Genomic DNA, 144,179 nt, shown 5'->3' on the forward strand with positions numbered 1-144,179 from the left:
TCAAAAGTAGGACAATTCTTGTTATGTTTTCATACCTTTATTAGATACAAAATACAGTATAATTGTAATTAATTTAAGTATTATGGTCTTCATTTACAATTAGTATGACACTATATGTGCCCAAAAAGGAAAAATTAATATATGTTATGATTTAGAAATAAAATTTGATCAATTTTACTTGTAGTGATACAGTTTCTTTTCTTGGTGCATATCTGTCCTGCTTTTGAAAAGATACACTCACAGGGCACTGACATAGCTGGGATACATAATATTTTCAGAAAATTAGTACAGCTTTGGGTACAGCAATTTTCTGGTTTCCCACCTGTTTAAGGAAGTGCTGTTTCTAGGCAAATATGTCTCAGATAAATATTTGTATAGTTTGACAATTGCTGCACATGACTTCCTTGGAGCTGAGAACACATTCTAGACAGCTGTTAATATTTTATCCACAACTGCAAAGGAGTATAATCTGTTTGTATCTTCAAGGAAGAAGCTAATTCCCAGAAAGCACAAATTCGTTCAATCTCTTAGAAAATATTATCTTATTTATGACAGAAATGGACATACAAAGGAAAGTAGATTGATTTAATTATGTTAACAGAAAAATGTTTAGAACCTACTGAACTAAAGAAAGAAAGGAAACTCTATCCAAATTGTACAAAATAATGTCATAACCTACTATGACATCTGGAAATGAATTATGGACTGAAGAAAAAATGAATAAAGAATACAAGCACTGGAGGCGTGACTCCCAAGAAGTGTAGCTGGGTACACAGATAACAGGAGAATCAGTGCTGACATCATAGAAGAGCAGGGAACAAAAACTTAAATGAACAGCTTAAGGAATAAAGGAACAACTGAACGGGCTACGCCACAAGAATGGAAAATGACAGAATACCCAAATTATTACCCAATGGACGTAAGGTCTTTAGGAAGATGGAGAAAAAGGTGGAAAGGTCAATAATTTCAACCAAGAAGATGTAACAGGCAAATGCCTATTACACACAAACGGCAGAAAACACTTCATATTAAAAATATTACGGTTTTTTTAAGTAACTGTAATGTAAAAAATTTTGAAACCTTGGCTTGATCTAAGAGCTGTCTTGAAAGCATTAATCTGATCAGGTTAAATAAATAAATAAAAACTGTGCATGCAATGTGAAATCAATGGGTTTGGCTGGCGATCAGGGTCTGGCACCGAGCCGCAGTGAGTGGTCCCTTTGGAATCAGAGTGAGAGGATACTGAAAAATCCTGAGTGGCATGCACATGCTGCCCCTTAGCTAGGTTATTTATTTATTTACTTTTGCCAATTTGAGATCATTTCCCAACTTGACCACAAGAGTCCTATATCAAATTGTTGCTTCTCAACTTCCTCTACACCACTACGGTATGTTGTAAACAGTTTATCATTTACACACAGTATAAGGTGCAAAGTGTTTTCTGCTTTAATGCAATATTCTGTTCTATTCTTTTCTTGGATGAGAAAAACTGCACACATTAGTAAGGTACGCAAATCTGTACTTGAACACATGTTCCCTTCAGCATGTTATGTGGGGCACTGTTGCAGCAGCCTGCCACAGAATATTCGTTCTGCTCACCAATGTCTCCAGAGAGACATTTCGGATCAGAGGGACTAATGCTCCTTTTTTCCAAGTCACCCCTCACTAACCCCTTAGAAGGAACTGGCTCTCTGAAGCAGTTCAGGAGCAGATCACCCACCTCTACTGTATATGTGGAAGAGACCTGGAGACACCAGAAGGTTTCAGATTGATTAGATAATAGTTAGACACAGATTTCAGAACCAGATTTTAAATTTTAAGACATTTCCAGAGGCAGATGTGCACTTAGACCACAATTTATTGGTTATGAACTGTAGATTAAAACTGAATAAATTGCAAAGAGGTAGGAAATTAAGATGACGTTTCCTGTATAAGTTCAAAGAAAATTAATGTCAAGTAACTTGTTCCACATAATTATGATTTATCATGTAAAATGATCCACAGAACATGAAATTAACAACATTGTGGCCATCTTCCTAATAGCATGTTGGCCCACCTTTGAAACCCAACACAGCATGAATTCTGCTTGGCATGAATTTGACGAGTCCTTGGTAGGTTCCCAGAGGGAAATGGCACAAGATGTGTATGCAAATGTCACACAATTTCATAACGTATGCACTTTGCCGTGGTTTGCCAACTATCAGTGTAGGTGTAGAAGGTGGTGTGTAGGCCAAGCACTAGTGACCCATAGTGTTCCAGATTTGTTCAGTCAGGTTCAGATATGGCAAATTTTTTTGGTGAGTTCACTATCACGTTCATCAGACCACTGTAGCATGATTCTGGCCTTGCGACATGGACAGTTATCCTGCTGGAAGTTGCTACCACCATCAAGGAAGACATCAAGTAGGAAGGGATGCATCAGGTCCACAATAACTAGGGACTAGAAAAATTTGCATTTTGCAATAAATGCGAAATAGATGTGAATTCTGCCTCAAAATGCAAAAACATGAAATTATTTAATAGACACTATTTCACAACGAACTGTACCCATATGAGCTATTTTATCACAGACAGTTTGAAATACACTCCTGGAAATGGAAAAAAGAACACATTGACACCGGTGTGTCAGACCCACCATACATGCTCCGGACACTGCGAGAGGGCTGTACAAGCAATGATCACACGCACGGCACAGCGGGCACACCAGGAACCGCGGTGTTGGCCGTCGAATGGCGCTAGCTGCGCAGCATTTGCGCACCGCCGCCGTCAGTGTCAGCCAGTTTGCCGTGGCATACGGAGCTCCATCGCAGTCTTTAACACTGGTAGCATGTCGCGATAGCGTGGACGTGAACCGTATGTGCAGTTGACGGACTTTGAGCGAGGGCGTATAGTGGGCATGCGGGAGGCCGGGTGGACGTACCGCCGAATTGCTCAACACGTGGGGCGTGAGGTCTCCACAGTACATCGATGTTGTCGCCAGTGGTCGGCGGAAGGTGCACGTGCCCGTTGACCTGGGACCGGACCGCAGCGACGCACGGATGCACGCCAAGACCGTAGGATCCTACGCAGTGCCGTAGGGGACCGCACCGCCACTTCCCAGCAAATTAGGGACACTGTTGCTCCTGGGGTATCGGCGAGGACCATTCGCAACCGTCTCCATGAAGCTGGGCTACGGTCCCGCACACCATTAGGCCGTCTTCCGCTCACGCCCCAACATCGTGCAGCCCGCCTCCAGTGGTGTCGCGACAGGCGTGAATGGAGGGACGAATGGAGACGTGTCGTCTTCAGCGATGAGAGTCGCTTCTGCCTTGGTGCCAATGATGGTCGTATGCGTGTTTGGCGCCGTGCAGGTGAGCGCCACAATCAGGACTGCATACGACCGAGGCACACAGGGCCAACACCCGGCATCATGGTGTGGGGAGCGATCTCCTACACTGGCCGTACACCACTGGTGATCGTCGAGGGGACACTGAATAGTGCACGGTACATCCACACCGTCATCGAACCCATCGTTCTACCATTCCTAGACTGGCAAGGGAACTTGCTGTTCCAACAGGACAATGCACATCCGCATGTATCCCGTGCCACCCAACGTGCTCTAGAAGGTGTAAGTCAACTACCCTGGCCAGCAAGATCTCCGGATCTGTCCCCCATTGAGCATGTTTGGGACTGGATGAAGCGTCGTCTCACGCGGTCTGCACGTCCAGCACGAACGCTGGTCCAACTGAGGCGCCAGGTAGAAATGGCATGGCAAGCCGTTCCACAGGACTACATCCAGCATCTCTACGATCGTCTCCATGGGAGAATAGCAGCCTGCATTGCTGCGAAAGGTGGATATACACTGTACTAGTGCCGACATTGTGCATGCTCTGTTGCCTGTGTCTATGTGCCTGTGGTTCTGTCAGTGTGATCATGTGATGTATCTGACCCCAGGAATGTGTCAATAAAGTTTCCCCTTCCTGGGACAATGAATTCACGGTGTTCTTATTTCAATTTCCTGGAGTGTAGTATGTATGAAGACAATAACTGTTCTCGAAAGAACAGAATACTGTTTATGACGGTGCAGCTTTATAATGACTAACTGAAAACCTCAGCTGCCGACAGGTGGTGTTAATATACCTCGATGTGGACAGCTGAAAACGTGTGCTCTGACCTGGACTCGAACCTGGGATCTCCTGCTTACATGGCAGATGCTCTATCCATCTGAGCCACCGAGGACACAGATGAATAGTGCAACTGCAAGGACTTATCCCTTGCACGCTGTAATGAGTGGATGGGCAAATGTTTATAAGGTACATTACATATGTAGAATTGTGGGCAGTTGGGAATGTGAGTCTCACGGGAAGCGTGCAAGGGATAAGTCCCTGCAGTCGCGCTATTCATCTGTGTCCTCCATGGCTCAGATGGATAGAGCGTCTGCCATGTAAGCAGGAGATCCCGGGTTCGAGTCCCGTAACCAATTTTCAGTTACTGGTATTGTACATAATCTAGCGAAGCCCGGTTTGGGAAGATAATGCACGTAAGAACCTGTTTGCAAAATAGAAAGTGTATGAACGCAACGATATATCAGTGTGCACAATGATCTGGCGCAATGCCAATTGTGGATGGTTGAAAGGTCTATTGAAGATATACGCCACGTAATGCAATGCAGTAGTACTCAGCTTTGGCAACTAGCATTTTACAACAAAGAAACACATACATTTGTTTGTTAACAAATGCTCAAAAGATGGTATAATGCGGAAACTTTTAACGTGCCAAATTAGGTGGTGCATGTTTTGAACTGCGGTCATATTGGATATCGCTAGAAGTCGGACCTGAACTAATCACAACAAGCAATTGTGCGTAGCCATCTCCGAACGCCTTATGTCGTGCATTGCTCGTGGTTTTTCTTTTCTTATTTTGAAAAAAGTGAAGCGACTGATTCTGGTCTATCACAGACTTCGATTACCACCCTTACAATGTGTTAGTCCTGCTGTAGGCTGCTACCCTGCTAAAGGGAGGTGGGGCTTGTTTCCCTGCACGTCTCCTCTCCTGCCTGGCAGTTAAAATGTAATCAGGTCCAGAAGCCCAGCTCCAACGTCAAATGTAACGTAACTTCTCATACCACCTCCATTCACGAAATCTAACGCAGCAATCCCATCAATTCAGGTTTAATGAAGTACAGCCGATCATATCATCTTTTACGTTTTTGGAGGTGATAACTTCACTGCAGAAAGTGTTGGGTCAGTACCAGATGTACACCAATTAATCTGTTGACAAAACTTCTTTTTTACACACATATATACAACAGCTGACTGTCACAACTTCCCAGGAACCGGAACATACCAGTTAGTACTCCAACCACACTCCGCCCCAAGGCCTTCAGACATGGTGTATATATAAATCTTTTAACAATTGCATTATTTGATATTATTATATTATTTCATGTTTAATGTTACAATTGCAATAAGTTAATCGAGCAAAAACTGACATTACAGAGCTTTCGTAGAAATTACAATGAGTACAATGATAATTCATATTTGTGAAATTAACAATCTTTTACAAGCAAAATTCTGAAATATACATACAGTTAACAATTAAGTTATTATTATTCAGTCCAGAACATTCTCGAATATCTTTACATAATTTAATTAATTATGTGATTTTATGAAACAATTTTGAGCTGGTAATATTTCTATAACATCAAAATTACAATTCAAACATTCAAAATGACTTTTTACAACATTTGAAGGCTAAAATGCGGAATAATTACATACATCACAAAATCTTTAAATCATGTTCCAAAAACTTAATGAACCATTCTTCTAACATTATTTATGATACAAATTGTCTTTCTGAATCGGGTTATGTTTCCAGTTTAAACGAATATTCTCTAGTTTTCGTAATATAGTAAAACCCCGTTTTTACACTTTTCAACGGACTTGAAAAAAAATGGCGTAAAATGTGAAATGATTTTTTAAAGTTTCACTGGTTGTGCATGGGGCTCCCTTTCCATTTTCGTAGTTTTGTATGATATATGTAGATAATAAGCAAACAAATACTCATCAGGGAAGGTTTATTTTTATTAAAGGTTATCAGAATTTAGTGCTATATTTAGCAGATGACATGACATTCACCAACACTTTAGCACAACAAATTGCATTAAAAATAATGCAAACCATGTGGCTGCCATGTTGATTTACATGTTTGCAAAGCTAAAGTGATGCAGTTGGCAGTTTTAGTAATTACATTTGATGCCTATGAAATGTGCATGTCAAGTGTATACCGCATTAAAGAGCTCTCTAAACTGCATCATTTTTAGTGTAACTTTCCTGCGAAAGTGATGTCAGCAGATGTATACAGAATCGGCCATTTACCTTGCTGTTTTTGATTTTGTATATATAGGTGCATGAAATATCGTAAAGTGCATTAAATATGGCACTACACTGCAGATCAATCTGTAACTGCAGCCTTTATTTCACACTCACTGACTTAGTCAGCTCCCAGCCAAACGGACACTTTCAAATCAATGTAGCCATTGGGGTTGTGATAGAGATCAGTCTCTATCCACAGCCAAAATCACAGTGAAGGAAACCGTACTACACTTAAGCATTTTAAGCACACATCTACAAAACATTAATATGCCATTTATACTTATTATACTGACCTTTAATTTGGCAGGTCTATAAATGCAGCGTTAACAAATGAGTACAGTAGTTACTACTTTTTGGCAAAAAAATCCAAAATTGTGGGTTGTTTTAATTTTGTCTGATGAATTTTTTCAATGTGGTTTTTGAGTTCATAAACACAATGGAAAACTTTGTCATTAACATCTGCAGATGAAATATATTTTTTAATTTTTTCCACTGCAAGTGAGGGAACTTTATCACTATCACTGTCACTGACACTTTCTGCATTTTCTTGTGTGTGAAAGTCGATAACTTCGTCAACAGAAACACTTTCCACAGTGACAACATCATCATCAGTGTGTAAGAAATCGTGAACCAGATGCTGAAGCGGCAACTTTTCCCATGATGAAGTAAGCAGTTTTTCACCGTTGTCACCAACACTCAAATCTGGTGCATCAGATCCATTTCAGTCATTGGCTTCAATGAATCCCGCTTTTCAGAAGCACATGGAGATGGTGGCCACCACAGCTTCTGTCCATGCCTTCGCAATATAATGCAAAGCATCTAAAATTGACACTTTAAAGGAGGCTGAGTCTTTCCATCCACCTGTTTGATGCTGTGAAGTCCTCGATCCTAAGTACGTTGGCACCTTTCAGTGCAATTTCATGCAACATCACACCATTTATTGGAATATTCCATGCACATGCTGCCTGAAATCAGTTCTTTGTAATTTCTTCCGGTTCTGCGTATTTCGAATAGCTGGCATATTTCATTTGTTTGGAATTTGGCCCATTGTTACTTACACTTTCCAAAATAGTCTCTCTGTTTTTCACAATAGTGTTCAATGTAGATACTGGTATTCCTAAACTCTGCGCTAATGCAACACATGTTCGACAGTGAACATAAACTCTTTCCAAAATTTTGACTTTTTCTTTCATAGAAAGGGTTTTCCTGTCTGTTTTGGCAGTACCAGTATTTTCTGTCCTAAACTGCGACAGAAAACAACAATGTGAAAGAAACAACAAACCACAGACTTTGATCACTTCACACAAGGCTATAACAAGCTACGTGATACACACAAACAAAGTAACAAACACAAACTCTTCGCACGGCAGTTGTCGAGAGTAGCTGTGTCAACCGAAATTGACTCACTTCAGTTGTAGGAACAGGCTTGTTGTATTGCCAAACTTAGATAGCGAACAACACTGTACAACGTGGCGAAGAGTTCTCGGGCTTCCAGCCGGGTGGCGGTGTCTTCAAACTGCGACGTTTCAACGAGTGACATACTCGTCATCTTCTGGCGAAGTATACGAACCATAATGGAAACTACCATATATTAGCAAGTTACAAATACTCGAAAATGGATATCCTCTGTATGTGATCATTATCACAGGGTGAAGTAAACGCAGAAACGGTGTGGGTACAATAAAGTAAGGGTATTACTTATTGTTGCACACAGTACTGACAGATAAAGTTGGTATCGACTCAAAACAAATGAATGTTCCTCAGAAGTTACGTGTTCTTCCGTCTTCTATCAAAACAGTTACTCCAATCAGCCACCACGCCGAGTTGTGGTTGGCAGCGGCAGGATACAAATCACGTTTTTTTTCCAGCTTAAGATTTGCTGAGTGGAGCACCCTGGTGTCAAGAAAGTTCAACATATAACACTACTAGAAGGCAAATGCTGTGCTTGCATCATTTTATGTCAAACACGTCAGTTTTTTTCCTCCATGAACATTGTTTCACAAAACATAAATCATGGGAAAATTATGGATATGTTAACATAAAAATGGGTGCGAATTAACATTGTGAACAAGGAAATTTGAAGCGAGTGATAAAAAATGTCATTAACAGCGGGAAAACGTTAATTCCACGAACGTAAAAGCGGGGTTATACTGTATGTGGACATTGCACTGAATTTCTCTATAGCATGTTCCAGAAACATTAATTACAACTTTAATTACAGACTTTTAGTTGGTGATTTCCATAAGAATATGTTGTCCTGACTTGCAAAGGTACATAAATGTTAAGCTTTCCCAAAATTAATGGTTTACTCAGGAAATCTGCATTATGGTAAACAATGAATTTTAGTAATTGAATTATAATTACAAAACTGAATGAAAAAGGTTACTAACCTTTATACACTGATTCCAGAACTTGTTCTTTCTCTTCCAAATATCCCAAAATTCATGCCTTATCGTAACTGTACACTACTTTACCTGATTAAGAACATACATTAATTGGTCTGTGGCACAGTTTAACATTTTCGTCAAAACTATTTCACTGTCGCACTAAGTGGCCTAATTCACTAAGTGTCCTCATACACTACACACATCTGTTTTAGCATGTATTGCATACTTCGAAACCTGCTGTATTGGATACTCCACATGACCCAATACAGCCTGTTTCGTTACACAGTCAAAATTCTAGTTCTTTTACACTTTACACCATAGCGAATAATGCTCGCATGCTGCACTATAGTGACTGGAAAATGAAATCTATAACTTTTTAGTTGTCAGTTCAATTTGTAGCATTGTCAAGCATGGGTCGCAGCCCACGAAAGGTCAAAATTAATAGTCCACAGATGTTGTAATATCGAACTGGGCAGGAAAAGACAAGTAATGTCCAGAAACTCCTTAATTTGGCAATGCATTCAGTTCACAGGTGGGAAAATGCTGCTGCTCTTCAACAGAACAGTCATTCATGAAAGCCTGAATACTGCCAACCCAGAAAACAAAGACCATTTAAGAACAAAAAGGTGCTGAACTTTTTGCAGAAGCAAACAAGCCAGTCAAAAAGTTCCCAATCAGCAATTTTTTTCAACAGTAAACTTCAAAGAACTGAGGCTTTGTGCGTCTTCACTAATGTAGCGTGATAGCCTTTTACATTAGTACAGCTAATCATTCAAAAAATACATATGAATTTTGCCACAAATAGATGCGAATTTTGCCATAAATAGATGCCACATTTTCCAGTCCCTAACAATAACATTCACATCTGTCATGGTGCCTTTGATTACTACCTCTGGTCCCATGCAAGTCCGGTGAATGCCACCAATAGCATAATAGCACATCCGTGATGCAGTGCATGTTTCATGTAACCCTCTGGCTGGATGTCAGTATACCCAAACACAGCCATCGACCTGGAAATGCGATTCGTCAAACCAAGTGACATGCTTCCTTTGATCCAAGCTTGATAATATTTTGCGCACTGAAATTGTAACTGACGATGTTATTGGATCAACATGGGAATGTGTAGGTGTCATTTTGGATGTGCTCCATAACACTTGTGCCTGTACCAGCATTTTATTGTGTCACTGCATTTGCCACAGATCACTACCTACCATGCTTTACAAAGCTGCCAACTCTCCAACCTCTAAGTTCTGTGATGAAGCATGAACATCCAACATGTTCTCACCTACTTAGTGTTTTCACCATCCTTGAACCACTTTCCATACATGCACACAACCTCCCTACTGAAAGCTGAGCAAAGATTGGCAGTCACATGTGCATAGTGAAAATTTTTTCTTTAGAATACCACTGCTCAATAATAATTAAACATCTTGTTTATTAATACATGCTATGGTGTCCAGATCATGGATTTTATTTTGTAGCTTTTAAAATTTTGGAGGATTATCTTTAAATTGCTGGGTCATATCAGTAAACATAACTTTCATCAGGCTGTCACACAGGCTTTACATGTTTCCCTGTTCTATACTGGTATGTTCATGACAGTTAAAGCTGGTTGTATCACCGTCCGTGGTATTCCTTGGGTTACAGTTGTCTGGTGGGAGATTAGAATTTCCTGGTATATATAAGGAGCTGATTCCACTCTGCTGTCATTTCCCTAGTCTACTGAGGTGTAAACCATGTGTAACATGGAATCTTTTCCCAATTTTGCTTATGTCCACAAATATTGCATTTTTAAACTGCCTACATGTATTTCATCTTTCTGTAATCACACGTTCTACTTCTTTGTATCCACAGGACCATTCTGACACGTATACAAAGGACCATTCTCACAAGTTAGGTCAATGTGGCACTGAATAAACAATGACACATCTTCTCAGCTCATACAGTCTTATTTTAAGTCAGATCATTTTTTCCTCATTCTTCGCAACATTGTTTGATCCTTCCAGGAAAATGGATAACTTTTAACTACTTAATTAGGAAATCTAACAGACTTACTGATGTAGCTGCACCGAATTTCACACCTGGCATTACTACGCAAGTTGTCAGGCACAGACTTGGGTTTTTCCTGGGACTGAGTGACACAGTTTGTAACAGAAGGCTTAGCTGGTTGGCCTTAATGAGAGGGAGACTTTGACCTGGCTAAGATGTTACATTCTCTGGTGTAAAAGGTAAAAGGATGGGAGGTAACTTAAGTAAATCTCCAAAACTGTTGAAAAATGTGAGATTTATTCAGAAATAAAGCAACTAAATCCTAAGTGCTCCAGATGAGATGCTCCCACTGTGGCCAAGCCCGATACAGAGACGGTGACAGGCAAATACCGTTCCAGCTGTTCTAACAAATGCAACCCACACAACTAAACTCAAGAGTCCCACAGCTACTGTAGCTCCTGTCCTCTCACACATCCACCCACAGAGTGCCCTGTTCCTGAGTTTTGTTACATTTTCTCCTTTGACCCTGCCTACACCTGGTGTGATGTAGTGTTAAGGTCACTCCCCACCTTACTGGCTGTATTTCTGCACAATTGTTCAGCAGTTCCTTCATAGGCTGAGTGGAAGAGTAGAGATGCTTCTCTCAATACCGCCACACACTGCAGCCTAAGCTCTTCATTGGCTTTAGATGATGCAGTGCTATCTCCACCAGAAGGTGTGCTCTCTCTCTCTCTCTCTCTCTCTCTCTCTCTCTAACCTATTATTTTTAATTGCGGTCTGTATCAATGGCTCCATCGTCAGAATACGCGGGGCCCCCTCTTGTGTGTTGATACCTTTAGCTCTTTGCTCATTATCACGCACCCATCTACCTGGCACAAGACTGGCTGGCTTCTGGCACTGTAGCCTTTACGCCTTCACTGCTGCCCGCATTATTAATATTTTCCCCAGTTTGTTCCTAAAATCTCACTGGCAGACTTGGCTTGGCTCATGGCTGTAACACCTTCCCTGCTAAGGAAATTGGCATTACTCTTTAAAGTAGCATCAATTCTGATTCTTTTGCCTACATCTGACACAGTTACATTACAGATTTTTCGTTTGTTTTGCTTTCTTTACATATGTTGATTGAACTGCACTTTATCCAGTGTCTTAGTACACTGGCATTAATACTTTTACATCAACTCATGAAAACACTGATACTGAAACAATGACATTTGACATTAACACATTGATCCTAATATATTGACATTAAAACATTGACATTTTGTTTCATGAGCTACATTTATTTATTTTACAAGTACATTCATTTCATTTGTTTCATTGGCTCTTACTGTTCCTTACATTTTTTCTTTGAAACACGTACATTTTACTCATGTATTTTACAGTTTCTTTTCATATTAATGTCCTTTGCACACTTTTCGTAAATATCTACTTCTTCAGTCTCTCTACTGAGCAATCTCTGGACCAAACTGGTTTAAGCACACTGATTCACAATAGCTTTTTGTATACATATCTTCCCACAACAATCAGAAATATTTCCACATAATCTTAAAACATTCTTTACAACATTTACACTGTCTACAACCACATATTACTATAAATAGTATGATTAATGTCTCACTTAACATTTGTAGTGATTGAGTTACTACATGTTCGAACACTAAATCTAAGTTTAACTCTGAAATGGTTTTCTTTTCCTCATTTACAATACAACAATCAAATTCTAAATTTATTTATAGTATTACATCTTTATTGGTTATGCTACTGTCAATCACTATCTGTTTCTCCAAATATTCTTGTTCTGTACCCTTACATTTACTATTAAATCTTATTTTACCTACAACCTTCATTAGTAGATTCTTAGGAGTTTCTTTCTCACATAAAACTGTTAATCCTGCTTTTGGTTCTATGTATAACCATTCAATACTGGTTAAATTCGTCCAAATGCTTTGGTTCAGTGCAACTACTCTACACATGCAGTGTTCTGGAATTTCTCTCACCGGTTGCAACAGTTTTGCTTTGCATTCTTCATGATCAACAGTTGATAATAATGCAAAGAACTTTCTGCACAGCTGCCACTTCTTACTTAATTCTTTGCAGTTCAACTACTCCATTAAAAGTTTTGCATATTGCTTTTTGGACTCATCTATCAGCAAGAATTCTTTTTCTGGCTGTATGTAAACATACGACGATTGTTCAAAATATTTTGGGACTTTGTCCACAAAATTTTTCTACGTTTGTCTTTTACTTATTGTGCATGGTCTCCTCTGAAATACTCTCCTCCACAAATGATATGCCATTTCCACTCCCAGAAGCAGTCTTGGTACACCTCTTGCTGGAGAAGCACCACCTGCGAATTTTCATTTCTCGTCTGTCGTCATATATCTTCATTTTTCCAATGGGGTTTCCAAGTATGGAAATGAAAAAGAGTCTGCACGGGCCAGGTCTGGAGAGTACGGAGGATGAGGCAACACAGTGATTTCTTTTTTTGTGCAACAGTTATGCACCAACAGGAATGGGTGTGCAGGTCTGATATCTTGGTGCAAAAGCCATGAATTGTCTCGCCACATTTCACGTCATTTCCTTTTCACATTATCTCGCAGGTGTTGCAACATGTCCCGATAGTACCATCGATTAACAGTTTGTCCCTGTGGCACAAATTCATGATGAAATAATCCTTTAAACTCAAAGAAAACTGTCAGCATGGCTCTGACATTTGGCCTGACCAGACAAGCTTGTTTTAGGCTTGGAGAACCTTTCCCATTCCATTATGAAGACGTAACCTTGGTCTCAACATCATAATGGTAGATTCAATCTCATCATCAGTTATGATTCTCTTAAAAAACATCTCATTCTCATTCACGCGATCCAAAAGCTCTTCACAGATTATGAGGCAAAGGTCTTTCTGGTCTTGACTCATGAGCCCTGGGACAAACTTGGCAGCAACAAAATGCATTCTGAGATGCTGTGTCAGGATTTCATGAAGTGATCCAACTGAAATGTTACATTTTTCTGCTGATCCAACTGAAATGTTACATTTTCCTGCAATCTCTCGATCAGTCAGTCTTCACATGGCATACACAATTTTGTTGACATTCCTGACGTGAACATTGTTGATAGACATGGAAAGTCATCCTGAATGAGGATCATCTTTAACTTAAGTCCGGCCATTTTTCACCATGTGAACCATTCATAACACCGCGTACAGCTTAAGCACTCATTATCGAAGGCTTCCTGCATCATTTGGTGTGTATCTGTAAAGGTTTTCTTGGGTTGCACGCAAAATTTAATGGAGATGCTTTGCTCCTCTAACTCTGCCATCTCAAAATTTGCAAACTGTGTGATACAACATTCTACTCAATACAGTACTGAACAATAACTAACGGACATACAACAATGAAACTTCCAGCATTTACACATTAAACACAGGTGTGTGCAATGATGCCAACCGCATTTCGTTCCAACACACCACTGGTGCAAAATTACAAATGTTCCAGAATTTTTTAACAAACCTCATACTCTCCTTTCATATCTCATACTCTCCTTTCCTATCAGCAATCTCTCTCTGTAGTGTAATTACTCTGTACAAATAAAAATAAATTCTCTAATCTTTCCATACCTATCTTTAAGACATATTTATTTGATTCTAAAATATAAACAGTCTGGATGTAAAATGTCTCCATACTCAGTACACCCTTCCAATTATGCACTCCTTTCCTCAGCATTTAAATGCTCTACTCTTTGTTGCTTCTGTAATTTCATCATTTCCCTTTCACTCTCTCCTGGCACCTTGCCTTCCACTCTCAATGACATTATTTTTTCTTCTTGGGGACCTATTTCCCTGTCAGATTCTTGACTCACCTCGGACTCATAACCTCTCAGTTCCTCTTCTACTATCAGGGGTATAGCTCACCCTTATTGTCTTACAACTTTCTCCGCATAGTCTAACTTAATCTTATGCTGTGTTAGCAAGTCTCTATGTATCAATCCATTATATGGAATGTCTAGTCCTGAGCCATACATGAAACTACTGCCTGAGTTTTCTGACAGCACCTTCCACACTTCAACGTATCTACACTAAACCCCTACTGTACTTAACTGCTTAACTCGTTACACCTTTCAACCTAAACCTTTCTACTTCATTTACTCTAACTCTATGCTTAACTTGAATACTCATTCTCTTTAACAAACACACGTGTGTTCCTGTGTCTATCAATAGCTTTAAGTACTTTCTTAACTCTATACACTATAATAACAGAAAATCATTCTTTGTGGCACAGCCTATGAGGGTAACTGTGGGCTTGCTTACTGCTACAATGCCCAACTGTGCAGTTTTGTCATTTTTTAGTTTCCCTGTGCTTTTGCCGGTTTTGTTGGCATCGGAGCTCTGCTGCACTTCCTCTGCTTTGGTGTCACCCTGCTTGTCACATCTGTAACAAAGTTAGTGAATTCTACCTGTCATCACCCTTACTCTCCCCCATCTTATTCTTCCTACATTTTCTTGCAACATGCTCTCTCAAATCGCATGTAACACATTTTAAATCCTTAATTTCTTTTGGCCCCTTTACCGTTTCTATTTCACAGTTAAACTTTACCCTCGGGACCAGTCCCCACTCTTTCATTGATAATATCATATTTTCCTCTTGCAGTGCTAACTCCACTGCAGCTGTCAAACCAATTTCATCTCCTTGGCTTCACACTATTGTATGAATTCTAGCATTACTTAGGCCCTGAATAAAACAAGCTCATCTCAACGAGTCTACCGACACTACAGCACCTGTCATGTTCTCCCGACTTGTAACTCGAATTACGGCTTCCCAGAAATCTCTTTGCATCTCGTCAATTCTGCTTGCCCACAACAAGATCAATCACCTTTTCCTTGCTTTGCTTAGAATATTTTGCACGCATAGTAATCTATTTCAGCTTTAACAAATTTCAATAATGCTTCGTGTTCCTATGGCTTAACTAATTAAAATGCTGTGTCTACAGTCTCAATAAACTCTCTAAGGTCTTGTTTGTTACCCTTGAACACCCTGCTCCCAAGCTTTGTTACATTTTCCTTTCGACCCCCCCCCACTCACAAACTTATTGGATGTATTTTTGTACTATTGTCCAACAGTTCTTCACAGGCTGACAGGCTGAGTGCAGGAGTAGACTGCTCCTCTGTATATGGTCACACATTGTGACTTAAGCCCTTCATTGGCTTTAGATGATGCAGTGCTGCCCCCACAAGAAGGTTATCTCTGTTTCTCCCATTTGTCCCACACTCTCTCTTTAACCAGATGTGCTGTCTTCCTATTATTTTTAATTGTGGTCCATGTCAACGGCTCCATCATCAGAATACACAAGGCCCCCTTTTGTGTGTTGATATCTAATAGCTCTGTGGCTCGTCATCACACACAGCTGCCTATCTACCTGGCACTTAAACAGCCGGCTTCCAGTGCTGTGTTTGTTCTTGGCATTTTATTGTCAGTCTTGGCGTGTCTCATAGGTGTAATGAAATTAAATTATGACTGCTTTTACTTTGAAATTCAGTGACTGTGCTTCGCCCTTGACTGTCCGCATAAAGTTCAATTTTACTTGTACTGACTGTTTGGAAATAACAAATTTTCGGCCAAGCCATGGTAACAGAGAAGACTTGTAAATTTTATTAGTGGATTATTTATTATCCTAAGCAATACCTGCCATTACATAATCATATACTACAGTTTCTTGAATTGCACACTACACCAAGCACTACTTCCAGTGTGATTGTTATGAGGAAAGACTTTTTATATTACAGTGACAATAGCCATGCTGTCACAATTGTTGCTGCAGTTAACATAGCATACCCAGTGTAATACACTTCCTTTATTGTCAGTGCCTTTCCTAAATCCCAAACCTAAAAAGAAAAAACAAAATTTAGATGATTTAATCATATGTGAAGGGAAAAGTTGATTACACAGGGTGAGTCAGGAGGAAAGGTATAAGCTTTGAGGGGGTGATAGTATTAAAAAACTTCATATGGACGTATGCCCTATTTCGAACGTTTTCTGAGATAGGACACATTTACTATCGCTTTTGTACATTTTTCTTGAATAACTCGAAAACCGCACCCTCCAGCGAAAACGTGTCACAGTAAAAAATTAAACTGTATTAAATTTCCTACAAAAAAGGCGCTATTCATTTTTATTACTAATGGTTTGTGCGAAGAGATTCAGAAGGTTGTAGGTTGCAGTACGTACTGGGAGATGAAGCAGCTTGCACAGGATAAAGTAACATGGAGAGCCGCATCAAAACAATTTCAGGACTGAAGACCACAATAACAACAACAACAACGATTTGTGTGAAGAGAGCACAATAATGTTGAAAAACTCGCTCAACGCACATGCCCTGTAGCTTACATAGTTTTTGTGGGCCAATTTGAGGTAGCAAGTTGAGACAAACAGTTTGACAGGGGACATTTGTGGTCTATCAAGTCGGGAAACTACCTCAAATTGGCCTACAAAAACTACATAAGCTACAGAGCATGCGCGTGGAGGAAGTTTTTCAACATTCTCACGCTCTCTTTGCACAAACCATTAGCTCTAGAGAAAAAAATGAATAGGACCTTTTTTGTAGGAAATTTAATATAGTTTAATTTTGTACTGTATCACATTGTCTCTGGAGGATGCAGTTTTCGTGTTATTCAAGAAAAATGTACAAAAGTGATATTAAATGTGTTCTATATGGAAAACCATTCAGAATATGGTATACATCCATATGAAGTATTTTGTTCAGAATCACTAATACTATCACCCCTCAAAGCATGTACCTTTCCTCCTGACTCACCTTGTATCTTGTGTGACAGAACATGGGTTGTAGTTCCACAACACATGGGAATTTTTTTTTTACTCCACTACATGTATCCCACAAGTTAACAATTGTCTTATTCATGGTTTTTAACCGCGTAAAGTACAAAAACTTGCACTACAAACAGTGTGCTAAGCTCCTGGAAAATTAATGAAGAGAATCTTACTGGGTGTTCTAGCAGGAACAATTTGCAAGGTCAACACATGCACATACTGTATAAAATTTCATTTTGAGTAAAACAATCAGATGAAACAGAATCAATAAATTGTACACACTGAACAATGTTCCCTATATCTGGTATAAGGACTTGTTTTCACAATAACCACCATGTGACCTCACCATACAGTTCTCTCGATTTAATTTTATATTTGTGTACTCATATGATTTCAGAGAGAGGATGTGTCATCTAGTTTTCTTTCTGTTATTATTTGATTCTTATTCCTCAGATGCTTATTTTCTCTCAAACAACTATTATACTGCTTTAGTTGTACCTTTTGTTGCATAACTGGCTCATTTCTCCAAAATAAAATGTGTTGTTCATGAATAGATGCAGATTTATGTATGCTACCAATAATGTCAAAACCAATAGTAAAGTTTCATCACTTTATGATATAAATACATATAGTTACTTACCAAGTGACGGACACCATTAGATATATGATACGCCAGAGGAAATGCCATCATTGCTTTCATGGCTGTGATTACTGCTGGATTCAAATGCAGTTCTTGCACCCAAGTGATGAAATCAGTGAACTGGTAAGGTGATACAAGAGTACCTAAAAATATTTATAACCATTTCATTTATTTCCAACAACAAATAATCAATGTATTTAAACAGAAAAGAACAGTGGGCAGATATATTTCAAACCAAGGAAACAAATGAAAAGTACAATACTTTTCAAAGTATTTATTTACAATATTACTTCAGTATAGCAGTTCCAAAAACTAATAGAAAATGCAAAATTTTCCAAAATAAGCAGAGGTTCAAAAAGGAAATATGAGAACAAAGTGACACATTAAGGTAACAAACAATCTAAAAGCACTGAAAACCTTCTAAGTACAACATAAGTAGCACAGACAGTTGAAAAGACAAGCAAAAGCCCAATAACAAATGAGATATCAAAATCTATAGGTCTATGAATGAAAATGTAAATATTCGTCTGTTTAAAATCTTATATCTCTGCAAGTTCTTCATCAATTGCTTTGACGTTTTGACACATCAATGTATTCGCTCAAAAACAAAGATGATGTGACTTACCAAATGAAAGTGCTGGCAGGTCGACAGACACACAAACAAACACAAACATACACACAACACGTGGGAAAAATATATCTAAAAACAAAGATGATGTGACTTACCGAACGAAAGCGCTGGCAGGTCGATAGACACACAAACAAACACAAACATACACACAAAATTCAAGCTTTCGCAACAAACTGTTGCCTCATCAGGAAAGAGGGAAGGAGAGGGAAAGACGAAAGGATGTGGGTTTTAAGGGAGAGGGTAAGGAGTCATTCCAATCCCGGGAGCGGAAAGACTTACCTTAGGGGGAAAAAAGGACAGGTATACACTCGCACACACACACATATCCATCCACACATATACAGACACAAGCAGACATATTTAAAGACAAAGAGTTTGGGCAGAGATGTCAGTCGAGGCGGAAGTGCAGAGGCAAAGATGTTGTTGAATGACAGGTGAGGTATGAGTGGCGGCAACTTGAAATTAGCGGAGATTGAGGCCTGGTGGGTAACGGGAAGAGAGGATATATTGAAGAGCGAGTTCCCATCTCCGGAGTTCAGATAGGTTGGTGTTGGTGGGAAGTATCCAGATAACCCGGACGGTGTAACACTGTGCCAAGATGTGCTGGCCGTGCACCCAGGAATGTTTAGCCACAGGGTGATCCTCATTACCAACAAACACTGTCTGTCTGTGTCCATTCATGCGAATGGACAGTTTGTTGCTGGTCATTCCCACATAGAATGCATCACAGTGTAGGCAGGTCAGTTGGTAAATCACGTGGGTGCTTTCACACGTGGCTCTGCCTTTGATCGTGTACACCTTCCGGGTTACAGGACTGGAGTAGGTGGTGGTGGGAGGGTGCATGGGACAGGTTTTACACCGGGGGCGGTTACATGGATAGGAGCCAGAGGGTAGGGAAGGTGGTTTGGGGATTTCATAGGGATGAACTAACAGGTTACGAAGGTTAGGTGGACGGCGGAAAGACACTCTTGGTGGAGTGGGGAGGATTTCATGAAGGATGGATCTCATTTCAGGGCAGGATTTGAGGAAGTCGTATCCCTGCTGGAGAGCCACATTCAGAGTCTGGTCCAGTCGCGGAAAGTATCCTGTCACAAGTGGGGCACTTTTGTGGTTCTTCTGTGGGAGGTTCTGGGTTTGAGGGGATGAGGAAGTGGCTCTGGTTATTTGCATCTGTACCAGGTCGGGAGGGTAGTTACGGGATGCGAAAGCTGTTGTCAGGTTGTTGGTGTAATGGTTCAGGGATTCCGGACTGGAGCAGATTCGTTTGCCACGAAGACCTAGGCTGTAGGGAAGGGACCGTTTGATGTGGAATGGGTGGCAGCTGTCATAATGGAGGTACTGTTTCTTGTTGGTGGGTTTGATGTGGACGGACGTGTGAAGCTGGCCATTGGACAGATGGAGGTCAACGTCAAGGAAAGTGGCGTGGGATTTGGAGTAGGACCAGGTGAATCTGATGGAACCAAAGGAGTTGAGGTTGGAGAGGAAATTCTGGAGTTCTTCTTCACTGTGAGTCCAGATCATGAAGATGTCATCAATAAATCTGTACCAAACTTTGGGTTGGCAGGCCTGGGTAACCAAGAAGGCTTCCTCTAGGCGACCCACCAAACGAAAGCGCTGGCAGGTTGATAGACACACAAACAAACACAAACATACACACAAAATTCAAGCTTTCGGAACCAACGGTTGCTTCATCAGGAAAGAGGGAAGGAGAGGGAAAGACGAAAGGATGTGGGTTTTAAGGGAGAGGGTAAGGAGTCATTCCAATCCCGGGAGCGGAAAGACTTACCTTAGGGGGAGAAAAGGACGGGTATACACTCGAACACACACACACACACACACACACACACACACACACACATATCCATCCACACATATACAGACACATGCACATATATATATGACATATATATATGATGATGTGACTTACCGAACGAAAGTGCTGGCAGGTCGATAGACACACAAACAAACACAAACATACACACGAAATTCAAGCTTTCGCAACAAACGGTTGCTTCATCACGAAAGAGGGAAGAAGAGGGAAAGACGAAAGGATGTGGGTTTTAAGGGAGAGGGTAAGGAGTCATTCCAATCCTGGGAGTGGAAAGACTTACCTTCGGGGGAAAAAAGGACAGGTATACACTCGCATGTGTGTGTGTGCGAGTGTATACCTGTCCTTTTTTCCCCCTAAGGTAAGTCTTTCCGCTCCCAGGATTGGAATGACTCCTTACCCTCTCCCTTAAAACCCACATCCTTTCATCTTTCCCTCTCCTTCCCTCTTTCCTGACGAAGCAACCAGGGGTTGCAAAAGCTTGAATTTCGTGTGTATGTTTGTGTGTCTGTCGACCTGCCAGCACTTTCGTTCGGTAAGTCACATCATCTTTTGTTTTTAGATATATTTTTCCCACGTGGAATGTTTCCCTCTATATATATATATATATATATATATATATATATATATATATATATATATATATATATATATATAGGGAATATATATATATATTCAACAGATGAACGTAATTGCAACACACACAACACTAAACAAAACATTGCTCGTGTCGGACAACATGCTTCTGGACAGATGCTGTCAATTTGATAGACTCAGATTTATTTTCATTTTGATTTAATTATATCATGAGACACTAAACTGGAACTGAGCTGTCATTTCTCAATATTCAAACCAATCATAAGAATCCTGACTGGCTGTGTGAACACACTTTTATTGGCACCAAGAACATAGATGTCTACGAACTTAACACTATTGTTCAGTATAACATTCAACGTGAGGCAGTTTCATAAAAGTCTGTCGACAGTTTTTTGGAAGCAATTAACCATCCAATAGAATTTTTGAATTCACTTGACCTGTCAGGGATGCTACTGCATGTACTGTTACTCAAAACTGTCACATTGCAAAATATCAACCAGCCAAAGTTTTGCAATGGCACATTGCTGCAGTAAAAAAATTAATGAGGAACATCATAGAAGTAATACTCTTAACAAGACTATTCAAAGGTGAAGATGTCCTCATTTCTCACATTCCCATGATTCCAATGGATATGCCGCTTCAATTTAGCAGACTGCAATTCCACAATTGAATGGCATTTGCAGTCACTATCAACAAAACTCATGACCAATCTTTCGAATTGTGTGGTTTAGATCCAGACACAGATTACTTCTCGCTCAAACAATCGCATATTCTAGAGTCAGCAAAGAAGATAATCTCTTTTCTGCATAGACAACAAAACAGCAAAAAATACTGTGAAAGTAAACATATCAGGAATGTATGCTTTCTCTTTCTTTTCTTTTCCATTTTATTTCACCAGTCCACAGCAATGCATGGCTGGGTACAATTAGTTACATATAAAATAAAAACAGCCAGGAATATAAGTAACACAAAGGGACAACATAAAATACACACAAACAACAGACAAAATAAAAAATATGAAAGTGAATATCAAAATCATTGCAGATCAAACAGACATTGCCAACACTATGAATATTAACTACATAGATTACAACATAAGTCTAGAGATAGCATCTTCAACTACTAATGGAAAGATCCCATGTTCAGTTCCAACCATTAGTTACTTTTTCAATTTAAAAAATCATCAGCAGTGACAGCCAGAGACTTCTCTCTGCCAATGAACTCATCAAAGAAGACAGATTTATACAGCTCCAGAGTACCCTTGTGCTCTTGGGGTGGAGAACTGCCCTTCAAACAGAAGAAATAGAAATTATCAACGGCTTGAGGATGCAGAATACAATGGAAATTGCTGCACTGGACACACATAATGTGCATCCACAGGAAATGTTGCATGTAACTGAAAAAATGTCATGATTATCTCTCCCAGATTCAGGTCTCTAGGAGTGTACTGCCAAGGGTGGACTGGTCTTGAAAACAAGATTGAAAAAAACAATGAAAAGGTAATATTCTGCACATTGGAGCATGGAATGTAAGAAGTCTAAATGTGGCAGGGAAGCTAGAAAACCTGAAATTTGTGATAATATATACCACAGTAGGTATTTCAGTTGAAAGGGAGTCCCTAAAAAGGGCAATCACAGAAGGTGAGTTGACGGACATGGGTCCTAGGAAAGCAACTGCAAAAATCCTGTGGTTACAGCAGAAATACTTCACTGATTTAGAAAACAAGAGAATACAAAAATGTTCTGCAAATGGAAGGAATGCAGTCATACAAGTCTCTTAGCTATGATGTCAGTAGCAAGTGCAGGGAAGCTAAAGCAAAACAGCTGAAAAAACATGAAGAAACCAAAAAGTAAATGGTCTTCAAAAGAAAAGTTTTGGCACACAGAAAAGTCGAACTAATGTTGTTAGTTACAAGCAAAGCTGACTACATTAAACTACAAAAGACAATCCACAGTTTAACACTGATGAGAGAGCGTATACATGAAAAAGAGTACAACAAGGGTGTTTATAAGGTGGAGAAATTGTCTGCTGATGTGACAGAAGAAGAAATGAGTGTTGATTTGGATGACATAGAGGATCAAGTGGTAGTTAGAGCTTTGGAAGGCTTTCGATCAAACAATGTAGCAGTGACAGACTAACACTCCTTTGAAATTTCAAGCTTCATTGGGGTGTCGGGGAGTAGCAATAAAATGATTCTCCAGTTCAATATGAAGAATCTATGAGAGTGCAGACACACCACTGAACTCTCAGAATACTATCGATACTATCCCACAGATAAATATGAGGCCCAGTACTCAATCAACTTAACGACTTATGCTTTTCTCACCAGAATAATAAATAGGTAAGAGGAAAAGAAAGTTGAGGCTCTGTTAGATGATGAGCAGTTTGGCTTTGGGAAAGCTAAAGGCACCAGAGAGGCAGTTTTGACATATACAGTACTTACAAGAACCAAGAGGGAACAAAAGACTGGAACATTAAAGAAATAAGTGTTTAGATTAAAATTATGTAAATCTTTCTCTTCGACTGTTCAACCTGTAACACAAAGACACAATGACGGAAATAAAAGAAAGATTCAGGGGTGTAAATTTCTTGACAAAAGGATATCATTGATAAGATTTGATGATCACTTTGCTATCCTTAAGTCAGAGTGAGAAAAAATTACAGGACATGCTGAATGTAATCAACACACTAATGAGCACAAAATAGGGACTGACAGAAAACCAAAGAAAGGCGAAAGCAATGATAATGACTGGAAATGAGATCAGTGATAAACTGAGCACCAAAACTGGGGACCAGATAGTATACAAAGCTGGAAAATCCTGGTAATTCTGGGGCAAAATGAAGCATTACGATGAAGCAACAAGGACAAAACAGCAGACTGGAACATGCAAAGAGGGCATTCCTCACTAAAAAAACTCTACTATTACATTAGATTAGATTAGATTTACTTTCATTCCAATTGATCCCTAGTGAGGAGGTCCTCCAGTTTGTAGAAAATGTCAGAAAAACAACAATACATGACAAATATTTACAACTAAAACAAATAAGCTAATATACGATTCCACAGGTCCCAAGTGGAATGATCGCCATTTTTTAGTGAACACTATATGAAAGAGTCATTTTACAAATACTAACACACTGAATCTAAAATAAAAAAGTTTTTTTATTTATTTATAAGGTAATAAACGTGCAATAAAACTACTATAATACTTACTTACACACACACACACACACACACACATACATATTTACAATGAACACATTACTGCACAGAAATTGTACAGAAGTTATAATAACACACCCACAAATCAGTTAGTTCTACTGAGAAATTCATCAATGATGTAGAAGGAGTTGGCCACCAATAAATCCTTTAGGCTTCTCTTAAACTGAATTTCATTGGTTGTTAAGCTTTTTATGGCTGCTGGCAAGTTATTGAAAATGTGTGTTCCTGAATAATGCACACCTTTTTGTACAAGACTAAGTGAGTTTGAATCCTTGTGAAGATTACTCTTATTTCTAGTACTGATTCCATGAATTGAGCTGTTGGTTTGAAAAAGTGATATATTTATAATGACAAATTTCATTAGGGAATAAATATATTGGGAAACAGTGGTTAGTATCCCTAGTTCCCTAAACAGGTTTCTGCAGGATGTTCTTGAGTTCACACCACATAAACTCTTACTGCACATTTTTGTGCCCGGAAAACTTTAGCTTGGCTTGATGAATTACCCCAAAAAATAATCCCATATGACATTATGGAATGAAAGTAAGCATAGTATGCCAGCTTTTTTATTTTTATAGCCCCTATGTCTGACACAATTCGCATTACAAATAGAGATTTGTTAAGACGCTTCAGCAGTTCTGTGGTGTGCTCCTCCCAGTTGAATTTACTATCAAGCTGTAATCCCAAGAATTTAACACTGTCCACTTCTATCTGCTTGTCATCGTACAATAGGCCTATACTCGTGGGACAACCCTTACAAGTTCTGAACTGCATGTAGTGTGTTATTTCACAGTTTAGTGACAAAGAATTGGCTAAGAACCAGTTATTAATGTCCACAAATATTTTATTAGCTGATCTTTCTAAGACTACACTTGATTTGCTATTTATTGCAATGTTTGTATTATCAGCAAACAAAACGAACTTGGCATCTGGTAATGTTACTGATGAAAGGTCATTGATATACACAAGAAAAGGTAAGGTCTCCAAGATGGAACCTTGTGGGACCCCACATGTAATTAGTTCCCAGTTGGATGATGCCTGATAGCTTGATACATGTCTCTTTCCTAATAACACCCTTTGTTTCCTGCCAGAGATATAAGATTTGAACCATTTTGCAGCATTTCCTGTTACACTATAATATTCTAATTTACTTAAAAGGATATTGTTATTTACACAGTCAAATGCCTTTGACAGATCACAAAATATACCAGTTGCCTGCAATTTTTTGTCTAATGAATTAAGCACATTTTCACTGTAAGTGTAGATAGCCTTCTCAATATCAGAACCCTTTAGAAATCCAAACTGTGGCTTTGACAGTATGTTATTTGAGATAAGATGGTTATAAAGCTGATTGTACATTACTTTTTCTAAAATTTTTGAGAATGCTGGCAACAGTGAAATTGGACGGAAATTTGATGCTATTTCTTTATCTCCCTTCTTAAACAGTGGCTTAACTTCAGCATATTTCAACCATTCAGGAAATATTCCACTGATAAATGACTGGTTACACTGACAGCTTAATATGTTACTTAGCTCAGAATCACATTCTTTAATTAACTTTGTTGATATTTCATCATACCCACTAGATGTTTTTGATTTTAAAGATTTTATGATGGACGTTATTTCTGCTGGGGTAGTGAGGGTCAAATTCATATTATGGAAGTTACTTGAAATGTCTGGTCTGAGGTATTCCATAGCAGCATCTACTGAACCTGACAACCCCATCTTTTCAGTAACAGTTATAAAATATTTGTTAAAAAGTTCTGCAACACTATCTGTCACCAATGTATCATTTACTCTTAATGCTATTTGTTCCTCTTCATGTCTGGTTCTACCAGTCTCCTCCTTCACTATATCCCATACTATCTTTATTTTGCTATCTGATATGACTATTCCTTGTAATATATTTGCTTTGATGTCCATATTACAGTCTTTAATATTCTGCAATATTTCTTGTAATGTGCTATAGCATCAACATCAGAATTGTTTCAGATTGACATATACAATTTTCTTTTTGTTTTACAAGATACCCCTATTCCTTGAGGGATCCATGGCTTCTTTGTGGACTTCGCTCTAACCTTGGTAAGTTTTGGGGGAAAACAGGGTTCAAATAAGGTAATCACTTTATTAGCAAAAGTGTTATTTTTTCATTTATGCCATGAGCACTGTAAACATCAGTCCAGTGAATGTCTCTGAGGAGTGTCCTAAAATAATCAATTTTTGAGCTCAGATTTAACAGATTTTATATCCTGTTCAGTATTAATATTTAACAGAAGGAACTGCATGTCATGGTCTGAGAGGCCATTGACTATTGGTTTTGTAATATAATTTTGTTCATTGGACTTTTCTATAAAGATATTATCAATGGATGTTTGTGAGAAATTGGCTACCCTAGCGGGGAACTTTACATTACACAACATGAGCCTTAGTTTAAGCAAGTAATTTATGAGATAAAGAAGAAATTTCTGCTAAAGTATATTTGAAGTAAAAAAGTATATGGAAATGAATCACAGGCTGTGGGTATAGTGACGTGACTATGGAAACTGAGAACAGTCAATCGCTGTAACCAGATGATTTACAGCATGTTACATACTGTAGGTTGACAAAGACCTTACAGGTGAGATAGAAAAGAAAGTGTCACATTGTCAAATTCTTCACCTCTTCCTCAAGAAGTTGCAGAAAGATTTAAGACCTCACAACTCTGTTCCACTCAAGTTTTACAGTCTCCCAAAAATCCACAAGCAATAACCAACAGTAAGTAATATCAGTGCACAGACGTATGACTTACCTAAACATCTAACTTTACTGTTAAGACCTTCCGTGAGAAACTTTCACATCATATTTGCAATTCTGCTGATTTTATTAATAGAATTAAGTACCTAAAACTCAACAAATCAAACTTATTAATAAGTTTTGATACTGTTTAATTCTTCACAAGGATCGCTTAATGTGTTTGTTGTCACTCGTCAGCACTTAAGTTCAAATTCGATATAAAAATCTGTTCCATCATGCCCATCCCTGAACTTACTTTTTATTCAATATTCAACATTTTGAACACATTGACAGTGTTGCCGTGGGTAGTCCCCTATCCCCCTGGTGGAAAACCTTTCCTATGGAAGACAGAGGAGAGGACACTTGAGTCAGTGGAACTAAAACCCAAAGTTTTCTGGTAATGTGTAAATGATACTTTTTTAGTGTGGGCCCCTGGTGAGGCAGAGCTGTCATGATTTTTACAGCATCTAAATTATGTCCATGAGAATATACAGTTTATGATGGAAATGGAGGCAGATGGCTGTCTTCCATTTCTAGATGTTTTAGTCAGCTGGAAATTGAATGGCTCACTGGGGCTTTCTGTTTACCACAAGCCCACACATACAGACCTATATTAGTAGGCATCTAGCTGTCACCACCTTTCACAAACTGTGGGTGTCCTTCATACACTGGAATACTGGGCCCATGTCATATCTGATAAGAGACACCATTGCAGAGGAGCTAGAACACCAACAGCCTGCATTTAAAGAAAATGGATATTATCTCTCACATTTTCTTGGCATGTTTGATTACTGGTATGCTTCCAAAGTGTTCTGCTGTGTAGTTTCCATTACATGTATAATATTTCAAAGATCAACCCAGCTGTCATCTTCAGGTGTGAGAGTTTTCCTTTCATGTGTACTAGCTGCCTGAACTCTAAGCAGTCCAGGCAACAAGTACACATAACAGCAATTGAAGACAACATACTTCTGTGCCAATTGACACAGATTGTACCAAAGAGATATTTCAAATTTATGAGAGTTGCAATTCAGAGTCTTATTCTGTGTTTTGCTGACTGAGAATATTGACTTCAAGATAGTCAGTGGTCGTCATGGGCCTCAAGATCTTCATATTCACAAACTCTGTAACTTCTTGTACTATTTTTCTTGTTAGAACTTTATTTTGTGCTGTATCTCATTATGTTATCATAGGAACAATAACCTGTCTTTAGTTCATTCTAGATGGCACAGCAACTTCATATCACAATTCAAATCTTTAACCTCTTGCAGTCTCTTACTACCTGAGAAAAGCTGTTACATAGGTTAGATGAACTGGAACAATGGCAAGAGAATGTCAGATGGACACCACCCATTAGACCCAGCAAAGGAATCTTGGTCCAAGTACATAGCGCAGCTGGAGTAACAGTTCACAACCCACAGGACAACATGTGATGTTACCAAAAGTGCACCCTTATCACCCAATGTTGGTGCTCATATCTACTAGCTGGTGCAGCAATTATATCTGGATAAGGACCAATGTGTGTTAGGTTATATGGAAGTGAAAGACACATTAACTAAATGTTTCAAAGGTACAATTCTAGTGGTGGTGGCATCCATAAGTTTTATAAGGTGTATAAGAAATGTGGACAATCTTTTAACATATGAGCAGTCATTACGCAAGATCTCACTCAGTACCGTAAATTCAAATGTGAAAACAGGACTGTAATCTATCTTATGCCAATATGGCTATCAGGGACACACTTATCATTCATACAACAGATGCAGCACTGTGAAATGATCTTATTCACTTAAATAATCCTATGTTGGGAGAAAATTTATTGGTGCTTCAAGTTTCTGAACTAATAAGGTGAGCTGCAATATTGGAGGAACTGAGGATTTTAAGATAGATTTTTATAATTGTGACAAATCTTTCTGTCACAGGAGTAAACATGTCAGTAAAACCTGCCAAGATACTGGGGGCGATACATGCCACCAAAAAAAAACACAAGTCAATATTCATAGGCAGTCAGTCATCTACAGTACACAGAAGACGACTTTCAAAATAATGTTTACAGTATTCTTTCTCAAGGTGATAAAGCTGTTTTAACAGATCTTGGGATCAACAGACAAAACATACATTTCAACTTGATACAGGTTCCTCAAAAACTATAATTAACAGTGCTATGTACACCTTTATTTGGTTCTCCACAGTCGTCCAAATTTCAAGCCATGCTAATGAGTTATAGTGATCAGTCAGTCCAAATCAAAGATCATTGCATTGGGACTGCCAGGCATAAAAACAAACATGTACAGCCACCAAAGCTGATGAAACACTTGCGAACAACTGCCAACATAACGGGACTGGATCTTTTTTAGCAGCTTAGATTCACAATTCAGGATTTGGCCAAACACATCCAGAACACAAGACAGAGATTTAGGAACCAGGTTTTAAATTGTAAGACATTTCCTGGGGCAGATGTGGATTCTGACCACAATCTATTGGTTATGAACTGCAGATTGAAACTGAAGAAACTGCAAAAAGGTGGGAATTTAAGGAGATGGGACCTGGATAAACTGAAAGAACCAGAGGTTGCAGAGAGTTTCAGGGAGAGCATAAGGGAACAATTGACAGGAATGGGGGAAAGAAATACAGTAGAAGAAGAATGGGTAGCTCTGAGGGATGAAGTGGTGAAGGCAGCAGACGATCAAGTAGGTAAAAAGACGAGGGCTAATAGAAATCCTTGGGTAACAGAAGAAATATTGAATTTAATTGATGAAAGGAGAAAATATAAAGATGCAGTAAATGAAGCAGGCAAAAAGGAATACAAACGTCTCAAAAATGAAATCGACAGGAAGTGCAAAATGGCTAAGCAGGGATGGCTAGAGGACAAATGTAAGGATGTAGAGGCTTGTCTCACTAGGGGTAAGATAGATACTGCCTATAGGAAAATTAAAGAGACCTTTGGAGAGAAGAGAACCACTTGTATGAATATCAAGAGCTCAGATGGAAACCCAGTTCTAAGCAAAGAAGGGAAGGCAGAAAGGTGAAAGGAGTATATAGAGGGTTTATACAAGGGAGATGTACTTGAGGACAATATTATGGAAATGGAAGAGGATGTAGATGAAGACGAAATGGGAGATAAGATACTGCGTGAAGAGTTTGACAGAGCACTGAAAGACCTGAGTTGAAACAAGGCCCCGGGAGTAGACAACATTCCACTAGAACTACTGATGGCCTCGGGAGAGCCAGTCATGACAAAACTCTACCATCTGGTGAGCACGATGTATGAGACAGGTGAAATACCCTCAGACTTCAAGAAGAATATAATAATTCCAATCCCAAAGAAAGCAGGTGTTGACAGATGTGAAAATTACCGAACTATCAGTTTAATAAGTCACAGCTGCAAAATACTAACGCGAATTCTTTACAGACGAATGGAAAAACTGGTAGAAGCCGACCTCGGGGAAGATCAGTTTGGATTCCGTAGAAATGTTGGAACACGTGAGGCAATACTGACCTTACGACTTATCTTGGAAGAAAGATTAAGAAAAGGCAAACCTACGTTTCTAGCATTTGTAGACTTAGAGAAAGCTTTTGACAATGTTGACTGGAATACTCTCTTTCAAATTCTGAAGGTGGCAGGGGTAAAATACAGGGAGCGAAAGGCTATTTACAATTTGTACAGAAAGCAGATGGCAGTTATAAGAGTCGAGGGGCATGAAAGGGAAGCAGTGGTTGGGAAAGGAGTGAGACAGGGTTGTAGCCTCTCCCCGATGTTATTCAATCTGTATATTGAGCAAGCAGTAAAGGAAACAAAAGAAAAATTCGGAGTAGGTATTAAAATCCATGGAGAAGAAGTAAAAACTTTGAGGTTCGCCGATGACATTGTAATTCTGTCAGAGACAGCAAAGGACTTGGAAGAGCAGTTGAACGGAATGGACAGTGTCTTGAAAGGAGGATATAAGATGAACATCAACAAAAGCAAAACGAGGATAATGGAATGTAGTCAAATTAAGTCGGGTGATGCTGAGGGAATTAGATTAGGAAATGAGACACTTAAAGTAGTAAAGGAGTTTTGCTATTTAGGGAGTAAAATAACCGATGATGGTCGAAGTAGAGAGGATATAAAATGTAGACTGGCAATGGCAAGGAAAGCGTTTCTCAAGAAGAGAAATTTGTTAACATCGAGTATAGATTTAGGTGTCAGGAAGTCGTTTCTGAAAGTATTTGTATGGAGTGTAGCCATGTATGGAAGTGAGACATGGACGATAACTAGTTTTGACAAGAAGAGAATAGAAGCTTTCGAAATGTGGTGCTACAGAAGAATGCTGAAGATAAGGTGGGTAGATCACGTAACTAATGAGGAGGTATTGAATAGGATTGGGGAGAAGAGAAGTTTGTGGCACAACTTGACTAGAAGAAGGGATCGGTTGGTAGGACATGTTTTGAGGCATCAAGGGATCACAAATTTAGCATTGGAGGGCAGCGTGGAGGGTAAAAATCGTAGAGGGAGACCAAGAGATCAATACACTAAGCAGATTCAGAAGGATGTGGGTTGCAGTAGGTACTGGGAGATGAAGAAGCTTGCACAGGATAGAGTAGCATGGAGAGCTGCATCAAACCAGTCTCAGGACTGAAGACCACAACAACAATCCAGAACACAGATGAAAATGTGGAATGTGCGCTACCCACTTCTTATTTTTTTTAGATGTATGCAAAGGAGCCCTGGTGCCGGCTCTCCCCAGATGCTGCTGGACCTTTTATGGAGGCTAAATGGCTAATTCTTGTGGACAGCCATACAAGCTATCCTTATGACATCACTATGAACAGTAAGGGGGCACTCCAAATGCGCCACGCTCTAAAACAAATTTTCACTGTTGAGGATCTCCTTACGGCTATTGTTACAGATTACAGTGCCCAGTTCAAGAGTTATGAATTTGAATCTTTCTGCATGGCCCATAGGATACAGCACCTATACAGTGCACCATTTCATACAGAATCGAAATCGAAAGGGATTGTTGAAAGCTTCGTTCAGACATCCTGAGTGGAGATGCTACACCATAGGAAGATGAGGATCCTTCTGTCCCTCATGGCACCTTGTCAGTGGTTAAACATCATACATCATCACTACTGAATCTAGTGGCAAAAATAAATATAAAAAACAGCACTTGGAAATCGGTGCCACAGTCTCCCATTCTGAAGTATGGTATCGCAAGAAAGAGTAGTATCCTCGGACAGAGGTCTGTCAGCTGGGAAACACAATATATGTCGTACTGACATCAGATGGTTATATCCAATGCAAATATGTAGATCAGCTCTTACCATGAATGGATACATTTCTTCCTTTTTGGAATCATTGCTCTGTTTCAGTTCCAGATGACATCAATGGTTCTGCCACAGAAGGGGCAGGGGGAGCCACAGAAGAGCAGCAGCCTACCAGTGCTGACACCCTAGCAACACAGAACCAATGTGGACACAAGTCCAGGCTCAGTTGCAGCCAAAGGAGAAGATGCTTCACTTCTGTCTCTTGAGGGGGATCGATGCTGTGTCCTACACCATCAACCCTGCCAGATAGTCTGACCTTTCATCACAATGGCATGCAGACTTGACTTAGATCAAAGTGAAGCCAGCAGCTGGTGGTCTTCCACAGATGCTGCCATCAGCAGCCAAACTATTTTGCTGCACTGTCTTGTGCATCAGACATGCAAAGGGGTGACATCACTCTGCCTGAAAAACCAACGGTTGGGACACGTGTTATCGCTCGGTATCCACAGCCAATCATGTGGATTCCAAAACCAATCCATGCCCCACACCCCAGTGAGTCAGTGGAGTTCATATCCCATCAGAGAGTGATAGCAGCAGTCTGAAGAGAGCAGCTGCCAGTCTGGAACCAGCAACCTACAAGCAGACTGGCCATGAGGATAGCAGCCTACCCCTTTTCAAGTCAGTAGGGGTATTTAAATATATAAGGCTGCACATCTCATATGTGTCACTGCCTCCCCCCCTCTGAGGTAGCACCACTGTTAAGGCAGTCAGTCATCAGTTTTCAAGGTGGACAGATACGGATGTGTATCGTGTTTTAAGGCCCCATCGCTTATCACGAGTTCATGTAAGGAGTGAATGAGAAATGTAGTGCAAGAGGATTGGGAGTGCGTCTCAAATAATGTATCAGGTCACAGTAGGTAACTGCTATGTTACAGACTTCCTTCTCTCCAGGCCTTTTTCAAATACACCTCCTCCTCTTGCGATTCTTGAACAGCATATTTGCTATTACTAGTTGAAATTTATTGCAGAATTGATCAGTCTTTCTCCTGTTCCAATCCCTCCTAGCTGATATTCTCTCATAATTCTGCTTTCTATTTCTTCCTGTATAATAGTATTCCAATCATCCATGATTATTAGATTTTCATCTCCCTTTACACAATGACATACCCAGACAATGCCTTTGTATACTTCATCTCTTAATGTTCTGCTTATGACATTAGCATGTATACCTGGACTATTTTTGTGGGAATTCGTTTGCTTTTGATTGGTTTGAGAATAATCCTGTCACTGAGCTGTTTGTTTGCAGGAACTCATTCTCTGTGTTACCTCACGGTTTATAATGAATCCTACACCTGTTATACCATTTTCTAATGCTACTGATATTACTCAATATTTTTCTGACTGTTTTCTGGTGGTACTGGGATTACCCTACATTTACCTTTCCATTTCACTTCAATAACTGTTACTGTATTTAAATTTCCACTTTCAGAATTTCTAGATTCCCTACCACATTTAGACTACAGACATTCCACACCCCAACTTGTAGAAAGTTACCCCCTCATTAGTTTTTTTCAATCTCTTCTCAAGGCAACATCATTCTGTCAGTTCTCTTCCACAATATTTTACCATTGGAGAGATCATATAGACCAGGGCCGGCCAGAAATTCTGCACGCGTGCGGTGCTCCTGTACATGTGCAACTTCCGGGTCACAGCGTGCACGCCACAGCCATCAGCGTTCATGTAGTGCATGTTTCTACGCATAGATGTCGCTTTATCCACTTGCTGGGATACTCTGTACCGGCGCATTCTAGTGCTCTTTCCACAGCTTGCAAGCCAACCATAGGAAGGTATTTCACGTATTAAACATTACTGTCACAGTCTGCTCATTGAGACGTCTACTTTTATGGTAACAGTTCAACCCAGTAAGACAAGCAATACAGTTGACAATCGTGGGTTTTTATTAAGGCAGCTTGACTGACGGCATGTAAATACGTGTAATGTTTTTGATCTAGTATTTAAGAAAGAGAGCACTTAGCGACTTCCAACTAACCTTACTCATGATTTCAAATAACATTAAACTAATGCAAGGTTTCCTATAACTAATTCTCGGTGCCCTCAGTTACACCCACATAATTTCTGTCTCACTGACCTCTGAACAGAATGATAACCGCAGACCTCTCGATGATCACCTGTTATTTCAATACCATTATTGCTATATCTTTCATCAGTTCCATCTAAAATCTCCATAGTAACCGACAATTAAATGAATGTTATGTTTTATCGACTTCAGCTGAGTGTAGCCCTTCTCACACTAATAAAAACTCCTAAATGTAAGTATACATTGGAACAATCGGTTTAATGACCAATTTTCCTGATAATAATGTAACATGGAGCAGAATGAGGCAATAATGCACAATTAGTAAACAATAATTTTTAATTATGAAAGGAATAAATCCAAAGACGTTTATCACTTGTCATGAGAAATGATATAGTTAAAATCAGGCGCAAAAGCATGGTTCATTGACAAACGCAAGCAGCTGTGAAGATTTTCATCACTTATGCTTGATCGAAACCTTGATTTATTCATTTTCATCACCGAGAAAAATCTTTCACAAACAAGCTCTTGCGTGTACCACATAAACAGGGAAGTGGAGCCACCGCCGTTCATTTAGGACACATGTCTAATAACAGATGTCGCTGTCACTCGCTGTTGCACACATGCGCACATGTGCAGCACTTCCGCACGTCTGCACACTGTGTAGCGTTTGGCCGACCCTGATATAGACACTTTTTCAATTGCAGGCCACATTTCCTGTGGACAGACATTCTGTGTCCCATTGCCTTCTGCATCCTCACGCTGCTGGTGTTTTCTTATTCTTCTGCCTTTAGTGGCAGTTTCTTATTCCAAGGGTGAGAGGGTACCTGAACATCTGTCCTCTTTGACAAGGCTATAGGAAGGATGAGGGTAACTTCTTATACCTGAAGTATTCAGCTGCCTCTGCTGATGATCTTTTTTATTCAAAGTCCAGGTAGTGGCTGGAATTAGACCCATGACCCAAAACTTTTTGATAGATTTTCTCCTAGATCCAGGTACCCCCTTCAATACAAGGGACATTTAAGAAAGATTTGAAAATACTGATATACAAAAGTTTCCTTTCTATGCTTTCACAACACTATTAGTTTAATAGAAACTAAGTGACAGTTATTATGGAATGAAATGAAATGATGTGTAGCTGTGAACTAAGCTATCCTACATTTTTTGTAGCAGTAAAGATTTGCATCTATTCTAAAATCTTCATCAAATGACAATTAAGAACAGTTAATTTGCTTTTATTAATCATGTGAATATAACATTTTATAAATTATTTTAGCTCTTTCTCATAAAGTTATCTTTCATAAATCAATTTCATTTTCTTTCACAAGTAAATTTCATTACACCAAATATTTAAGCTTAATACATGTAGTACATTTACTTTATCCAACATAATTGTCACTAAATAATTCTCATTGTTATCAGATAATTCATTTCCGAAATACCTTAGATGTTACCTTTCTTTGAATAAAGCATGACTGTCACAACAGACAAGTGTGTGAACTGCTGCAGAATCATCAGACATGTCAGTGTATTTTCGGGTGGGATGATGTAACACAATCTGCATGAAGAATGATGCTGGTCACATCTGGAGATAAACTGACTTTTGCTAATGCTACACTATACCAGAAAGAGAACACCTTATACCAAGGGAGGTGGCACAGTTGCTAGCACAATGGACTTGCATTTGGGAGGGTGATGGTTCAAACCCGCATCTAGCCATCCAGATTTAGGTTTGCCAAGGTTTCCCTAAATTGCTCCAGGCATATGCCAGGATGGTTCCTTTGAAAGGGCACAGCCGATTTCCTTCCTCATCCTTGACACAATCCGAGCCTGTGCTCCGTCTCTAATGACCTCAATGTCGACAGGACATTAAACCTAATCTCCCATCCTTCTTCCTATATTAAATCCAATCTTCCTTTCTTCCTGCCTTTTTACAACAAGCTATCTTGAAACTCTGAGCTGATTTGGCAGTGGCGCAAGAACATTTAGCAGTTTTGCAGTAGTAATGTTAGGCCTAGACTGTAAGGTTTATTACAGTCAAATCAGTGAAAATATCCAGGAGACATTGCTGGTCTGATTGCTTCAGTCAACCTGCCTCCAGTAGTTTCAGTGCTTTGGAGACAGAGAATAAAAGCATTCAGACATCCCAAGAAGCTCTGAAGCAGTCTGAAAGTACAGATAAAAAGTTGCAGGTGAGGTGCTGGAAGAAAAGTTTTAAGAAGATCAAAAAGGTTTTCTTATTAGGTAGCAGACATACAAGGGGAATGTCAGAACCAGTTCACGACTCTTTAGGAAGTGATTACTAGGTAACTAGTACTTTTAGAGGGGAATATCAGAACTGATTCACAACTCTTTGGAAAGTGATTACCAGTTTTAAGGCAAGTGCAGGGCTCAATAATGTCAACTGTGATCTATGCTCTTTGGGGAAGGATAAAGTAATAATAGAAGGGGGGTTCAGGTAACAGTTTGGACCATAACCTCAATTAGACAATTGAGCATTATATCAGCCATGTTGCAGACAATGCTCCTCATAGTGGCGAGAAAACTGTGTCACACTTTGAGCGATGTGATGAGCCCTGCATGAAGCATTCTGTGGAGCTTGTTAATGCAAAACCTGGCAAAAACCAATCACTCAGAGAGAGATAAGATCACACATGAGCATAATTGATGCATCATCCTCAAATCGGTCACATTGTACATGGCATGGTTAGCAACAAATCCTTCTAGTAAGAGGCTACTTGCACGGCTGAGTGCCAGAAGCATCCAGTCCGACCAACGCAATATCCACACTATCCCAGTAATTTCCATAGCAATCGCTAGACCTTTTCAGGGTAAACTCATAAAAAAGACAGAGCTGCAGAATAAATATAGTTACAAACGATGGAAATATCTAGGCTGGAATAATGACATTATTATGAAAATTATTGATTGCTACTCACCATATAGACTAGCAGGCAGTTGCATCTCTGATCATGAACAGTCACTCTCCAAATATACATAGGGTCTCACTGAGGGCTTCAGAGACCGAAATTATGCTCCTAACCTTGTATAGAAACAGATCTCCCAGGCCTTGTTACTCCTGTCACCTACCACCTTCCACATGCATCCAGCCACGAAGGAGAACTCCCCTCCCAACTCAGATCCACTATGGCCTGAAGCAATTGAGTCACATTCTCTGCACATTGACTACCGCTCATTGTGTCCTGAAATAAGGAATATACTACCCACAACCTTCCTACCACTCCCATAGTGGTATTCCACTGTCCAATGAACCTGTGCAATATCCTTGTCTATACCTTTTACACACCTGCCCCCAACTTCCTGCCTCATGACTCATATCCCAGCAATAAACCTTGATACAAGACTGGTCCCACACATCCTCCTGCCATCATCTACTCTAATCCAGTCACAGTCATCTCCTATCCCATCAAAGGCAGAGCTACTGTGAAAGCAGTCGTGTGATCTACAAACTAAGTTGCAACCAATTTTCCACTTTCTACATGGGCATGACAACCAACAAGCTGTCTGTCCACATGAATGGCCAGCGACAAACTATGGCCAAGAGACAGCTGGACCACCCAATTGCTGAACATACAGCCTAACACAACATGCTTCACTTCAATGACTGCTTCACAGCCTGCACCATCTGGGTCCTTCCCACCAACACCGGCTTTTCTGAATTGCACAGGTGAGAACTCTCCCTGCAATATATCCTATGTTCCCGTAACCTCAATAGCCTCAACCTCCACTAGTCCTTGTCCTTCATGTACCTATCCTCTTCCCTGGTCTCACTCCAGCACTATTCCACCAACGCACTCAATAATCTTTTTCCCCCTCCTCTACTTCTCTCCTTTTCTGCCCCCCCCCCCCACACACACACACAGACAGCAAAAAAACCTCGTGTTTGCACCTAGCAGCCCTACCCTGTCTCCACTGTGTCCCCGCACACTCTCACAAGCAGCACAACACGTGCCCCGCCCCTACCCTGCTATCCCTCTCCCTCCCTGCCCCGGCCTCATCCTTCCCCCTACTGCTCACAGATTGCTTTTTCCATCAGGCACATGTTTTGTACTCAGTTGAGCCTCAGAGGCCCATCAAAACAAAATTAAGTCATTTATGGGGGGAAGGTATCAGTCAAGAAGACGTGTAAAAATCAAATTTTTGGGCCAAATAGTTTTTGTGAAATCGAATGATAAGTGTGTCAAAGCAGTGGGAACACCATGTGTCTGCACAGGCGAGCAGTGCAGTGATGACAAAATCGCGCACAGCGAGGAATGCGGGGAGCACGTGTCTGCAGCAGCGAAAGGGTTAATGAAGAGACAAAGCACTAGAAATTTCAAAAAAAAAAAAAAATGCATTCAAACGAATATAATTAGAGAAGTAAGGCACTTCGATATTGTTTTTAAATAATGAAAATATTAAGCAGCGCACAAGGTTTGAACTCATAACCTTTCGCGTAGAAGCCCAACACCTTAACCGTTACGCTAACGCAGCTCCTCTGACTACAGACCTCCATGAGAACTGTAACACATCACGCAAAATACTGACAAACACTGTTGGTATGACTATGAATTACTCACGCTTCGTCGAAGTACAATAGGAAATAAACAATTACCGCTGTTCTTTATTGCGAAAAAGCGGTTCGTGAGATTGATACAAACACCTTTCCTTGCTATCGCCTGAATTAGGAGTCTTATTGCTTGTTTGGTTTAATTAATTAATAGAATATGAAGCAATTGGTATAAAGAATGCTTTTTCAAAACTTTCTATAAAAGAAAGTCTGCTATCAAGACATTGCTTTTGTTCTATTACTTTATTTATGACTGAACGTTTCTAAAACTGAAGACACTCGTCCATGCTATGCATTGCAGCCAAGATCTGGCAACGTCGTTCTCTGTTCATTGGCTGATTGTTTTTTGTGACGTCAGATGCGCAGAACGAACCTAAACTCGGCCGCCAACATAAATGACGCGCACTTTAGTACAACAAAATACTGCAGCTTGGACAAAGCCAAGTATACTACAGAAAATGCATTTAGTGTCTCCCATCAAACATCATAAATTTGTTAAATAAAAATGTTAAAGTTCTCATATCCATTCAGGAAAATGAAAATGTGATTGTAACATCAGCAGACTTTTTGTGAATATTACATCATGTAGATATCACAGAAATTGAACAGATTATCTTGAAGGATAAAACCTAATACCACACTACAATACACCAAATAAGAAGAAAGGGGAAGTGCAAAAAGTGGAGTTTAGTCCCAGACCTTCACGTTAATGAAAATTATGATGAACAGCTTACTTTATCCTGTGTTACAGGAGTGGATCAGGAAACACAAGCCTGTAGTACTAACAGCTTACAGATCACTGGCAGAAAGTATCTTAAACTTCACAAAAGAGCTAGAAACAGTTTAATGTGGTTACGCAGACTTAATTGGAAGATCATTGTTTTTGGAGACTTTAATGTTGATTTTCTGGTCATGCAGTACTGACTGAGGGCAACTGGAGTTGTTGGATGTCCAGCTTAGGATTATTTCCCACGTGAAATTTCCATACAAGAAGTGTAACAGTCATTGACAATTCATTCTTAAGCCCAACAACTTACAGTGATTTAGGTGTAAAACAGATTGTTCAAATGGCTCTGAGCACTATGGGACTTAACATCTGAGGTCGTCAGTCGCCTAGAACTTAGAACTATTTAAACCTAACTAACCTAAGGACATCACACACAACCATGCCCGAGGCAGGATTCGAACCTGCGACCATAGCGGTCACACGGTTCCGGACTGAAGCTCCTAGAACCGCTCGGCCACACCGGCTGGCTAAAACAAATTGTCAATGGTTTATCTGACCATGATTGTCAAATTTTAACAATGAAATTTACTGACCCTTTAGGTACAAGCCATAGCAGAAAAGTATTGTATCACAGAATCAGGAAAAATGAACTGATCACAACCTTTAGAGAGAAACTACAGTAAGAATGGTGGGGAGAAATTTATAAAGCAGGCGTGTATCACAATGTTTAGAGAGAAATTACGGGAAGAACAATGGGGAGAATTTTATAAATCAGGCAATGTTAATGGAAAATACAATTTTGTTAATATATTCCTGCAGCACTGTGAGTCTTGTTTTCCACTTGAATAAGGTCAAAGTTGAACATAAGCAAATATTATGAAATTGAAGTATCTTACACCAGGAACAGAGAGCACTACATAATTTACAGCAGTAGTTGAGACTCTTCCACTCTAAGATTAAATAAGCAAAGTCATTTACTAAGCTCAAAAAATAAAACACTCCAAGAATAAAGCAAAAACTATTTGGAACATTATTAAACAACAAACAAACAAAACTTGTCACCCAAATGAAAAATCATTGGCCATTAATTTCATTACTTCCTCACAGTAGCCAATAATACTGCACCAAATACAGATGTGTTAGATTTACTTGTGAAGGTACTGCATGCACCACCAGTAGAAGTTGGTTTCAAAAATACAACTGCTAAGGAGGTTACATAATACATCAGGCCACTAAAAGGTAATAATTCAGCTGATTATGATAGTGTTTCTGGCAGAATATTAAAAATCTCAAGTTGACTTGATAGGATTACCCATAAGCTATCTTTACAATCAGACAATGAGTCACAGTATATTTCCTGAAAGACTTAAGTATGCTACAATAACATCCATCCATGGAACTGGAGACAAGCAAACCACCTCTAATTACAGACCTATATCATTCCTTCCAGTCTTTGCAAAAGTATTTGAGAAAGAGGCCTATGATAGAATACTGACCCACTTAACTGAGTAGAACTTGTTAACTACCTGTCAGTTTGGCTGTCATACAGGATTCTCCACACGAAAAGCATTACAAGATCTTAAAAATGAAGTGTTAACAGAGCTAAACAAGAGAAAATATCCTGTTGGTGTATCCTGTGACTTGTGAATCACAAAAATTCTACTCATCAAACTTAAGTGTTATTGCATTAATGGCATCCCCCTCACCTTGATGGAATTTTACCTCCACAACAGAAAGTAGAGGGTCTCTTTAACAGACTGCATCTCTGGTCTGAAAGAAACTTCATAACGGGGGAACATAACTTGTAGAATACCGCAGGGATCAGTACTACACCCACTCTTGTTTCTAATCTATATAAATGATCTTCCATTCAATTATTTTAAAGGGTGCTCAAATAATGTAATGTTTGCTCAAAACACAAACATACTTATCCAGGGTCCAAACACAAACTTAGCTGACACAGTTCAGATGATCAGTGAACAGACCTTCAAGTGGTTCACAGTTTGAGTCTTAATCTCATGAAGACTTACACAGTTTCAAACAAGCAATAATGAACTTTTAGCACCAGAAGTAGGAATTAATGTTCATACACTGAATGAACCATTATATCTAAAAATCTTTGGGGTCCAGCTGGACAACAACTTAAAATGGAGTAAAAAATGGATTAACTAATTAAGAAGCTCAGTTCAGCTTGTTATGGCCTTATCAACTGTTGTAACAACCAATTTTGTGTGTGTGTCACTTCGTAGTTTGCACATAAGGTTTGTGCTTGATTCAGCCACTAGAGGCTAACTGACCTGCAAATACAACAACTAAGTTCATGTAGTTGTGCTGATCCATGCTCTGTATGACTGTTCTGGCAGCTTTTGGTAGTGGTGAAACTCCACACAAGCAGCAATAACGTGAGTACTTTTCTACTGACAGGTACAAAGTAACTCACACATCTGATCAAAAGAAAGACTTGAAGGTTCTTGTAAGGGGGCAAGCTGACACAACTAATGATCCCTGTGAGGTGATATCCACAACAAAACAACAGCATTGCACAAGATTACATCTGTTACCCCAAATGCCTGGAAATGTTGCCGCAGGAGTTTTTTGTAAGTGTCCTAGCCTTTGCTGCATTATCATACACAGGGAATGGCAGTGGATATGTTGTGGTGGGGCCATGGGTTGTGCCAATGTAGTCAGCTGTCAGCATCTGCTCTTGCTCGAGAAGAGATTTAAGCACTGCCACCATGCAAATTAAACTCGAAGGACTAATGACTGAAGTGGAACACATGGGGTTGAATATCATACTAGTCACCAAAGAAGTGTTCTAACTGAAGGACATTGTAATTTATTGCTCAAACAGTATACACGCATTTAAGATAAGGCACAATACAATCAGCAATTTGCAAGTGGCCAGTGGAACCTTGCGTTCTGACCTATATATTCATTAGTTCCAACAGGGGGCACAGCCAGCATGCTGCACATTCAACTGCTGTCGCATTAGCAGGCGGGTGGCCTCTAGTGGCCAAATCAAGCACACACTTCACACACAAACTATGAAGTGCCACACACACAGAATTGGTAATTACAGCAGAAACATTTCTCATCGTGCTGACCTAAAGACAAGAGTGTTGTCATATGGAATCATCTTCTGGAGCAGTGTACCTAACAAAAATAAAGTGATTATTCAGCAGAAGTGAGCAATAAGAATACTATGTACAGCAGACAACTGCACATCTTAAAGAAAACTTTTTAAGGATCTTTGAATACTTACACTCATTTCTCAGTACATTTACCACTTAGTAGTTTGTGTTGCTGTTGATAAAAATCAGTTTCAGCTGAGCTATTATACACACAGTCATAACCAAGAAATAAAAATAATTTTCAAGCAGACTTTGCCTCCTTGTCCACAATTCATACTGAGTTATGTACTCTGTTGGTAAGATATTCAACAAGCTGATGTCTAACATAGAGCAAAAAATTGGGAACCACAACCAATCCAAACTGGATGGAGTGAAACAGAAATTTTGGCAATTGTCAGGATTTTTGTGGTATCTTAACTCGTCTTCCACAGGAATCATTAATAGAATTTAAAAAGGAACTCAATACTGCTAAAAATTACAACTATCCTACGAGACAATCAATTTCACTAATTAGCAATGCTAACCCTTCACTAAGTCTACTTTTTACCAATATATGTACCCTCAAAACCTGTACCATCAAGTCTAGAGACAGCAGTAGGTTATAGACTAGGGAAGTGAAGTTCTTGGCATCATTGTTCACATAAAGTAGTAAATCAGAGATCCAGAATGAAGAGATCCGTCAAGAAACAAGTGAAGCACCACTTGAAACCACAGGATCAATTAAGGCTGAAATTGTCTGGACATGTGAAAACAATGAAATAAACAAGTGAGAAAATGGCTTGAGGAAGGCAAGGGACTAGTGACTGGCCCAGAAAATGGTAGATCACTCATGTGAAACAGGATCTAGATGGGTGTGAAGTGGAACATCACCATGTTGAAAGGGAAAAAGTCAACCTGGATAGAAAAGGGTGGTAAGTATTCTTATACTATACCTGGCCAAGTAGAGAAGTTTAATTGATGATGATGATGATGATGATGATGATAATGATGATGATGGTGGTGGATTTTAGCCTGTCATGGAATCTCAAGAACATAACATGTGTTAAAACTGGCAGGAGAGATCTGCACATCAATTCTGCAATATTTTGAAACTGTTGGATCTCTGTTGCTGTTTTGTGGACTTTATTATCAACTACCTATTTTGTTAAGAATTGTAGCTGTTACATTATTTTTATATTGTATTGTTCAAATATACATGCAGATGTAATCCAAGCAATATAATATAATTTATAATATAATATATCATAATAATATAATATAATTTATATGTAAATTGGTGTGTACCTTTCTGTAAACCAGAATACAAATGGTTAACTTGATTATCATCAAATATTTACCTAGACCCAAAGTTGTCATGTAGAAACTCAAAGCTAGTCCTGTCATTCGGTGAGTGATTGAAAGCATTGATGTTAGTTGCATTTTGTAAATGGTGAGGTGAGGTGACTGTGGCCGACCCAGCCTAGCATTTCTCTCATCGTGGGTTTCATTGACAGGAGATTCAATCTTTGTTACTTTTAGTGTAATGCATCGACACCTGCAAAAAAGACATACACAAATTGACAAATGGCATATGTGCCAATTTCTTATATATATAAAATAGAAGCTAAATCGCAAAAGACAAAATCATGATCATTCAATGTCCTGTATGGATACCATTACAAACTTATCTACACACATCAAAAAAGGTTTTGCATCACCTCGATTCCGAGAGATGTGGAACCTTTACAGCAAATTGGAATAGAGATCAACATAAACATCATTTCCGCCCTTTATATTGCTCGTTAAAACCACACATTGCATATTGCACCACCATACAGCAAGACCTTAAGAGGTGGTGGTCCAGATTGCTCTACCTCTAATACCCAGTATCATGTTGTCTTGCATTGATGCTTGACTGCTTTCGTCATGGCATACTATCCACAAGTTCATCAAGGCGCTGTTTGTTCAGGTCGTCCCACTCCTTATCGGGAATTCGGTATAGATCCCTACGAGCGATTGGTGGGTCACATCGTCCATAAACGGCCCTTTTCAATCTATCCCAGGCATATTCGATAGGGTTAATGTCTGGAGAACATGCTGGCCCCTCTAGTCAAGCAATGTCGTTATCCTGAAGGAAGTCATTCACAAGATGTGCACGATGGGGGCACGAATTGTCATCCATGAAAACGAATGCCTCACCAATATGCTGCCGATATGTTTGCACTATCAGTTAGAGGATGGCATTCACGTATCGTACTGCCGTTACAGCGCCTTCCATGACCACCAGTGGCATATGATACTCCCCCATCATGCCACCCCAAAACAGCAGGGTATCTCTTCCTTGTTGCACTTGCTGCACAGTGTGTCCAAGGTGTTCAGCCTGACCGAGTTGCCTCCAAACACGTCTCTGACGATCGTTTGGTTGAAAACATATGCGGCACTCATCGGTGAAGAGAATGCAATGAAAATCTTGAGCAGTCCATTCAGCACATTGTTGGGCCCATCTGTACCACACTGCATGGTGTCGTGGTTGCAAAGATGGACCTCTCCATAAACATTGGGAGTGAAGTTGTGCATCTTGCAGCCTGTTGTGCACAATTTGAGTTGTAAAATGACATCCTGTGGCTGCACGAAAAGCATTATTCAGCATGGTGGCGTTACTGTCAGGGTTCTTCGAGCCATAATCAGTAGGTAGCGGTCATCCACTGCAGTAGTGGCCCTTGGGCGGCCTGAGTGAGACATGTCATCGACAGTTCCTGTCCCTCTGTATCTCTTCCATGTCTGAACAACATCGCTTTGGTTCACTCCCCTTGTTGAGAGCCCTACCTGGCGCAAAGTAACAATGCAGATGTGATCAAACTGCAGTATTGACTGTCTAGGCATGGTTGAACTAAGGACGACAAAAGCCATTTACCTCCTTCCTGGTGGAATGACTGGAACTGATCGGCTGTCGGACCCCCTCCATCTAATAGGCGCTGCTCATGCATGGTTGTTTACATCTTTGGCAGGTTTAGTGACCTGCCTGATTTCATAGTCTGTGAAGTATTCATAAGTAGGGGTCACAGACCACTGTGGAAGCAAAAAGCATCCTGTATGGCTGAAGCAGGACCTGTTCTGACGGCAGTTCCACCTCAGTGGCAAAAATATGCTTTGTAACTGTTCATTTTATGTTGACCAAGTCTGGATATGAACAGTCGCATGGGCATTGACTTAAATTGGTGTTGTGAAGTTATAATTTTGATTGTGACAATACCTGCAGACTTCGATGTTGGTAGCATAAATGAACAAAGCTTACGTCACATTGTTACATCAACTTTCACCTTGCTGTCGACAATTTGGATAATCCTTAGTATCTGGTTGTGAACTTCCTCAGTGATGTATTAAATCATTGTTCATGATCTGGTCTTGACTGTGAGTTGCAGGCCACTGTGGTCGAGCAGTTCTAGGTGCTCCAGTCCGGAACTGCGCTGCTGCTATGGTCGCAGCTTCAAATCCTGCCTCGGGCATGGATGTGTGTGATGTACTTAGGTTAGTCAGGTTTAAGTAGTTCTAAGTCTATGGGACTGATGACCTCAGATGTTAAGTCACATAGTGCTCTAAGAGCCATTTGAACCATTTGACTGTGAGTTGATGCTAACATATTTGAAACTATCATAAATCTTTTTGCTAAGAAGATTCAGAACTATCATTGCATTACGTTTCCCAAGTCCAGCATAGCAGCAGCAGCAGCAGCAGCAGCAGCAGTGGTAGTACTGTAACATTAAATGGGAGTCACTAGTGAGTTTGATTTAAAAGTGTTTCTCGTCCATCAGAATTAGCATTTACAGTTGAGGCTCCATGAATTCTTGTGTTTGGCAACTGGAACTTTGCATTTTTCCTTGTTACTAATACATGCCAAACTAATTGGAGGAAATAGCGCATTCACAATATAATATGTTTTTCACCAGAGTAGCACGATATTTATTTTTTCCTGAATTGTGTTGTTCATGCAAAGATTTACTAGGCCACGCCAGTGAGAGGTCAGTTTAAGAATGACTGCAGAACAGGTTAAGGACTGGTAGGGTTTAACATGAAGAGGATGTGCAGATGGACTTTGTGTACAAAGAACAAACAGGCATATCTATGTTATCACTTGATCAAACACCCTAATTATTCTTTTGCTTATGGTTGCAGGCAGTCAGTTCCAGTATACAATGCAGGAATGTTTTTATGCATCTTTGTACCATCTATTTCAACCAATGTACTATTCTCCATGGCTACATAGTGTGAGACCTTTTGAGGAGTGCAGTTCTGATGCTATGCACAAATAATATTTATTAATTCAATGGATATGGGAACAGAATGTTACTAACTAATGGCTAAAAAAACTGATTTAGAGTTGGCAATTTTATTATCATCATTATTATTATTGCTATAATAAATTCAAGGCACATGTTAAACAAGAGCATACACTTTTTAGTTACAAACATACTAAACAAGTGTTGTGGAATAATCTCTCAGATACATAATGGCAGGCAAATTCAGAAAGACAGATAAAGTGCACTTACGCTGTACTGCGGCTCTCCTTCCGCATGCTGCTGTTGGCAATTTGTTATCATCGTTCATAGCCAATCGAGTGATGGAATATGGTAATGATGAAAATCACTCAATTTTGTAACCTACACCATCACGAAAATTTCACCGTTTTTGCTGAATATGTCATGATTTCTGAAGTTCTACAAGAAAGTTTTACATTTTCCACAAATTTTCTGTTAAAAAGTTATGCATACTCAAAATATTCGTATCCCACAAAGTTCAAATCTTGAATAGTGATTGGTTCCAAAATTCAGTACCACAATCTTGTAGCCCAGATTTTTCTGAATTCACAAATGCCTATATTCACTAGAATCACTTGTTAACAATGCAGGAAAAGATAGATTGTCACTAAATGGGGATAAAGTATCAAAGTAGATAAGTATCAATTTACTTCATCAAAATATCACAGGGGTAAAAAATAAAGTCAATGAGCTGTTAGTATGTTTAGATGACCTCAAAAATTAGAATGGCATGGATATACTTCGTCTGTCTGAACACCATGTAACTTTGGTGAGTGAAAGTGTCAGTATAAATAGGTATAATTTAGCATCATACACTTGCTGCTCTAACATGGATCAAGGAGGAGTTGCCATTTACGCAAAACATGGATATAAGTACAAAACTGTAGAGGTAAGCAAATTTTGTGTTGATCAGCACTCTGAAGTTCATGCATGTGAACTACAGCTAGATACTGTAGTGTTGATATTAGCAACAGTGTACTGGTCCCCATAAGGAAATAGGGAGCTATTCATAAAAAGGTTTGACTCCCTATTATGCTGTCTGTCACACAAAAAGAAGAAGTTATTAATCTGTGGTGATTGCAATGTAAACTTTCTAAGCAATTCTGATAGTAAAAGTGAACTGGAAGTGTTATTAATGACAGTGATCAACTTCCCTACATGTATAGCTCAAGACAGCAGCACTCTAATAGATAACGTATTTGTACAGCAAGAGGATGTAAAACTGACATATGCTTTCCCTGTGATAAATGGGTTACCAGACCATGATGTACAACTGATTAATTTACAAAACTTAGCAGCGTGTACAGTTCAGAAACCATTAAGTAAAAGTGTAAGGCTGGTCAACCCAGTATCTATAGAACACTTCAGAGAAAATTTAAGAAATGTTAATTGGGAGATGTATATAATTAGCTAAATGCCAAAGATAAATGCAACATATTTCTCGATAAATATATCCATTTTTGAACACTGTTGCCCCAAAAAATTATTTAATGTGACACCAAACAGTTTTCATAGAAATCTTGGATCACTACAGATATTAAAGTGTCTTCAGAAAGAAAATGAAAATTGTATGAGACAGCAAAAATTCGTAAAGACCCAGAAATAATTTTACACTATAAAAATTATTGTAACATACTCAGGAAGGTTGTCAGAAAATCAATATATATATATATATATATATATATATATATATATATATATATATATATATATATATATATATATATATATATTAGGGGTGAAATTAACAACTCAGGCAATAAAACCAAAAAAGCTCCGTCTTTAGGCCACAAGTGGCCCTTCCGGGACCGTCCGGCCGCCGTGTCATCTTCCGAGGAGGATGCGGATAAGGAGGGGCGTGTGGTCAGCACACCGCACTCCCGACCGTTAGGACGGTATTCTTTGACCGAAGCCGCTACTAATCGGTCGAGTAGCTCCTCAATTGGCATCACGAGGCTGAGTGCACCCCGAAAAATGGCAACAGCACATGGCGGCGGGATGGTGACCCATCCAAGCGCCGGCCACGCCCGACAGCGCTTAACTTCGGTGATCTCACGGGAACCGGTGTAGCCACTGCGGCAAGGCCGTTGCCCAATAAAACCAAACCAATATGGAATGTTGTTAGAAGAGAGACAGGAAAAGTAACCACTGGGGTAGGTAGTATTACTATTAAAGAGAATGAGACCATCTTAACTAACAGTACACAAGTAGCTAATGTACTTAACAACCGTTTTTTAAGTGTAGGCAAAACAACTGCTGAGAATAATACAATACAAAGAGCTAAGCAATACATAGAAGAGTCAGTTTTGAGAAATCCTTGTCAGATTAATTTTCATCTAATTGCCAATTGGGAAATAAGGAAAATCATTAAATCTGAAAAATAAATATTCTTTTGGATAGACGACATTTCTAACAAAATATTAAAACAATATGGAGCAGTTACAGCTGATGTTCTGAGTCACATCTGTAACGCAACACTAACTCAAGGTATTTCTCCAGACAGGTTAAAAAAAAGCCATTGCCAAGGCTCTCTACAAAAAAGGGGACACCACAGATGTCAATAATTACCAGCCAGTATCCTTGCTTACAGCATTTTCAAAAATCATCAAGAAAGTAATGTACTCAAAGAGTGGTTAGCCATCTCAACAGTAATGGGATAATTAGTAAATCACAGTTTGGGTTTCAAAAATGCTGTTCTACTGAAACAGCAATATACAATTTCACTGCCCACATAATACAGCCTTTAAATAGTAAAATGTCACCAATAGGAATTTTCTGTGACTTGTCCGAAGCATTTGATTGTGTGAACCATGAAATTATGTTACAGAAATTACAATACACAGTATAAACAGAACAGCATATGAGTGGTTTAAGTCATATCTATACAACAAGAAACAAAAAGTTTCTTTATATGGTTTAAGTGATTTAAGGAAGTTTCCCACTTCAACTGAATGGAGTGAAATTACATTAGGTGTTCCACAGGGTTGAATCATGTGTCCCCTTCTGTTCTTGATATATGTGAATAACCTCCCTTCTTATCTGAAACAAAAAGCTAAACTGACACTGTTTGCTGATGATACAAGCATGATCATTAATCAAGTAAAAGAAACTCCAATCGAAAATGATAGAAATAATGTCTTTGGAAAAGTTATTGATTGGTTTTCTGCAAATGGGCTTGCTCTGAACTTTGAAAAGACACAGTACATCCAATTTTCTACTGCAAGAAGTACAGTTCCTTCAATAAATTTAACACATCCATAGAAGTCAGTAGCCAGGGTAGAGCATTCTAAGTTTTTGGGTGTACATATATATGAGAATCTTAATTCGAAAATTCATATTTTGGATATCCTAAAGCGAATAGGTTCAGCAGCTTTTGCAATCAGAATAATTGCTAATATTAAGGATATTGAAATTAGCAAACTAACATACTTTCACTCTCTGTGTCATACAGAATAATATTTCGGCTAACTCAACACTTAAGCAAAAAGTACTCACTGCTCAGACGAAAGTGGCATCTGTTTAAAAGGTTAGGAATTATTACAACAGCTTCGCAGTACCTTTATTCAGTAATGAAATTTGTTCTGAACAAACCGAGCAAGGTGGCGCAGTGGTTAGATACTGGACTCGCATTCGGGAGGATGACGGTTCAATCCTGCATCCGGCCATCCTGATTTAGGTTTTCCGTGATTTCCCTAAATCGCTCCAGGCAAATGCCGGGATGGTTCCTTTGAAAGGGCACGGCCGACTTCCTTCCCCATCCCTCCCTAATCCGATGAGACTGATGACCTGGCTGTCTGGTCTCCTTCCCCAAACAACCCAATGTTCTGAACAACATGGACCAGTTTAAAAACAACAGTGACATTCATGATTATAATACCAGAAGAAAGAAAGACTTACACTATGTCTACTTAACCAATATTTGTCAGAGAAAGTAGTAAAATATGCTGCTGTAAAACTGATATTGAAATTAGCAAACTAACATACTTTCACTCTCTGTGTCATACAGAATAATATTTCGGCTAACTCAACACTTAAGCAAAAAGTACTCACTGCTCAGACGAAAGTGGCATCAGTTTAAAAGGTTAGGAATTATTACAACAGCTTCACAGTACCTTTACTCAGTAATGAAATTTGTTCTGAACAACATGGACCAGTTTAAAAACAACAGTGACATTCATGATTATAATACCAGAAGAAAGAAAGACTTACAGTATGTCTACTTAACCTATATTTGGCAGAGAAAGTAGTAAAATATGTTGCTGTAAAAATTTTCAGTAAATTACCAGATGAAATAAAATGTATGATAGACAGCTGGAATAGTTTCAAAAATAAACTGAAATCATATCTGCTTGACTTCTCCTTCTACACCATAGATGAATTCTTGAATAGGAATAAATAAATCTATAGGTATAATATATGAATTTTGTGTCATGTAAGGGAATGGGGTACGTAATAAAAAATTTAAGCTTAAAATAAATAAATACCTCGATCTAAGTGTGCATTTGTTATGCACTTGACACATTCCACATCATAATGGTTACCGTGAGATGGATCGATGGAACATGTAACTAACTAACTAATTACTGTAAAGAATGCACATTAAGTTGCAGACAGGTTCAATTAAAAGACACGGACACATAAGCTTTCAGTCACAGTATTTGTCAGAAAAAGAGAAACACACACCATTCATTCACCAACATACGATTGAGATTTAGTTACTGTAACTGATTTTTTAACTAACATATTGTGTTGCATCTAGTTTTCACTTAAAGAGGAATAGCACTATATATTATCTGCCTTTATTGTAAACTAACTGTTTTTGAGTTTGTTAACAACTGTAATTAACATCAAAATGTTTTAGGAAAGCAGTAATTTTTACCACGGGTTTTTAAGTTGCCTTAACAGAAATTTCGTTTTGTGTGTCTGCTTATATTCTTATAGGGAATTAGCAACTTTTTAGCACAAGAGACTAAAGGATAATCAGGTAACACAATGCACCAGCCAAAATGCAGCCCCACTGTGAAGGCTGTTCTCAAACAGGGATGAGCTGGTTGACATTAAAAGCAGCTGGAAATCACCCAGACTACTGTCAAACAACTGGCAACTGCTGTGAATCAGTACATTGGACCTGTGATACTTGTACCAGAGGTACCTCAGGTACTATCCTCTCCTGTGGATCCTGTCTCCTCTGCAGAAAGTACAGCCTCTGTCATTACCCATCTACTTGACTGCGTGTCAATGGTAGATCTAGGCATCCTGTACAGGTTGGGTGGGGACCAGGGAAGACTCAACATGCTGTACTGATCCTCATAACCATAACCAACAAGCTTGAGGTGCTGTCTTTCACTGAAACTGAGCCAGTGGGACTCACTTCACCTGTTCTGGGGAAACCTGTTTTGTCCAGTCTCAGTAGAAAGCAAATGCAAAAGGGTAGGTTCTATTAATTGTCAGCAGTTCAAACATGTGGTGAATGATGGTGCCCCTTATGAAAATGGCAGCAAGGGACAGGAAAGGACACCAGGTGCACTCAGTGTGTATGCCTGGGGGCATCATTTAACATGTTGAAGAGGCTATTCTGGCAGCCACTGAGAGAATAGGGTGCAACCAACGGCAAATTGTGACACACGCTGGAACAAATTATGCCTGTCACCTGGACTCCAAGGTCGTTCTTGAGTCATTCCAGTGACTGGTAGAGAAGGTTGATAAGACCAGCCTTGCGTGCGGAGTTTCAACAAAGCTCACAATTTGCAGCATTGTCCCCAGAAATGATTGTGGCCCATTGGTTCTGAGTTGAGTGGAAGGACTGAAAATTTCTGTGACAAGCTAAGTTGCGACTTCCTGGACTTTCACCATTGAGTTGAGAACTGTAGGGTCCCCCTAATTGGGTCAGATGAGCACTACACTTCACAGGCCACTTCAGGTGGCCAACTGTGTGTGGGGTGCACACAAAGGTTTTTACATTAGGCAATTCTCCATTCAATCCATATAACGATACCTGTAGGACACCAGCCGAAGCATTCACAGCAAAGCACCAGCATTCGAAGTGCTCCTGAAAAGCAGTGAAATTCACATCATATTAGGTACAGAAAGCTGGTTGCAAGGGGAAATTGATAGGAGTGAGATTTTTAGGGGAAATTTAAGTGTATATCAATAGGATCGGCAAATGGGAAATGGAGGTGGTGTATTGGTCGCAGTAGACAAGAAACTCAAATCACAGAGAGAGAAATTGAAGATGCATGTGAGATTGTTTGGACAACACTAATTATCAGGGGTGGGCATAAAATGATAATTTGATCCTTCAGTCACTTACCAGACTCATCTCCTGATGTAACCAAAAACTTTATAGAAAACCTCAGATCACTTGTACGTAAGTTCCCCAATCATACTGTCATCAATAATGAAGAAAATTACAGTTTTGCTGGTGGTGGGTGTCATAAGACATCATGTGAAACTTTACTAAATGCCTTCTCTGAAAACTACCTAGAACAGAGTTAGGAACCCCATCATGATGGAAATATACTTGATCTGATATTGATGTTTTATTGATAGCAGAATCAATTTTCGATCACATGGTGATCATCTTAGCACTGAAGATGATCACCATGTGATCGAAAATCGATTCTGCTATCAATAAAAACATCAATATTATGGCCAACGCTGACCTTCCTTTTAATTTAACATATATGTTCATTGTGCACACAGCATCCTCTTTGAGGATGTCCACATCAAGTCTGGTATCAGTGACCATGACACGGTTGTGGCAACAACAGTTCTGGCAACAATGATTACCGAAGTACAAAGGACAACTAAACCAAGCAGAAAAATATGTATGTTCAGTAAATTAAAAAAAAAAGTTGACACTGCACTGGACAGATATGTACCCAGTAGAACAGTTCATAATGGGAGGGAACCTCTATGGTATACAGTCACTGTAAAGGAGCTTCTAAAGAAACGGAGATGACTGCACAAAAGGTGTAAAACAAAGCATAGGGCTATAGATGAAGGGATGCTGAATGAAATGAATTTCACTGACAAGACACCAATGTGTGATGCCTTCAGTGGCTACCGTAGCAGGATACTGTCAAATGACACTTCACAAAATCCAAAGAAATTCTGGTTGTATGTAAAGGCTGTTAGTGGTACCAAAGTTACGTGTCAAATCCCTAGCGAATGACACAGGAATTGAAATTGAAGGCAGCAAAGTAAAACCTAAAATGCTTAACTCTATTGTCAAATGTTTTATAACTAAGGAAAACCCAGGAGAATCACCCCAATTTAATCCTTGTACCACTGAAAAGATGATCTGTTGTAGAATCCTAGAACATATTGTGAGCTCAAACATAATAAGGTCTCTTGTAGCTGCAGCATTTCTTGATTTCTGAAAAGCATCGTGTGACAAAGCAAGCTGGGATATTTTTCTTCCCCTCTTGTTTTGCCATCTGCCTCCTTAAATTCGGTTTTTCACTTTTAACTAATTACTATTAACATACATGAGTGTATTATGCATTTTCAGGAAAGAGAAAGGTTGGCCCTCAGTTTTAAAGAATATAACACCAGGTCTAATTTTGTGCTTAGTTTTATGTATGTAATTGATTTTCTAATTTATTTCAACTATTTCTAGTTAGTATCTTTTGTTACAGGGTGAAATCAGTAATTGTTTTGTAACTTAAAAAGTCTATTGTTGACTTATAAACAAATAAAAATTCTCTAAGAACTGTGAACAGTTGGAAGACGAAATGCTGGTAATCTTTCTATTTGGTTCTATTCGAAAACATGTTAGCAAAGCCAGCCATTAATTAATTCCAAAGTAATTAACAGTTTTGTCAAAAGTATTGTTTGTATAATGATAGTTGTTAATTTCACAATTCAAACAAATAATTTGGCCTAACTCTTGCAGTAGAAGAAACTGTTAAAAAGAACCAATTTTTCGATGTATTCAGTTGATTTAATGAGTTTAGTTTTAATTGTAATTTCTGTAAATTAATATTTGAACAATGTGTAGTTTCAGCAGCTATTATTGTGAGGATATATAAGGGTCCGATTTTTGGTCCCGAGACAGTTAGTCCACAGCTGAGTTTCAGACGAGAAACCTGTGTTTGTTAGAACAACAACAATGCTTCAACTTAAATGGGGAATAAGTGTTACACAATTAGACCAAGTGTAAAAACAATGACAGTGTTTGCTCCATACGTACCTTTCTATTCTTCAAGAACTGTGAACTTTGTGGTTTGGTTTTTACTGCTCGTAGATATTCAACAGTAAACTACTGTAGCAGTATGAGAATGTTTGCCTGAAAACTATTAATGAAGCTTATCGAAAGTTAAACAACAGTGCACTGTCCATATTAAATGTGTATATGGGGAGTTGTGAAAAGTGAAAGTAAACGACTGTGGAATGAAAATGTGCACCTGTAGGCTACATCATTTACAATAGACAGTACTGCATTTCCACCCCCTATTTTTTAAGCTAGTATGTCAACACCGAAAACAACAAATGAAGAAACAAAGAGGGCGAACACTGTCACAATCGGACTCGGTACCACACCTTCGCTTATTGTCAAAAGTATGGTCATATGGGGTATCAAGTGAAATTTGTGACTGGACGGGGGACTTTTTGGTAGGGAGGACACAGCAAGTTATCTTGGGTGGAGAGTCATTGTCAGATGTAGAAGTAACTTCAGGTATGTCTCAAGGGCGTGTGTTGGGACCCTTGCTGTTCATGTTGTATATCAGTGACCTTGCTGACAATTTTAATAGTAAAATCAGGCTTTTTGCAGATGATGCAGTTATCTATAATGAAGTACTATCTGAGAGAAGCTGCATAAATACTCAGACAGATCTTGATAAGATTTCAATGTGGCAGAGATTGGCAACTTGCTCAGAGATTGGCAACTTGCTCTAAATGTTCAGAAATGTAAAATTTTGCTCTTCACAAAATGAAAAATGTAGCATCCTATGACTATAATCACAATGAATTATTGTTGGATACAACCAACTCGTACAAATACCTGGGTGTAACACTTCATGGGGATATGAAATGGAATGATCACATAGGTTCAGTAATGGGTAAAACAGGCAGTTTATTGGTACAATACTGCAGAGGTGCAATCAGTCTACAAAAGAGATTGCTTATAAATCACTCATGCGACTAATCATAGAATATTGCTCAGGTGTGTACGGCCTGTACCAAGTAGGACTAACAGGGTATATTGAACATATACAAAGAAGGGCAGCACGGATGGTCATAGGTTTGTTTAATCTATGGGAGAGTGTCACAATGATACCGAAGGAACTGAACTGGTAGACTCTTGAAGATGGACGTAAACTATCCCAAGAAAGCCTATTAATGAAGTTTCAAGAACTGGCTTTAAACGATAACTCTATGGATATACTACAGGTCCCTATATATTGCTTGCATAGGGATTGTGAGGATAAGCTTAGAATAATTACTGAATGCACACAGGCACTCAAACAATCATCCTTCCTGCACTCTGTAAGTGAATGGAACAGGAAGAAACCCTAATAGCTGGTACAATGAGACATTCCCTCTGTCACACACCTCATGGCAGTTTTCAGAGAATAGATTTTGATGTAGACACACAATCAGGTGCACATGACTGCCAACTCCGGCAGATCGGGCCAGAATGCAAGTACAGTGTGGGATGGAAGCAGCAACCTGGAGGGAGTGGGGAAGGGGAAGGGATAGCAGTGTATGGGTTGAGGGAGAGAGGAGCACTGTCTGGCAGAATGTGCTGGGACTAGAATGCCAACAGGCGCAGCGTCAGGAGGTTGTGGGCAGGGAAGGGGGGAAAACTGAAGCAAAAATGAAGAGTAGCTGGGAAATATGGATGGCTTTGTTACTAGAGGGTGGCAAACAAATAGGGTGAGAGATGAGAATGGGAAGCTGGTGATAGGACAAAGAGGATAGAAACTGTTGGGTGGAGCATGTGGGGACAGTATGTTGCCATAGGCTGAGAACAGGATAATTACGGGAGTGGAGAATGTGTTGTAAGGATAACTCCCATATGTGCAGTTTAGAAAAGTTGGTGGTGCTGGGGAGGATCCAGATGGTTTAGGTAGTGAAGCAGCCATTGAAATCAAGAATGTTACGTTCAGCTGTTATGTTGTGCTACAGGGTGGTCTACTCTGCTATTGGCCAGTTTGGCAGTGGCCGTTTGTCCTTGTTGGTAATAATACCAATATAAAAAGCTGTGAAATGATTGCAGCAGAGCTGGTAAATGGCAGCTGCTTTCACAGGCAGCCCAGCCACTGGTGGGGTTGGACAAACATGTGACAGGGCTTGAATAGGAAGTTCTGGGTGAATGGATTGGACAGATCTTGCACCTGGGCCTTCCACAGGGATATGATCGTTGTGGCAAGGAGTAGGGATTGGGAGTAGCATAGGGATGGAGTAGGATGTAGGGAGATTGGGTGTGCAATGGATCACCACTTTAGGAGGGATGGCAAGAACCTCAGGTAGGATTCACCTCATTTCAGGGCATGATGATAGGTAACCAAAACCCTGGCGAAGGATGTGGTTCAGTTGTTCCAGTCTGGGCAGTATTGGGTGATGAATGGGGCACTCCTTTGTGGCTGGTTCTTTGGGGTGGTGGGAGGATTCAGAGTGTGAGGGGAAATGCCACAGGAGATCTGTTTGCGAACTAGGTCTGTGGGATAGAGCTTATCTGTGAAGGCCTTGGTGAGGCCCTCAGCATACTGGGCAAGGGATTTCTTACCACTGTAGATACACTATCCCCCGGATGGCCAGGCTGTATGGAAGCTACTTTTTGATGTGAAAGGGATGACAGCTATTGAAATGCATGTACTGTTGGTGGTTTTTACGTGGACAGATGTGCGGATGTAGCCATCAGAGAGAAGGAGGTCAACACCTAGGAAGATGGTATGCTGTTTTGATGATCAGGTGAAGCGGATGGGAGAGAAAGTGTTGAAATTGTGAAAGAATGAACATAGGATGTCTTGGCCCTGAGTCCAGATCATGAAGATATCATCAATGAAGCTTAACCAGGCTAAGGGTTTGGCACTTTGAAAGGCTAGGAACATCTCCTCTAGATGGCTAATAAACAGGTTAGCACAAGAGGGTACCATACGGGTGCCCATGGCTTTGCCACAGGTTTGTTTGTATACCTTCCCTTGAAAGGAGAAGTAGTTTTCAGTTAGGATAAAGTCAGTACAGTGTATGAGGAATAAGGGAGTGTTTGTAGTCTGAAGGGCACTGGGAAAGATTGTGTTCAATAACAGTTCAACCATGGCCATGAGGGATACTGGTGTATAGAGAGGTGGAATCAATAGTGACAGGCAGGGATCCAGGAAGTAAACGGGGGTGGGGGGTGGGGGATGGTGGTGAGTCAGTCAAAGAAGTGGTTGGTATCTTTGATGTTTGGCCATGGTTGAACTGTTATTGAACATAATCTTTCCCAGTGCCCTTCAGACTACAAACACTCCCTTATTCCTCATACACTGTACTGACTTTATCCTAACTGAAAACTACTTCTCCTTTCAAGGGAAGGTATACAAACAAACCTGTGGCAAAGCCATGGGCACACGTATGGTTGGAGGGATTGTTCAATGGAAGCCGAAATTCTTTCAGTGGGCGCACAATAACCAGTCACAATGGGGCAACCGGGATTATTGTGTTTGTGAATTTTGGGGGAACATGTAGAAAGTGGGTGTTAAGGGCATCATAGAGGTGAGGAGGGAAATGGATTCAGGGTAGAGGTTCTGGGAAGGACCTCCGGCTTTCAGCAGGGATTGGAGGTTGTGTTGGACTTCTGAGACAGGACCACTTTGACAGAACTTATAGGGGGAGGAGTCAGATAATTGGCAGAGGCCTTCTGATTCATAAAAACAGTGGTGGAATCCTTGTCTGCAGGTAGAATAGTTAGTTTAGGATTTGTTTCGATGCTGTGCATTGCTATTCTTTCTTCTGCTGAAAGGTTTGTGTTCTGAGGAAGGAACCAGGTGGAGGATGGTTAGACTAAGTTGGAGGTAAGGAATTCCTGGAAGGCAACCAGCGTGTGGTTAGGAGGGGGGAGTTTCATGGTTGGATGGTGGTATGATCTGGGAGAGGCAGGGCTCAGTGTTGGTATTAGGTTGTGTACTGATACACGGTTATTGTTGTGGTGGTCTTCAGTCCTGAGACTGGTTTGATGCAGCTCTCCATGCTACTCTCTCCTGTGCAAGCTTCTTCATCTCCCAGTACCTACTGCAGCCTACATCCTTCTGAAGTGTATTCATCTGTTGGTCTCCCTCTATGATTTTTACCCTCCACGCTGCCCTCCAATACTAAATTGGTGATCCCTCGATGTCTCAGAACATGTCCTACCAAACGATCCATCCTTCTAGTCAAGTTGTGTCCACAAGCTCCTCTTCTCCCCAATTCTATTCAATACCTCCTCATTAGTTATGTGATCTACCCATCTAATCTTCAGCATTCTTCTGAAGCACCACATTTCGAAAGCTTCTATTCTCTTCTTGTCTAAACTATTTATCGTCCATGTTTCACTTCCATACATGGCTACACTCCAAAGAAATACTTTCAGAAACGACTTCCTGACATTTAAATATATACTCAAAGGTAATAAATTTTTCTTCTTCAGAAACGCTTTCCTTGCCATTGCCAGTCTACATTTTATATCCTCTCTACTTCGACCATCATCAGTTATTTTGCTCCCCAAACAGCAAAACTCTTTTACTACTTTAAGTGTCTCATTTCCTAATCTAATTCCCTCAGCATCACCCGATTTAATTCGACTACATTCCATTATCCTCATTTTGCTTTTGTTGATGTTCATTTTATACCCTCCTTTCAAGACACTGTCCATTCCATTCAATTGGTCTTCCAAGTCCTTTGCTGTCCCTGACAGAATTACAATGTCATCAGCGAACCTCAAAGTTTTCATTTCATCTCCATGGATTTTAATACCTACTCCGAACTTTTCTTTTGTTTCCTTTATTGCTTGCTCAATATACAGATTGAATAACATCGGGGATAGGCTACAACCCTGTCTCACTCCCATCCCAACCACAACTTCCCTTTCTTATAACTGTCATCTGGTTTCTGTACAAATTGTAAATAGCCTTTCGCTCCCTGTATTTTACCCCTGCCACCTTCAGAATTTGAAAGAGAGTATTCCAATCAACATTGTGAAAAGCTTTCTCTAAGTCTACAAATGCTAGAAATGTAGTTTTGCCTTTCCTTAATCTTTCTTCTAAGATAAGTCGTAGGGTCAGTATTGCCTCACGTGTTCCAACAATTCTACAGAATCCAAACTGATCTTCCCCGAGGTCAGCTTCTATCAGTTTTTCCATTCATCTGTAAAGAATTCGCATTAGTATTTTGCAGCTGTGACTTATTAAACTGATAGTTCGGTAATTTTCACATCTGTCAACAACTGCTTTCTTTGGGATTGGAATTATTATATTCTTCTTGAAGTCTGAGGGTATTTCACCTGTCTCATACATCTTGCTCACAAGATGGTAGAGTTTTGTCAGGACTGGCTCTCCCAAGGCTGTCAGTAGTTCTAAAGGAATGTTGTCTACTCCGGGGGCCTTGTTTCGACTCAGGTCTTTCAGTGCTCTGTCAAACTCTTCACGCAGTATCATATCTCCCATTTCATCTTCATCTACATACTCTTCCATTTCCATAATATTGTCCTCAAGTACATCACCATTGTATAAACCCTCTATATACTCCTTCCACCTTTCTGCTATCCCTTCTTTGCTTAGAACTGGGTTTCCATCAAAGCTCTTGATATTCATGCAAGTGGTTCTCCTTTCTCCAAAGGTCTCTTTAATTTTCCTGTAGGCAGTATCTATCTTACTCCTAGTGAGATAAGCCTCTACATCTTTCCCTTTGTCCTCTAGCCATCCCTGCTTAGCCATTTTGCACTGCCTGCAAAATATTAAATCCTGTGATGACAAGTTGGACACAAAATGAAGTAAAATGGAAATTGTAAAACTTTAAATTATTGAAATCATTAGGCATGGACTCTAAAAATGCATGTGTAATTACCTGTCAGAATGGTAATTTGTAATAAAATGAAATAATAATAAGACTCTATAAGATAATGGTATAGAATCTATGTAGCAATGTAATTGACCTTTTACTCGCTGGTGCAACAAACCAGAAAGACCAGCATTATTAGACACACTCTCTGTTCTAGCCTTGAAGAAAACACATGCTATGGTGGCCATTTGGAATTGTAAGCTGTGAATTTTAAATGATATATTGTAATTTATGCTAATTGCACATTTTTCTTTTATGTATACAGTGACCTTCATGCAGAAGTAAAAATAAGGTTTATTTTTCAAGGTTTACAGTATGCTGGATAACCACAAGAATGGCTGAACAGTCAACCATTCTTGGCAGATATCTTGCGTAGAAATAATTTCATTATAATTTCATCACTTTAAAAGACTCGCAATCATAATTAGTAAAGAAAAGAAAGTGCATAAATTAATGTATTTCATATTAAAGTGAAAACTAAAAACTTTTAGTTCAGTACATACATTGGTCACTTCTCAGCAAAACAAAGTTTATTTCGTTTAAAAAGGAAATACTTTCAGTAATTCACAGGTTTCTTTTAAGTAATTTAGCTATGGTAAAGATATCCTGCAGCAATGTTTTAAGGTGATAAGCTGAAATATTATCCCTGAGATTATGTCTACATTTTTGTCTCTATGAATGCTTCACGTAGACATCAATTTTGCAACAGATTCTAAGAACGCCTCACGCAATCCTATATTAACAAGGCAATGAGTCACATGCTGTTAAATAATCGGAGCTCAGAGAACTACTTTACGAAAGTATAGATTCCGGTCCCCAATATTATCATTATTCTTTCTTGTGTCTGCTCCGCCAAATAAGTGCTCTATTCACTCTCTTGCCAGGAGTAAAATATCAGTAAAGATAGGTGTTAAGATTTTCTTACACTCTTTCCACCATATTCGTTGAGGACACCGTAAGTATACTTGAGACGGTATCTGGACCTGGGTGGCAGCGGTACAGTTGAAGGGACTGGCAGCAAAGAAGTGTTTCCCTTGCAAGGATTGGGAGAAGGAGGGAACGTCTTTGAGAAATCTAGCATGGTTAAATTTGGGTTTAGGACTATAGGACTTTGGATAGAACTGAAAGTTCTGTGGAGCTGAAGGTTTTGGTGGAAAGGTTAAAAATAATGTTACAGGAAAGTTTCAGTTCTGATTTGGTGGAATGGTGTTAGGGAGTTTTTGGGGATGTGGCAAGTTCCGGGTGCCGACATGGAGTTCTGCCTAGGTTCTTTCCAATTTTTCTCGGCAAGTGTTGCAGACTGGCAAGCAGGGATCTGATCGGTATCTGAGAGAGAGCGTAGGTGCTAGGTAGCATTAGGTACTATGAGGGGTGGATGAGGAGGAACACTGTGGGTAGGATCCCTGAGGAATTGGATACTGGTGCCCCGAGGCAGCAGAAGGATATCAGCAGGTTGGATAACTTATTGGGATGGTGTCTAGAATGCCTCTCCAGGTGCTGGAGAGCAAGGGATTCACTTTCAGAGATGTGATTTACCAGGAGCTGGGCCACCTGTAAAAGCAGCTACGTCATTTACAGCTATGCTGCAATCATTGCACAGCTTTTTATACTGGTATGACTACCAACCAGCTGTACTTCAGGATGAATGGCTACTGTCATACTGTAGCTGAGGGTAAAGTAGATCACCCTGTGGCACAACATGCAACTACAAAAAATACGCTCAATTTCAATGGATGCTTCACTACATGTGCCATCTGGATTCTCCCCTCCACCACCAACTTTTCTGAACTGCACAGATGGGAGTTATCCTTACAACAAATTCTCTGCTCCTGTAACAATTTGCCCTCAACGTACGATAACATACTGTCCCCACACCCTCCACCCAAGAGTTTCCACCCTCTCTGTTCCACCACTTCCTCCCCATTCTCATCTCCCACCCTCTTTGTTTGCCATCCTCTGCCAACACCCTCACCCATTATAGCCCCGGCTCACTCTACCAGAGAGCGCTCCTCTCACCCCCCCCCCCCCCCCACCTATACACTGCTATCCCTTCTTTTTCCCCGCCCCCTCCAGCCTGCTGCTTCCGCCTCACATGATAGTTACATTCTGGCCAGAGCTGCTGAAGTTGGCGGTCACGTGTGTGTGAGGTGTGCTTGATTGTGTGTATGAATGGTGTGCATTCCTCTTTTTCTGATGAAGGCTGGGGCTGAAATCTTTATGTAAGTGTTATTTAATTGCGCCTGTGTACAACTTAACACATCTTTCTTGAGGTAAGCAGCAATCCATCTTTTCCTACACTGTTGATAAAACACAGTATTCTCCTCCATAAAATGAAGCTTTATGAGATTGATGAAGAAAGGTGAATTCATTAATTCAACCAATATAGTCCGCAGAGGTAATTTTGAGTGGGGGAAAATCATGTACTAGGTTCCTAAGGCTCAATCTACGTCCACTATTAGTCCTCATATAAGTAAATGATCTTCTGTCTAATATAAAAGAAGCGGAATTAGTTCTTTCTGCAGATGACACTGGTATTGCAATCAATCCAAGGATACATATAGAAGCACCTGCTCATTTTTCCAGTTGCTTGGGACTTTGCACCTGGTGAGAGATTCAGAAAGGGGCCAATGCCACAGCAGAGTTTCTGTAAAACCGAGCTGGTATCCCATCCAGACCTGGCAACTTATTTGTTTTCAACTGTTTCAGTTGGTTCTCTACACCAGAAAAGCCTATTATTATGTCCTAGATACGGGAGTCTGTGCAACTGTCAAACAATGGTACGTGTGTATGATACTCCTCCATGAATGATTTCTATTGCCACACCAGACTCATCAACAAGTGACTGGATTCAAGCCTTTGACTCACTCAGTAATTTTACATAGGACCAAAATTTTCTCAGATTCTCGCAAGATCTTTCACTAAGGTATGACAATGGCAGGTATGACATAAGGTATGACAATGGCATACATCAATCTTCTTACACACACACAAATTTCTAATCTTTACCTGCTGACATTTGTGCATTATTTAGAACCAAGTGTCCAGTAGTCTCTGCTTCCTCAATATTTTGCAAATTTTATTGTTAGATCACAAAGGGTCTCTTCCAACTTAATCCACTTATTTGGCACCTACCTCTCCAGAACACAATTTGCAGTATATTAAAACTTTGACCATAATTCCTCTATTTACACTATACTAACTATAACTAATGAAGTCAGTTCATTGTCTAAGTGGAGTGCTATCAACTACTTATCTGCTCTTTCTAACAGAAACACTATTATAACCTTCTTGACTGATTTATGAAATTTTGTATCCATAGTTGCTAGAATGACATTACGATCACTAATCCCTGTCTCTATACCGATATCTTCAATAAGGTCATGCTGTTTGTAACTGTAATGTCTGTGAGTTGTCGAACTAGCTGTCCGAGACAGTTTTCAAAAAGATGTTCAGATCTACTTCACAAGATGTCCCTGTTTATACTCAGTAGAGTAAAGTCATCTCCAAACAATATGATGAAGGTACTTATGCATTACTGAGCATAAACTTTCTTTTAATGATTCTACGACTGTGACAGTTGAATCATGTGGCCGCTAAAAACATCCAACGGTTACTCGTGTCCAGATAACTTTAAAACCAGACTCAATTTCAATCTAGATAGGCACAATATTTTTGTTGACTGCAAAGAACACTCATCTTCTTATAACGTCTAATCTTTATTTTCAATAAAGGTTCCATGCCTCATTAAGTATTACAGAGTTTTCTACATCAGATTTCATACAGTACTCGATTACAGGAATAACATGAGCACTGTAGCTTTAGTGGACGGCAGTGAATTTGGGAACTTTGTTACAAATACTTCGGCAACTAACTGTTAAAATTTTTACTCTGCTACCCGAGTAGCTCCTTACTACATATAGAGCATCTCTGACCTACTGATGGAAGTCTCACAATTCTCTACCCCATAAAGCAGGCCCAGAAATTGGAAAATACCTGTGAAAGCAAAGATCATGACGTACAAACTGTATTGTCTACCAATTTTTACCTATGGATCAGAATGTTGGACCTGGACAGAACTTGTGCAGGGCACTTGTAAGTGACAGAGATGCACTTACTATGAGGTGTCCTGAGTAAGACGAGAAGGGACAGGATAAGATATGAAACAATACAAAATACACTTCACATCAATTCCCTAAAAGAAACTAAGGAGTGAAGTAGGCTGGAATGGACTGAATCTGGGAGAAAATCAACTGGAAGACCACAAGAAGACAAAGACACCACGTGAAAGATGATGTAAATCAGAAGGGTGAGGGGAAATGCTGAACAATACTCTGTGGAAAGAAAAGATTGGAAGAGGTTTTGTGAACAACCTACGTAAGATGAAATGTTTTGAGAGAAGAAAAAGAAGTACCTATAATTTGGCATTTATTCTGGTTTATACAGCTCATATTTAAATATATTTGGTCTTTTGCTGAAATTATTTTGTGCTCCCTAATTTTACTAACTTATATTTAAAATGAAATACCAAATTGATTTTTTATTATGTGCATCTATTAGTAGTCGTGTAAGACAATGATTGAGTCAGTCCTTGTTTAGCTATTAAAATGTACAGTTGCTTTAGGTAAGTTAATGGTTAGCTATTGAAATGTAAGTTCCCTAGTGAGTCAGTCACTCATTCACATTCATCATCACTACATTAATCATATTTTATGGAATATAAGATGCTGCATTATTTTTAAGCAATTTTTTAAAAAAATAACATTTTTACGATTTTTGTTATTAGACTGCGAAAAACTTAGTTTATAAAACCAAACTGACCTTTAAAATTCCTAAAAATTGTCATCTGAACTTTCTTCATCTTCGTCATTGTCCTCTTCACATATATGGTGTCCTTCAGTAACACTGAGAGTGTTACTTATGCCGCACTTCTTCTCTTACTCTAGACCACAAATTTTCATCCACTGACACACTTGTTTCATTGTAGACATATTATAGCTCCCTTCGGTGTGCATTCATTTTGGGTTTCATCCATCATCCATTTGTTCCTTTTCTCTCTCATATACACTTTAAATGGGTTATTTATTGAGACATCAAGAGGTTGCCATTGTGAAGTAAGTCCTCCCAGAAAAACAGCAAGCTCTATATTTCCCTGACTCAATTTTTCTTTCACAGAATTTTTCAAATGACTTCTAAACTGACCTAGCACATGAAGGCAACTCTTCTCAATAAAGCACCTTTCCTTCTCTCCCGCACCTTGTCAATTCATAATTTCATAACAGCCTCATCCATTCAACCCTTGTCACGTATGTAAACAACACCTGGTGGTATTTCAGAAGATTTTGGTATTGTTTTGCTCTTGAAAATGATCACTGGATTAACTTTAGTACCACCAGCACAGCATGAAAGGACAACAGTGTAGTGCATTTTTTCATGTCCACTTGTTTTTATAGTTTCAGTTTCAGCACATTTCACGGGAACAGCTCTGTTACTCGGCACATCAAATGTCAGAGGAGTTTTGTGCATATTCGCTATTTGGCTTATTTCCACACTGGTTTTCTTTCGATGCTGAATAACGAAGCAATGGAAAGATAATATGTCCTCTTCATACTCTTGTGGCATTTTCTGAGATACCTTGGTTTTTGTTCACATGTTAAGTCCATAACATTTCATAAACCACCCTTAACATCCATTAAGTTTCACTGTGGTGCTAATTTACGAGTGCATATTTGAATAATTTTTGTATTAATTCCAGCCTGTACCATATGGATCCTTCCCACTAACACCAGCGTTTTTTTGAATTGCACAGGTGGGAACTTTCCCTGCAATACATCCTACGTTCCCGTAACCCTCCTGGCCTCAACCTTCGTTAGGCACTGTCCTCACCCATCTGGCCCCTTCCCTGCTCCCATTCCAGCACTACACAGCCGTCATTCCACCACCACAACCAGGCTTTATTTTATTTTATATTTTTTAAATTTATTTCTCTCTTTTTCTCTCCTTTTCCGCTACTTCCCCCCCCCACCCCACCCCCTCCCCACCTCTCTCCTGCCCGCTGCCCAACTTGTAGCACTTCACTGTTTGCCATCCCCACCATACTATCCCTCCCCCTCCCCCTCCCCGCCCCAGCCTCCTCCTTTCCCCTAACCAGTCGCCACTCCCATCATGCACTGGTGCTGCTGCTCGCAGTGTGGTTTCAGCTGCCTGAGACTGCAGTCATGTGTGTGTGTGTGTGTGTGTGTGTGTGTGTGTGTGTGTGTGTGTTTATTGTTGACAAAGGCCATTGGCTGAAAGCTTTAAGTCCGAAATCTTTTTTTGTGCCTATCTGCAACTCAGCCTCTCCGCTATATAATGAGTGGCAACTTTCCTTCTCAGAATATTGTTACATTCCATTCTGGATTTTCCATTGCTTGTCATATTTCTCAACCTCAGGATGCCACAAACACCTTCTTTCTTGTTTTAAACTAATAAGTTTCTCAAAATCCACATTTTGTGTTTCGGAACTGTCCAATTCAACCAAAGAAAACAAACTGATCTGAATTCCACTGCCAGTCATCTGAACTCTGTAGAGTCAGGCATTGACATTCCACTGCACTGAGACTGTGCACATACTGGCAAACTCTTTTGAAACAATCAGCTGTTTTCTACTGATGTCACTCATCATCTGAATACATGTCACTGCCACTATGACCGCAGCCTAAAAGAGTAAATAACATAGTAAATAGTGAAATTCTACAACATAGGAAAAGTTGTGAGCTTTGTTAACAGAGGTTAAACTCCAGGTGGGTGCCAGGATGAGAGGATATGTTCGAGAGCACATAATGGTAGGAAACGCTATCTAAATTTGCTCTTACAGTCTGCCAACTTTGGTATCTTAAGACGGTACTGATCCATCTACAAAGAATTCAATGTGAAACTTTCAAAAACATTTTGACAAGAAATGTTCACTGGCATGAACTTTCATGGCAGATTAAAACTGTCCACCAGAACAGATTTAAATGTGGATCTATCACCTTGCTGTTGAATTGTTTAAGTATACATTGTCAACAAATACAAGCTGCCCCATGAAACACAAATGTCAAGTTCAAATGCTGCTCCAGCAAACAATTTAAATTTACAAAGGCTCAGTGAACCCATTTTCTCATAAGTATATTATCCAACCCTGTCATCCTAAATGTTTGTTGCAAAAAAATTTACTTTAGAGCAGAAATGCGCAATTGTAAACCTGAAGACTACAAGTTGAGTACCTTTGGCATGGCTCAGATAGTGAACACTGTTATCTGGGTACCAAAAGTTCAGCATCAGACTTCGATCCTGTACTTACAGATATCAACAGGTAAAACTGTGAAGTAGTTATCGGAGATATTGGCCTTTCTGCTCATTACTGTCAGATAATAAAGCTAAAGACAGGCTTGGAAAAACTGCAGGACTACAAAAGGATCTTCTCAGAACGTAATAAGTGTTTTTTTCTAAGGCAGTGGTAAATCAAACCTAGGATGAAGTGAATATGGAAAACAATGTAGGTGCTAAAGTTTCTAAGTTCTGCACATCGTTTACATTACTTTCTGAGGAGACATTTTCAAAAGTATCATTTAAGGAAAATAGATAACTGCAGGCATTAGAAAGTCCTTCCAGACACTTAAATTTCTCAGTTCTTTATCAAAGCACTACTCTAATCCACAGTTCCTAGATTACTAACACAGGTATAAAAAAATATACATGAGGGTACTGCTTGCTGAAAAAAAAACAAAACATATTTAATGCTGAAAGTAAGGTGAAGTATAGTAGTGTTGTATGACACAAAACCAGAAACTGGAAAAAACTGACACAAATACAATAGCACACAAATCAAAGATGGGGGTAGTAGAATACAAAATCCTTAGGAACTGGCAATTTTGTGAATGACTATTTCTCTGTTATTGCAGAGAAGTTGCAGCAAAATCTTACTTAAAAAACACATGTAGCATCAACAATGAGCTACAAAGCAAGAACAATGATGTTCTTTCCTACAAAAGAGCTTCAAGTTAAGGACAATAATGCAAAAATAAAAAAAAACAATAAATCAGCAGGTATAGATGAGGTGCCATCCTCTGTTCTGAACATGTACATAGAGACCCATTAAACAGACATTATGAACCTTTAACCTCAGATATTTTTCCACAGTAGCTAAGTCAAGCCCAAGTTACACCTTTACTAAAAAGAGGTAAATAACATGAGGAGTATTGAAAACTACATCTAAATTCTCAAAAATGAATTGAATCAATCATGACAGATATGCTAATATTTACATGAATAACTACAACTGTTTTAACGAACTGCAGTTTGGTTTCTGAAGTGAGAAAAACAGAATAACGGCCATAACAGAAACTTCCTGGCAGATTTAAACTGTGTGCTGGACCAAGATTCGAACTCAGGACCTTTGCCTTTCCCGGGCACATGCTCTACCAACTGAGCTACCCAAGCATGACTCACAACCCATCCTCACGCTTCAGTTCTGTCAGTATCTCGTCTCCTACCACCCAAACTTCACAGAAGCTCTTCTGCAGACCTTGCAGAACTAGCACTCCTGGAAGAAAGGATATTGCGGAGACATGGCTTAGCCACAGCCAGGAGTGCTAGTTCTGCAAGGTTCACAGAAGAGCTTCTGTGAAGTTTGGAAGGTAGGAGACGAGGTACTGGCAGAATTGAAGCTGTGAGGACAGGTTGTGAGTTGTGTTTGGGTAGCTCAGTTGGTGGAGCACTTGCCCGCAAAAGGCAAAGGTCCCGAGTTCGAGTCTCGATTGGCACACAGTGTTAATCTGCCAGGAAGTTTCATATCAGTGTACATTCCGCTGCAGAGTGAAAATCCCATTCTGGGGCATAACAGATTTCACAAATGAGGTACTTGAAGCTCTTACTCACAGACTCATAATACACAATTTCAAACAAGCAAAAGTAATCTGCTGCCACCGGAAATAGACATAAATAGTCATACACTAAATGAAACATCCTACGTAAAATTCCTTGGGTTTCAGTGGGACACCAAGTTAAAATTTATGTATTTTAATTGATTCAACTATTGAGGTCTTGGTGAAACATTCTATTTTATAATAACTAACAAAATCAAATAGAGAGTAAGGATGTAAAGCTCATTGAATTAGAAATATTACAAATTAAAAAAACAGATGGGCGTATCCCCATATTTACTACTGAGCAAGCAGACTCAATTCAGTTATTCACCCCTTTCAGCCAGCTTCTACATAGCAGTGGAACTTAATGCCTTCATTTATAAATAGTAATCATACAAAGACCCATTCCCGTGCACAGAGCTTTATTCCAGTGTATGTTTAGTCATACAATAAATGTTATACTAATGGGTTTCATAATATTGTACAATACATCTGTAACTCTGTCGAAATAGTCAACAGGAGATAACTATTATAGTCTAAGTAGAGAAGTGATAAAGTAAGAAATTACAATTGTTTACCTCTGCCTGGTTGTCATCTTTGGAATCAATTGTGTCATGTAAAATACACTTACAATCCAAAACCAACATTGTACAAAAATAATAAAGCTCTGTGAAACAAGAAAAAAAAAAGATTTTCCGTTTAGTTATTTACTTATTCTTTGCCCATGGAATCTAGCTGATAATTTCCAACTGAAAGTATAGCATTGCAGTGTGGACACGGTAACTGGCGAGTTCAGCATTGCACAATCACAATGATATGGAGGAGAGGATTGGGAGGGGGATATAGAATAGGGGGAAGGTTGACTGTGGGGAAGATGGTGTGAGTGCAGAACAAGTTAAGTTTGAGTCCTGGGGTAGGATGGATAGGGGGCAGGTGGCTAGTGAAGTGAGGCAGTCATTGAGTGCTTATATTTCCACACAATGAATCTGTGTGCTCTCCCTGTGTCAAATACTTATCTATAAATTTTGTGATGCATACTTCTTTAAGTGCCTCTCTATTTATTTTAATATCTTGTTATACATTTCACCTGATTCGAAACATTACATAGATTATTTTCCACTGATTTATAAAAAGCAGAAGAGTTGAGTCATCAACAGGTACAGATAAAAAAGGATTTACTCCAAAAGCTAGGAAGTTTTCTTTTACTTTTATGCACGCCTGTTGACAACTCGAAGTGCCCGCTTTCCAGTGAGTAGTCTCCTTTACTGTTAAGGTATTTACTGTACATTCTGCCAGAAATTTTCCACTATGATATCTAAAAAGATTATTTTGCAGTAGACAATATTTACAACTGCTTCCTTTTCAAGTATCTCCTCCAACTGAACTGCACCCATAATTGTTGTGTCATCAGCATAAATAGTAAGTTTGCCATTTATACCATCTGCAAAAAAATTAGTGTAGGGAATAAATAGTGTCAGTCTGAGTACAGAACTTGGAGCCATCATGTTTGACAATTTGTAGCTCAGATTTGGAATCGAATATATATGATGTTTCAAAATGAATATATGTGTTTTATGGCTTCGTAGCATTTGTTACATTCAACTTGCAGTTATAAATAATACCTCAAATGAAAGAGCAGCTCCAACAGTTTTTCTTACAGGTGTTCAATGTGAGTACCATTCGTCACACAATTCGACAGGCGTCTTCTTCCCAAACCTTGACCAGTGTGTCTAGAGAAATTGTTGTAACAATGCTGTTTCTGAAGTCAGATGGATCATCTGGTAGTGGAGACACATACATATAATCCTTTATGCTCCCCCAAAGGCAAAAATCACATAGCATCAGATTGTATACACCTACTACCACCGTCATACTTTAGCAAAATATCTGGAAATATCTCGCAAAGGATCCAAGAAAATTCTGGTCCTATGTAAAATCACTAAGTGGGTCTAAGGCTTCCATCTATGCAGTCTGGCGCAGTTAAAGATAGCACAACGAAAGCCTAATTTTTAAATTTCACATTCAAGAAATCGTTCACAAAGGAGAATTGTATAAACATACCACCATTTGACCATTGAACAGACTTCCGTGTGGATGATAAAGTAATAAGCATTCCTGGCATAGAGAAACAAGTGAAGCACTTGAAAATAAATAAGTCAGCAGGCCCAGATGGAATCCCATTTCAGTTTTTGAAAGAGTACTCAAAGGCACCAGCCCCTTACTTAGCTTGCATTGATCATGAATCTCTCACCCAGCACAAGTGAGTGGAAACCAAGTGCAGGTGACTCCTGTGTATAAGAAGGGCAAAAGAAAGGGCCAGCAAAATTACAGACTAATATCCCTTACATCAGTTTGCTACAGAATCCTTGAAGCAAAATTCTCAGTTCAAATATAACAAATTTTCTTGAGACCAAGAAGCTTGTGTCCACAAATCAGCACGGTTTTAGAAAGCATTGCACGTACAAAACTCAGCTTGCCTTTTCTCACATGATATGCTGTGAACTATGGATGAGGGGCAATAGGCAACACCATATTTCTAGGTTTCTGGAAAGCATTTGGCATAGTTTCTCATTGCACTGAGTGGAGTTATAGAATGCAGCATGTTGTCCTCGATGGTGAGTGTTCACCAGAGACAAGGGTATTGTCAGGAGTGCTCCAGCAAAATGTGATAGGGCCACTATTATTCTCCACATAAAAAATGATTATTGTGATAGGGCCACTATTATTCTCTATATGAATAAATGATTTGGCAGTAAGAGTGGACAGCAATCTGCAATTGTTTGCTGATGATGCTGTGGTGTACAGTAAGATCTCAAAGTTCAGTGACTGTAGGACGATACAAGGTGATTTACACAAAATTTCTAGTTGTGAGACAAATGGCAGCTGGCTCTAAATCTGGAAAATTTTAAGTTAATGTGGATGAGTAGGGAAAACAAACCTGTAATGTTCGGATACAGCGTTAGTGTCCTGCTTGACACAGCATAATGTTGCAAAGCAATATGAAAAGGAATGAGCATGTGAGGATTGTGGCAGGAAAGGCAAATGGTTGACTTTGGTTTATTGGGAGAATTCTAGGAAAGTGTGGTTCATCAGTAAAGGAGACCATATATACGACACTAGTGTGATCCATTCTTGAGTACTGCTCGAATGTTTGGGATCCATACCAGGCCAAGTTAAAGGAAGGCATCGAAGCAATTCAGAGGCAGGCTGCTAGGTTCAAACAACATGCAAGTGTTATGCAGATGCTTCAGAAACTCAAATAGGAATCCCTTGCAGGAAGGCACATTCTTTTTGCAGAACACTATTGAAAAAATTTAAGAGAACCATCATTTGAAGCTGAATGCAGAACCATTCTGTTGCCTCCAACATACATTGCACCTAAGGACCACGAACATAAGATATGAGAAATTAGGGCTCTTACACAGGCATTTAGGCAGTTTTTTTCCCTCATTCTGTTTGGGAATGGAACAGGAAAGGAAATGACTAGTAGTAGTATGGGATACCCTCTGCCACATGCCGTAAAGATAGATTGAGTATTGATGGAGATGTGTACAGATAATGAGAAACAAGCTCTTTCATTCAGCCCTTGCAACCAGTCCAACAGCTGCGTTCAACGTCATTCAACCAATCATCTACTGTGTTATGCCACTGAGGCAGCTCACTAACTTGCCAAATAAAAATCTGTGGTCCAGCTTCTTCCAGCTGAGGAATAAGCCATAGTTGTAGTGCATCAAGATAAGAAACACCAGCTGCCATAGCTTCACCAAAAATGAAAGGCCCAGAAACTTTCCACTGATATATGGCATAAAAAGCATTCGATTTAGAAGAGTCTTGCTGTAACTGTACCATCTGCTGTGATTTTCTGACCCCCTGATGTAAGCATTATGTGTATTCACATACACACTTAGATGAAATGTCAATTCTACATTTACAGCTATGTCTATGTCTACATCTACATTTATCTCTACATCTGTATCTATATTCTGCAAACGACTGTGAGGTGCATGGCAGAGGGAAGGCCTATTGTATCAGATATCAGGATTGCTTCCTGTTCCATTCATACATGGAGCACAGGAAGAATGATTGTTTGAATGCCTCTGTGTGTGTAGTAATTATTCTAATCTTATCCTCATGATTCCTACAAGAGCAATGTGCAGGGGTTTGTAATACATCCTTAGAGTAATTATTTAAAGCCAGTTCTTAAAAAAAATGGCTCTGAGCACTATGGGATTCAACTTCTGAGGTCATTTGTCCCCTAGAACTTAGAACTAGTTAAACCTAACTAACCTAAGTACATCACACACATCCATGCCTGAGGCAGGATTCGAACCTGTGACCGTAGCGGTCTCGCGGTTCCAGACTGCAGCGCTTAGAACCGCACGGCCACTTCAGCTGGCCCAGTTCTTAAAACTTTGTTAATAGACTTTATCAAGACAATTGACATCTGTCTTCAAGAGTCCTCTAGTTCAGTTCCTTCAATATCTGTGACACTCTCCCTTGGATTATACAAAACTGTGAAAATTCATGCTACCCTTCTCTGTATATGTTCAGTATCCCCTGTTAGTCCTATCTGGTACAGGTCCCACGCACTTGAGCAATAGTCTACAACTGGTCGCACAAATCATTTGTAAGCAATCTCTTTCATAGACTGAGTGCACTTCCCGAGTATACTACCAATAAAATGAAGTCTATCACCTGCTTTAGCCATGACTGAACCTATGTGATCATGCCACTTCATATTCCTACAAAGCGGTACACCCCGGTTGGCGACTCCAACAGTGACTCATTGATATTAACAGTCATAGGATACTGCCTTTTTCCTTTGCGAAGTGCAAAATTTTACATTTCCGGACATTAAGAGCACTGAAAGGCAACACGATCCAGAAAATCATCATCATGCAGCAACATTTTGTCTGCAAAGTTGGCATTTCAGTCATAATATGTCGGATTTAGAGCTTGTAACAACTGGAAACGATAAGGATGTAGCTGTAAGTGTGTCCTTAAAAAGTCTCCACATGGATGTCACTGGAAATGCTAATTCACAACTAGCCTTCCAAACTGATTTCCTGAGTCTACAGGTGAAATACTCTCACTTGTCAACACTTCTTCAGCCATTCTTGGTCAGTCCATACTCTTCCCTTTGCACACAACAAAATCACACAAAACCGTTTATGAGTTGCTCTTTTATTGGATGTATTATGTTTTTACAATTATTGGATGTATTATGTGTTTATAATTGTAAACTGAATGTAATAAATGCTACATATTCTTTAAAACCTGTACATTCTTTTTGAAACACCCTATATTTATCCCCACAAGTGTCTGATTTTGGTGTGCTGTTCCCTATTCTTCAGTTACAATTTTGTTGAGGAGTGTAAACAAGGATAAAACAATTAAAACTCAGTTTGTATTTTGCTCTCAGAAGCATCTCTCACTCTGCTGACCCAAAGACAACAGTGACTGCTTATTTTTCATATTTTTATTCCTTGTTGTCTTATGGAATTGTCTCCTGGAGCAGTGCACCTAAAGTAAACACAGTTTTTATACAGTAGGAGTGTGCAGCAAGAATGTCATATAAAGTAGATAACATCTTGTAGAAGTGTTGTTAACAATCTTTTTGTACTCACTTCTCAATATACTTACTCCTTACTGGCTTTAATAGTTGACAATAAAATTAAGTTTTAGTCAAACTGTCTTCTGTGGGGTTCACAATGGGGGTATGTACTCTGGTGGAACGTTATTCGGCTAGCTCCCACTTAACATACTGCAAGTACCTGAGAATCGCAACCAGTTGAATAAAAAAATTTGAAGACACTCCTCATTAGCTACTCTTTCCACAAATTATCTGAATACATGAACACCTAGATTCTAGCTTCATGGCAAGTACCAGTGTTCACAGCTGTATGACAAGCACTAATGTACTGCAAATAGGGCTCAATATTTAAAGATGTAAGTGACTACTTTCCTTGGAAAATACTACTAAAGTAATCAGATTAATATTAAGCTACCAATATGAGACAATCAGCAGCTACTTTGTCAGATTAGATTAGATTCAGATTTTATTCCACAGACCCAAAAATGAGATGAATCTGGCAGATGTGGAACATATCAGACAGTATAACATACACCCCCAGCCTCTCTCTCTCTCTCTCTCTCTCTCTCTCTCTCTCTCTCTCTCTCTCTCTCTCTCTCTCAAAAAAAAAAAAAAAAAAAAAAAAAAAAAAACCACACAACCCATAGGTTTGGTTCCTATTGAGGTTGAGGGTGTTGGTAGCTGGGACTTCACAAGAAATGGCCTGTATGTCAGTAAGAAAGAGAAGGGTATATTGGCTGGGATGATAGTAAAATCTTTAAGGGGGAGGGTATTGAAACACATGGGAGTACCTTTTTTTAAGGCTAAGATCAGTGTCCAGTGATTCAACATAGAATGAAATTAAGCTTAATGAGAAGCTAAGACAGGCAGGTACTAGAGATGTTAAAATATCACAAGATTCTTATAAAAGCACAGTGAAATAAAGGGTGCGGCAGCGTTCATACTAGGATATTAAAAAAACACCATCAGCCACCAACTGTAATTTATTTATAACCTCTTATGTCAATTAATAGTTAAAGGTATACCATTTACTAATGTGTAAGTCATTGTCCATTGCGTGGATTACTTTTTGAATATGACTCCTGTCAAATGATGCCCCCTCTGCCCAACACATTCATCTAGGCGGCGTTGGAAGCTTTCCATAACTCAGCGTAACGTATTCCTTGGGACATTGCAAACGGCATTTCTGATGCGATCCTTCAACTCAGGAATGGTGGCACAGTGTGTTCAGAACACGTCTTGCTCCAAGTAGCCCAAATGAAAAAGTCTGCACACGAAAGGTCAGGCGAGCGAGGCGGCCAGGAAATGTCACCAAAACTGGAAATTACTCTATCGGGAAATGTCTGTCGCAAGAAATCCATGCAAATTCTGACCATATGCGAGATCACTCCATCTTGTTGAAACCATAATTGTTCCACATCCACATCAACCATACCTAATTGGGGAAGAACGAAGTCCTGCAGCATCTTTAGGTAGTGTTCACTGGTGACAGTTACAGCCACACCACGGTCATCCTCAAAGAAGTAAGGGCCAATAATCCCAAAGGAAGCAACTCCACACCACACTGTGACATGAGAACTGTGCAAGGGCTTGATATGCAGTTCATGCGGGTTTACATCACTCAAATAATGCATATTCTGTTTTTTCACTGAACCACACAACTCGAAATGAGCTTCATCTGACATCAAGATGATGTGCAACATTTTATGGATTTTGGCGAAGGAGATCACGTGAAACCCAATTGTGAGGCCTAATTTCCTGAACAATCTGCAGCTTATATGGGTGAAAATGGAGATTTTCATGCAATATTCTCCTGAATGAGCGATCGGACATATGCACAGTTTCCGCACGACGATGAGCAGATCTTTTGGGCTATGTAATAGTGCAGCACGAACATTTTCCCCGGTTTCTGGTGTCCACACAGTTCTTTCACTTCTTCCCAGTTTGCCACTGCAAACTGCTGTTCAAAATGCATGTACCCACCTCATAATTGTCCGTCCATCTGGAACTTTCCCATGACATCCCAAGTTGAAATGTTGCCGAAACAGATGTTGGCTAGCAATAACAGAGTCTTTATTCTTGAAATAACTTTCAATAGCAAAGGCACGATGCTGTGCACTCCACCGCTCCATATCACTGTCACACTTGAAATGGCAGCTCATTAGTACACGAATAAGTTACGAGCAGGTGCACATTACTGCAGTACATCAATGTACTATGCAAGTCAAATTACACTATGAATGCTGCTGCATCCTGTACAATGTTAGTGTGTCACAAGATTTTCATACAAGCACAGTGAAAAATAATGTTAGTACACTGCATCAGAATATCGGGATTAAAAAATAAAGCAAATGAGCACCTTGTTTGTTTAGGAGATTTAGAACTGAGGGTGAATTAGATGCACTATGCCTGTCTGAACATCATAGGGTCACACATATGGAAAAGGCAAATGTAGGTGGATATAAGCTTTCAGCACATGTAAGTAGAGATAGTATGGAGAGAGGAAGAGTTACATATATGTTAAGATCTGTCATACTGCGAAAAATTTAGAAACTAAAAAATTTTGTGTAGAGCAACATGTAGAAGCACCTGCGTATGAGCTCAAACTAAATAATGGTACTTTCATAACTGTAGAAAGCAAATTATTTTTTGTGGGGATTTCAAAGTAGATTTTCTGAAAGAGTCCGATAGAAAGCTTGACCTTGCAGTATTACTTGATTCTTCCAATTTGACATTAGTTATGGATTTTCCTACTCAAGTGGTACAGGAAAGTAGCACACTGATAGAAAATATTTTTAAAAACCAAGATAACTTTAATCAAATAACTACTTTTCCTGTTAAGAATAGTCTGTGTGATCATGATGCACAGCTAGTTACAGTATATGACATTACTCCATACAGTAAGGCAAAAACAGTACTCCAAAGTAGTGCGTTCAATTAACGATTTAACAACTGAAAATTTTAGGGAAAGCTTGCAACAGTTAGGCTGGGATGGGGCCTACAGAGAACCTAATGCTAATTTAAAATTTAATCTAATTCATGATACCTTTGTGAGTATATTTGAAAACAGTTTCCCTCAGAAAACAGTGATTATTATTATTATTTATTTTATGGCCTTCATTGGACCACTCTAGTCAAAAATACAAAGTTGTAAACAAGTTGTTACACAGGGATGCAATTTGTCTCAACAATAATTTAATATGATACTTAGGTAATATAATTATTAGAGTCTATTCTTATATGAAAGGTGTTTTGCTCTTCTGTCTGCCCAATATTTCTTCATTCTTTCAGATATTTTCTTTCTTTCTTCATCTGAGACCACTCTTCCTGTACTCCTTTTATTGATTTTCATTTGTAGTCTGGTTTGCGGGTCTTGCAGTATTCTGGTTTTCTCTGTCTTGTTTTTTAGGTCATCTACTGTAATTTTGGGTTCTTTATATCTTCCTTAATTTCTGTGATGTATTTAATGTCGCTCTTGCTATTCCACAATTTTTGTATTATTTTTTTACTAATTCTGTTTTCTTGAGTTCTCATCAGATGTCCAAAGAATGAGATGCGTTTCTTCCTGATTGTGCTCATGACTGGTTCTATTTTCTTATATACTGTTTCATTTGATGCTATTGTCCAATGTCCATTTATTTTATACTGTTTATTTATACAAGTCCTAATTATTCTTCTTTCTATTTTTAGTATTCTGTCAATTTCTGCTGTATTAGTTGTTTTGAAGATAGTTTCAGCTGCATACGTTATTTCTGGTTGTGTAACTGTTTTATAGTATTTTAAATTTGCATCTATAGATAGGCTTTTTTAGTTGTATGTAGTTTTGGTAATGTAATTTGCGTAGTTCAGTTTTTTTATTCTATTCTGCCATGATGGTTTCTCATTCAGATTGTATGTTATTATTTCACCTAAATATTTAAATTTATCAACAATTTTGATTTCCTGTTCTCCTATTGTAATTTTGTTTGCAAGTGGTGGATCAGTTAGCACAATCTCCGTTTTTTCAAATGATATTCTAAGGCCTACTTTCTCTGCTATTTCTTGTAGTGATTTCACTTGTTGCCTGGCTTCTTGAACGGTTTTGGCCAGGAGAGCAAGATCATCAGCAAATCCCAAGCAGTTTAAGCTAATATCATCTTTTGCACTTCCAATTCTTATTATCTTTGGATTGTCCTTGTACCATTCTCTCATTATGTATTCCAGTGCACAGTTGAACAGTAATGGTGATAGGCAGTCACCTTGTCTTAAGCCTGTTTTTATGAGGAATCGTTCCGAAATTTCTCCTAAAAACTTCCCTTTTGTTTGGTGTTGGTTAGTGTGAGTTGTATTATTTTAATTAGTTTTGGATGGAGTCCTAGATTTCTTAAAATTTTTAATACTGAAGGTCTGTGGAGACAGTCATATGCCTTCTTAAAATCTACAAATGTTATTGCCAGAGGTTTGTTCCATTTCTTGTAGTATGCCATAATCAATTTTAAACTAATTATCTGCTCTGCACAGCTTCTCCATGATCTGAAACCTCCCTGATATTCCCCTAACTCCTGTTCTAACGATTCTTTCATATAGGATCTTTGATAGAATTTTGTATGTGCAATCTAGGAGAGAGATTCCTCTGTAGTTGTCTGGGTTGCTCTTATCTCCCTTTTAGTGTAGTGGGTGGATGATAGCTGTGGTCCAATGTTCGGGGAATCGTTCTGTTACCCAAATTTTTGTTAGAGCCATGTGTAAGGAGGTCTTGATTGTGTCACTTGTATATTTCCACATTTCAACAAAAACCTGATCTTCTCCACATGCCTTATAATTTTTTTGTTCTTTAAGAATTTTTTCTACTTCTTGGAAAGTTGGAGGGTCTAGTTTGTCAGGTTTGGTTTTTATTGGGGTATTTATGTTGATTTGTAAGGGTTCTTTGGGTTCTTCGCAATTCAGAAGTTTGTTAAATGCATTTGCCATGATTTCTGCATTTTCCTTGTTACTGTGTGTCATTCTTCCATCTTCATCTTTCAGTAGTGTAGGGGCCTCATATTGTTGTAGTTGTTTCCCAAAGATTTTATAGTCGGTCCTGGAGTTGGTTTTATGATAATTACCTTCTATAGAGTTTATAATATCTTTATGGAATCCTCTCTTGATTCTTCTAATATTTTGTGTGAATTTTTTTCTTTCATTTTTTAGGTTGATTGCATTTTCTTCAGTTTTATGTGTTTGAAACTTTAACCATGCTTGGTGTCTATCTTCATGGAATTTGTCACATTCTGATGTTCCTTCATGGGTTCAAGGGAGCTAGATTCTCTGCTTCTTTTTTAAGATTAGGCACTAGTTATTCTATATCATCTGTTAATTTGATGGTTTGTGTTATTTGTTGGTATTTATTATTTTTAATTAGCTGATGTGGGTCAAACCTCCTTTTTATTTTATTAGTTTTTCCGATCCTCTTCTTTAACGGAGTGAATTTGATTTTATTTTAACTATACAATGGTCTGAGCCTGTGTCTGCTCCTCTCAGTACTTTAACATTGTGGATCTCCTTATGAAAATTTTTGTCCATACAGACATGGTCTAGCTGCCATTCCCCCTTCCTCCAGTCTGGATGTTTCCATGTTTTAAGTTTACTTGGCTTCCTCTTAAAGTATGTTGATTTAGATATAAGGTTGTGTTCTGTGCAGAGTTCTACAAGTCTTTGAGCGTTTTTGTTCGTAAATTTATGTGGTCTCCATTTTCCAATTATATCTTTATATTTCCTTTCTTTTCCCAACTGAGCATTGAAATATCCCAATAAGATTTTTACATTCTTTTTATATACTCTGTTCACAGTTTGTTCTAGAAGGTCCCAAAATTTATCTATCTCTTCCTTTGTTTTTGTTAGACAATTTCTTTCATTTGTTGGGGCATGAGCATTTATTATTGTATGCATTTTATTAATTTTTTTAAAGCTTAGAGTCACAATTCTTGGTGATACTGCTTGGAAATCCATAACTGAATCTATTATTTTTATGTTTACTAAAAACCCTGTTCCAAACTGGGGACATTGTTTCATTGCCCTCAGTCCTGGTTTCCCATTATAAATTCTGTATCCTTGTGATTCGAATGGGTCCTCTGTGGTGTTTCTCATTTCTTGGATCCCTGTTATTAAAATTTTTTGTTTATTTAGTTCATCTGTGAGCTCCTTGAGCTTTCCGGTCTGAAGTAGTGAGTTTATGTTGTGTGTTGCTATATAATTTATTTGCTCACGTTTAATCTTCTTTTTGTGTTTTAGTGTGCATTTTGATGGTTGCAAATGCTCTGATTCGTTGCTGTCTTCTAGTTGACTACCCACCGAATCCGATGTAGCCTTCTCCTGCCTTTTTGAGCAGGATGGCGGAATTTTTTTCCTAAAAGACCTTTCCATTTTTTATTTTCCAAGGTTGTTAACCTTGGTTGGAGCAAGCTCCGATTTACAACTATGGTTGTTAACCGCAGAGGGTTTGTTTGGTCCACGAGAGCTATTTTATTTCACTCAAGTCCGTCAGTAAACCGGTGAGGACTTAATTGTAAGAAACTGTCTAAACAGCCATGGCTTACTAAAAGAATAAAAAATCTTGTAAACAAGAAAGGGAAAGGTATCTTACAGCTAGAAGGAGTAATGATCTAGAAACAATGAAACATTATAAAAACTACTGCACTGTATTAAGTAAAGTCCAAAAGTACGTGCTTCATGTCTGAGATTAGCACATCTGATCATAAAATTAAAACAATTTGGAACATTGTTCAAAGGGAAACGGGACAACCAAGGGCACAGGAGGGCTGTATTTCTATGAAACTCAATGAAGTCAGAAGCAGAAAACATTTTTAATAATCATTTTTAAATGTTGTAGAGAAAATAGGATCCAGCTTTCATTAGAAAAGCCAGACAGTACATGGAAGAGGCAATACCAATGCAGTTCAATCAAATTGAAATTCAACCCACCCCTCCTATTGAAATTAGGAAAATAATAAATTCACTCAAAAGTAAGAGCTCACATGGAACTGATGCCATGTCCAACAGAGTACTAAAAGCTTGATCCTAACAGATATGTAGGATTCTCAGCTACATATGTAGTAGCTCACTAAAATAGGGCATTTTTCCAGACAGACTGAAATACACTCTTGTTAAATCATTGCATAAAATGCTAACAACTACCGCCCAATCTCACTTCTGACAGCTTTATCCAAAATTCTTGAAAAAGTAATGTATTCAAGAGTAGCATCACATATTTGTAAAAATGAAGTACTAACAAAATGTCAGTTTGGTATTCAGAAATGCTTTTCAACAGGAAATGTTATATACACTTTGATTGATCAAATATTAAATGCTTTGAATAACCAAACAACGCCCATTGGGGTATTTTGTGATCACTCTAAAGCGTATGTGTCTGTGAATCATAAAAGTCTTCTAGATAAGCTTAAGTATTGTGGTACGAATAGGACAGTGCACAAATGGCTTAATTCATATTTAACTGGAAGCATGAAGAAGGTTGAAATCAACAGTACAGATAGTCTGCAAAAATCAACAGAAGCCTATAACTGGTGAGGTATCAAGAATGATGTTCCACAGGGTTTAGTCTTGGGTCCCTTATTGTTTTTAATATACATTAATGACTTGACACTCTATATTCATGAAGATACAAAGCTAGTTCTTTTTGCTGACGATACAAGTATAGTAATCACACCCAACAAATGGGAATCAGCTGAGGAAACTGTAAATAATGTCTTCCAGAAAATTATTAAATGGTTCTCTACAAATAGACTCTCACCAAATTTCAAGACAAAACAATAGGCCCTATATACAGTTCTGTACAGTGAATGGCATAACACGATTGATCTTTGAACAGAAGTCTGTTGCTAAGGCAAAATGTTCTCTTGAAGTCTGAGGGCATTTCGCCCGTCTCATACATCTTTCTCCTTTTTTCAGGACTGGCTCTCCCAAGGCTGTCAGTAGTTCTAATGGAATGTTGTCTACTCCCAGGGCCTTGTTTCGACTTAGGTTTTTCAGTGCTCTGTCAAACTCTTCATGCAGTATCGTATCTCCCATTTCATCTTCATCTACATCTCTTCCATTTCCAAAATATTGTCCTCAAGTACATTGCCCTTGTATAGGCCCTCTACATACTCCTTCCACCTTTCTGCTTTCCCTTCTTTGCTTATAACTGGGTTTCCATCTGAGCTCTTGATATTCATACAAGTGGTTATCATTTCTCCAAAGGTCTCTTTAATTTTCCTATAGGCAGTATCTATCTTACCCCTAGTGAGATAAGCCTCTACATCCTTACATTTGTCCTCTAGCCATCCCTGCTTAGCCATTTTGCAGTTCCTGTTGATCTCATTTTTGAGACGTTTGTATTCCTTTTTGCCTGCTTCATTTAAGGCATTTTTATATTTTCTCCTTTCATCAATTAAATTCAATATTTCTTCTGTTACCCAAGGATTTCTACTACCCTGTCTTTTTACCTACTTGATCCTCTGCTGCCTTCACTACTTCATTCCTCAAAGCTACCCATTCTTCTTCTGCTGTATTTCTTTCCCCCATTCCTGTCAATAGCTCCCTTATGCTCTCCCTGAAACTCTGTACAACCTCTGGTTTAGTCAGTTTATCCAGGCCCCATCTCCTTAAATTCCCACCTCTTTGCAGTTTCTTCAGTTTTAATCTACAGTTCATAACCAATAGATTGTGGTCAGAATCCACATCTGCCCCTGGAAATGTCTTACAATTTAAAACCTGGTTCCTAAATCTCTATCTTAAAATTATATAATCTATCTGAAACCTGTCAGTATCTCCAGTCTTCTTCCATGTATACAACCTTCTTTTATGATTCTTGAACCAAGTATTAGCTATGATTAAGTTGTGCTCTGTGCAAAATTCTACCAGGCGGCTTCCTCTTTCATTTCTTACCCCCAATCCATATTCATCTACTATGTTTCCTTCTCTCCCATTTCCTACTGCTGAATTCCAGTCACCCATGACTATTAAATTTTCATCTTCCTTCACTATCTGAATAATTTCTTTTATTATATCATACATTTCATCAATTTCTTCATCATATGCAGAGCTAGTTGGCATATAAACTTGTACTACTGTAGTAGGCGTGGGCTTCGTGTCTATCTTGGCCACAATAATGTGTTCACTATGCTGTTTGTAGTAGCTTACCCACACTCCTATTTCTTTATTAATTATTAAACCTACTCCTGCATTACCACTATTTGATTTTGTATTTATAACCCTGTATTCGCCTGACCAAAAGTCTTGTTCCTCCTGCCACCGAACTTCACTAATTCCCACTATATCTAATTGTAACCTATCTACTTCCCTTTTTAAATTTTCTAACTTACCTGCCCGATTAAGGGATCCGACATTCCACACTCCGATCTGTAGAATGCCAGTTTTCTTTCTCCTGATAATGACATCCTCTTGAGTTGAGTAGTCCCCGCCCGGAGATCCGAATGGGGGACTATTTTACCTCCGGAATATTTTACCCAAGAGGACACCATCATCATTTAACCATACAGTAAAGCTGCATGCCCTCGGGAAAAATGATGGCTATAGTTTCCCCTTGCTTTCAGCCGTTCGCAGTACCAGCACAGCAAGGCCATTTTGGTTAGTGTTACAAGGCCAGATCAGTCAATCATGCACACTGTTGCCCCTGGCACTACTGAAAAGGCTGCTGCCCCTCTTCAGGAACCACACGTTTGTCTGGCCTCTCAACAGATACCCCTCCGTTGTGGTTGCACCTACGGTATGGCTATCTGTATTGCTGAGGCACACAAGCCTCTCCACCAACAGCAAGGTCCATGGTTCAATGTGTGTGTGTGTGGGGGGGGGGGGGCACCAGTATGACATAATTGAATAAAAGTAAGCAAAGTATACAAGTTTTTTCATATTTATATCTCCTACATGTGACATCATTCACATGTTTAGGTGCTTCAGCAATTCTGTGGTATGCCCTTCCCATCTGAATTTTTTATCAAGCTGTAATCCCATAGCCGGCCGTGGTGGTCTCGCGGTTCTAGGCGCGCAGTCCGGAGCCGTGCGACTGCTACAGTCGCAGGTTCGAATCCTGCCTCGGGCATGGATGTGTGTGATGTCCTTAGGTTAGTTAGGTTTAAGTAGTTCTAAGTTCTAGGGGACTGATAACCACAGCAGTTGAGTCCCATAGTGCTCAGAGCCATTTGAACCATTGTAATCCCATAAATTTAGCACTGTCAACCCCTTCCACTTGCATGTCTTAAGTGTTACACACATGCTGGAAGAAAATCTCTTACAGGTTCTGAATTGCATATAGTGGGTCTCTTCAAAGTCTTATGGCAGCAACTTAGCTTTAAACTATTTATTAATGTCAATGAAAATTTGATTAGCAGCCATTTCTAAATCTTTACACTACTTGCTATTTATTTCAATGTTTGTAACATCTGCAGTCAAACTTAGACAAGAGGTCATTAATGTACACCAGAAAAGCAATGGACCCAAGATTAAATCTTGAGGAATACCATGCATAATTAATACCAAATCAGAAGAAGATGACTGCTTACTCCACAGGTATTTCGCAATGGCACCCTTTGTTTCCTGTAAGTTAGGTAAGACTCAAACCATTTTGCAGCACTGTCAGTGAAGAGACATCATAATATACTAATAATACACTATTAATACTTGGGTTGTTCCATCCACTCGACCATGTCAAAATCTAATGAAATTTGGTGTGAAGGTTCTGTATGATCTTTGATGGTCATATACCAAATTTCAATTCAGTATCTTCAATGGTTGAATTTATAGGGGCTTTTAAACAGTGGCTACTCATCTTTGCATCACATACGAAGGTGCAAATGTGCCAAGTTTGCTAGGTTTTCTTAAAAGTTCTAGCACACATTTGGTCATTTGCTTTACCATACATAGACAACTTTTTATACTGAATCACACTATGGCAAAAATTTGTGATTCAGCCACAACTATATATAGATACAAACCTCTAAAGTGGTTAAAAAATTTGTCGTGCTATTCTGTGAGCCAAGGTTTGACCAACCACTGCTGGTTTTTGTATGAATCAATCACAACAAAACTTCAGAGGGTTATTCCTACCTATAATGTCTATATATGGATCAAATTTAATTAACATTGAATACCTAGAAGAAGAGATATGTGTATTCAAAATCGGCCAAAATTTTCTATGTGCAAATTTTAGGGCTTTTGTTTGTTTTTTTTTTTTGGGGGGGGGGGGGGCATATCTCAACTGTGTCTTGTTCAATCCTCTTTTTCTTGCCACAGCTGGAAAGAGCATGCTTTAAGCTTTCAAAGCTATATTGCTTAATTTCTGGATCTCGCATATTGATGGGTAAGAATACATTTCAAAAGTTATTATTTTAGCACTTCAAGAAGATTGAAAGGTGCAATATTTTGCTCATTACGACCCACAGTTAATTTTTTTAGTATGTAAATCAGTTTCAAACATTATTTTAACATATACCATAAAACAAGCATAATACACAACACAGCAAACTTGCAAAACAAAAACACTAAAGAGTCAGTTCCATTTTTGGTTAAATACTTCTACAAAATTGGCAAGGACAGATTGAGGGAAACTATTGTCTTCCTGATGATGGTGGTGGTGGTGGTGCTTCTGAAGTCATGAAAATACGTTGCTCAGGAATCCCACAGGTGTCTTTAGCAGTTGGCCAGTGGAAGGAATGAGCAAAACTATGTAGGTGCATAAAGCTGGTAAGGACATCTTGTTGTTCATGTGAAAATTCATACTCTTTTCCAACCCACCAAAAATTGTTGTACATACATGCAACATAATGTCCTGGTTTTAAACTCGCAATTGAGGTTGCTGCAATTTCTTCATCTGCTTCAGAGGCATTAACTGTGAATGCTGTAGCATCATTGGAAACTTCATGTACTCTGAGCTGATTACAATTAATTGGCTTAAACTGGTGTTTTTCTCTTGTTCCAGATATTGTATGTCCCGTGACAAACCTTGTTTCTTAATCGGGCTGAATTTTTTCAACATCTTCTTTTGGTACATAAAAAAACTTTATGCCTGGCATACTATCATCACAGAATTTGAATAAATCATGTGGAGTCAATATCTGGTTGTCTAAGGGCCTCTGCAAACTAGCACAGACTGCTAGTCTTTTTGCTGTTCCCACAATGTTATAACAAGGTGATTTGCTTTGGCTTGTCCCAAAAAAATTCCCTTCAGCAGTGATGCCAATATCCTTTTTGTGCAGACATAAATTGGTGAAATTTTTGAAATTGTTATATTGAGCAACTGAGCCATCACTACAGTAATAAATATTCACAATGCTTTCAATCTTGGCTTTAAATATGCTATTTACTTTATTTGAAAGGCATGGATAGCAATGGTATCATGATGGAGACAGTTGCTCATCATACAGATGCTAGTACTCTTGACATTCTTTTTCACCAAAATAGATAACAAATGGACGTAATGTGGCCTGACTATTCTCCCAATGAAATTTTTGTGCAGCATCTTGAACAACAAATGAGTAATTGTCAGCAAAAGCCATCAATATAATTAATTCATTTTCTGCAAGATTTCTTTTTAACTGCTTAAGGTGTAAATTTTAGTGTTTTGTCACAAAGTGATGGCTTCTTAACCCGGTAATTTCAAAAATCACTGCCTCAGTGAAATCTTCAGCAGTTCTCTGACATGTCTCCAATGTGTGTCTGTCAATGTGGACCCATTGCGGATATTACATTGTTTCTTCAGGGTCATAGTCTTTAAAAGTGTCTTCAAGAAAAGCCTCTAGTTGTATTTTTCCTGGACATTCCTCACAACATTGCAGCATACAATCTTTTGATTCCAAACTGCATCAATTTTTTCCCTCAAAACCCTGTAATCATCTTGGAGGGATGTTTCTCAAGCCAACATTGATTTGACATTTTGATGAATTGCACATATACATACTAAATGTGATCCAGAAGCACCAATGTGGTGCAACATTTTGGCCTGAGCACACAAAATTTTTAGGAGCTCAGTTGATTTCCATACTGCTTACAATAAGCGTTGAACATTTCTTTCAGGTTTCAAAGGAGCAGCTGTTTCTGCTTGTGAATCTTTTTCCCATTTACTCGTACTGCAACATAATCCTTTTAGTCTGGGCGTAAACAAGAAAACTCATCATCTCTAAAAAAAGTGAGGACATTTTGGTTCAGTTCATCACTGAGCTTTTTCCCTTTTCGGTTTGAGGGGGTTGCTAAAATCCCATCTTCCAACTTTAGTTTCCTACACTTATTTCCATTTTAGTCGAAACAGCAAATTCTTTAGCCATTTTTTCAATAGTCCAGCTATTTGGGGCCAGGGTCCAAATTTGAACTGGCAGTCTTCCATTTGTCTTGTATATCTGCTTGGCTCACAGCAGCAGCTGTGGCAATTACCTTAGTAATGCTGCCTTGGGCTTTCAGAACTTTGTGCTTTATGTATCCCAATGAATCCCTTTTGCTGATCCAATGGAGCTTTAATGGTGACTCTCCAAGTGATGATAATGAAGTATTAGCAATAAAGCAAGCATCAACAAAATCCATGTCTTCAGTGGATGGTGATTCTTGCTTACCCTGGTGGATGATTCTTTTTGGGCCACTTCATTTCTACATCTGGTACAAATTTTCTGAGCAGATTCAAAAACTTAATTAGTCAGTAACTTCAACCTATCAGACATTTCAATGGTTACTGCTGTTAAAGCCTTCTTGGATACGTGTTTTTCTTTACCAAATGGGTTGCGGCAAGTTTTCTGCAGGCACTAAAATTTTGTCATCAACAAGGCGTTATGATATGAACACATTTGGACATCTTCAGTTAAATCAAGCCCAGACCTAAGTCGCAGAAGCGCCTTGTCCATTGGTAACATTTTCTTAACTTATTGTAGTTGACTTTCGTTGTTATAGAATGCTGATGACTTACAACAATCAGTTCCATCTGATCCACCAAAGTAGTTAGGTGAAGGGGTCTCTTGGTTCATTTTATACAATAGTTTATTAAGCTAAAACAAGCAATTTCTAAAGCTCATGAATATTCATGCTTGAAGCATAGAAGACTCAGTCTTGTTTGTACAGGAAATTTAGAAACTGGGCCAAAATATAGAATTTGGGCCATCAAAACATATTGTTTTAGTGCTTACCTTCTTCAGCAACAACAATGATGATTGATTATTCAAGCACTCAATAATCAACACTAAGATTGTACAATGTCAATGCCAAAGATTACACCACACAGAAGACTGACACAGTGAAAACTGCCAATAATGAAAGCAACAAGTGAAATTGGTGATTCAGCAATGTATCACTGCTGCGAGGATAGAACATTAAAAACTATTGATGCTTTATAATGCTGATAGAAACTAAATGACAGGGCATATATGCACCACCATGCTTTAGTAGGGCTAAAACATTCCAAAGCAACATAGCATTCCATTATGATCTTCTAGATTTTACAATCTTACAAGCATTTCCTGAGGTTTTATTATTTTATATTCTATACTGTAAAATAATGCGAAAACACTTCTTATTAGCATAGTCACATTCCCCAAACCACAGGCAAATCCTATATTTCAAGATGTTAAAATTACACATTTTTTATTTACAATTTCAAATTGTAATTTTTTTTTGTATTTATCAATAATCCATTTTCCCTACTTTTGAATAGGTATTCTTACTCATCCATATGCAAGATCCAGAAATTAAACAATATAGCTTTGAAAGCATAAAGCATGCTCTTTCCATCTGTGCACATAGAAAATTTTGGCCCACTTTGCAGATGCATGTCTTTCCTTCTAGGCATCCAATGTTCATTAAATTTGATACATATATAGACATCACAGGTAGAAATAACTCTATGAAGTTTTGGTGTGAAGTGTTCATATGAAAAGTAGCGGGTGGTTGGTCAAACCTTGGCTCATAGAATAGTAGATGAATTTTTTAACCACTTTAGAAGCTTGTATCTATATATAGGTGTGGCTAAATCACAAATTTTTGCCATGGTGCGATTCAGCATAAAAAGTTGTCTATGTATGGTAAAGCAAATGACCAAATGTGTGCTAGAACTTTTAAAAAAGCCTAGCAAACTTGGCACATTTGCACCTTTGAATGCGATGTGAAGGTTAGTAACCTCTCTTTAAAAAGCCCCTAAAAATTGAACCACTGAAGATACTGGACTGAAATTTGCTGTATAACTATGAAGACCATATAGAACCTTCACACTAAATTTCATTACATTTTGAGATGGTTGAGTGGGGACTCTTTTTTAATATTGGTCCCTTTGATCTGGAAGGACCCACTTAAGAGAATGCTGTGGTTCATACAATCAGAGGCTTTTGACGGGTCACAGGAAATTCTTGTACCCTCTCATTTGTTGTCCAATGAATTAAGTACAGTCCCATTGTCCGTGTAAATGGCCTTCTCTCTATTGGAACCCTTAAGCAACCCAAACTGTGACTTCGACACTATTCGCAATCAGATGCTTAAGAAGATGCTTGAACACAATGTTTTAAAATATTTTTGAGAAAGCTCGCAAAAGTGAAATTGATCGATAGTTTGATGGTGTTTCTTTATCCCCCTTCTTGTAAAGAGGCTTAACTTCAGCATATTTTAGCCAGTCTGGAAATGCTCCACTGATAAGACATTGATTACACAAATAACTTAAGATAGAACTCAACTCACTTGAACATTCTTTGATTAACATCATTGATATGTTACCATAATCACAAGAATATTTTGATTTTAAGGATTTTATGATGAATTCTACTTCTTTGGGAGAAGTGTCATTTCACTGCACTGTTTACTGGACCTGATAACCAAAAGCTGTCAGTAACAGAAACAAAGTACTGGTTTAAGAAGCAGAAACAAAATACTTATATAAGAGGTTTGCAACACTATGTGCACTTGTCACCAATGTCTCATTCATTCTTAGAGCCATCGGTTCCTCTTCTTTACTGGACCCACATGTCTTTGTCTTCACTATATCCCATATAGCTTTTATTTTATTGCCCGGTGTAATTATCTTTTTCTCATAATGAAGCTGCTTAGATTTATGGGTTACTTGCTTCAATATTCTGCACTATTCTTTGTATTGCACTACACTGCTAACACCAGAGCTGTTCTTAGATAGTAGATACAGCTTCCTTTTTGTCCAACATGATACTTTATTCCTTGTATAATTCAAGGTATATTTTTAAACTTCTGTTTGACTCGAGTTACCTGTGTGTGTTGGGGGTGGGGATGGGAGGGGAGGGGGGGGGGGGGAATTTTAAATGAGAAAGTAAAATTACTAATGAATGCTCTGAATTTCCCATTTGAGTCAGAAGTATTGTAATCATCTATCAAGTTCATGTCTTTGAGCAGTCTCCTAAAATTTTCAATTGTTGACTGACTTATTATCCTCCTGTACTCAGATTTAATATATTTTATATCCTGACATGCTTCATCATTTAACATAAGATGGTGCATGTCATGATCAGATAGCCCATTTACTATTTGTTTTGTGATATGACTTTTTTCTCTAGATATGTCTACAAAGGTATTATCAACAGCAGTCCAGAGCATTTACATACTAAAGTTGTCAGCTGTTTCCTGGCCCACCGTGAGCGTACTGGGGTAGGTTGGGGGTGTGGAGTAGGGTGAGGGATGGAGAGAGGCGGGAGGCAGGGAGGGGATTGGAGAGGAGGAAGCATCTAGCGGCTCTTGGGAGAGTGGGGAGCCATTTGTGGCCTACTAGGGTTGCAATTAGAGGGGGCAGGCGGCATACAAATTCTGTTCCCACATCAGTTAGTTGCATTCTGTTTGTTACCTCATGCCCTAGTCCAGGAAATCGCATGTCCACGTATCTGCCACCTGCCGCCTCCTTAGCTAGCTCACAGATGGCTCCCTACTCTCCCACGAGCCGCTTACCCCCCAACCCTCTTCCTGACTCTCTCCATCCCTCACCCCACATCATCCCACACCACCACCTCACCTCAGTACACTTGTAGCGGTTCCACCTGCTTTGTTTCTTTCTTCGTTTGTTATCCTTGGTATTGCCGTACTGCGTTGCTACACTACCTGAAAAATGGATTGTGGATTCCAACACTGACTGCTGTAATTAATGTAGCCAACATGTGCACAGTTGCGTTTCACAGTACTTTAATTTCACTGTTCACAACCCCCTAATAATGCACAGTTATATGGGCAGTGCACTATTGTATAACTTTCGATAAGCCTCATTACTAGGTTGCAGTCGAACATCCACATGCTGCTACAATAGTTTACTGTTGAACATCTACGAGCAGTAAAACCTAACCACAAAGTTCAAAGTTCTTGAAGAATAATCAGGTACATATGGAGCAGACACTGTCATTGTTTTTACACATGGCCTAATTATGGAACACTCGTTCCACATTTAAGTTGATGCATTGTTATCGTTCTAATCAACACAGATTCCTTGTCTGAAACTCGGACGTGGACTGACTGTCTTGTGACCAAAAATTGGGCCCTTATATATCATCACACCAATAGGCCCTGAAACTACACATTGTTCATTGTTTAATTTACAGAAATTACAATTCAAACTTAACTCATTAAATTAACTGAATACATCGAAAAATTGCATCTTTTTAACAGTTTCTTCTACTGCATGAGTTAGGCTAAATTATTTGTTTAAAACATGAAATTAACAAATATCAGTATGCAAACAATACTTCTGACAAAACTGTTAATTACTTTGGAATTAATGATGTGCTGGTTTTGCTAACATGTTTTTGAATAGTGCCAAATAGATACTTTAAGATTACTAGTATTTCATCTTCCAAATGTTTATAATTAGTACATAATTTATATTTGTTTATGCATCAACAATAGAATTTAAGTTACGAAACAATTACTGATTTCACCCTATAATGAAAGTATTAACTAGGAATAGTCAGAATAAATTAGAAAATTAATTACATACATAAAACTAAGCATAAAATTAGATCTGGTGTTAAATTCTTTAAAACTGCCTGTGTCTGTATATGTGCATATGGATGTGTGTGTGTGTCCTTTTTTCCCCCTAAGGTAAGTCTTTCCGCTCCTGGGATTGAGATGACTCCTTACACTCTCTCCCTTAAAACCCACATCCTTTCATCTTTCCCTCTCCTTCCCTCTTTCCTGATGAAGCAACCATGGGTTGCGAAAGCTTGAATATTTGTGTGTGTGTTTGTGTCTCTTTTATTTTATTGTGTCTATCAATCTACCAGCACTTTCTCGTTTGGTAAGTTAAGGCATCTTTGTTTGTTATATATACAATACTATATTATGTTAGATTAGATTATAGTATAGCTTATTGTATTAACTTTTAGAAGCTATCCTGGTGTAATTTGGTACACTGCCATGCTTAAAATGTATTCTATAATGTACTGACACTAGTTTATTTTATTATTGTAAAATGATCTATGGTGAATAAAATTCTTGATTATTGACTATAATATTGCTGTCATCAGCAAAGATAATTTTTTCATCGTAAGTAACACTACTGGGAAAGTCATTGAGGTATAGAAATAGTATTGGTCCTAATATGATACCTTGCAGAACCCTTATAGTAATGTGTGTTGGTTCTGATAAGTGTTTTACTAAATGTTTAGATCTATTTGAAGTATGTGTTATCTCTACTCTTTGTACCAGTATGATTGAAACCAGTCATTAGCTACCCATCTTATCCCTAATGCTTCTAATTTATTTAATAGAATCTTGTGGTTGACTGTTATCAAAGGCCTTAGAAAGATCCAAAAATATGCCCGTGACACACTCATCTTTATCAAGAGCATCAAGTACAACTTTGTGAATTCTGCTATGGCTGACTCTGTATTTTTGCCATTTCGGAAACCAAACTGTGATCCACTTAAAAGTGTATTTATTCAGGTAATTCATTAATCTGTCTTTCACAATTGCTTCTATTATTTTCGAGAATTGTGACAGCAGGAAAATGGGCCAGTAATTTTCTATTTCTTCTGCATTAGTTTTATTGACTTAATTCTCTGTGGTTGGAAGTAACATCATTGTATTTAGTGCAACATTATTTACAAGTGTTATATTTGTTTTGGGGAATTTTTGCTGTAACTTCTCTGCAATACTTGAAGAATGCTCTTTTACGTAGTTTGTTAAGTGTTGTGGATCATTTATTACCTTATCCCCCTCCCTTAGCAATATGTTATTCTGCATTTGTTTGGCTCTCCCCATTTCCTTTGTTATAACAGCCCACACGGTTTTTCCATTACTCTGTGCATTATATATTATTTTGTCGTTAAATGACTTTTTCGCAGCAATCAGCACTTTCCTATAGATCTTTTTGTATCTGTGACAGAAATTTTAAGAATTCTGGATCGTTGCGCATCTTTTTCATGGGACTGAGGTGTTTAAGTGTTTGGGAGAACTTCTCAATACTTGCTATTATCCATCAGTTTTTGCGAGATGTTGATACAGACATGCGTACTTTTGGAAATGCCTTTTCAAAGTTCAGTTTAAATAATGTGGAGAATTTAGAGAATTTCATATTCACATTTGTTTCCTTATACTTCATCCCAGCTTTGTTTTGCTAGTTCTTTTGAAAAATCTTTTATTTTGATTTCTGATAGATGTCGTTTGTAGGCTAGTAGTTTAGGGAATGATTTGATGCCTAATTTTACTGTTGTTATCTGACAGAGATTGTCTGATAGTCCGAGATCTTTTACAGCTACATCACATTTTCCCCTGTCCATACCTGTGGCCACATGGTCAATTACTAATGCAATCATTGTAGTAACCCTTCTTGCACTACTTACAAATAGGGACATGCCAAAACTTTGAAGGATGTTTATGAAGGTGCTGCTGGATTCATTTATGATATTGGTGTTGATGCTAACGTCCCCATACAGAATTATGTTGACCTTTGTACTTGAGATTTTATCTAGAACTTCTGTTAATTTATTGAAAAAAGTGTCCACACTGCCACTGGGAGATATCTGCACACACAAAACGATTAATTTCTTCGTGATATCAAGTTAATTCAATAGCTGATATTTCAAAGTGTTTGTCTTCACTTACTGTACTGAGGTCATGTCTTGATTTGAACTGTGTTCCTTTTCTGGTGTAAATGCATGATCCTCCACCCCTTAAATCAGTTCTGCAGTAAGTGTTTGCCCTTTCATACAATGATGATACTACATGTAGGATTTCTGTGTCTCTACAACAGTGTTCAGCAACACAAACTACTGTGCAGTTCAAAGATTGGAGCTCAACTTCTGATAATTGTATTTTGTTTTTTATTGATTGCATGTTTTGATGGAGGATTGTTAGTCTGTGAAATGTCCAATGTTACTCATTCCAATGGTTTGTTTTTCTTTGTGACATCTGGTATGTGTGATATTTGAAGTGTTAAAATCTGTCTTGTGAGTAATTGTTTCAGTATTTTTTTTAACTGCTGGAGATACTCTTTAGGCAGGGGAACCTGTTGTCTGGATTTATCCAACCTATGACAACAGGTATTTGAATATGTTTGGCCTGAGATCCACCCTCTATACTTTCATGAATCAGCTGTACCAATCTTCCCTTCCCAGTCCTGTTTACGTGTAGGCCATGCCCAGTGAAACCCTATCTGTTGATAGTCCATACGGGCACCAGAGAAACATGAGCAAAGTTGGCTGTCCTAGGAGCCATCCCTAACCCCACATTGATTTGCATCACAGCTCCATCGAGGTGTTGTCAATCATGATGCCGATCATAGCTGATTGATTTGGGGGTGGGGACCAAACAGCGAGGTTGTTGGTCCCATTGGATTAAGGAAGGAAGTCGGCGGTGCCCTCTCAAAGGAACCGCCTTGGCATTTGCCTGAAGTGTGTGTGTGTGTGTGTGTGTGCAAGTGTATACCTAATTTAAATACTGTAACTTTGACACACCTGTAACAGTGGTCACTTGATGTCCAGAGAGGTAGATTATATCAACTGGTTTGCTCAACACTAATTCATCAGCACAAATAAGCAAATCATTAAGCTTACTCTTAAGTCCTCAGAAATTCTAATGCAACAAGGATAACCTACTTTGTGAAGTGGCTGAATTACAACCTTATAGACCCAATTTTTCTGTAAATTTCAGAACAGCTCCAGTCTCAATTGGAGACTGTTTGCTTGGCACCTGTATACAAAGATTTGCTTTCTGGCTGCCTGTTTTCGCGAAGTGAAAGTTATTTTCAATCTGTCTCCGAACATATTTTGTTTCAGACCTCTCCCCCCCCCCCCCCACTCTAAAAAAACTGCATTCTGTCACTGTAACCAATGGTACTTTACCACATATGATAGTGGCTTCTCAAGATATTTGCTATTAGGCAAGACAGTTTTCCCTGCCCTTTCCTGTTGAGATGAAGGCCATACCTGGTATCCTTCCACCTACTGATAAGAGTCAACTGGAACCACACCAATATGAGACCCCATACCTGATCCAAGCATCCATTCCTAAATTTATTCTCCCAACAGATGAGTTTAAATGAGACCAGTTATGGTGCCTTAGAACAGACACATGCCCACCACCAATATGTATTGTTGCTGAAGCTATCTTGAACTAAGAAGAAACCAGTGTTTCCCAAGTAGCAGCTTTCTTTCCATTTACTTGAGTAAATTTATCTGTCGCGAATATGAATAGCACCCTGGCAGTATATGGTTAATAAAGCACATATATTAAGGTTCTATGACCTGTATTTCTTTAGTTAACCTGTTGCATGCCCCAAGGTTCCTGTTCTTAATCGGATGTACAGAACAGATTATTATTTTCTGCTGTCTGTGGTATGAGCAGTAGATACTTCAATGTCTCTGTGTTCCTTAATACCCACTCTTCTACAGTTCCACAGGACACAATCCTAAGCTTGAAAATACATAGTTGAGGACAGCTGCGGAAAAGCTCCCATATGAAAGCTTATGAAACAAGGCTTTCAAAACTTTGCAATAGTCTCCCTACGTAGCCAGGGTGTGTGTGTGTGTGTGTGTGTGTGTGTGACGGAGGGTGGGGACTATGTATTTCTTACCAGTTATTCATAGCTGTGAAATAAAAATCCCTTTACACATAAACTCCTGTCATTACTGACAAAAACTACTTTTAATCAATAAACAAATCCTTTTACTATAAAGTACAGTACATGTAAATATCTCTCTCTCTCTCCCTCTCTCTCTCTCTCCGTCGCGTATTTTCAGAAGTGAGTATTGTTGCGTCAACATTACAACGGAAATACTTACGGCTGCGAGTATAAATTGCGTACCAGGCTCCGACACAATTGCCTGCCTCCCAGTAATCTGTGACATACATATATCAAAGTAGATGAAACACTAAATAACCTGGATACATATATATATAAGCGTTAGTCAATATTCACCTGTAACACAATGCCATACTCCTATTGTGTTTTTGTCTTGAGCGCTATCAAAGATGCGACACACGTTTGTCGTTTTTTTTTTTTTTTTGCTAATGATCGTGTTTAACCAATTGTACGCCAAGATTCAAGTTTTTCTTATTCGAATATTCTCAACAACCCTGACTGAGCTTGACCACGTCTCTTTCATAATTCATGTGTAAAAACTGCGAAACATTACGACACATGTAATTCAAATGTGACATAATATTGACAGACGGTGATTCACATTGAATGTCATCGGAACAGAGATGAAAGTAGCCTCACCTTCAAATGGAAATTTGTCTGTTTTTCCACTGTGTAGTATATCCCATTCGGGCGTGCATCCGGGATAATGGAAGATGGAAGTGTGTTCTAACTGACAAACTCAACACAATGCCACCTCTCTTGGCACAGTTAACGGACGGTAAAAATGAGGATACGATACTTCTGCCACAAAAACTCGAAAGACTGAATCAGAATTCCGCACCGCACAGCAAGGTCGTTATACCGACGTATATACCATAACAGCCTGATCTGTGGTTCAAAATGCTGGAACTTCCGTTTGCCACATATTTATTTTATTTGTTTATGCAGTCATAGACCACTAGTACAGGGGTGTACTATTACACGAACAGAAAAAGGAAAATCCCTTAATGTGAAGTTATGATAAATTGAATACCTTCGATATGAAATTCCCACCACATGATATTATTCCATCATTGGTCCATCTCGTATTTCTTCTCTCTCTCTCTCTCTCTCTCTCTCTCTATCTATCTTTCTTTTTCTTTCTTTTTTTTTAGCGCCAGGCCCAAGAACATTTGTCTTCTTCCAATATGACCCAAGCAATCGAAAAGGTTGGGCAGTACTGACTCAGCCTGACTCAGTACATTGGTATCGGACATGTCAGAAACATTAGAGAAAAACGTTAACAAAAGAAGATAGGGTAGAAAGTCGTCTGTATCCTAATCAAAGGAACTATCCCAGCATTTACACTAACGGCGGTTGTTACGACAATTTAGAATTTATGCTTACCATTGACACATTGGTCACTCAAAGTCTACTATTATTGTCAGACAATATTCATGCCACCCCCACTGTGCAAATTTCGGCTTAAGAATTTTCTCGTCGCGGAATTTTCGCAGCAGCTGTGTATAGACTGCAGTAGCTTAAGAGAAAAACGCGTTTTGCATGCTCCACATTACATTTCTTTTTATTTAACTTGTGCAACCAGACACCCTTCGCCTTGTTTACAAGTCATCTTTAGTGGGTGTTCTGAAACATTGCACGATTTTTTATTTGCATGTAAAGCCGCGTAAACACTGCCACTGGAAACATGTTTCTGTTGGAAACATTGTTTTCTGCGATGTTTCGCAAATGTTTCCGACTTTGTTTCTGGTCTCCGTTTTCGTCCACACTGGCGGCAAACATTTCTCGTTGTGTGTTCACCGTGTTCACGCCGTCTGCAGTGGTCCTTGTATTATTGTGCTCCTTATGTCTGGTGTCGAAGAAACAATAATGATATGTGGTGTTGCATTATTAATGCTAGAAGGTTTACACAAGCAAAATAAAGGCGTCTTCGTCGTTGGTGAAGAAAAACATTCTATAGAGAAACTGGCGGAAATAACTTGCTACGTGAGCTGAGTATGGAAGAAGGCTCTGGCTTCCGTAACTTCACTCGAATCTCATATACCGATTTTGAATATATGGCAAATATGATATCACCATTTGTTTCAAAAATTGATTTCTGGCAACAGGAGATTCATTTCAGAGCCTTGCGTATTTATTTCACTTTTCGAAGCAAGCAATATTTCAAATAGTACCTGAAGTATGTGGAGCTCTGGTGGAACTACTGAAGGATTATGTAAAGGTTGCAAGACACCACGCGTAGGAGGGAGAAAGAGATGTGAATTTTATTTAGATTCTATAAATGAAATGCAAGGAGTGTTGTTCAACATATAAGTGGTTTATTCAGTGAAACTGCATTAAACTGTATATGCAATAATTATTGAAATTTTATCAAATTCATTAAACATTCACTCACAAAATATTCAAATAATGATAAACAAAATTTAAAAAAATTGGTTCGCCAGATACTGTAGAAAGTACCAAAAGAAAAAAGAAAAAACGACAAATAGAATTGAATTGACACCAAGAGCTCACAACAAGTGAATTATATCAGGTGCCTGCCCTGGTATTTGCCTTTTAACATGAGCATTGTATGACTTCATTCTAATTTAACATATAAATAAATTATACGAGATGGGTTGACCTGGTGTAATAAATGAGGAAGGAATAAAAAAAAAGAAAGCTGAACATATGACTTTCTTAAGCGGCAAACGGTGAGTACTGTGCCTTGCGTCTTTATGAGCATCTAACACATTGCAAAGAAATTGAAGAAAGCGAAAGAAGAATGCGCAGCTAGGAAAGCGGGCGTTCTCTGTATTACCATGTTCATAGCGTGGTCGGCGTGGCGGTGGAGTCGGCTGATTGCGTGCGACTGCATCAAGACTCTTCCGGCGACGTAGTTGATTGCGTCTAAGCATGCCCTACGCTGAAAATAGTGACCGAGAACTGCTACTGGAAGTTATCATTACTGGACGACGGTATGCGTCCATCTGCAAGCGCAAACCTACGCGAAACTGCATTAACCAAAGCTCAAAACTGTTCTAACAGTACTACCGTCATCGGACATGTAGTAAATCAAAATGTGATCCTGAGTTAAGCTCTTGATAACGCGCACAGTGAGTGAAGCTCGCCTACTTGGACCTAACAAACTTTGCTCTCTACGCTGTTTGCGAGGAATGCAAAGTGCATCGTCTCATAACAAACGATAAGAGAATCCTTGCGACTAATCGGAAGCAGTTAAGAGTGAACTCCTGCCTCCTCAGAAGCACTATACGGAATGCCCAGTACCAGTGCGCTCCTCGCCGCACCGCCCCCCCCCCCCCCCCCCCCAGCGTCTTGTCACTGCCCTTACGCAAATTACGTAGCTCGTACTATTTTTCAAAGCGAACATTAGGTCCTTGCCGATGAAGAAGTCCCTTACAAAATTTCCTCCCTCCTTGCCGTCGCATTCCGCGAGGAAAAGGGAGCGATACTCTGTGTGAGACAGAGTATACAAATAAACCAAGACTTCTCCCTTTGAGTATTGCCGCTACGTTCCCAGGTGTTCTGCTCGCTGGAAACGGCCAAAATTCCCCTTCCACTTGAGATTCTTGGACACCCAAGTCGTGCTGTTGCTATTCAACTTGTCGCTCTGTCCGCGTTACTTAGAATCGTGGCAAAGCTGTTTTTCGCTCTACGTTTATAGTTTCCGCTGCCTTGGGGACACGTGCAAATGCCCACGGCATCCCTTGGCAGCGTGTTGATGTATGCAGCATCTTCGCCTGTCGCTAATCCTCTGGGGGCCTGCCCTCTGTTAAGCGTGCCGACATAGGAGCGCGACCGGCGCTCTCCCGTAGGCACTGCCTGTTTCCACCGGTCGCTGGGCTTCCCGGCTAGGAACGCATCAGAAGAATTCCTTTCATGCACAAAGTGAACCAAGTTTGCAAAGAGAAGAATCATAGCCCTTTACCGACGCTTAATGGCACAATAATTCACCTCCATCACACTTCATATATTGCAATAAACTAATGACTGATTTTAAAGGCAATTCTCTTCTTTAATTATAAACATGAAAAGTTTGATGCTTTTCAAGGTAAGTAAATGAAAAACATCGTTAAATAAGAATCTTTTCGAAATGTTATTATTTGTCAATTACATTACATATCTCATCAAACACAACTTCTTCAGTTATGTTATCACTGTCTCCATAGTTCGTAAATGTAACAGGGGAAATATTACTTGGTAATGATGTCCCTGCAACATTCTTACCCACTGTCGACTGCTGACTTTCCAAATATGCTACATGCTGTTTCATTAACACTTCATTAAGCAAAGGCATTGTTTTTGCTCTTTCTAACTCTGGTAATTTCCGTGACAGTGATGCCACATACCGCCCATATGTACTACATTCCTCGTTCTTGTTCTCTTCTTGTTTTTGCAGCACTTTAGTTAATACTTGAGATGCAATCTTGTAGGGTTGTTGCATTTTTTTTTCTCCCATCCTTCCAATTTTTCGTGATGGAGGACTGGAAGGTCAAGCCGCAACCTCTTCATCTTCATTTATGCCCTCTGGCGAATGTACGAAAACCTGAAATCAAATTTATTTCTTTCAGATACCTACGACTGGCGTGAAACTGGCATGTTTGTTCTCACAGATTCTTCAGTTCCCCCACTGTGTCACAGCAATTGATGGGAAACATATCGTGCTACAGTGCCCTCGCTAGTGGAAGTGAATATTATAATTATAAAGGTTCATTCAGCATTGTGCTGCTTGCTGTCGTCGATGTTAGCTACAACTTTTTGTACGCAGATATCGGTTGCCAAGGCAGAATATCAGAAGGTGGTGTGTTCAAAAACGCGAGCATTAGCGAGTTAATAACAAAAAGAAACTTAACTTGCCACAAGCTGAATGATTATCAGGTGGCACAAGGCCCTACCATATGTTTTTGTAGCGGACGATGCTGTTCCCTTACAGGAAAACACGAAACCCTACCTGGGAAAACATGTTAAAGGTTCAGAAGAGAGAGTTTTTAATTAAAGGCTTTCTAGGGCCAGAATGGTTGTTGAGAACACTTTCGGCAGTATGGCTTCAGTTTTTCGTGTGTTTAGAAAACTATGTTGCCGCAGCCGGATAAGGCAAAAACTGTCACACTTACAGCTATGTGTCTCCACAATGCTGAGGAAAGGAACCAGTACACCCCACATGGAAGCTTCGATTCCTACGATTTACAAACAGGTGAGATGATTCCAGGCACCTGGAGACGAGATGACACTGCATCAGCATCAGTTTTCACTGCAGAACAGAATATATCAAGGAAAGCTGCTTCCACGAATAAACAAATCCAAGACGAGTTTGATAACTATTTTTTAAGCACAAAAGGAAGTGTACCATGGCAAAATAACCATGGGTGATTGTCACTGTATACCATAAAATACAAATAAAGACAAACAAGCATAATTTTAGTACCTCATTTTCCACAGTATCTGTTTTCTCCTTCGGCTCTTGAACATCGTCGAAGAACTGCAGCAGCCAATGGTCTGCTGCAAATAATTTCTTTTCTGACGCCTGTAAGCAACCACGAGCGATCGTATTTTTTTTTTCTCTCTCTACACTTCCCTTGTGCGTGCCAAAAGCTGTTGCAATTTTTGCAAGTACATCGTGTTTTTTAACAGTGTTTTTGTATTCCTTGCTCCGGACATTCCATAAGCAATCCTTCCCCTGCTACATGGCAATTAAATCAACAATCTGCTGCCTTGACCACGCCATTATTTTAGAAAAATAACAGTTGACAACACGTACACACACGCGCTAGCGCCGTGAAGCGGTGACAAGTGGTAGCTAGCGTGAAACATGTTTCCTTTGATCTGTACCGACACTGCTACGGATAGATGTTTCTGTGTTTCGAAACATGTTTCCAAACATCAATCCTAGCTGGAAACATGTTTTGAAAACATGTTTTAGGCTCAGTGTGCACGCGGCTTAAGGTTATAGGTTTAAAACAATTAGCTGACGTTTTTTATAATAAAATGGAAAGGTACCAACAGATGAGAGTCTAATTCAATATTTGTAAGTTAGACAGCTTTGTCTCATTTGGTAAACTGGTTAAAGACTTATAGTTTTACTTGTGGTCAATCTGATTGCGAAATATAGCACTGTTACTGCCATTTCCTGTGTCTATAGTGTCATGCATTTCTGTAAGTGTTTCCTTGAGTAGTTGCCAGTGGGCTCACGCTCACATGCAGAGCTGAAATCGCTTATCAATAGCGCCTTCTCCAGCTTCTGGCTGTCAGCTGTATAAGCAATAGTAGCAAGCAACCAGATGCTACCAGGCAATTTTTTTCTGGCGCACCCAAGGTGCCACATTTGCACAGGCACAGAGCAGTCTGAGTTGTAGTAGGCTGTGGCTGTAGTGAGGGTAGTCTCCACGTGACACATGTTTACACTTCGTCATTTTGCTGTTTTTTCTTCCTTTGTAGTTCTCACATCAAATGAAAACAAAATGGATTACTGTGGCTGGCAGCTATCAAGGGAATTAAAACAAACCCAGCTAGCACTCAAGCTTATTTCAAGGTGGATATTGAGTTTAGGTTCAGTTGAAAATTCAAGATTGAAAAATCAACCTGTTACACAGCTTATTTCAAGGTGGATATTGAGTTTAGGTTCAGTTGAAAATTCAAGATTGAAAAATCAACCTGTTACTCAGTTTACATCAAGCTGTAAAAATTTAGCTTGAATTAAAATAATTTTCCCAAGCTTGAAATAAACTGTAATTTCCCTGGAAGGCTGTTCAGCAGATGCGCGCGCAGCATAGCTTCCATAGATGTCCACAGGAAGCGCCACAAGCGTTTACAAGCCTTGCACTGACTCTGCTAGGTTTACGGCCATTTTACTTTTGTGACGCGCGTTAATGATTGTTGACTGTTGTGAAGTTTGTTTTATACTGGAAAATAGTTCGGAAAGTGTGTGGCGTCCCCTGCCTTACTGCTACACTGGGTCTGCAGAAGATATATAGTGTATTACAGGTATGTTGGTGCATTTTTCTCTAGTGGTACATTAATATTACAAATGTTAAATATTATTACATAACGTAAAGAAATATCATATTCTTTTATGTAGAAAAATTGAGCATGGATGAAAGTGAAATGGATTACCAGCTAAGAATACATATTACAAGTTGTTCAGCACCAATAAATTAAAACTTAATGTTATTTTACCTTTTTAAAATCTCGCCTGTTTATATATATCGCCCTATTACATTTGTTTACTTGTAAGTACTCACGTGTGTCACACCATGAATGAATAATCGCGAAGTGTGAAAAGTGTCTTTGTGAATACAAATAGTAATGACATGGTGAATGGGAAAAAGTGCTCAAGAACCAGTCACTACGTAGGTGTCAGTCTTTTTTATTTATGTAGCTTTGACTGCTCTTCATCTGCTCTTAATTTTGTTGTTCCCTAGGTGAAATAATACTGCAAGGCCTACAGGTACTTTTTAATTTTATTGTTATTTGTAATGTGGCTGAAATCTAAAAAAAAGGCAATACTAAAATATGACAAGGAGAACATTTTTTGTTCTTTTACATTTCAGTTCCACTGAACTGGTAATTTCTTAAATTCATTTCGATTTCATCTTTTATTTCATTTTGATTCAGTTTTACTCACCAAAAAATAATTGTGGATAGAATAAAATGTCTACATTTTTCTAAACCGTAGTTTCCTTATAAGCTTACAGTATGAGGTGTATATTATTTCAAGTAATTGTTTCTTTATAATTCAGTTTAAATGGCCCTGAAACTGTTAGAAATAGTGACATGTGGCTTCTTCATGAAGTCATCGCAAAATTACCCAAATATCATCTTTACTTTAAAAATTTCAAACAAAAAGTTATTTCAAATTACTTTAAAAACTCTTTGGAATGAAGTCACCAGAAGCAGCTGCTTACTCAGTGACGTTTATACTCGTTAATGATTTTTACTGCATCAGTGAGTTTGAAGTTATTTTGCTAATCTGGGGCATAAATTATATTTAGGTTGATCAGTTTAACCTTTTTACATTTTTTATGTTTAGGTATGGCTAACATTTTCTTTTACCTTTTACAGGATCATTATACCGGCAGAAGTCAGCAATATTTGATCCTGCTCTGGTCTGTGTGCTGGGGCCGGAGGGGCTTCAGAATAATTAAATTTTAAAATAAAACAATTTTAAACACTTTGAAAATAAAAAAATTTAAACATACATGTCTTGATAATTTTTTCACACCATTTCCATTCTGGTATTTATTTAATTAATTAGGTTCAATAAATTCAGATTAATAATTATGTAGCTTAAAACAAGCTGTAAGTACCAGGCTGTATTCCACATGTGTAGATACAGCTGGAGCCAAACTTGATAAGTCAAGCTTGAAATATAGCTTGAACTCTGCCAACTTTGATGTTTGTTTCAAGCTTGAATCCAACTAACAGGCCTGAATATTCCAGCTTTGACCAAGCTTATATACCTGAACTTTACATCTGGAAACAAGTTTGAAATCAGCTTACTGCGCTATCTGGGAATTCACATAATCACAGAGCGCTAAAATAGGTTATTAATTTCAGTTTCCTGATTTTATTTTATTTTCACGTTATTAGTAATCAAGCATCTATTGTCTTGCATGAATGATGTTACTTTCTTGGTTTATTAAAGAAATTTGGTTTTAATTAATATTTCCCATAGGAGCAGTCACTTTATTTGAAATGACATGTTTCATTCCACATGATTGGCTAGTTTGAATTGTTCACTCAGTAACAAGTGCACATCTTCGTTTTCAGGCACATATGGCATTATGTCATAGTAAAGAACCAGACAAGAGGTAACTCAGTCCCAATACTCCAAGGAAACTGACATCTCGAAAACCACACTGAAAAGTTTAATACCAGGTACTTCACTGTGAATGTGGATGAGCGACTATGCACTTTAAATTCAGTTATGCGTTTTGTATGGTTTACGAAATCCTGATGACTTTGGAGTATTCTCTGACGTCCTGTTCCTTTTATGATGTAATGTAAGATCTCTTAAAGCTATGTAAGTACAAATGTTTGTAAATGTTCAATTGAAGATGACTAAGCAGGCAAATTTGGTCAGTAATGTTGAGTAAAATGTTATATATTGACAGCTTTAGCAAAATTTTAAAAATCTGTCCTCTGTGAAACACAATGTTTTTCGATCACAAGACATGTTTCAACGCTCTCTGGTACCTACTCTAAGCTTCACGTTATTTCTTAATGTGTGTTGTTTATATCTTAAATTTGCAGAATACAATTCTTTCGTAAAATTCAGATTGACAACACACCATGTTTTAGCATTGTAACTCCCAACATTGGTTTATATTTACTCCTAGAGCAGAATAGAAACTGTCAATTGCACACTTGCCTGTCTTTAGACAACTATGTTGATTTTTATATGATTTAAAATAGTCATGAAATTACTAATTGTCCTTAGTTCTTCTTTGGTCATTTAGTGGCAGGTTCTTTCCAGACTTTGTTCTGTGTATGAGATAATTTTTTGTAAGGTTAGGAGGCGACTTTAATTATTTATTCTGTTTTCATATGTTTCTCTTTTGTAGTAGGTTTGTGATTATTTTTTCTTAAATATTCTCCAATAGTTGAGTGGAGTATCCCATTTTTCCATCCTCTGATATGTTTTATATACTGGATGTCAAATGTTCTGCTGATTTGTCTTCCATATTGTGTTATTTATTTATTTATTTTGATCCTTTGAATCACACATTGTACAGAAATGCACATCATGATATAGGACAGGTCATTTGATACATATTAGGCATTTATAAGAAGAGGCACATGTCACTGAATCTATAAAATGATTATATATTTATGTAATGTACTTAGGTCTTATATTTACTCTGTACCAGAATTTAGCACTTATACCAATAAAACTTACATTCAGTTATGTTACATAAGGTTTGGGATCCATTATCTGATGTTGTTGTTGAGCAGTTCCTTATAGCAGTTGCTTAAAGCAGGTTCTTTTCAAGGAATTCCTGTATGCTGTAGAGGCAGTGTTTAATTAGGAGTGACCGTGGTTTTACTTTAAAATCCTTCACTTGAGTAATGTTCTTCACTGCCATTGGGAGATGACTGTAGAGTTTTATTCCCATATATTTGACACCTTTCCTTATAGTTTTGTTGAATGGGGAATTACTCATAAAGAGTTCTTTGACCTTGTATCATGTTGGTGCCAGTCTGAATTTATATCTAAGTTGCAAATATATTTCTTGGTGAAACATAGTAGGTCCAGTATATACTGATGTGGGAGGGGTAATATGTTCAGATTCTGGAACAGTGGTTTACAAGATTCTTTCTGCTGTTTGAATAATATTATTCTAACTACTTTTTTTAGTTTAAACTGTCTCACTGCTCCTGTATTGTGGCCCCAAAAGATAATTCCATAGCTTAATACAGAGTGGAAAAGAGCATAGTACATTGATGTGAGGGTACTGGTATTAACAATATTCTTTATTTGTCTAATCATGAAACATACTTTACTCAATTTGGTACAGGTTATATCAATATGACTTTTCCATGTAAGTGTATGAATAATGGTAACCCCCAAAAATTTGGTTTCCTTTACATAGTTGATTTTATCATCATTCAGTGATATATTTGGTACTGGTGGGTTTTTATTTTTGACTTTGTGGAAAGTAATACCTACCAGCTGTCTTTTTTATATCTAGGAGTAGTCTGTTTGAATTAAGCCATGAGTTTAGTTGTGCTGTGCTCCTGTTTATTGCATCTTGAAGATGTTAATTTGAGTCAGATATCATTATTGTGGTATCATCAGCAAAGAGGAAGGTTCTGTTATTGTGTAAATTTAAGGGGAGGTCATTTACATAAAATAAGAATAATAAGGGTCCCAACAAGGAGCCTTGTGGAACTACATGTTATGTGATTTCGGTAGATGACTGTACAGTATCAGCAATTACTGGTCGATTGGTTACATTCTTATGGACACATTGGTTTCTGTCTTTGAGTTAGCTTTTAAACCAGTCATGGCCAATGCCCCTTATTCCATGGGAATAAATTTTTTGCAGCAGTATATTGTGATTGACCATATCAAATGCCTTTGTTAGGTCAAGAAAAATGCCTGTGGCTGGAAGCTTCTTGTCTACTAGTGTTAAGGTGTAATCTAGGAGCTGCTGTATTGCATCCGTTGTGGTTTTTCCTCCTTGGAAACCAAACTGAGCAGGTGATATGGCATTTCTTTTTTTTTTCAGAAATGAATTTAGTCTGTCTGTCATAGTATATACAAATATTTTGCTGAATACTGAGAGTACTACTATTGGCCTGTAATTGCTGATATCATCTTTACTTCCTTTTTTATGAATAGGTATGATTTTTGTGGTCTTGAGTTTATTAGGAAATATGCCATAGGGGAATGAAGAGTTTATTATATGGGACAGTGGTTTACTTATGAGGTTGCTGCAGTTATGGAGAAGGAAGCAGGGGATCTGATCTTGTCCTGCAGATGACTTTTTCTTAATTTTTGTATGAATATTTTTTCTATTTTTGCCTCTGTTGAGGGTAATAAGAATAGTGTGTCGGTGCAGTTGTTTTGTTCTAAGTTTGAGAGATGATTATTTTTAAGGTGGTCTGTGAGACTTTCAACACTTTTAATACGAGTTAAATTCATCTACTATTTCTCATTCGTTTGTGATTGATTTCCCATTTATTTTTAGGTTCATATTACTTGTCAGCTGTTGATTTCTGCCACTGTGTGTATTAATGATTTTCCACATGCATTTACTTTTGTTACCTGATAATTTGAGCAAGTTATCATTTTGCAGATTTTTGGCTGCATTAACTACATTTCTAAAGATTTTTTTATATTTGGTAAAATAACTCTTAAATTCTTAAGTATTGCTGAGGTTGAAGAGATCTCTTTTTCTTTTTGCTGAGGTGATAATACCTGGGGTTATCCACTTGGGGATTTACTGTTATTTGAAATATTTTTTGTTTTTAAGGGAAGTGGTAGTTGAAATAATAACTAAAAGTATTTAGAAAAGTCTCCAATTTGTTATCTACATTTCGAGACTGATATATATCCTGCTATTTTTCTGTTTTCATGTGGGACAGAAAGGTGTAGATATTGTTTTAACAGAAATTTCTAATTTGTGTTGTAAACTTGCATTGTAATTGATATATTCTTGCTTTCTTTTAGTTGTCTATGTCTTCTATTATTTGTGGAATGTATTTTTGAACTGAATTGTCTGTTTTGAATGCTATGTGCGTGCCTTCTCTTTTTAAAATGTTTGTTGGTTTATGTGTGAGTTTGTGTTGAGTTTGTCAACTGAGAAAACGCTACTTGGCTTATAGATAATGAATAAGACGCTGATCTGTAAGATGGTTTCCATTTTATTACAAAAACTTCAATGAACTGTTTTAAATCTATAACTCAAATGTGCAAAAAAAATCATGTAATATTTCACGACACTCACTGAAGATGCCTTGTAAATAAGACGATCCGCAGATGTGTGCACAAGTTAAATAAAAAATTTAATGTGCAGCATGCAAAAGGCGGTTTTCTTTTTAAACTACTGCAATTTGTAATGGGTTTAGTCTTCAACTTATTATATAAATTCTTGATAAAGTGGAAAAATGTTCTTAACACATTGAGCAAGGGGCTGATTTTATTCAGCTTACCATTGAGGCGGCAATTCTGCATGCTGAAGATAAACTGATGTGTGTATTTGAGTGAAATGGAAAATCATGACACCACAAATAGTGGCTGATCGGAAACCAAAAATTGTTACTGAGTATAATAAGCGAAAAACGTCTATTCACGTTTTTGATCAGATGAGTGCATATAGCATTCTGTTAAGAAAGACATTAAAATGGTACCGAAAGTTGGCATTCAATCCCTTTTTGAACACTGTTGTTGTGAATGCATTATATATATGTCAAGAGACATCAGGTCGGAAAGTGTCAATCAAAACAATGTTCAAATGTGTGTGAAATCTTATGGGACTTAACTGTTAAGGCCATCAGTCCCTAAGCTTACACACTACTTAACCTAAATTATCCTAAGAACAAACACACACATCCATGCCTGAGGGGACTCGAACCTCCGCTGGGACCAGCTGCAAAGTCCATGACTGCAGCGCCCTAGACCGCTCAGCTAATCCCGCGCGGCAAGTGTCAATCATTATGCTTCAGAAACAGATGCAAGATGTGCTCATACCCCAATCACATTAATAAACTATGATCACTATCGATATAGGAAGAAGTAAACGTCGGTTGCACAAGAAGAAAAGAAATGTGCATAATGTGTGTAGATATTGATCTGAATGTTACAATACGAACAGAAAAAACATTCAGGTAAAATGTAGCTAGAAAATGAAAGAAGCAGGTTTGTAATAAGTGATAATCTAAACTCTATCTTTCCACTGAACATTTTATTAAACTGATGTCATCCAGATGAAAAGTACACTGTCAGTCTGCACAGGCTGGCTTCATCCAAACGACGGCAGTGACACTGCTTTGTTAGCTGCTGCAACTGTTGTTGTTGTGGTCTTCAGTCCTGAGACTGGTTTGATGCTACTCTATCCTGTGTAAGCTTCTTCATGTCCCAGTACCCACTGCAACCTACATCCTTCTGAATCTGCTTAGTGTATTCATCTCTTGGTCTCCCCCTACGATTTTTACCCTCCACGCTGCCCTCCAATACTAAATTGGTGATCCCTTGATGCCTCAGAACATGTCCTACCAACCGATCCCTTCTTCTGGTCAAGTTGTGCCACAAACTCCTCTTATCCCCAATCCTATTCAGTATCTCCTCATTAGTTATGTGATCTACCCATCTAATCTTCAGCATTCTTCTGTAGCACCACATTTCGAAAGCTTCTATTCTCTTCTTGTCCAAACTATTTACCGTCCATGTTTCACTTCCATACATGGCTACACTCCATACAAATACTTTCAGAAATGACTTCCTGACACTTAAATCTATACTCGATGTTAACAAATTTCTCTTCTTCAGAAACGATTTCCTTGCCATTGCCAGTCTACATTTTATATCCTCTCTACTTCGACCATCATCAGTTATTTTGCTCCCCAAATAGCAAAACTCCTTTACTACTTTAAGTGTCTCATTTCCTAATCTAATACCCTCAACGTCACCCGACTTAATTCGACTACATTCCATTATTCTCGTTTTGCTTTTGTTGATGTTCATCTTATATCCTCCCTTCAAGACACCATCCATTCCGTTCAACTGCTCTTCCAAGTCCTTTGCTGTCTCTGACAGAATTACAATGTCATCGGCGAACCTCAAAGTTTTTATTTCTTCTCCATGGATTTTAATACCTACTCCCAATTTTTCTTTTGTTTCCTTTACTGCTTGCTCAATATACAGATTGAATAACATCGGGGAGAGGCTACAACCCTGTCTTACTCCCTTCCCAACCACTGCTTCCCTTTCATGTCCCTCGGCTCTTATAACTGCCATCTGGTTTCTGTACAAATTGTAAATAGCCTTTCGCTCCCTGTATTTTACCCCTGCCACCTTTAGAATTTGAAAGAGAGTATTCCAGTCAACATTGTCAAAAGCTTTCTCTAAGTCCACAAATGCTAGAAACGTAGGTTTGCCTTTCCTTAATCTTTCTTCTCAGATAAGTTGTAAGGTCAGTATTGCCTCACGTGTTCCAGTATTTCTACGGAATCCAAACTGATCTTCCCCGAAGTCGGCTTCTACTAGTTTTTCCATTCGTCTGTAAAGAATTCGTGTTAGTATTTTGCAGCTGTGGCTTATTAAACTGATAGTTCGGTAATTCTCACATCTGTCAACACCTGCTTTCTTTGGGATTGGAATTATTATATTCTTCTTGAAGTCTGAGGGTATTTCGCCTGTTTCATACATCTTGCTCACCAGATGGTAGAGTTTTGTCAGGACTGGCTCTCCCAAGGCCGTCAGTAGTTCCAATGGAATGTTGTCTACTCCGGGGGCCTTGTTTCGACTCAGGTCTTTCAGTGCTCTGTCAAACTCTTCACGCAGTATCGTATCTCCCATTTCATCTTCATCTACATCCTCCTCTGCTGCAACTATGATTCAAAAAATGAAATTAAATGTTTGTGTTGCATTGATGGTTAGAGTGCCCACCTGGGGAAGTTCAGCAGCTGATTTAGAATTCTTTTGAGCTTACGTCACTTTGGGTGATGACAATGATGAAATGATGATGAAGACAAAACAAAACCCAGTTCCCAAGCAGAGAAAATCTCCGACCTGGTCAGGAATCGAACCCACGCCCACTGCATGGTAGTCAGATGGGCTGACCACGAAGTAAGAAGCCAGACGACTGAAATAAACTCATGCTGCAGCTTTCATCTTTTGCATGTCATTGTAGAAGTTGGCAGAGAAACATCTAAGCAAAAATCTATTCAGTTTTCACATTCACTTTCAAGTGTAAAAGCAGGCCTATCCTCGTTCAAAACAATTGTCATCTAATTTCATTGCATAATTACTGGAGAAATAGGTTATTTGTGAGAAATTTCGGACACTTACAAAACTATATGGCAATATCGAGTGCCATTATCGACGCTGGTCGACATATCGGCTGCAGCAACAGATGTAATTATTCATCTGTTGCCTGAATTAATGACCTTAGATAGTCAGGCCTAGCTTGTCTCCCAAACAATGCATATCACAATAATGTTTCTTCTACATATCCTGTTTATGTTCACAGCAATAAAGTGTAGAGTACTTCGCCAAGATTTATTTTTATTTATTTATTTATTTAGCCATCCGTGGACATTTTAAAATGTATGGATGTTGTAAGTTTGTGTACATTCATATATTTGTACAGTTTTTCTGTTACATGTAGTAAAACATTGTGACATATAAGTTATTTACAATCCTTATCAAAACATTACATATAGTTAAACATTGTGAAAGAAACGTTATTTACAATCATTTTGAACTAAGGCATTCACTTATAGAGTAAAAGCAGTGTTCCTGCAAAAATAATTTAAGTTTTTTCCTAAAGCGGTACATGTTATCTGTTTCTTTTATTTTCTGCGGCAGTTTATTGTACAGTTTTACACCTTCATACAAGAAGCTATTTTGAGTCTTCTGTTTATTCTTCCTGTTTATGTGAAGACAGTGACTTGTTCTTGTGCTATGGTTATGAAAACTGCTATTTGTGCTATAATTTTCTGTTTTTGTTGATGTACACTATGGTTTGGAATATAAATTCACAAGAAACAGTTAGAATTTCTAACATTTTGAAACGTTCTCCACAGTGGACCCAGTTACTGCTTTTTGTTATAATTCTTACTGCCCTCTTTTGCATTTTAAATACTGTTTGCAAATTCTGAGCACTGTTTCCCCAGAAAATAATATTATAACTGATTACGGAATGAACATAACTAAAGTATACAGTTCTCATTACTGCATGTGGATACAAGGACTTTAAGTGCATAACATGTTGTGGATATCTTTTTTGAGAATTTCATAGCATGTTCATTCCATTTCATTTTGCTATCAGTGTGCAACCCTAAGAATTTACATCATCTATGGAGATGTTATCTAGTTTTAAATTTAAGGGATTCTGTTTTCTGTTCATTCTAAAGCATATTGTATTTGTTTTCTTTATGTTAAGATTTACTTTGTTTTTCTGAGACCATTTGTGAACATCCCTCAGCACTTCAGTGGAATTTTTCAGCATTTGTGCTGGTGTCTTACTGGTGATTACTATGTTATTTTGTCTAAAACTGACATGGTGAGACTGTGGCTGTGTACAATAGGTTAATTCTTACAAAGATGAAGACAGCAATCAGCCACTATTAATACAAGTCAGCGTCTTTTGGTCACTGGTTTTATGTGAAGTATTTTTTAGGTATCTTGTGATTATTTTATTGGCTTTGAAGGCTATTGCATTGGTTTCACTGGGATTCAATTTAGCAGCATCACATGCAAGCATAGTGGATGCAATAAGGCTTTTTAGGTTATTGCCATTAAGATTTCGTTCTATGTTGTGCTTAAGATCTTTGTTTATGAGGGCAAGTTCAGTATTTGTAAAGGTGATGTTAGCTGAATTAATACTTCTTTCATGGAACTGATGTAGGTTAGCCTGGGTATTTTTGGCATCGAAGTTACTGTTTTAACTTTTCAGACCACCAAGTTTTTGTTATGCCTACAAGTTATTTTCTGATGTTCTTTAGAAATGATGTCGTCAATGTATTGCAATATGTAGGAGAGCTGTAGGCTGGAAAGGCTATTGCTAAGTTGCAAGTGTAGATTGTACAGTTTTCTGTTGAGGAGGTCATTCCTTTTGTGTTGCATTTTTATCTCTGTCTTGAGCCACATGATTTCACATTTGTCTTTGATTATTTTTGCTACTATGAAAGCGAGTTATACACTCCCTTTTACTCCGCACTGATAGGGGGCGGGGACGGCACTGTGGCAGCATGTACCGCGACTATCGACAGCGGTCAACATATCGATCTTAGCAAATATGGACATGGTTTATTTGTAACCTAAGTTAATGATCTTCAATCGTCAGTTCCTACTTGCCTCTTGAAAAATGTGTAACATTTTTTGTACATGTTCCATCTGTGTTCATGGCAAGAAAGTGTAGAATGTCTTGCCAAGATATCTTACGCCGCTCTACTCGACTGTGACTTCCTGTCATTCCCGCAACTATATTTTTGAAAATTTTCGTAAGTGACCGTTACAAGTGTTTTGGATGATTTATTTCATAGCAAATCAGCATTTGTGATTCACAGTTACTGCGAAAGATTAGATCACCCCAAATTTCATTGTGTTTCAACGCAAATAAACCTGCATTTTTGAGAATTTTCGGAAGTTACTATTGTCCTGTGCATAATCTAAAACGGTGTTTGCGATTTAGTTGTTGTAGCAGATATTGTACCTAACATATTGTGTTACACGGCCCTTTCTCTTCAAGAGGAGTATATATTATCTATATTTATCGTAAATTTACTATGTTTCAAGTTTGTCAACAACTGTAACTAACCTCAAAAATCTGTAGGAAACTAATAATTTTTGCCACTGGTTTTTCTAGTGCCTTAATAGGAATCTCATTTTGTATATTTGTTTCAATTCATATAGGGAATTAGTAATTTTTTAGCTCAACAGATTAAAATACACTCCTGGAAATGGAAAAAAAACACATTGACACCGGTGTGTCAGACCCACCATACTTGCTCCGGACACTGCGAGAGGGCTGTACAAGCAATGATCACACGCACGGCACAGCGGACACACCAGGAACCGCGGTGTTGGCCATCGAATGGCGCTAGCTGCGCAGCATTTGTGCACCGCCGCCGTCAGTGTCAGCCAGTTTGCCGTGGCATACGGAGCTCCATCGCAGTCTTTAACACTGGTAGCATGCCGCGACAGCGTGGACGTGAACCGTATGTGCAGTTGACGGACTTTGAGCGAGGGCGTATAGTGGGCATGCGGGAGGCCGGGTGGACGTACCGCCGAATTGCTCAACACGTAGGGCGTGAGGTCTGCACAGTACATCGATGTTGTCGCCAGTGGTCGGCGGAAGGTGCACGTGCCCGTCGACCTGGGACCGGACCGCAGCGACGCACGGATGCACGCCAAGACCGTAGGATCCTACGCAGTGCCGTAGGGGACCGCACCGCCACTTCCCAGCAAATTAGGGACACTGTTGCTCCTGGGGTATCGGCGAGGACCATTCGCAACCGTCTCCATGAAGCTGGGCTACGGTCCCGCACACCGTTAGGCCGTCTTCCGCTCACGCCCCAACATCGTGCAGCCCGCCTCCAGTGGTGTCGCGACAGGCGTGAATGGAGGGACGAATGGAGACGTGTCGTCTTCAGCGATGAGAGTCGCTTCTGCCTTGGTGCCAATGATGGTCGTATGCGTGTTTGGCACCGTGCAGGTGAGCGCCACAATCAGGACTGCATACGACCGAGGCACACAGGGCCAACACCCGGCATCATGGTGTGGGGAGCGATCTCCTACACTGGCCGTACACCACTGGTGATCGTCGAGGGGACACTGAATAGAGCACGGTACATCCAAACCGTCATCGAACCCATCGTTCTACCATTCCTAGACCGGCAAGGGAACTTGCTGTTCCAACAGGACAATGCACGTCCGCATGTATCCCGTGCCACCCAACGTGCTCTAGAAGGTGTAAGTCAACTACCCTGGCCAGCAAGATCTCCGGATCTGTCCCCCATTGAGCATGTTTGGGACTGGATGAAGCGTCGTCTCACGCGGTCTGCACGAACGCTGGTCCAACTGAGGCGCCAGGTGGAAATGGCACGGCAAGCCGTTCCACAGGACTACATCCAGCATCTCTACGATCGTCTCCATGGGAGAATAGCAGCCTGCATTGCTGCGAAAGGTGGATATACACTGTACTAGTGCCGACATTGTGCATGCTCTGTTGCCTGTGTCTATGTGCCTGTGGTTCTGTCAGTGTGATCATGTGATGTATCTGACCCCAGGAATGTGTCAATAAAGTTTCCCCTTCCTGGGACAATGAATTCACGGTGTTCTTATTTCAATTTCCAGGAGTGTATAATAACTACACTTAGTTTAAAGTTATTTCTTCGCTGTTCTTTAATACACTGCATGAGCGAAAATGCAGACCTACTATGCACACTGTTCTAGAACACAGGATGAGGTGGTTGACATTCGTAAGCAGCTGGAAATGGCCCTGAATACTGTCAAACTTTAAGTAGCTCCTCTGGATCGATGTGTTGGAAGAGCTCCCAGGAATCATGTACTTGTATTACTGGTACCAAAAGTACCTCAGTTACTATTCTTTCCTGTCGGTCCTGTCTCCTCAGTGGGTAGTATGGAATCTGCCATTACACATCCACTTGACTGAGAGTGACGTTTCACTGGTAGATCTCGGCATTCTGTATGGGGTAGATGGAGACCAGGGGGACTCAGAGTGCTACACTGATCTCTCTAGCCAATAAATTTAAGGTGCTGTCTTTCATGTTAACTGAAGTTGAGCCAGTGGAACTCACTTCACTTGTTTTGGGGAAACCTGTTTTTCCAAATATCAAGACAAGGCAAATGCAAAAGGGTGACAGTGCATTAAATGACAGTTTCTCAAATGTACAGTGAATGATGGTTCCCTTTAGGGGAATGGCAGCAAGGGTAGGAAAGGACTGCAGGTGCACTCTGTGTGTGTACCTGGGGCCACATTCAACATGTTAAAGAGGTTATTCCGGCAGTCACTCAAGGAACAGGCTGAAATCAGACTTTGTGCAGATTGGAATAAATGAAGGTCTGTCGTCTGGGCTCCAAAGTCATACTTAGACTGTTCCAGTGATTGACAGAGAAAGTTGAGTAGACCAACCTTGTGCATGGAGTGTCAATGAAATTCACAATTTGCAGCTTTATCCCCAGAACAGACATGCCCATTGGCTCTGAGTGGAGCAGAAGGACTGAACCAGAGACTTCGAAGGTTCTGTGACAAGCTAGGTTGGGACTTCCTGAGCTTAGGGTTGAGAACTGGGCACAGGGTTGAGAACTGGGCATATGGTTGAGAACTTTAGGGTCCCATAAACGGATCAGGTGCACACTACACATCAGAGGCCACTACCGAGGTAGATGAATGTGTCTGGGTGCACATAAGGAGTTTTTACATTAGGCAGCTCTCCATCCAAGAAGTATCAGTATAAAATCGAAAGAAACGCCTCCCACAGGAGAGAGTATTAAAATCCTAGTGGTTAACTTCTGAAGCATTCAAAAGTGCCAGAGTTCGAAGTGCCACTGAAATGCAGTGAAGCTCACATAACACTAAGTACAGAAACCTGGCTGAAACCTAAAACTGATGGGAGTGGGGAAAATTCAAGGGCACATCGAAACGACAGACCAATGAAATATGTAGGTGGTGTATTTGTCGCAGTAGACAAGAAACTCAAGTTCACATAGATCGAAATTGAAGGTGCATGTGAGACTGTTTGGGCAAGACTCAGTACCAGGGATGGGCATAAAATGGTAACTCGATCCTTCTATCACCCAGTAGACATATGTTCTGATACAACAAAAAACTTTAGAGAAAGCCTCAGTTCACTCCTATGTAAGTTCCACAGTCATACTGTAATCATTGGTGGAAACTTCGAGCACCAAAAATGAGTGGGGAAAATTACAGTTTTCTTAGTGATGCTCACGAAAAGACATCCTCTATGAAACGTTACTAAATGCTTTCTGTGTAAACTACCTATGATATAGAGTTCAGAACCTCACTTGTGAATGAAATATGTTGGATCTAATGGCAACAAACAGACCTGAACACTTTGAGGATGTTCACATCGAAACTAATATCAATGACCATGACACAGTTGTGGCAACAGTGATTACCAAAATACAAATGACAACTAAAATATATATATATATATATATATATATATATATATATATATATATACTCCTGGAAATGGAAAAAAAGAACACATTGAGACCGGTGTGTCAGACCCACCATACTTGCTCCGGACACTGCGAGAGGGCTGTACAAGCAATGATCACACGCACGGCACAGCGGACACACCAGGAACCGCGGTGTTGGCCGTCGAATGGCGCTAGCTGCGCAGCATTTGTGCACCGCCGCCGTCAGTGTCAGCCAGTTTGCCGTGGCATACGGAGCTCCATCGCAGTCTTTAACACTGGTAGCATGCCGCGACAGCGTGGACGTGAACCGTATGTGCAGTTGACGGACTTTGAGCGAGGGCGTATAGTGGGCATGCGGGAGGCCGGGTGGACGTACCGCCGAATTGCTCAACACGTGGGGCGTGAGGTCTCCACAGTACATCGATGTTGTCGCCAGTGGTCGGCGGAAGGTGCACGTGCCCGTCGACCTGGGACCGGACCGCAGCGACGCACGGATGCACGCCAAGACCGTAGGATCCTACGCAGTGCCGTAAGGGACCGCACCGCCACTTCCCAGCAAATTAGGGACACTGTTGCTCCTGGGGTATCGGCGAGGACCATTCGCAACCGTCTCCATGAAGCTGGGCTACGGTCCCGCACACCGTTAGGCCGTCTTCCGCTCACGCCCCAACATCGTGCAGCCCGCCTCCAGTGGTGTCGCGACAGGCGTGAATGGAGGGACGAATGGAGACGTGTCGTCTTCAGCGATGAGAGTCGCTTCTGCCTTGGTGCCAATGATGGTCGTATGCGTGTTTGGCGCCGTGCAGGTGAGCGCCACAATCAGGACTGCATACGACCGAGGCACACAGGGCCAACACCCGGCATCATGGTGTGGGGAGCGATCTCCTACACTGGCCGTACACCACTGGTGATCGTCGAGGGGACACTGAATAGTGCACGGTACATCCAAACCGTCATCGAACCCATCGTTCTACCATTCCTAGACCGGCAAGGGAACTTGCTGTTCCAACAGGACAATGCACGTCCGCATGTATCCCGTGCCACCCAACGTGCTCTAGAAGGTATAAGTCAACTACCCTGGCCAGCAAGATCTCCGGATCTGTCCCCCATTGAGCATGTTTGGGACTGGATGAAGCGTCGTCTCACGCGGTCTGCACGTCCAGCACGAACGCTGGTCCAACTGAGGCGCCAGGTGGAAATGGCATGGCAAGCCGTTCCACAGGACTACATCCAGCATCTCTACGATCGTCTCCATGGGAGAATAGCAGCCTGCATTGCTGCGAAAGGTGGATATACACTGTACTAGTGCCGACATTGTGCATGCTCTGTTGCCTGTGTCTATGTGCCTGTGGTTCTGTCAGTGTGATCATGTGATGTATCTGACCCCAGGAATGTGTCAATAAAGTTTCCCCTTCCTGGGACAATGAATTCACGGTGTTCTTATTTCAATTTCCAGGAATATATATATATATATATATATATATATATATATGTGTGTGTGTGTGTGTGTGTGTGTGTGTGTGTGTGTGTGTGTGTGTGTTGAGCAAATCAGATAAAAAATCAATAGTGTCATATCTGAATGAGGACTTTGACATTTCCAGCACAGGGCAGGAGCTAAGTTTCAAGTTTAAAAGAATAGTTAACCATGCACTGGACAGATAAGTACATAGAGAACAGCTCTTATTGGGAAGGAACCACGATGCTATAAAGTGACTGTAACGAAGCTTCTAAAGAAAGAGAGATTACTGCATAATAAGTGTAAAACAGCGCATATGACTATAGGTAGAGAGATGCTGAATGACACGCTTTCATCTGTCAAGAGAGCAATGTGTGAAGCCTTCACTAATTACCGTAGCAGAATATCGTCAAATGATCTTTCACAGAACCCAAAGAAATTCTGGTTGTATGTAAAGGCTATTGGTGGCAGTGTTCAGTCCCTAGCGAATGAAACATGAACTGAAACTGAAGGTAGCAAAGCAAAAGGTAAAATGCTTAACTCTGTTTTCAAATCTTCCTTTACAATGGAAAAACTAGCAGAATTTCTCAAATTTAATCCTCATACAACTGAAAAGATGATTGAAATAAATGTTAGTGTCAGTGGTGTTGAGGAACAGCTGAAATCGTTAAAATTGAACAAAGCTCCTGAGCCTGATGGAATTCCTGTCAGATTCCATACTGAATTTGCGAATGAGTTAGGTCCTCTTCTAACTATAATCTATCATAGATACCTCAAACAAAACAATCTGCCCTAGTAGTGAGAAGAGAGCATGGATTACACCCATCTACAACAAGGAAATATCCTTGACTTCGATTTGTTGTAAGATCTTAGCACAACTCCTGAACTCAAACACACTGAGGTATCTGAAGAGAATGATCGCCTCAATGCCAACCGGCATGGATTCCACAGATATCGGTCATGTGAAAACCAACTTACACTTTTCTCACATGACATACTGAAAGCTTGGATCAAGGCAGTCAGGTATATGCAGTATTTCTTGATTTCTGAAAACCATTTGCCTCATTATCATAGCTTTTCAGATTGTCAAAGATATGATCATATGTATCAAGTGAAATCTGTGACTAGTTTGGGGACTTTTATGTTGGGAGGATGCAGAAAGTTATCTTGATAGAGAGTCATCGATATATGTACAAGTACGAGGGTAATACCAAAAGTAAGGTCTCCTATTTTTTATATGTACATAGACCTGTTTATTTCTACAATGGTTTACATCAGTTTACAGCTTGAACATTTAGCTATTTTTCGATATAGTCACCATTTCTGTCGACGCATTTTTGTAGACGCTGTGGCAGTTTTTGTATGCCCATGTCATACCAGCTCGCCGCCATGCTGTTCAGGAAGTTATGAACCTCTTCTTTCACCTCGTCGCTGGAGCTGAATCACTTTCCGGCCAAATGTTCTTTTAACCTAGGGAACAGGTGATAGTCACTCGGCGCCAAGTCAGGACTATAGGGTGGGTGGGTGATAATGTTCCACTGAAACTGTTGCAGGGGAGCAATGGTTTGCCGAGTGATGTGTGGGCGAGCGTTGTCATGGAGAACGTGTACGCCCTTGCTCAACATTCCTCTTCTCCGGTTCTGAATTGCCCGTTTGAGTTTTTCGAGTTTCACAGTACCTGTCAGCGTTAATTGTGGTCCCAGTGGGCATGAAGTCGATCAACAATTCCCCTTTCCGATCTCAAAAAACCGGTGTCATGACTTTACTGGCAGACTGCAAACTTTCTACACCACTTACGAACATGCACGACTCACCATACACTTCTGTCAATTACCGATGGATTTCAATCGGCGCAGTGCCCTTTGCGTTCAAAAATAGAATTGCACTTGGTGGTAACATCCAACGGGAGCTTCGTTCTCAACGGCTGCCAAGCCAAGACTGAGCGCCTCAGCGCGGCGTGCGCATGTTTACACATAGCGCGTGAAGCACTCTTCATAACAGTGTGATCAACTGCCACACAAACAGAGTTCTGTACTCATAGAAAAATAGGAGACCTTACTTTTTGGATTACCCTCGTAACTTTGGATGTGTACATGAAGTGTGCTGGGACCCCTGCTGTTCACGTTGTATATTAATGACTGTAGACAATATTAATAGGAATCTCAGGCTTTTTGGACATGATTGAGTCAGCTATAATGAAGTCCTGTCTGAAAAATGGTGCATAAATATTCATTCAGCTCTCGATAAGATTTCAAAGTGGTGCAGAGATTGGCAACTTGTCTGAAATATTCAGGAGTCTAAAACTGTGCAATTCACAAATCGAAAATATGTATTATCCTATGACTGAAATATGTATTATCCTATGACTATATGACTGGGATCGGCTAACTGATATAAATACCAGCATGTAACCATCACCACCAAAAGATAAAGTCATGCCGCACTCGATATGATGTCATACAGAGAGGCATGCTTCGCGAGATGCTGCGCAGACAGAATCGAGGCGCACGCCCTGCGGTCTTTCTCAAAAGATTTTATAGAATCTATTCCGTAAAAAAGACTTGTTTTCTACGTCACTTGTAACTTTATACGTCAGTTTCATCTTTTCGTTAATGGTTATAGTTACTGTGATATTTCATATACCAGTAACAAATTCAAAAACGTTGCTATGAAAAATAGGGGTCACTATGAATTTGTGTGTGGTGCATATTAGATCATATGTTACTGTGTATCAAATGTAGCTAACATTTTGAATTTTTCTTTAAACATGGGATGGGATCAATATTTGCCTCCAGATTCGAGAAAAGGGATTTAATGTAGCATATATTTTTGAAGAAGATAAATTTGTTAACATCGAGTATAGAGTTAAATATCAGGAAGTCTTTTCTCAGAGTATTTGTATGGAATGTAGCCATGTATGGAAGTGAAACATCAATGATAAGTAGTTTAGACAAGAAGAGAATAGAAGCTTTCGAAATGTGGTGCTACAGAAGAATGTTGAAAATTAGATGGGTAGGTTACGTAACTAATGAGGAGATACTGAATAGAATTGGGGAGAAGAGGAATTTGTGGCACAACTTGACTAGAAAAAGGGATCAATTGGTGGGGCACAATCTGAGGCATCAAGGGATCACCAAATTAGTATTGGAGGGAAGTGTGGAGGGTAAAAATCGTAGAGGAAAACCAAGAGGCGAATACACTAGTCAGAAGGATGTAGGTTGCAGTAGTTACTCATAGATGAAGAAGCTTGCAAAGGATAGAGTATCTTGGAGAGATGCATCAAACCAGTCTCTGGACAGAAGACCACAGCAACAACATTCACTTCCACTAGCATGGGCGCGAGGAAGAAACATTCGTAACATCCATCATATCATGTAAACTGTTCGAGATATTGAAATAACATTTTGGCCAATGATAGCAAGCTAAGAAAAAAGTACTTTGCCATGTGGTTCACATACAGAACGTAATCTTTGCCGATATAGCAGAAGCTATAGCTTTCTTTTTATCAAATCAGTATTGCAATTTTTTGAGAATCATCGACAGATAGTGAAAATAGAATTTCCTAGAACAAAAAAATGAAATTTCTTCTCTTATTTTACTGTAAACCAACGCAATTAAATGTAGTAAAGGATTTTCTTTCTACGCTTCAGTTGTCTTTGACAAATGAAAAGTTACAGCAAATATCGTACCATCTTTTGTTCCTTTACCCACACAGGGAGTTAATCTTCTTGCTACAAATATCTCTTAATTCATCAGTAAAAGTGACTTGGACAAATAGGTGGTAAATTTCTGCAAGTCGACAGTTTTTTCCACAGCTTCATAGCTCCAAAAAAGTTTTGCTGGGTCATCTATAGCCTGCAGTAAAAATGCAGAATTATTGTATTAGAAATAATATATTTGGTGCCTGTTTATTTGTGGTTAATATGGTTTTGAAAACAAGATAGTCATTTCTTTATGAACTCACATTGAATACAAGCATGCAGTCTGCATGCATTGTGTTGTATAGGTGCCAGATGTCAGTTTGAGGGAGAGAGTTCCATGCCTGATGCACTTGGTTGGCAAATACAGGGATGGTTAATGCTGGTTGTGGACGACACTAGAGTTGTAGTTTGATGATGTCCCAGATGTGCTCAATCGGAAATAGATCTGGTGATCGGGCAGGCCAAGGCACTATATCGACACTCTGCAGAGCATGTTGAGCTAGAGCAGGGGTATGTGGACGAGTGTTAACCTGTTGGAAAACACCCCTTGTAATGTTGTTCATCAATGGCAGCACAACAGGTCGAATCAGCAAACTGACGTAAAAAATTTGCGTGCAGGGTGCATGGGATAGCCGATAGAGTGCTCTTGCTGTCATACGAAATTGCACGCTGCACCATAACTCGAGGTATAGGTGCAGTGTGTCTAGCACATGGACAGGATGGTGCAGGTCCTCAACTGGCCTCCTTCTAATTACCACATAGCCATCACTGGCACCAAGGCAGAAGTGGCTTTCATCAGAAAACACAACAGACCTCCACTCTGCCTTCCAATTAGCTCTAACCTGACACCACTGAAATCGCAAATGGCTGTGGTTTCAGAGAGTGGAATGCACACTGCAGGGCGTCTGGCTCTAAGCTATCAGATTTGTAACAGTACGTTGTGTCACTGTGGTGTCAGCTGCCTCTCGAATTGCTGCTGTAGTTGCAGTACAATGCGTCAGAACCATACACCAAACGTGATGGTCTCCCCTCTCGGCAGTGTCATGTCACCATCTGGAGTTCGGTCTTCCTATGACCATACATTCCCAAGACCATCGTTGCTAGCAATCATGTACAGTGGCTACATTCCTGTTGAGTCTTTTGGCAATATCACAGGAGGGACATCCAGGTTCTTGTAGCCCTATTACACTTCATTCAAACTCAGTGAGGTGTTAATAATGACGTCTTCGTCTCCTTAAAGGCAGTCATGTATATGCAGTATTTCTTGATTTCCGAAAAGCATTTGACTCAGTACCAACCTTTGCTTATTGTCAAAAGAACGAGTACATGGGGTATCAAGTGATATTTGTGACTGGATTAAGGACCTTTTGGTGGGGGGATGCAGGAAGTTATTTTGGATGGAGAGTCATCATCAACTGTACAAGTAACTTTAGGTTTGTCCAGGGAAGCGTGCTGGGACCCCTGTTGTTCATTTTGTGTATTAATGACCTTGCAGGCAATATTAATAGTAAGCTCAGACATTTTGTACAAGATGCAGTATCTATAATCAAGTTCTGTCTGAAAGAAGTTGTAGAAATATTCTGTCAGGTCTTGACAAGATTTCAAAGTGGTGCAAAGATTGGCAATTTATTTGAAATGTTCAGAAGTGTAAAACTCTGCACTTCACAAAACGAAAACACTTAGTATCCCATGACTACAATTTCAGTGAGTCACAGCTGGAATTGGCATGTAACCATCACCACCAAAAAGAAATTCATGGTGCACTCGATTCTTGACTACTCAAAGGTAACTAACGCTCAAGGCCATTACAGCGAGTGTTTACAGCAAACCTGATTTGCATCCTCATAGTGGCGCTACTAGCGCCACTATTACCCTACTTCCGCTTTGCTTCAGGCTGTTCTGCGGCAGCTGGGTTGTGTAGGCTTTACTCAGGAATATTTCCTACTTCTCTCTGAGGGGTGGGTTTGTGTGTAACATCTTTATTTGCTTGTGTGTCTTGGGTGTGGGCGGGCACGAATTATCTCCTGTCTTTGGTGCAGATTCCGTCTTATTTCGGGTTATTTACATTACCGTTCCAGCATGGCAATGGGTCGCGCATAGCGTTCCCTTGGCTGATGCGGCGCTCCAAGGTTTCGTATCAGGGGATTGGCGGAAGTTCCAGTCCTGGTGTAGAATCTTCGTGCTATCTGTTGATGTCGTTGTGGCTTTTCCAGTTCATCTGCGGCCTCATGGATGTACCGGTGCGGGAACTGCGGGGGAACATGGAAAACACGACGAAGTACCTTATTTTGTAGCGATTGAAGGCCCTGAAGATATGTCTTTGCCGTGTTGCCCCATGCCTCGCAGGCGTAGTCAAAAATGGGGCGGATGTACATTCTGAATATCAGTAGACCGTTTGCTATCGAGAGGTCCGAACCTTCGTTTATGAAGGGGTAAAGTTCCCCTATCCTTTGAGACACTTTGGCGCGGATGTCGTCGATGTGGAGCTTCCATGTAAGCTGCTTGTCCATAGTCACTCCGAGGCATTTAACGGAGTCCTTCCACTGCAGTTCGGTTCCATACAGCCGAAGGTTCCGAAGATGACGAAGCCGGCGAGGACCAGGTCGCCTCTTGGTGAACATGACAGTTTGCGTTTTCTGCGGATTAAACCAGATACAACACTTCGCCGCCCAGTCTTCTAAGGTGTAGCAGGCACTCTGCAGGCGTAGGACAAGCACTTCGAGCCATTTTTCCCTGGTGTAGAGCATTGTGTCATCAGCGTAAATGGCTTTTTCTACGCGTGGTGGTGATGGGAGGTCTGAGGTGAAGACGGAGTAAAGGACCGGCCCAAGCACCGAACACTGTGGAACTCCTGCACGGATAGGTCGTTCCGTGGAAAGCTCATCACTGACTGCGAAGGTCCGTTGTCTGAAGTAGGCAGCAACGAGTTTGACGTATGCCCTGGAGAATCCTAATGCCTGGAGCTTCCAAACGAGGTCCTGGTGCCACACGCTATCAGATGCCTTCGTCACGTCGAGAAGAATAGCTCCACAGAACTCTCCGTTGTTGAAGGCCGTTGTGATGTATTCTGTCGCCCGAAGAATTTGCTGTGTTGTGGAGTGTCCTGATCGGAAGCCAAATTGCTCTGGAGGTAGGATTCGGCGGTGGTCCAGGATGGTGTGGAGCCACTTCAGCAGGAGCCTTTCAAAGAGTTTGCTTAGGTGTGACAGCAAGCTGATTGGTCTGTAGCTGGTGGGTAGTTGGCTGTTCTTCCCGGGTTTCGAGACAGCCACCACGATGGCGTGCTTCCATGCCTCTGGGCACGTTGCTGTGGTAAAAATCGAATTGAAGATAGCCGCCAATCGTACTATGGCGGTCCACGGCAGTTGTCGTAACGTCCTTCCCGTGATGTCATCACAGCCGGCTTGTTTGTTGGTGGGCAATGCCTGGATGCCTTCTTCAACTTCAGCAGATGTTACAGGAGGGATGGGGTCGTCATCTGCGCCATCTTCTTCGCGGAGGACGTCTGCAACTTCGTCTTCGATTTCTGCAACCCGCTGGGGATCCACTCCGTCCTCCAGCGGTCGGAAATTCGCTTCAAAAACATCCGCCAGCATGTTTGCTTTATCTTCCTATCTAAGTGCTGTGCGGTTGTCCATCGTCAAAAGCGGGATCCGGCTTCTTCTGTTGGTAAAGAACCCGATCGAGTTGAAGTTCATAGGGTCGGGCGTAAACGATCGGAGCTTCGCAGCCCACTGTTGATTGCGATGTTCGATAATGGCCGCCCTTATGTCTCTCCGTAGATAATTGATGCGCCTTTTAAGTTCCGCAGCATGCGTGAGACGCCACTCACGACAAAGTCTATTTCTGGTTCTTATGGAGTCCAAGATATGCTGAGGCAGGCCCGGTGTTGGGAGATGAGGTGGCTTCGGAGGCGGTGTGGCCAGGTTCAGTGTGTCTGTGATGGATGTGGTTAGCTGTTCGACAGAGGCCTCGTTGATTTCGGCATTGTGGTGTATGACGTCGATGGAGAAGGCGACACAGTCACGAAATCGATCCCAGTTGGTGTGCTTCAGGTTAAGGCGTCCTGTAGAAAGTTCCGAAGCAACCTGTAGCTGGAATAAGACCGGCAAGTGGTTGGAATTCATCCCGTGTATCACTTCCGCCGTCATATATTGTGGAATGCCCTTTGTAATTGCCACATCTAGGATGTCCGGTGTTCCATTAGACGGGTAGCAAGTCGGCTCTTCGGGGCCACAGGCGTGCGCCTGAGCTTCTTCTACGGCCTGCAGGAGAAGGCGCCCGCTCATGTTCGTATTCAGCGTGTTCCAGGCAGCGTGCCTGCTGTTCAGGTCACCTGCTATAAGGAACTTTCCTGGAATCCTTAACAGTGTTCTGGCGTCTTCAAGGTCGAGTAGGCGACGGGGGCTGCGGTATACCGCAACGGACGTCACTGGGCAAGTCCTGGTTTCCACGACGATTGCCGTTGCTTCTATGGTCCTCGTGGTGGTCACCTGTACTTCATAATGTCGGATGGAGCGACGTATATATATTGCAGTGTCACCCCCATGAGTAAGTCTGTCTGTGCGGTCGCAACAGTAGTTGGCTATGTTGCTTCTGATCCCCGGCTTTAATAACGTCTCGTTTACAAGACAGACGTCGATATTATAATCGATAAGAAATTGCTGGAGTTCGACCACATCATGAGTAAAGTTGTCGGCATTATACTCGTGGATGAGAAGGTCTTCCAGATGAAGGTCTCTAGGCATGATGGACGGTGGCTTCTCTGATTGCCTGGATGGCTCTGCTAATCGACCTGTCAACAGTGGGGACGATGGTAGTTGGAAGTTGGGCCATCGTCCTGGTGACCTCTGCCAATGACGACGCGATGGTCGTCAATAACGTAAATAAGTCCTTCAGTTCAGTCTGCGAAGGTTGTGGTGCTGGAGGAGTCGACTGGCTTGAGGGTGGCGGTGCTGCTGGTCTGGGTGGGGCAGTCGACGTGGTTGAAGGCGGCTGCGTCTGCTGCATGGCTTCTGTAGCAGTCTGTCGTGAGCGAAGTCGAGCGGCTCTCCTCTCTATCAGCGTGGGCCACGCCTGTGCTTCAGCAGTCGTCGGGGGTGGTGGTGGTCGCAGTTGTTGCCAGCGCCGTTGGTTCCGTGTAGGCTTCGGCGGCCCCGCTGACGTCGGCTCTCTTCTTTGTGCCGGGCACAGGAGCGGAAGTTAGCAGGATGGCTACCGCCGCAGAGTCCACAGGTGGCAGGTTGGCCGCGGCCCCTAGTGCACTGTCGGCTGTCGTGGTTCCCGCCGCTCTTGACGCATAGGCAAGGCACGGTGCAGAGGCGGGCAACGTGGCGGAAGCCCTGGCATCGGAAACATTGAACCGGCCCCCTCGACTTCCGAAGCTTGTCAACTTTAATGTCCAGATCGTACAATCTGGTCAGCTCAAATATTCTTCTGTGAGCCGGCGTGTCGGGGAGTATGACGACTCTGTGGCCCGTCTTCTCATTAGTGCCCGGCATGCGGTGGTGGTCAACTACCGATGCTGCAAACCCGGCGTCTTCGAGGGCGAGTTTCAATTCTTCATTTGGCAGCGACGGCGGGATGCGTCGGATTAGCGTCTTCAAGGTCGGAGGTCGTACAGCTTGTAACGTGTACATCGGGACGCTCCTCCTCCCGAGCTCGTCGTGAACTTTCACGTAGTCGTCAGTCGAGTTGAGTTACAGTTTCAGTGTGTCGCCGTTTCCAGCTTGGCGCACGGTGAACGGCTGCGTACACGTTTCATGCAGCCTATTTCGGAAGTCAGTGTGAGATTCCTTATACAGCAGTACTATCGGTGGGATTCGTCGAGTCGTAGCTGGCGGTGGTGCACGACCTTCTTCAGTCTGGCCCGGCAATGGTGGTGCACCGTCCTGTTGCTGCTGTGGTGCGTTAACAGCACGCTGTTGTGCGTCCCTCTGACTCTGTTGCTCTTCGAGTGAACGCGCAGCTGCTTCCAGTGACGCCCCCTCCCCCTGCAGGGGCTGGTAGCGGTTGCCCACGTCCATTTCTCTCGCGACAACTGTAAGGTTTTTCGCGCGGGCCTGCTTTTTCGGCGGTGGCTGCTCGAATCCCTCTTCTGTTGCGTCGCGGCGCGATGCGCGACGTATGGAAGATCTGTCTCGTCTGCTTCGTCGGTACAGCGGGGACTGTCTCCTGTCTTCTCGGTCGCCCTCCGCTGTAGCGGCGCTCGAGTCCGAAGCGTAGTCCATATCGGCGTCCAGGATCGGCTCCGCGGTCGAGGTACTATTTCTTCCCTGTTCCGCGGGTTGGTTCGCCGTAGTTGTGCCGCCTGATGGCGGGGCGGCCGGCAGGGCAGGCCCTGCCCGACCGCGGCCGGCCGGCGTGGTGGCGGTTGCCGGATCGCACGCGAAGCACGCGCGCGCACTCTCCACGTCCGTCCGCTGCGACATCTCAGTCGCCACTGCCACTCTTACCCGAATGGCGCGAAATTGGAATAGACATCTACTTTCAGATGTAGAAACACGCCTACCAACTTTCGTTTATGTCGTACAACTCTCCTCTTGGTGCAGCGATTTTTTCTGTCAGTGTATTTAAAAAAGCACTTGACTCCTTTCTAAGAGACAATCGCCACTCCTTCCGATCTCACTATATAAGTGTAGACCTGATGTAGCTTGAGTTCAAAGAAATAGTATCAATAGAAGTTAAGATATGCATACCAAATAAATTAATAAGAAGCAGTTCTGATTACCCGTAGTACACAAAAAGCGTCAAAACACTGTTGCAGAAGCAATGAAAAAAATCATCCCAAATTTAAAAGAACGCAAAATCTGCAGGATTGGTGAAGTTTTACAGAAGCTCGAAATTTAGCACGAACTTTAATGCGCCATGCTTAAAATAGTTTCCACAAAGGAGCTCTGTCCAGAAATACACCAGCGCCAAGTTGCAACCAATACCTTTCTGTTACTATTTAGCGGATTCCTGTTGGTATTCATATGGATGACTTCACACTTGTCATTATTTAGAGTCAATTTCCACTTTTCGCACCATAAATATATCTTGTCTAAATCGTTTTGTAATTTGTTTTGATCATCTGATGACTTTATAAGACGGTAAATGACAGCATCACTTGCAAACAATTTAAGAGTACTGTTCAGATTACCTCCTAAATCATTTATGTAGATCAGAAACAGCAGAGGGCATCTAACACTACCTTGGGGAACGCACTATATTACTTCTTTTTATTTTTTATTTATTTATTTATTGTTCTGTGGGACCAAATTAAGGAGAAGTCTCCATGGTCATGGAACGAGTCAATACATGAAATTATAACACGATATTAGAAACAGATAAAATGAAATATAAAAAAACATATTCAGGTGACAAGTCGTAACAAGTCTGTTTTACGCGACGACTTTTCGTCTGTTACTACGACCTGTGACCTTTATGACAGGAAATCATGAATCCAGTTGCAGTACTGAAACGATAGTTCACGGGCGTGCAATTTGATTAGAAGTCGCTTATAACGTACAGTGTCAAAAATCTTCTGGAAATCTAAAAATATGGAATCAATTTGACATCCTCTGTTAATAGCGCTTATTACTTCCTGAGAAGATAGAGCTAGTTGACTTTCACAAGAAAGATATTTTCTGAATCCGTGTTGGCTTTCTGTCAATAGATCGTTTATATCAAGATAACTCATACTGTTCGAACATAGTACATGGTCCAAAACCCTACTGCATATCGACGTTAGCAATGTGGGTCTGTAATTTAGAGAATTACTCTTATTTCCTTTCTTGGATTTTGGTGAGACTCGTGCAAATTTCCAGTCTTTAGGTATTGATCTTTCGACGAGTTATCGATTGTATATGATTCGTTAATATGGAGCTACTGCATCAGCACCTTCTGACAGGAATTTGACTGGTATACAAAGAGGACTGGAGGCCTTGCCTTTATTAAGTGATTTAAGCTGTTTTGCTACAGAGAGGATATCTACTTCTAAGTTACTCAAGTTGGTAATTGTTCTTGGTTCGAGTTCTAGAATATTTACTTCGTCTATTTTGGTGAAAGAATTTCGGAAAACCCTATTTAGTAACTCTGCTTAAGTGCCACTGTTGGCAGAAATATCACAATTTTTATCGTGCAGTGAAGGTATTAATTGTGTCTTACCATTGTTGTACATTACGTACGACCAGAATCTCTTTGGATTTTCTGCCAGATTTCGAAACACCAAAGAAGACGAAGTAAATATTCCAAAATTCGGGTCTAGAAAAACTGCTGACATGAGTACTTTGAAATAGATGTCCTCAATGTAGCGAAACACCTTAAATAACTTAATTAAGGCAAGGCTTCTTGTCCAGATTGCCTACCAGTTAGGTTTCTTTCAAAGTATGCTGATACAATAGCTTTTTAGTTAGCCATCAATCATATACAACCGCTCGCTTGCCTAAAATTAGTACCCCCGACTGGAAAATTGCATAAGTTACACCAATACCCCAGACAGGGAATAGGAGTAATCTGCTGAATTACAGGCACATATCACTAACGTCGATATGCTGTAGGAGTTTGGAACATATATCGTGTTCAAATATTATGAGTTCCCTCGAAGAAAACGATTTATTGACAAATAGTCAGACGGACTCAGGAAATATTGCTCTCGTGAAACACAACTATCTCTTTATTCTCCCAAAGTAATGAGTGCTATCGGCAGGGGATGTCAAATTGATCCCATATTTTTAAATTTCCGGAAGGCTTTTGACACCGTTCCTCACAAGTAACTTCTAATCAAATTGCGTGTCTGTGGAGAATGCCTTAGTTGTGTGACTGCATTCGTCAGTTCCTGTCAGAAAGATCACAGTTCGTACTATCTGACAGAAAGTCATCGAGTAAGACAGACTTAAAATCTGACGTTCCCCATGGAAGTGTTATAGGCCCTCTGCTGTTCCTGATCTACATAAACGATTTAGGAGATAATCTAAGCAGCCCTCTTAGATTGTTTGCAGATGATGCTGTCGTTTACCGTCTTGTAAAGCTGTTGTATTACTACCACCACAGCAGTTCCAGCACAGAGCATTCGTCAGCCAGTTCACCCCAGATGTCCGGCATCTTAAAGGCGCAGACAACCAAGCCACTGACTATTTTTCGCGAATATGCAGTTTAGTCAGCGTCTTGTATTACGATAACCTCGCCACAGCAGAACAGACAGATCAAGAGCTCCAGGACTTACTGACATATCGACCCACCGGATTGCGACTGGAGCAAACAGACGTGCCGGAAGAGAGGTGAAGATATGGTGTGGCCTCTCACATCAGAGGCCACGGTCCTACATTACACAGCGATTCCGCAAAGTGCTGTTTGGCAGCTTCTGCAGCCTAGCGCACACAGGGGCAAATGCCACTATCAAGTTTCTAACCGAGAGGTTCGTGTGGCCATCGATCAAGAGGGATGCCAGGAATTGGACTCGATCGTATCTTCAATGTCAGCGTTGTAAAGCAGGACAACATTTCTACGGAAAGGTCGGAAGTTTTGCACGCATGACCGGCAAGGCTTGGTCGCGTACATCTCGTCTTAGTGAGTCTGCTTCCACCCTCAGAGGGTTATAGATACTTGCTCGTGGTAGTAGACAGGTGAAGAAGATGGGCGAGACTACAGATGTAGCGGCTGAGGCGTTCATCGCACATTGGTTGGCACGTTTCGGATGTCCACTGCATATTATGAAAGGTCAGGGCCGCCAGTTTAGATCTAATCTGTTCAATGGGCTGGCTAAACTGTGTGGCTTCCAGCGCCATCACACAACCGTTATCATCTGACACGCCATGAAATGGAGGAAGGTGGCGCAGAACACTGAAGGCACCCCTCTTGTGTCACTGAGAGAGTTGGATGGAAGCACTACCGCTGGTACATCTAGGTTTATGGACTGCGTATTAGGCAGATATAGGCGCATTGGTGGCGAAGATGGTTTACAGGGACCCATTGAGAATCCCGGCGACTATCTCACAACTGCACCACTGCCAGGACAAACGGAGCTACCACCGCTGGTGCAGCACGTTCTTTACCAGATGACAAGGAAGAGACGACCACCTGCGTACTGCCATGGTGAACATCCAGTCTTTGTGCACAAAGCGTTGGTGGACTGTTCGCACATCATGCTGTGCACAGACACTGTCTGGGCTCCTCTATAGCCCTTTATACTGGACCTTACCGTGTACCACGATGTAATGCCAATACATTGACATCTTGCAAAATAGAAAAAGTATCAAGATGTCCAATGAAAGAATGAAGCCAGCAAGAAACTTACCACCGCCGATATTCGACAGTGCTCGTTTGCTTAAGGATGGCTAAGGTTCAGTCAGACTGAAGAGTCAACTCCAAGACGCCATAGGAACACGGAACAACTGGTCACAACTGCGCCCACACCAGCACAACAATTAGTCATCCGCACAAGAGTCGGATGACAAATCAAAAATCAAGTACCCATGTGCTCCACAATTTAAGGAGGAAGGGGGGCTGGGTGGGAAAGAGAAGCCGACCATTGAGTTGCATTGTTTATTCCTTGTATCGTAGCGGATTTTAGACCAAGACTTTTGTTCTTTGCTGATTTACAACTGTCACTTCTGACTGTGATCGAGAAAAATAAAGGTTGTGAAATATATGTGGGTGTCATCTCTGGCCTACAATATTATAGATATTACTTTTTTCGTTTTGTTAAGTGTACGGTCTTACATTTCTGAGCATTTAACGCAAGTTTCCAATCTTTGTACCACTTTAAATCGTATCAAGATCTGACTGAATATTTATGCAGCTTCTTTCAGATAGTACTGCAGTATAGATAACTGCTTCATCTGCAAAGGTCTGCAGTTACTGTTAATATTGCCTGCGAGGTCATCAATATATAACAATAACAGCAGGGGTACCAATGCACTTCCCTGGGGAACACGAAATGTCTTCCGCGCCTGTTGATTACTGTCCATCCAAGACAACTTGCTACAGCCTCTGTATCAAAAAATAAAAGATCCTCAGTCCAGTCACAAACTTCGATTGATGCCATATGTGATCGTACTTTTGATAAACATAGCTGTGGTACTGATAGTTTTTGGAAATCAGTAAATACTGCATCTACCTGATTGCCTTGATCCAAAGCTTTCAGTGTATCACGTGAGAAAAGTTCGAGTTGGGTTTCACATGATCGACGTTTTCGGAATCCACACTGGTTGGCATGGAGGAGGTCACTCTGTACGATATATCTCATTATATTTGAGCTCGGAATATTTTCTAAGATTCCACAACAAAACGAAGCCAAGGATATTGGACAGTAGTTTTGTGGCTCACTTCTGCCACCCTCCTTGTAAACGGGTGTGACCTGTGCCTTCGTCGTACTACTGGGCATGGCTTTCTGTTCGGAGGATCTACAGTAGATTATAGGTGAAAGAGGTTCTAACTCAGCCACAGATTCATATAGAATCTGATAGAGATTCCAATGGGCTCTGAAGCGTTGTAAAATTTCAACGATTTCAGTTGTTTCTGAGAACCACTGACACCAATATTTATTTCACTCATCTTTTCAGTGGTGTGAGGATTATTCTCGGGAGTTCTCCTGGGTTTTCTTTAAATTAACGTTTGATAACGGAGTTAAGCATTTCTGCTTAATCCAGTTACAATTATATGCCTACCCCTGATACTATGTCATCTTCAGTTTCTGTCTTGGTGAATGTGTGTGTCTTGTCTGCTGCCACATACACACCACTTCCTTTCCCATAAGTGTATCCTTCCGATATTTTCCCCAAAAATCTCATTGCTGTCAGATTTTAACCATCTTTCTGTAATTAGTATTATGTGAGCTTCACTGCTTTTCAGGAGCACTTCAAACTCTTGCACTTTGTGAGTGCTTCGGCACTAGACTGGTAGGATTTTAATACCCGTACCTGTGTGGATGGGGCATTCCTTTGGATCTTACACTTATACTTTTAGATCTCCTACAGCTGTCATTGTCTGGACTGGATGGCGAGTCACCTATTCTAAAAAGCCCTTATATACATTCCACATATAGTCAGCTACCCGGGTAGTGGCCCCTGACATTTAGTGCACATGTCTGGGTAAACTAAATAGAAATAAATTATGTTTGCATTAGGTCGAGTTTAAATAACACAAATTTTAATCGCAGACACGAAAAGAAACTTAAAAGGAGCTTCCGACCCAAGCAAAATGATTGTTTTTTTCTATTTCTCATATCCATAACCACGACAATATTTAACCAGTCACCAAAAGGAGCACTGTTGTTACTGTAAAAAAAATTCTCAGATGTATAAAATAAATGCACTGCTTGTACTATCACAGCTCTTAACAGGTCAAAATGAACCCTTTTCCAATCACAGTGTCATAGCACACTCAGTGTCATCATTAATCTTATAAAATGAAGCTATGTGCTATTGAGTTCTCTGCTTGAGAATATACACCCAAATATCCTTTCTCAAAGTGTGAAATAGTTCATTTCCTAAACAAGTCCACGCCTGAGCCATGCCTAAAAATTTCGATTAAGAGCAATGACAGAAAATTCTTAAATAAATGTATAGTGTGTTGCCGAAATATCTCATTGGTGGCTAACTAGTGTAATAACAAAGCAGTCTTGAAGGTAGATGCGACAAAACGCAGCCCGAAATGCGAAGGATATCGGCGGCAGTGACCATGTTAGTGGCGTAGACTATAGACGTTCGACTTCTGCATGGATGTGGTGGTGGATACCGGCAACAGCGGCAAAGAAGAGGCACCCCAGTGTTGAAATCGGAACTATCAGGCAGTACAGCCACAGGCAGACACACTGCAGCAGCATTGATTATGGATGGGTGGCAGGTGGGCCGCTGCTACAGGATGGCAACGAGATGATATGGCCCTGGAAAAGGTGGCAGTATAATAGAACCTGCCAGGCATTACTGTAAAATTATGTAAGGTTCTACGGGTTTGTACGTAGCCGTACAGTACGTAACACGCGCTCGCCAGTCGACCTATCTTGGAATGCTGACAATTTGCTTGGTCAGTGGACGTGCGTCCGGCTGCTGTGCGCCACAGGTAAGCCACTGGCCGTCGTCCGCAGCGCGCCATATAACTAGCGCGGCCTCGGGCGCGGATATGTCTCTTTCTAAGCTCACCACGGAGCCTTTCGATATGACCGTAATTAGCCGGTGTTAGTATGTCAGACACAGTGATCAGGGGTGCACGTAACGTGCGTGTTTCATAATAAGCCTTTTGTTAATAAACTGTTTAAACTTACTCCTCGGTGTTCGCGTATTTCTGTACTTCAAGGACCCACTGCTTGCGAATCCTGACAAGTATTTCGTGCAACTATCATCCGGGGATAACAATACAAACAACCTCCTTATAGAAGTGGCGTCAGAAGTGAGATAATTATGGAAAACCTACAGTCCTGATGAGGTGCAGTACAACGTGAACTTCGAGCAGCAGCAGCACGAACATCTTCCGACTACTCAGGGACATCCAACACCGGAATTCAGGTTGGTCTACCCCAGTTTGGCTAGAATACGAAAGGCAGTGATGGATTTTTATTTTACACTTGGAGTGACTCATTGGCGTTAAATTAGACGAAATGCCACAATCCAGTCAGAGTAACGTTGTCATCACAAATTGTTCTTAATGAACTGCAAGAAAAGAGTCGGCAGTTAAAAGCACAAAGAAGCAAACGTAACATTCCGGAAGACTTGTCAAATGACAGTTCATGCAGTACAAGTACAACTGCAATAAAGAATTTTTCATTATTGCCATCAGTACCAGTGTTTAGCGGGAAACCCGAAGATGATGTGGAAGTGTTTTTTCGTAAAGATGAAGGTGCCGTCCTTTAGGACCATGGACAGATTCCGATAAGCTAGTGGTTGCCAAATTAAGAATTCAGGGAGCAGCCTAAGATTTCATTAGCGCGGAGCCTGTTTGCGTGAAGACAGAAGATTACAATGAGTTTAGAACGGTTGTTGTTCAGAGATTTAAAAGTAAAAATGCGATCATATTTTACAGAGGGCAGCTTTACAGTTTGCGAATGCGACGAGACGAATCTATCGGGTAGCTTACCGACAGAATTCGAAACATCAACGTTCAAACGTACGAGTTAGTAGAAGATAAAAATCTCATTCAGTTGTTCGAAGCTGGCCAGAGAGCCTTGGGCACATTTATTCATGGGTTGTACGGAAAGGAAGTAAGCAAAGCTGTTCGATTGGCACGATGTAAAACGTTTCAGGATGCAGTAGAATAGGCTATTGGTTTCGCTGAAGCACTAAGACGACCGAATGAGATGCAGAAAGAGTTTTCAATACAACAGTACAATGTTACAGATGAAATAAGCTGGGTCAAAAGCGTAAGGATTGTAAAGAGAATCGAATCTGTTATCATTGCGGGATGCAGGGTCATGTTCCGAGAGATTGTCGCAACAAGAAGGAAGGTAATGCGAACAACAGACTATCTGCCAGATCTTTAAACGAGTACGGGGACGTACGGGCCACTACTCCGTCCGCCCCCTGCCAGAAACAGTGACTACTGTTAGTTACAGGGAAAATCAGATCGAAAATGACTTCGTGATAGGTGCTGTATATCGTGGGAGAAACATCAAACTACTTATTGACACAGAAACACAGACCTCATTAATGTGGGATTGCATAGATCTACATCTACATCTACATTTATACTCCGCAAGCCACCCAACGGTGTGTGGCGGAGGGCTCTTTACGTGCCACTGTCATTACCTCCCTTTTCTATTCCAGTCGCATATGGTTCGCGGGAAGAACGACTGTCTAAAAGCCTCCTTGCGCGCTCGAATCTCTCTAATTTTACATTCGTGATCTCCTCGGGAGGTATAAGTAGGGGGAAGCAATATATTCGATACCTCATCCAGAAACACACCCTCTCGAAACCTGGCGAGCAAGCTACACCGCGATGCAGAGCGCCTCTCTTGCAGAGTCTGCCACTTGAGTTTGCTAAACATCTCCGTAACGCTATCACGGTTACCAAATAACCCTGTGGCGAAACGCGCCGCTCTTCTTTGGATCTTCTCTACCTCCTCTGTCAACCCGATCTGGTACGGATCCCACACTTGTAACGCCGGAAATGCATATCCTCCTATTTCCATCTATTGTACTGTAAATTTTTTCCTTATTTTGTTACCTGAATATATGACATTTCTGTGCCTTTATATATTGTAATTGTTTTACTATTTGTATATATATATATATATATATATATATATATATATATATATATATATATATGCATTTATGTCGATGTATAATTGGTTTGTTTCGTAAATATTATTTGTATTTTTACGCTGGCTCTTGCCTAGGGAAAACTGCTATCGAACGATTACATCGATAGGTCGTGTGAAGAATCAAAGTGTGTAGGATCTTTGGTAGTGTGAACTCTGCCGCGTGGAGCGCGGGCAGAGGAGAGTCTGGCTGGAGTAGCGAGTGGAGCAGGTGTGTTGTGTGTAGCTCCCGCGAGTTGCCGCGCTTTCGGGGTTTGGCAGCATGTAATTGCGCTCGACTTGCGATGATAGTTTCTGACATGGTGTCGCGGACGGGAAGCATTAGCTGCCGCACATCAAGAGCCCGTTTCGTCTGGTGACCGTGTTGAGAAGAAGGCGCGCCAACATCCAGCTTCTGCAACAGCGACGGCCGACAATGAGTGACTGTCGCCACCTCCTCGATCGACGGCTTCAAACCTTCAATCAACCAACAGAACTGTATGGCAGACCTCAGCTTTTCAAATTGTTCCATTTGCCTCGCAAAATTACAGCAACTTAGCATGAACCTTTGTTGCTCATTGTCCCAATTGCATTGCCAAGCATGGTCCCTTCCTTTTCCGAAATGAACCCGAGTGTCGTTGAAATACAAACGCCAGCATTAAAATAATATAATTAGATTTCACTGCTTTAATTTCAAAGTTCAGTTAAAGTATTCATAGCTGGCTACAATATTTAGATTACACAAGCACAAATTAAGAGTGCGAGTTTTGTTAGCATATTTTAGCTTTCCTGTGACTGCAGCTCAGCTTGGTACGTACTAAATTTTACTATTGTTAATTGTTCAGAATCATTTAATTCAAGTTCAAAGTTAAATCTCTTGTTTCTAAATTGCGTAGAGTCAAGTTGCTTTTGAAATGATTGTTGAGGTAGTCCAAGACTAACCGTAGTTTACTGGATTTCGATGTGCTTCAGAAAGAAAGCTCACTATTAACTTCAGTCACTAAATTAACTTTCGATTTTCCGGTTTTATTAATTCTTTTGCTAAATTAAGTCAGAGTGTAGCGAAATTTATTACTTCTGACAAACTTTCAGTTTTCACACGACACGTGTCAACCTTCAGTTGCCACGCTTCTAGTGCTAATTATATGTGTAATAACCTTTCTTTTTCAGTTACTATAGTAATTGTCCTTAGGACTGGCGACCGTGATTTCCCCCAAATCTCAAATATCTAATTACCGCTAGTTAATTGTTAACGTAATGGCCGCACATTTACTTTCTTTATTAACTTTACCTCTTTTCAAAATTAATTTCCACCAGTTTCATTTGCATTTTTCCTTTCATTTAGATGTAACCCTTTCCTCCCTCTTTACCGACAGATTAACTTCGGTGACGATTGCTTTCCCAAATTTCCATTAGGTACACGCGGTTTAATTTTTCACTGTCATTAAGGTCGATAAGTGAGGGGGAGGTTAACAACTGATGAGCAATACTCAAGTACAGGTCGAACGAGTGTTTTGTAAGCCACCTCCTTGTTGATGGACTACATTTTCTGAGGACTCTCCCAATGAATCCCAACCTGGTACCCGCCTTACCAACAATTAATTTTATATGATCATTCCACTTCAAATCATTCTGCATGTATAATCCCAGATATTTTACAGAAGTAACTGCTACCAGTGTTTGTTCCACTATCATATAATCATACAATAAAGGATCCTTCTTTCTATGTATTCGCAATACATTACATTTGTGTATGTTAAGGGTCAGTTGCCACTCCCTGCACCAAGTGCCTATCCGCTGCAGATCTTCTCGCATTTCGCTACAATTTTCTAATGCTGCGACTTCTCTATATACTACAGCATCATCCGCGAAAAGCCGCTTGGAACTTCCGACACTATCTACTAGGTCTTTTATATATATTGTGAAAAGCAATGGTCCCATAACAGTCCCCTGTGGCACACCAGAGGTTACTTTAACGTCTGTAGACGTCTCTCCATTGATAACAACATGCCGTGTTCTGTTTGCTAAAAACTCTTCAATCCAGCCACACAGCTGGTCTGATATTCCGTAGGCTCTTACTTTGTTTATCAGGCGACAGTGCGGAACTGTATCGAACGCCTTCCGGAAGTCAAGGAAAATAGCAACTACCTGAGAGCCTGTATCTAATATTTTCTGGGTCTCATGAACAAATAAAGCGAGTTTGGTCTCACACGATCGCTGTTTCCGGAATCCATGTCGATTCCTACAGAGTAGATTCTGGGTTTCCAAAAACGACATGATACTCGAGCAAAAAAGATCGAAGTCAGAGATATAGGTCTATAGTTTTGCGCATCTGCTCGACGACCATTCTTGAAGACTGGGACTACCTGTGCTCTTTTGCAATCATTTAGAACCTTCCGTTCCTCTGGGACTTGCGGTACACGGCTGTTAGAAGGGGGGCAAGTTCTTTCACGTACTCTGTGTAGAATCGAATTGGTATCCCGTCAGGTCCAGTGGACTTTTCTCTGTTGAGTGACTCCAGTTGCTTTTCTATTCCTTGGACGCTTTTTCGATGTCAGCCATTTTTTCGTTTGTGCGAGGATTTAGAGAAGGAACTGCAGTGCAGTCTTCCTCTGTGAAACAGCTTTGGAAAATGGTGTTTAGTATTTCAGCTTTACGCGTGTCATCCTCTGTTTCAATGCCATCTTCATTCCGGAGTGTCTGGATATGCTGTTTCGAGCCACTTACTGATTTAACGTAAGACCAGAACTTCCTAGGATTTTCAGTCAAGTCGGTACATAGAATTTTACTTTCGAATTCACTGAACGCTTCACGCATAGCCCTCCTTACGCTAACTTTGACATCGTTTAGCTTCTGTTTGTCTGAGAGGTTTTGGCTGCGTTTGAACTAAATTTTCGTTTTGATCTGTCAGGTAGACTGAAATCTGCTTTCTATTACTCTTGCTACACAGATAAACCTTCCTCCCTTTTTTTATATTCCTATTAACTTCCATATTCAGGGCTGCTGCAACGGCCTTATGATCACTGATTCCCTGTTCTGCACTTACAGAGTCGAAAAGTTCGGGTCTGTTTGTTATCAGTAGGTCCAAGATGTTATCTCCACGAGTCGGTTCTCTGTTTAATTGCTTGAGGTAATTTTCGGATAAATTGAAACCGACGCTATTAAAAGTGCGAGGGTTAAATGGAGGAAAACTACGTAACTATGGAGAAGTCGACGTATAATTAATTCTTGGCCAAGGCCAAGATGAAGGTGAAAATAAAGATAATTCCAGATGAGGTAACAAACGCTGCAGTTATAAACACAGATTTTTGTAGCAGTACCGCAAAATTGCAATGAGGAAATGAAGTTAATAATGAACTGAAGCGCAAGATTTGGAAGAAGATAGAACATTTGACAGCTGATGAACAGAAGATTTTAGCGCCTGTTTTGTTGGAGCAGGCAGATTTATTCCGAGAACGTGCAAATTTACCTGTCACTCAGTCCAACATCGTATTCATACAGGGAATGCAGCGCCAATCACACAGAAACCTTACCGAATACCATTCAGTCGAAGAGTGTTGGTAGAAGGCATGGTTAAAGAACAATTAGAAGTCAGAATTATAAAACCAAGAGGTCCTTCAGACCCACTTTGGTGTTCGTCTGTTGTAACTGTAAAAAAGAAATCAATTTCTGGAGAACCACAGTTCCGTTTTTGTGTTGATTACCGATCTTTGAATGCTGTGACCACACCCGACATTACCCCTTACCAAATTTAGTGGAAACCTTGGATTACTTGGGCAGATGTCGATTTTTTTCAGTATGTGATTTAACAAGTGGTTATCACCAGTTAACAGTGTGTCCAGATGATCAAGCAAAAACTTCATTTGTAACAGCAACAGGAGTATATGTGTATCTTCGAATGCCATTTGAACTTTATAATGTTCCAGCTACATTTCAGCGCCTAATGGATTCAGTTTTATGAGGGCTTACCGCAACGCAAGCACTTGTTTACTTTGATGATACAATAATTTTTGTTGAAAACATGAAGCAGCATACTGAGAGACTACAACTGTTTTTGAGCATATAAGAAGTGCAAACCTGTCTTTATCAATAAATAAATGTCATTTGGCACAAAGTAAAGTTAACTATCTTGGTCATGTTATAACCAGTGAAGGTGTTTGACCTGACCCAAAATTAACTGAAGATGTAAAGAATTTTCCTGAACCACAGAATTTGAAAGAACTACAATCATTCTTGGAATTGTCAAATTTCTACAGACAATTTATAGCCGGTTATGCAAATATAGCACATCCAATGACACAGCTACTGAAGAAAGGAGCCACATTTAACTGGTCAACAGAATGCAAAAAGGCAATGAAAGAACTTAAAACTTCTCTAACCACAGCCCCAGTGTTATCCTATCCGGATTTCATTAAATCTTTTATTCTTTCAACAGATGCATCCAAGTTTGCCATAGGTGTAATCTTGTCTCAAGATGTTGATGGTCATGAACATACAATCTCATTTGTTCCCAGACAATTAAACGAAGCAGAATGTAATTATACTACTACTGAGAAAGAGCTTTGTGCTTTGGTTTTTGCTATAACACATAGCAGATGTTTCTTAAGAGAAAGAGAATTTACA

The 144,179-nt window shown here is 39.9% G+C and overlaps 1 protein-coding gene across 6 annotated transcripts; it reads right to left on the reverse strand.

Moving 5' to 3' along the window:
• Positions 1-12,007: 12,007 nt before the first annotated feature.
• On the reverse strand, positions 12,008-98,881 carry LOC126236033 (succinate dehydrogenase cytochrome b560 subunit, mitochondrial). 6 transcript variants are annotated; one of them, XM_049945059.1, is made up of 6 exons: positions 98,470-98,725; positions 98,167-98,369; positions 98,030-98,086; positions 44,346-44,542; positions 18,191-18,333; positions 12,008-16,607 (listed from the first exon to the last, which is right to left on the reverse strand). In XM_049945059.1, exons 2-6 carry the CDS (start codon positions 98,181-98,183, stop codon positions 16,503-16,505), a joined length of 519 nt encoding a protein of 172 aa, XP_049801016.1. In that variant the 5' UTR covers positions 98,184-98,369; positions 98,470-98,725; the 3' UTR covers positions 12,008-16,502. The 6 variants fall into 6 exon arrangements, with proteins under 6 accessions (XP_049801016.1, XP_049801019.1, XP_049801021.1 ...); XM_049945062.1 differs by lacking the exon at positions 98,167-98,369 and adding an exon at positions 53,299-53,352 and having other exon boundaries at positions 98,470-98,724; XM_049945064.1 differs by lacking the exons at positions 98,030-98,086; positions 98,167-98,369; positions 98,470-98,725 and adding exons at positions 53,299-53,352; positions 98,864-98,881.
• Positions 98,882-144,179: the final 45,298 nt, after the last annotated feature.

The sequence above is a fragment of the Schistocerca nitens genome, chromosome 2, assembly GCF_023898315.1.
Source record: "Schistocerca nitens isolate TAMUIC-IGC-003100 chromosome 2, iqSchNite1.1, whole genome shotgun sequence".
NCBI lineage: Eukaryota > Metazoa > Arthropoda > Insecta > Orthoptera > Acrididae > Schistocerca > Schistocerca nitens.

Coding starts and splice junctions, on each gene's coding strand:
- LOC126236033 (XM_049945059.1), bottom strand. Junction 44,543..98,029: donor CGCAATTTATACTCGCAGCC/GTAAGTATTTCC, acceptor TCTTTTTTGCAG/GTGTCGATGCATTACACTAA. Junction 16,608..18,190: donor CTAATGGTGTCCGTCACTTG/GTAAGTAACTAT, acceptor TTTTCTTTTTAG/GTTTGGGATTTAGGAAAGGC.